Source organism: Peromyscus leucopus, chromosome 7, assembly GCF_004664715.2.
Source record: "Peromyscus leucopus breed LL Stock chromosome 7, UCI_PerLeu_2.1, whole genome shotgun sequence".
In the NCBI taxonomy this organism is placed as follows: Eukaryota; Metazoa; Chordata; class Mammalia; order Rodentia; family Cricetidae; genus Peromyscus; species Peromyscus leucopus.
In genome coordinates, this window is record NC_051069.1 from 108094944 (window position 1) to 108239122 (window position 144179).

Genomic DNA, 144179 nt, shown 5'->3' on the forward strand with positions numbered 1-144179 from the left:
GTGATACTTTTAAGATATAATGCTAGGGGGCTGGGGAGATATCTCAGTTTGCAAACAAGTATGAGGACTTGAATTTGACCCTGTGACATATGTAAAAATACCAGGCATTCAGAGAGTGCACATGTAATCTCAGAGCTGGGAATGCAGAGGTAGGTAGATCTGTTGCCTAGCCAGCCAAACTTATGTGGAGAGCTCCAGGCCAGTGAGAGACTCCATCTCAAAAAGTGCCTGAGGAATGATATCAGAGATTGACCTCTGACCTCCAAATGCACATGTACATGTACACACACACACACACACACACACACACACACACGCACGCACACACAAGATGTGTTACTCTTGCCATACCTTTAAAAATATTCATTTTAATGGCTGTCTCACAGGTGCTGTCCAGAGGCTGTGAGCATGCAGTCATGCAAACCCAAATCAGCAATGCCCTCCCTATGTGCTTCTCTAAGACTACCCGAGACCATCTGAAATGTCCTTGCCACATGTCTCTAGAAGGTCTGGTTCTGAGAGGTTGGTCATGGGAAATCATATCTCTAGTCACAACCAAAATAAATGGAGCAGTGACATTTTCTGGAAATCAGAAGAGACATCAAAGTGGAGATGTATCCTTGTCTTTTGATTCCTATTGGTATGGGGGCTTTCTCAAGGATGTCCCCACTCAACTCTGGCACAGTGACCAGTGGCATGCATGGGTAAGGCCATAGATGAGTACCACCTCTCGAGGGAAAGAGGCCACAGCAGAGGACGATATTTGAACCTGCCCTGTGCATGCTGGAGTGTCCTCACTGAGGTCCAGGGCTGCCCCCCTCCTTACTGGTGACTTCATCTTCATTGTGCATTGAGCTGTCACTCAGGCCCCTGGTGACACTGTCATAGGATGGTGGAAACGATGTGGCAGAAGCAGTTTCTGATTTGTCTGGGAGCCCGCCGCTGTTATTTGCCATGAATGTGACGTAGCCTTCACCAGGGAGTGGCGCATCATCCTCCTCAGCCCTGGGCACTCTCAGGGGGTTGGAGAGCGTCAAGGAGCGCTGTAACACATAGCTCCGATAGGCCTTTTGAATGACAGTGGCTGAGATGTCTTCCTGCTTCCACCGGAGGGTGGTTGCTATCGGTTCGTAGGATGCTTTGGAAAGGTTAGTTGCCATAAATTTCTCTTCCATATTAGTCTTCAGAGAATCCAACTCTCCAGATTCTCCCAAGACATTCTTTGTGAAGGCAAAAAGGATGTCCAAACAGTGGATCTTATCTCCAGGCACCAATGGCAGGTCCATCTGGATTAATATATTCTGATTGGGTTTTGGGATTCTAAGAGGGCCAGAGAGTGTGTCTGCAAAATCCGAGAGGGCAGAAAAGGCAATGAACTGGGTGGCCTCTGGGTCGAACTTCTCCCAGGTCTCATAGAACATGTCAAAGTCATCCTCACTCAGGGGCTCTGTGCTCTCCTCTGTGGCAACATTGAAGTTCTCCAGAATCACCGCGATGTACATGTTGACCACGATGAGGAAGGAGATGATGATGTAGGTGGTGAAGAAGACGATGCCCACTGCTGGGCTCCCACAGTTCCCCCTGGAGGTACTGTTGTTGCTCAGGTTGGGGTCACAGTATGGGGGACCTGTGTTGAGGATGGGACTGAGGAGGCCATCCCAGCCTGCTGATGTGGTGATCTGGAAAAGGCACAGCATGCTGTTGCCGAAGGTCTGGAAGTTGAACATGTCGTCGATGCCAGCCTCTTCCACAACATTGGCAAAGCTGGCCATGCAAAGATGGAGTAGATGAACATGACAAGGAAAAGCAGGAGGCCGATGTTGAAGAGAGCAGGCAGGGACATCATGAGGGCAAAGAGCAGTGTTCGGATCCCTTGGCTGCTCGGATCAGCCTGAGGATGCGGCCGATTCTGGCCAGACGGATGACCCGGAAGAGTGTAGGGGAGAAGTAACTTTCAAGTGACTTAAGGATTGCAGAAAACACCAGACCTGTGAAACAGGGTGGAAAATTATCTAATTAGTGTCTCAAACCATGAGCTCTGGTTAAGTTGGCTATGATCATTTCTCTTTTTTCTCAGTATAGCATCCATATTCAAGGAGTCTGTGCCTTGGCCTGACCTGCTTGTCAGTAACTGTCGATTGCGGTAGCCATCCCTCCCTCAGGTTATTTTTTGACCTTTCTACTATGTTCTTATCTTTCTCCCTACCCAGAAGATCTTATTAGTCAGCCTCTATGGTTAAAACCCTGTCTTCTTCAACACACCATGCATGCATGTGTGGGAATATCACAGTGAATCCCATTAATTTGTTCAATTAATATGTGTTAATCATCATAATAAACAACCCTCTCTCTTCCACAGCCAAGTTCAGCTGGAAGTGACTGTATTCTATTCCACATGCCCACAATGCTTTGCTTCCAGCATGACATAGCCGCCATACCCATTTCCCCACCCTGGTTCTGTGCTCCGGGTAGGCCAGGGCCCCCTGTGATTCATCTCCCCATCCCTCCTGTGAAGATTGACTCAGTTCCTGGCACACAGTCCCACAGATAATTGCATGGAACTCATATTAATTATAAGGAAGGCTAGGAGTTGGGCCACTTGCTGACAGATAGACAAGAATGGTTCTGAATGGCCAGCTGTCTGCACAATGGATTTCATTTATCTCTTTCATTTCCAGCTGTACTTGAACTCCATGTTAGGGTCTGGAGACAGGATTTTTTAGGGTCAGTTATGTCCCCTAATGCTAGCCATGAGAAGGAAGAAAGATGAAGAACGCATATACCCCAAATGGCATCTAATATGAGATCATGGATACATCATGTGTGCATCTATGACATCTAATATGAGATCATGGATACGTCTGGATTACAAACTCTTTGTGAAAACTCTTAAAGTCTAGTTTGACTAGAACATTCTTCCCTCACACAAGTATATGATATACTCCTTCCAGAAAAGCAGTATGCATCTGTGACATCTAATATGAGATCATGTACCATCATGTGTGCATGCACCTGTGACATCTAATATGAGATCATGTACCATCATGTATATATCTAGGACATCTAATATGAGATCATGTATGTGAAATGTATGTGTCTTTAGTTTTTCCAGGGTTGTTCAAAAGAGAAAGAATTCATAGCTTGCAACAATAAATGTCTTTTTGGTGGGAAGGGGGAATGGGAGGACAAGAGGAAAGATGGACAGGTGGTCTCTTCAGGTGGTTTCCCATCCACATCTATAAGGGATCCCTGCCCAGTGGACAGGGCTGCTATGAGGGAACCAGGAATGGTTAGTTAGAAACCCTCATCACAGGGCCACAGGACATGTGATCTTTCCGTATCATTGATGTGGGTAGTCAGACAAGCAAGGTCCCACCAAAATGTCCTTGTGAATCTCTTACTTTGAAAGATAGATGAAACAAAACACACAAATGAAAACCAAAACTCTCTAGCCAATCAACAACAGAAACTTGTTATGCTGAGCCACAGAATCCATAGAGGAAAGATCTTCCTCAATCCCCTTTTGTTTCTTACCATCTGCTTGATTTTTTGAGAAAGTCTCACTCTATAGCTAAGGCTGGCCTTGAACTCACTATAGCCCAGGCTGATATCAAATTCAGAATACTTCTCCTGCCTCAGCATCTCAAGTGCTTGGGTTATAGGCATGCAACACCACATCCAGCTAATAAGGTAGATCTCAGCACTAACTAACCAGTGGTTAGTTAGACTTATAGAGGCAAAGGCTATGTTTATGATGTTGACAGTGGAAATGTTTTCATGGATATACAAATCTCCAAGCCTGACAAGTTGTATATATTAAGTTCATGTAGCATTTTTTGGGGGTATGTCAATCTTAACTCAAAGATGTTTTAGAAAACCCAACAACAATCCAGCAGCAATACCAAGATAAAGCAAAGCCAGATTAAAACCTCGCACAAATAAATGCAACCCAAGCCTTTGTTTTGCCATGAGGGTAGGGCGAGGGATGAATTGCTGACAGTTTTATCTAGATGCTATTAGCTCTCGGTAGTAAATCAATGGAAAGTTAAATCCACAGCTGCGCTCTAACAGGAGAAGCAGGTGGGCCAGAATATAACTGACAAAGATGTATTTACGACGATGTAAAGTTGGTGAGGCAGGATGTGTCCTGTTAGGAGTCAAGCACCAGTTAGTCCAGGGACGAGGTGACAGTCTTCCTTGTCAACTTGACTGAATTTAGAATAACCTAGACACAGCTCAGAGCATGTCTCAGGACATTCCTGAAAAGTTTAGCTTTTAGAGCAACCCAAATGTAGGTGATACCATCCCATGGGCTGGGGTCCTGGACTGAATGAGAAGGAGAAGGTGAGCTGGGCACCAGCGTCCATTGCTGTCTGCTTCCTGACTGGGGACACACTCTGACCACACACCTCATGCTATTGCTGCTGGGTCGCTACACCACAATGGCTGCATTCCTTCTTAAATCACGAGTCTAAAGCAGTCATTTCCTCTTAAACGGCTTGTCAGGTGTTTGGTCACAGCCGCTGGAAGAGTAACTAAATATAGCCAGTCTCTTGGTTGTTGGTGGGAGGGAGCTAGTTAGTAGAAGAACACAAGCTCGTCTAAGTTCAGATCTGCCTCCTGCAGACTCCGTTACCCTGATATCATTCCTAATCTCGGAGGTTCCATTTTAATTAATAAGGTCAATGACATCTCCGTCAAAGGGCTGCTGATCTGTGGCACCAGTGCTCAGAACTCAGTAAGTAGTCAGCTTCGTGTCTCACACCAGATTCCGACTCTAGACACCACTGCACCCAAAATATAGCACCTTCAACAGCACAGTGTCTTTACAGCTTTGATCATTGCATTGAGTCCCTCACTTTTCTGTCACCCATGATAACAGCGAAGCCCACTGAACGTCTTCTTTTTCTGAGAACATTCTGGGACATTTAACGTCTGCTGCCTTTGGAAGACTACACATATCGGGCTCTTCTGACCTGTGCCATGTGTGTTGAAAAAGCAAGTTGAGGCTGGGGAAATGGCCCAGTGGGTAAGGCCCTACAAAGCAGGGTATGGGAGCATGTGTCTGTAATCCAATCCCAGTGCTCTTACAGCAAGATGGGAGGCAGAGACGGGAATCCCCAGAAGCTTGTGGGCTAGCCTGGTGTGCAAAACAGAGGACGATAGAGACTCTGGATCAAACAACGTGGAGTCCTCTGACTCCCACGTGTACATCATGACACACATGCACCTGCACACACACCTGCACACACACCTGCACACACACCTGCACACACACCTGCACACACACCTGCACACACACCCGCACACACACCCGCACACACACCCGCACACACACCCGCACACACACCCGCACACACCCCGCACACACCCCCCACCCCCGCACACACACCTGCACACACACCTGCACACACACCTGCACACAGACCTGCACACACACACACACACACACACACACACACACACACACACACACAGAGTTTTTTTTAAAAGTGAGTTGGCTCTTTCCTTGGTTTGAAAAGAGAGAGCTGCTAAACGACCCCATGAAGCTCCCCCAGTACATGGTTGCCACTCACTCCCAATGGACAGGATCACCACGATGAAGTCGAACACATTCCAGCCATTGGTGAAGTAATACTGCCGCAGGGCGAACATCTTCATTACACACTCGCCCGTGAAGACGGCCACGAAGAACTGGTTGATTCTGCCCAGGATCTTTGTCTTCTCCTCACTCTGCTCATCAGTCTCCACCATCATGGTGATCATGTTGAGGCAAATAAGGACCATGATGACGATATCAAAAGCTTGCCTGGTCACGATGTCAAACACAAAGCCCTGGTACTTATTCTGAGGAAGAAAGGGAGGTATCAGGCCAGCCTGTTCCAGCCTCCTTCATCCAGCTCCTAGTTATGAGAGCTCTTTAGGCTCCACTTGGGCATCCTTGGCTTCTTAGCCCATGTTTTCCCTTGCTGCAGTCTCTCCAGCCTGTGAGTTGACATGTGTATGGCTTTTGCTAATTATTTGCCTCTATCACCAAACTGCAAGCTCTGTGAGGGCAGGAATTGTGTCCATCTTGCTTACAGTTCGAATTCTAGCATCTGCACAATGTCTGCCATACAGAAAGACCTTAAGAAATTGAGTGGATGGAAGATAGAATGAGCAGCTACACATTAACCACACCTCAGCATTTGATAGCCACCCGACTAGCTTGACTAATTCTGTACAGAGGCACTTACTGAGTGGATACTGTGTTCTGGGTCCCACATGTGTGGTTACCAGGGGTGGAGAGAAGAACCTGCCATCATCCTACCAGCATGCTTCCAGAAGCTTCTGAGTGGGTGGAGGGAGCTGCTACCACAGGCTGACCCCTGCTGTTGCTTCACAGTGCGGGTGGGTTGCTACCCTGCTGGGTTAGAGCAGAGACTCAGACCACAAAGGACCTGGCTCTTTGCTTGACTGTTGGCTTATGTTCTGGGATGGGAGGGGCTTTGCTGAGCCACTTAGCCCTTCCATGTCATCATGAAATGAAGAAGAAGAAGAAAAAAAAGAGGTCCATTCTTGGTTATATGACTTCTAATTAAACCAAGCAAGCCTCAGATTCGGGTTAGATATTCCAGCATTTGTCTGTTCCCCTGCTCAGCCTGTGGGCAGGGCTCACATCTTGGTAACCCTCTGTGTACTCGGAGATGATGGAGGGTGAATGATAACATGACGAGCCTGGAGTCTATTATTTTCTTATAATGTGAAGCAAGTGAAACCTGCTTTTAGTGGTTTTTATAAGAGAGAACATTATAGAATAAAATGGTCCAGTCCTGTAGAACCTTTCACTTTTTCTTTGGATAAGACAAGATTTAGAATGTGGACTTTACCAGAGACAAGGGGTGGGGTGCGTGTACGATTTGGGGAATCCCTCTGTAGCACTGAGTTAGCTCTGCCATTAGAAGCACCCACACACCTGGGGGGTGCAGAACTTCTCTGCCAATGCTCTGCTTGATCTCTTGGGGCTCCTAAACACACCAGTGGAACATTCCAGAGACAGATGCTGGATGGAAAGAGAGCTGGTCTTGGGAGGACAGATGTTAGTACAGCTGTCCTGGCAGAAGTGGGGGTGTTCTAAAGAGATATTTGAGCCCCTCCCTTTGACTGTCAGACTATTGGCACAACGGACCCCGAGCAATTGAATTTCCCCAGTAGTCTCACGCTGAGTGAAGGACTACAGCCTGGTGCCAGCCAGAGGGGAACTTGTCTCCCAGGAAGAGATTTCACACAGTTCTGACAACTGCTCAGGCTGTCTTGCAGGACAGAGCGGAGTTGAGTGAATGATGGGTCAGTGACGGGCAAGACCACACTTGACCAGGGCCTCCTAGCTATGCGTATCCCTCCTACCAATATGGCCCATGTTGAAGAACCTTCTTTCACTGGTTCTCGTTCTCACTTGTCTCTTTAATTGGCATTTTGAGGATGGGAGGTAGAACCCAACTTGTTAGGGCTGCCAGAGCCTGGACTTGCACCACAAAATTTCCAGTAACATTAAGATAAAGTAGGGATTTTTCCCTTGAGTTTCTTTCTTGGCTCTAGACTTTAGGGAGGGCCTATGATCAGACATGTCACCAAGCAGGTTATATCAAGATGTGAACACTGCCTAGAGCACGGATGGACCGAGGACTGTGGGCTCTGGAGAACAATCACATACGGTCTCTGCTTAGACACTGCTCTCATGGTTTCCCCAAGATTGCAAACCCTGTCTCAGCTTTTCTTGATTGGGAACACAAGGACTAATGTTCACCAGCCTTGGATCACAAAGAGAAGAAAAGGCCATGCTTTTCCACTAAGAGTACTGATATGGTCAATTAATAGTGCACACTCTCCTCCCAACAGATGGAGAACCCCAGGAGCAGAGGCAGGCAGTGAGGTTCACTCCCCTCCTCATGCGGAGGACAGACCTTATGCCACCACCGGGGGATATGGAGGGTCCCAGCTAAGACTTTATTGGAAGCAATGGTATCCACCTACAATTCCCCCTCTGACCCATGCCTTTGTATCTACAGGGCACTTTTGAAATTTAGCCCACCCTATTCCCGGGACAACGAGGAGAAGAAGTTCCAGTGGCCTGTGGGCTCGTTGATAAGAGGGGAGAGGCTGGAGAAAAGGTATCAGAACCTTGATTATTCTAAGGAGTGGCCCAAACACAGGACTCTGGTTCAGACAGTAGCTTAGCACTGGTGTGGGATCGTGAAGGCCATGGAATTCATCTGCTTGCTTCTATAACCCCTGACTTGAATCCCATTGGCTGGGCACAGCCTTTTACCTGAATCCTTAATTTTGAGCCTGTTCCCACCCATTGGATTTTGTACATGTGCAGGTGCTTGTGCACTCTGTGTGTGTGTGTGTGTGTGTGTGTGTGTGTGTGTGTGTGTGTGTGTGTATGCAGGTCAGGGGACAATCTCAGGTATTGTTCCTAAGGTGCCATCCATCTTGTCTTGAAACAGGGTCTCTCCCTAGCCTGGAATTTGCTAAGTAGGCCAGGCTGACTGACCAGTGAGCCCCAGGGATCTATCGGCCTGATTTTGCTCCCCCAGTGCTGGGAGGACAAGTGCCCAACCACACCTAGCTTTATAGGTGTGGATTCTGGGGGTTGAATTCAGGTCCTTGTGCTAGCAAGGTAAGTACTTCACCAATAGCTATTTCCTTAGCACTCTGTGTGTGTGTGTGTGTGTGTGTGTGTGTGTGTGTGTGTGTGTGTGTGTCCATCCTGAGAGGCCCTCAGGAAGCCTTGCACACTCTCGTTCAGACTTATCCAAACCCAGTCATCTTCATCTTACGGGATTAGGTAGTACGTTTCTGCCAGTACAGTCTGGAACCTCCTGCCATCCTGATCCAATGTTTCTTCGCAGATGTTAGAACAGCATCAAATTGATACTCACTATTTACAAGTAAAGTGTGGCAAAGGTGATAAATTTCCCTTTCCCTCCTGTAAATGTTCCAACACCTTGTACTCACCAAGTCTGAAGTAATTTATGTAAGGACCGCGCCTTGATGTAGAAACTCTAACACCTTTCTGTTTCATGACCTGTTTCCAAAGCCATGATTCAGCCACTTGTTGAGAGATGCAGAGCTCGTCAGACAAGCTTATTTGAAATAACCACTGGAGCTGTTTTCACTTCATTTAAACTTCTCATTTTGGGGGCCTAGGAACCTCATCACTTCCACCCTTAAACTTGCCCCAGAATCTCCTCCGTACGGCGCTGGCCAGGCGTCTACTCAGCCCAGGTTGAGCTGAACTCACAAACCTGCTCTGATAGAGAGAAACCCAGGGGCTCACCAGGGGCCGTGGGATAGGCTTCTGGGGCTTCTTGGAGCCCAGCTTCTTCATGGCATTGTAGTACTTCTTCTGCTCCTCTGTCATGAAGATGTCCTGACCTCCTAGGTAGAGGAGCAGGACACACTGATGTTATTAAAATAACAAGACCCTCCAGAGATACCAAAGCCTGCGGACCATTCCAATCTTCTCATCTCCTGAGCAGGAAGAACCAGGGGATGAGCCCATTGCAGACCCCCTGCCTGGGTTCTGCAGTCAAATGCTCTACCCCAGCGCCATGCTTGAAAGCACTATGCTTGCTAAACTCCGAGGGGAGCACCTGGCTATGATCCGCTGCCTGGGGTTCTGAAGCAAAGCTATTTCTGTTCTGCAGTGTAAGAGCAGAGAGGGCTTGGGGCAGGAGAAGAGGCAGGCACACAGAGAAAGCCCTTTAGCACTCATAGTTTATATTGTAAATGTAAATAAATATTTGGGACTAGGGTCCTATGAAGCCAAGGGAAGTATGGAGGCATGAATCTTCTTTTCCATTCCAAGAGGGTTGGGATTCTGCCAGTGCCTGAGGCCTTGGCCCTTCCTGAGGTGTCCTAACTCAGTCCCTTGGGGCTTAAAGTTCTAGAGTCACAGGTCCTTTCCCACCCTAGTGGTACTTTGTAAGGAGTCGTCTGTGACGCTTGGCTCCAGTTGAGAAGACCGAGGTCACTTTATTGGAGGATGGGAACCGTGGAGAGCATTTACAACCCTGCAAACACAGCTCCCCCAGCAGTGGTGGCCTCAGGCACCAGGCAGTGGTGAGGACCAAACCCAGGGGACAGATAGCAGCTTGGTGCTACAGACAGGAAGTGCTGTGCCATTGGCTTTTAGCCGCGAGGCCACAGTTGTCCAGGGAATAGGAAGTACAAGATCCATTACTATGGCCCAGACACTCGAGCCCCACTTATCTTTTTCTTCTGTTGATTGAAGTTGTCAATTATGACCCCAACAAAGAGGTTCAGTGTAAAGAAGCCTCCAAAAATGATGAAGACGACGAAGTAGAGGTACATGTACAGGTTGTCCTCCCACTGAGGCTGGCTGTTGATCTGTGGTCAAGACAGGGCAGGAGATGTGAGGAGGGGCATGTCTCAGGTTTTCTCTAAAAGCTAACCCCGAGACAAGGCCTGGTACTTTATCCTGTAAGGCAGGATTGAGGACTTGGGGAGAAGCAGCAGACGAGAAAGGCTGATGGAGAGTATCATTTTTTGGCTAGGCCGATGCTGTAGGCAACTGGAGCTCCATCCTGATGGAGAACACACTCCAGAGTGGGACCACCAAGAAGCAGGGAAGCTGTAATGCTTGTCTCTCAACTCCTGAGACTTACTAATCAGAGCCGCCTGGAAACAGCCCATCCCCTGTCCTGCTGGGAGAGGCCACTGAATAATATCTGATGAACTAAAGAAAGGCTTCGGACAGAGGATGGGAATTCCAGAGGACTCCAGGGGCAGGACATCAGTTGTGCTTGCCATGGCAGGAAGAGACCTTACCCATTACTGTTAGGATTGGAATGTGCAATGTCTCCCGCAGGTTCATTAGTGTGTGGACACTTAAGCCCCAGTTGGTGCTGCCACTTGGGAAGGTTGTGGAACTTCTAAGATTGAAAGTCTCACAGGAAGAAGCCAGTTCTTTCCTGTCTGTTCTGCTTCCTGACTGGGACTGCAATGTGAGCGGCTGCCTCCCACTCTTGCCATGCTTCCTTGGCCGTGAGAGACCGAGCCCCCTTGAACTGTAAGCCAAAATAATCCCTTCTTTACATTCCTTCTTGTCAGGTGTTTGGTCATAGCAACAGGAAAAGTAACCAATAAAACCACTGCTATCCAGCTGTCTGTGGATGGCCTCAGTAAGTGAAAGACGTGCTTGAGAAGCCCGAGGAGCACTCGTAGAAGGCTAATTGAGCTCAAATGCCCAAACACGTAGCAGATGGATATTGCCACAGAGATGGGCTGTGGGAAGCGGTGTAAGTCTGACTCTTCTGGCAGGAAGGCTATTAAATTTCATCACAGATACAGTCAGTGCAACAGGATTCACAGAGGGGAAGGCCATGCGCACCAGAAGCTGAGACTCACCTCTCGGGAATCGACAGCCGCATACATAATGTCCATCCAGCCTTTGAATGTTGCCTGGAAACAAGAAGTGGAGGGCAATCAGAGTCTGTCCATCTAATGGGACTCTTCTCAGTCCATGGTGGCTCTCAGTGGGAGAGACTGGGATGCCAAGTAAAGAAGCTTGGGGAGGAGGGGAAGAGAGGAAGTCTCTGGGTGACTGAACTAATCTCACATGATTTCAAGTAACCCAGAGTAGTGTGGTATGGAAGACATGGAACTTTCTAGAGCATGGCCTGAACTGGGACTCGAGTGGCTTGCTACAGGGACACTGGCACAGGCTGTTCTATGCTCTGTTGGGGTTGCCATTTTCTCAGTCACTTTCCTGGCTAATGTGTGTGACATAAGAATAAGACACACAATGGTTTTAGCTGTCCTGGGTTTTTTGTTTTCCCATATGGAGTTGAGTATTGTTCTTTCAAGGTCTGTAAAGAATTGTGTTGGAATTTTGGTGAGAATTGTGTTGAATCTGTGGATTGCTTTTGGTAAGATGGCCATTTTTACTATGTTAGTTCTGATCCATGAGCATGGGAGAGCTTTCCATCTTCTGATATCTTCTTCAATTTCTTTCTTCAAAGACTTGAAGTTCTTGTCATACAGGTCCTTCACTTGCTTTGTTAGAGTTACACCAAGATATTTTATATTATCTATGGCTATTATGAAGGGTGTTGTTTCTCTGATTTCTTTCTCAGCCTGTTTATTGTTTGTTTATAGGAGGGCTACTGATTTTTTTTTTTTAGTTAATCTTGTATCCAGCCACTTGACTAAAGGTGTTTATCAGCTGTAAGAGTTCTCTGGTAGAATTTTGGGTTGCTTATGTATACTATCATATTGTCTGTGAATAATAACACTTTGGCTTCTTCCTTTCCAATTTGTATCCCCTTGATCTCCTTCAGTTGTCTTATTACTGCAGCTAGAACTTCAAGTACTATATTGAATAGATATGGAGAGAGTGACAGCCTTATCTTGTTCCTGATTTTAGTGGAATTGCTTTGAGTTTCTAGCCTGGAAACAACTTAGATGTCCCTCAATTGAAAAATGGATAAAGAAAAATGTATATTTACATAATGGACTATTACTCAGCTGTTTAAAACAATGACATCATGAAATTCACAGGCCAATGGATGAAACTAGAAAAAATCATCCCAAGTGATGTTGTGGGGTATTTGTAGACTGTGTGAAGATGTGTTGCTGTGATTGGTTTAATAAAGAGCTGAATGGCCAATACCTAGGCAGGAGGTATAGGCAGAACTTCTGGGCAGAGAGAGGAAGTAAGAGGAGGAATCGAGGTACATGAGAGAGATGTCAGGAGATGCAGAACAAGCAAGATATGCAGGAGGAGAGGTGACAGCCACAAGTTATGTGTCAGCACACACAGATTAATAGAAATGGGTTAATGTAAGTTATAAGACTAGTTAGGAACAAGCCTAAGCTAAGGCCAGACTTTCATAATTAATAAGTCTCCATGTCATTATTTGGGAGCTGGACGGAGAAAGACTCACTACAGTGTGAGGTAGCCAAGACCCAGAAAGACAGACATGGTATGTACTCACTTGTAAGTGGATATTAGCTGTAAAGTAAATGATAACCATGCTATAATCCACAGCCCCAGAGAAGCTAAGAAACAAGGAGACTCAAGGGGGAGGGGACACTTGGGTCTCCCTGGGAAGGGGAAATAGAGATTTCATGGGTGGATTGGGAGCAGGTGGGGATGGGAACATGAGAGAACATGTGGGAGTGGGGTAGGGGAGAGTACTAAAAGAGATGACTGGAAAGGGGGGCCATTTCAGGTGAGGTAGAAACCTGGTACAAGGGAAACTCCCAGGAACCTACAAGGATGACCCAGCTAAGACTCCAAGCAGCAGCGGATATGCAGCCTGAACTGGCCATCTCCTGTGACCAGGCAAGACCTCCAGTGGAGGGAGTGGGACACCAACCCAGCCACATAACCTTTGACCTACAGTCTGTCCTGCCGATGGGATGTGCTGGGGTAAGGAAGACACAGAGATTATGGGAGTGGCCAACCAATGACTGGCCCAGCCCGAGACCCATGCCACAAGAGTGAGCCCACCCCTGACACTGCCTGGAGGCCCAGGACCCAGAGGCTGGATGGCCCAGAGACCTGGATAGAACCAAACATGACTGGAAAAAAAAAATGTCAGTATAATGATACCTCATGATATTCTGCTGTACTCATAGATTGGTGCCTAGCCCAATTGTCATCAGAGAGGCAGCATCCAGCAACTGATGGAAACAGATACAGAGACCCACAGCCAGACATTGGGCCCAGCTCAGGGAATCTCACTGAAGAGAGGGAGGAAGGATTGTAAGAACCAGAGAGGTCACAAGAAAACCCACAGAAACAACTAACCTGGTCTCATAGGAGCTCACAGAGTCTGAACCGACAACAGGGGAGCCTGCATGGAACTAACCTAGGCCCTCTGCATATATGTTACAGTTGTGTAGCTTGGTCTTCTTGTGGGTCTCCTAACAGTGGGAACAAAGACTGTCTCGGACTCTTACTGGCTTTTGGGACCCTATTCCTCATACTGGGTTGCCTTGCCCAGTTATAATACCAGGAGGTGCTTAGTCTTATGGCAACTTGATATGCCAGGTTTTGCTGATATTCATGGGAGGCCTGCCCTTTTCTGTGAGCCACCATGTGGTTGCTGGAAATTGAACTCAGGACCTCTGGAAGAGCAGCCAGTGCTCTTAACTCCTGAGCTGTCTCTCCAGCCTCCCTTTTCTGAACAGAAATGGAGGAGGAATGGATTGTGTTGGGGAGGGGAGGTGGGAAAGGGACTGGGAGAGGAGGGAGGGGAAAATGTGATTGGGATGTAAAACAAACAAACAAACAAACAATCGGTTTTCAATATCAAAATAAAGACTAGATATACATCTGAAAGTGGGAGTGAGACCACATTTCCTGTTTCCAGTTTTAGCATTCTTGTGTGTGTGTGTGTGTGTGTGTGTGTGTGTGTGTGTGTATGTATGTGGCATATTTGTGTGTGTTTTACTGCATGTGTGTGCAGAAGACAGAGGAGGTGTCTAGTGTCCTCCATTGTTCTCTGCCCTTTCCCCTTGAGACATGATCTGTCGTTGAGCCTGGAGCTCATGCTTTATCTTCAGTGGGATTGTCTGGTTGACATGCTCAGCCTGGGGTTATAGGTGAGTGCGGTTATGTATACCCAGAATTGCTCATGGGTAATGAGGAGCTGAACTCAGGTCTTCAGGCTTGTATAGCAAGTGCCCTTTCTCACTGAGCCATCTCTCTAGCCCAGTCTTACCATCCTTGAGGTCTTAAAAGTGGGTGTGCTTTGTAGCATATCTCAGGCATGAAAGAAACTTTGCTCTCTCCAGCCTGTTACAGCATTTGATGGACTGTTTGAATAATGTATTTGTCTGCTTTTCTCATGAAGCCCCAGGTCCTGCACCCAGTTCTGACTGTTACTTCCAGGGGTTAAGCACAGTACCTGGCAGGCCACTGCTACAGAGATTATTTGTTCCCTGAATGAGTATGAACAGAGGGTGGAATATAGAAACTCTTAGGCAAATAGATGCCACAGATGTATAAGTAATCGTAACCACACTTCAATAAACACAGGACTGAATGAAAACGTGGATATAGACAAGTGAGGTACAAGTGAATAGTATGGACACATTTCATTGTTATCACCAATATTATCCACCATCACAACAAACTTAATTAGCTATAATTAGTTATCATATAGGAAATAATGAGAAGTGAAAGATGGAACCATATATACATGCCTGTTCTGTGCATCTTGCCCCATGGATGGCTCATCTTTTTGTTCTGTTATCTTAGGCAGACTTAGCTAGATTCAGCCCTGTGTGCTCAGACTCATCAGTAAGGACCTTTAATCTAGTGGTGTCCATGGAAATAGAGAATGGCTTCCGCTTACATTTAATGCTGCCTCATGTAATGTCTCTATGTAGCATCGTCTGGAAGAATCTGGAAGCTCCATTTACTAAGCAGTCAAAGGAATAGAAATGATGGATCTCAGCGTTGACTCACCACCTGAAGAAGTGCGAGGTAACCCATAGCAACATTGTCAAAGTTGACTTTCACGTTGACCCAGAAGAAATGGCCAGTGTGGTTTTGATTTTCACACTCAGACTTGTTAGTCACAATGGTCGAATTCACAACAGAAAATGGATTATTGCTGGTGTCAATGCACCTCGAAAATTTCCCTGCAAAGAGGTTCACGCCCATGATGCTGAAGATGAGCCAGAAGATGAGGCAGACAAGGAGGACGTTCATGATGGAGGGGATGGCGCCCACCAGCGCATCCACCACTACCTGGTGGGAAATGGAAAAGGACCTGAAATTCCCCCAAATGCCACTTCTTCTTATTCTCTGCCACACATGTGCCTGCTGGACAAGGCTGGAAGACCGCCTGCAGCATCATCCTTAGGAATTCCACCCACCCATTTTGAGGCAGAGTCTTTCATTAACCTGGAACTCAACTGGAAGGGGTAGGCTGGCTGCCAGTGAGCTGTAGGGCCACTTGGCTCTCCTCCCCAGCTGAGATTATAAGCGTGCACCTTCATGCCTGCCTTTTAAAATTATACTTTTCATATGGGTTCTGGGGTTTGAACTCAGATCCTCATGCTTGTGAGGCAAGCACTGTACTGACTGAGCTAACTCTCCAGCCCACAAACTGATTTAAAAAATCCATTGTTATTTGGGAAGCTATAGCAATTGCTTTGAGCTGGTGATGGAGGAAGGACAGGGAGGAGGCTGGTAGTAATAAAGAAGGAAAGGGGTGAGTGGTGCAGAAAAGCCACAGGATGTAAAGATTGTCCAAGAGATGCTTTTGGACGGATGCTGGCTCAGGTGCTGAGCCGAGCTTATCTCTACATGTAAGTGTCATGGAAAAGGCTCACTTGTCATAGGAAGTGGAGCAGTGGGTGCTCTGTGGGTGCTCAGAGTAAGTCCAGGAGGCGGGGAATAGCGAGGACCACGTCCCGAGGGCGTGAAGTCTGAGCCTGGGGGTGGTAGCATTTGAGAAAGGAGGTTCTTACAGTCTGACTTGAGGGAGACAAGGCAGTTAGACTGTGCAGTGTCACCAAGGTCTGATTGGGAAGGGATGACACAGAGCTGATAGCTAGAAGTGGGGCCCATCACTTTGGGTCAGGGTATGGAGGGCATGGGGGTGGGGGAAGTTGGGGAAAACGTGCCAAATGCTGCGGGTCAGAGAAGTTCTGAAATGGGTCTTACCCTCATGCCTTCGAATCGAGACAGAGCCCGCAGTGGTCGGAGGGCACGGAGAGTCCGAAGGGCTTTGAGGGATGCCACGTCTGAATAGTTGAGGATCTTTGCTATGAGGCTTGTCAGGGAGATCTGGTACAGCAGGCAGAAAGCAATGCGTTATCCTGGAATTCTAGAACATCGGCTGGTGGAAAGAGAAAGCACCTCTATGCTCCACCTCCCAGTCTCTGCTCTGTCTATTTAGTCCGGGGGAAATTCTAGAAAGTCCTTTGCTTTTACTGAATTAAAAGGCTTATTAACACATACTAATTATACACAATTATGGATTTCATTATGTTTAAACAAGTATATATGATATATTTTAATCACATTCACCTTCCATGATTCTCTTTTATCTCCCTCATCCTCCACTGATCCCCTTCTCTTCCAATTATTTTTATTTTCATGCTGTGTGTGTGTGTGTGTGTGTGTGTGTGTGTGTGTGTGTCTCACACGCAGTTTCAGTGGATTGCCGACAGGAGCATGGGTATCTAACTAGTGGCTACACCACTAAGAAAATGTCTCTCCTTCCTCTAGCAATCGCTAGTGATCTATAGAGCCTCGGGGATGGGCGGGGCCACATGAGCCCCTCCTCCATCAAGAGAGGATATTGATGGGCTCAGTCCTGTTCAGGTGACAACTGCTGTGAGTTCAGGAGTGCAGTGTCCCCACACCCCTAGGACAGCATTTCTCAGCACTCCACTCCTTCCTCCGGATCTTACATTCTTTCCGCCCCATCTTCCGTGAGGGCTCAAAACCTGTTCATTATTCACATGGACGTTTGGGCATGTGTCTTAGTTAGGGAGGGTTTTTATTGCAGTGAAAAGACACTATGGCCACAGTGACTCTTACAAAGGAAAAACGTTTAACTGGGGCTGGCTTACAGTTTCAGAGATTCAGTCCATTATCATCACAGCAGGACATGGCAGCATGCAGGCAGACATGGGGCTGGAGAAGGAGCTGAGAGTTCTACATCTTGATCCACAGGCAACAGGAAGTGATCTGTCTCACTGGGCATAGCTTGAGCATAGGAAACCTCAAAGCCCATCCCCACAGTGACACACTTCCTCCAACAAGGCCATATCTATTCCAACAAAGCCACACCTCCTAACAGTGTCACTCCCTATGGGGGCCATTTTCTTTCAAACCACCACAGCAAAAAAATATGTTCTCACCCATTACTATCCTCAAATATATGTGGCCAAACTTGTTTTTCTCTCCAAGGGTGCTAACTGGGCCCCAAGAGCCTTGATATTTTGATTGCCTTCCAGAGATTTGGGGAGCTGATATCCCTTCATTGGACCTGTAATTAAAGCCCATTGTGGTGGTTTAAATGAGAAATGTCTCCCACAGGCACATGTATTTGAATGCTGGTGGTACTGTTTGAGGAGGTTATGGACCCTTTAAGAGGTAGAGCCTTGCTGGAGGAAATGCATCACTGGGATCACTGGGGGCTGACTTTGAAGGTTTGTAGTCTTGTCTGCTTTCCTTCTCCTTGTCCTCCTCCTCGTCCTCCTCCTTCTCCCCCCCCTTCTTGTGTGAGGGTGAAGATGTGATCATCCAACTTCCTGTTCCTATTGCTGGGCTTTCCCTGCCTGATGTCACATTTCCCTGAGATGATGAAGTCTATCCCTCTGGTACCATAAGCCAAAATAAACCCTTTCTTCTCTAAATTGCTTTTGGACATGGAATTTTAATACAGCAACATAAAAGTAACTAATACGCTTATTCTGAGGGATTTAAAATTAGTCTTGATTGTATTTGCTTAGAAAATTGGGTTGGAATAAATCCTGCTTGTATGTATATGTTTAGGTCCCTCTTGGTCTCTGGCTTTTCAAGACCTGCTGATTACGACACTTTTGCCCTTTGTAAAATGCAGGAGTCAAATGGAAAGGAGGATTCAGAGCACAAGTCAGCGCATTCTCACAGGTGGACAGTTGTCTGAGATCTAGCTTCAATAGACATCTGAAGTTCAGCTTAGCGGTGAGTCCCTGATAGTCTGCCAGTTCTCTTTAGGTGGTATCCCAGGGACAGCAAAGGACACAGGCTGTCATGAAAAATCAGGTACCGCTTGCAGGAACTTTCAAGATACTAGGGGGAGACATTCTGGGGACAAGCTCAGCTTGATAGGGCTGTGACCCAAACACACAATGTCCTTCATGGTGCTGAAGGCTTAAATTACTTACTCTGTCACTGTACCAGGACTCTAGAAAGCAAGAAATTGACACGTAGGTCCTTGTGTCTGAAACGATACCCATTCTCTGAATGGGTGGCCTATTCTACCAGGCCAACAACTACCACAACAAACAGAATAGAAAAGACTTCCTTCTTGCATTAACACAAGGCTCCAGACACCGTCAGGCACCCAGCTGTCTGCCTGGCTGAGGACAGCAAGGTTCAGGCCAGTTTCACATCCATCTTTTGCACATCCTTCAGGGAAGGATGTTTTGTGTTCCAACTTTGCATATGGAGCAGACAGCCCTGGCAAAGTCCACCTCCTGTATTGTTCAGGCCGCCAGGTCCCCAGCTTACTGGTCAGGTGCTCATACTATATCTCTCTCCTCCATACTCTATTATAATCCTGGTTACGACCCTGGTTCCCTCATACTTCCACTCTTCATTGGGACTTTAGCATCTCGGGTAAGGTCCCGCCCTCAGCCTGGGTCATGTGACCACAGCCTGCCTTTCTAGATTCTGCTCAGATCAATGGTTCTCCATGTCTGTACCTGTGGCCGAGGTTATGCTTTCAGGTAGGATCAACCTTCCTCTGGCACCTCTCTGCTCTCGCTTCTATGCTCCACATTTAATGCTACCTCCTACCGGAAGCTTTCCAAGCCACTCCACTCATCAAGTGGAAGAATGTTCGTGTTTGTCTCCTCAATGGTAACTGTCCTCAGCAGTGTTCATTGACCCCCACCCTTTTAATACAGTTACTTGTCTGTGTCTGTCTTGCCTGTTGGAAGATTGAAGTGTAAACTCTTGGAGTAGATCTCTGTGATGATACATTGTGTACCCTAATAAAGCTTGCCTGAGGATCAGAGGACAGAGCCAGCCACTAGATTAGACAGAGAGGCCAGACAGTGGTGACACACACCCTTAATCTTATCACTCGGGAGGCAGAGATCCATGTGGATCTCTGAGTTCAAGGCCACACTGGAAACAGAGCCAGGCAGTGGTGGCATACACTTTTAACCCCAGCACTTGAGATCTTATGCATTTGCTTGGGAAGCACACATGCCTTTAATCCTGGGAAGTAACGTCTGGGCAGAGAAAGGTATATAAGGCATGAGGAGACAGGAACTCACTCTCTTTAGTCTCTTTAGGCTGATGTTTTTGCAGAAGTAAGAACTAGTGGCTGGCTGTTCTGCTTCTCTGATCTTTCAGCTTTCACCCTGATACCTGGCTCTGGGATTTTTATTATAAGACATTGGAAATTTGAACAACAGATTTTTCTCTCCCTTTCTCCATACTCCCTCCTCCTTTCTTTCCTTCTCCTCCCCTCTCCTTTATGCTCTTTACTCTTCCTCTCCACTCCTCCCCTCTCTCTTCCTCCTCCTTCCCTCCCTTCCTACCCTCCTTCCCTTCATTTCTCTTCTTCCCATCCATTCCATCCCCTTTCCTTTTTTTGGGACAGGTCTTACTCTATAGCCCAGGCTAGCCCCAAATTCCCAGTCTTCCTCTGCCATCCTCTTCAGTGCTGGGATTCCAGGCATACAACACTATGCCTGACTGTCTATTTCTTTTGTGTTTCTTGGACACTCCACATAGCAATTTTGCATTTAAAAGATTTAAATAAATATTTCATAGATGTAAGAAAAGGAAGAATTGCTGGGCAGTGGTCATGCACATCCTTAATCCCAGCACTCGGGAGGCAGAGCCAGGCGGATCTCTGTGAGTTCAAGGCCAGCCTGGTCTACAGAGTGAGTTCCAGGACAGGCTCTCAAACTACACAGGGAAACCTTGTCTTAAAGAAAGAAAGAAAGAAAGAAAGAAAGAAAGAAAGAAAGAAAGAAAGAAAGAAAGAAAGAAAGAAAGAAAGAAAGAGGGAGGGAGAGAGAAAGAAAGAAAGAAAGAAAAAAGGAAAGAAGGAAAGAAAGAAAGAAAACAAAGAGTCATGTTGGAACGGGTGAAAAGACAACCCAACACAAAGCAGTCAAGGGGAAGAAGGGTTTAATTGGCTTATGTTCCAAGCTGTAGCCCATCGGTGGGGAAATCAAGGCAAAACTCAAGCAGTGATTCACATCACACCCACAGCCAGAGCAGAGATCAGTGAAGGGGTTGCTGCCCTGATCTCTCACTGCTTCTGCCCATCTGTCTTCACTGCTGTACAATGCAGGGGCCAGCCCGTGAAGGGGTGCAGCGTACCTTCAGGGTGGGTCTTCCAAACCCATTTAACAACCAACGCAATCTCCCACAGACATGCCTACGGGCCAACTGGATAAGTCCTCAGTTGAGACTCTCTTCCCAGGTGATCCTCAGTGGACATTTAAAACTCACCATCAGAGATTGGAAAAGGAAGTATGGAAAGATTGTAGGCCATAGGATAAACGGACGAATGAGTAGATGTACACTTGGATAGATGATGAGGGAGTGGGTGAGCAGAAGGTTAAGGGACTGACTGTTTGATTAGAAGGAGCATCCAAAGAGAGATGTGAGGGTTCAATGCCAACTGGTGAATGGACAGAGGAAGGCAAGGAAAAGGGAAGAGGAAAAGACGAGTGGAAAGGGATAGCTAGAAGGAAAAGGGCACACGAGAGAAGTGGAGATGGATGAAGAGATGGGAAGCGGGAGTGTGGAAGGAAGGACAGACGGTCACAATGAAGAAGAGGCTGCTGCTTTTTCTCCTCCTCCTCCTTTTTCTTCTCCCTTCCCCCCCTCCCCCTCCCCCTCCTTTTTCTTCTTCTTCTCCCTTCTACTACTACCACTACCTTTTCTTATTCTTTTTGAGACAGGGTCTCTTTACATAGCCTTGGCTGCCCTAGGACTCACTCTGTAGACCAGGCTGTCCTCGAACCCATAGAGATCCATCTGCCTCTGCCTCTTGAGTGCTGGGATTAAAGAGGTGCATCACCATGCCCAGCTTAAGAAGAGACTTCTTAAGGTGATCAGCATTGGAAAACAATGAAGTCTACACAAGCAAAAGCTCTTGGCAGGATGCGAGACAGAAGAAAACATTTTCTCCTTATTTGTGAATAATTATTTCACATGCACAGAATTGTCACCTGTGACTCAGATTTCAGGCCTCTCAGAGAATCCCTGCAGCACAGTGACCTGATACCCCTGGCATCAGGAGAGAAGGGAGTTACATGCAGGCCTGTGGTGGAGGTACTGCCAACTTATGCTAGACAGAATGTTCTGTACTGGACCCCAGTCAGCTTCAGGAGGCACATACCAGACATAGACATGTTTCCTGACTATTCTGATTGATGTGCAAGACCCTGGTGCAGGTGGCTGCTGGAGGAGGGAGACAGACAACCCATGGCTCACCCTGCTCCCAGAAATCCTCAGCTAGACAGCAGGGAGCAAGTAACACAGGTTGCCACATTGAAAAGTGAAGATGGCCTGAAAGGGGGCAGAGCAGTGCAGTGGTTAAGACGTGTGAGTGACGGCAGAATGTGTGTGGGGCACATGCCGACCCACTGATGCAGAGTCCCTACCCATGAGCTCCAGCAGGACCTTCTCTTGCCTTGGTGCCACAGACAGCCAGTGTCCTCAGCACAGTTCACAACCACAGTTACTGTTGCCTGGAGCTCGCCCAAGACCAGAAAGACCAGACCCTCCCAGCGTCCTGCTTGCCCACCGCATTTTTAAAAGCTCCATGGGTATGTTACATGCACAGCCAGGACTGGAGACCACAAAGCTAGCAGGCAGGCAGGTTCTGTTAGAAGACCACAGCACCCTGAGGTCCAAAGCCCCGGCAATGGGCGAAGGAAGAAGGAAGCCTCGGTGCCTGTGCTGACTTGCTTTGGATATGAAGGCAGAAGGCTGGAGTAGTTTCACCTGACAGAATCTGGAGGCCTGCAGTTTCACTGGAGGGTCACAACTATGTCCGAATTTTGAATTTCCCGGGACTTACCACTCATTGACATGCAAAGTTATTCTGACTTCTCAGTGCTCAAAGCAGTCCCCGAGAGACAGCTGTCAGAGCCACATCTGTATCAGCTGCAGTTCCCGTTCACGGTGAGATCCCAGCACCACCCCCATGGTGCTCACAAGAGCCACTCACAGTCACAGTGAGGAAATCCCCCACAGTGCTCACAGAGCCACTCACATTCACAATGAGGAAATCCCCCACAGTGCTCACAGAGCCACTCACATTCACAATGAGGAAGTCCAGCCAACACCAGGCATTGGTGAAATATTTTTTGAAGCCATAGGCCACCCACTTGAGCAACATCTCAAACACGAAGATGAAGGTGAACACTCTGTCGGTGTACTCCAGCAGAGACTTCACTCGGGGCTTTTGTTCCAGGTAGCTATCCTCAAAGGCCTGCAGGAAGGGAGGAGAATGCCCATGGCACTGGGGTCTGACCCACTGGAGGACCAGCCAGCCCTGCCCACCACCTCCGGAGAATAGCCTTAGTAGCTGGCATGGCGGAGCTTTCTTTTTGACTCTGAGGATCCAAGCTGGACAGCGGAGGATGCACTGTGGGATATAAACCAAGACATTGCAGCCCCCAGGGACACACAGCTACTTCACAGGGCTGTTGGATACAAGTGAGAAAAGAAACCTCAGATTGGATTTTGGAAGTGAACCAAAGGGATATTTGCAGTGACTTATTTTTAAAAATAAAAGCATAGAGGGATGTCCACAGGCAGTCCACAAGAAAGACTTGCCAAGAAACTTCTGAAAATGAGTGTTCTATCTCACAGGTAATCAAGGAAATAAAAAATTAAAAGAGATGCCAACTTTTCCTATTATCAGAGATAAAGATGAAAAAGAACAGAGATCGACCCCAGTCTTGGTGTGTCCGTTGGGGATTCACTCTTAGGAAGGACTGGGGTTGTGAAGTAGCTAGTCAATCTACCTTTAAAAATGTGCTAAAGACACTGGGTGCTATCAGTGTCCGCATGACTTTTCATGAGGCTTCAACCCCCCAGCTGCCAGGGGTGGCTTTATGGCTTGGATCAAATTGAGTCTGCTTTGGGACGTGTTTCATAGGTTAGACCCCCACCTCCAGGACGGTCCTAGCCATTGACATTGATGCTTGGGTTTATAAGGTCTGGTTTGCCTCCATGTGGGACAACTCTGTGGTGCCCTGAGTGGTCAGGGCTCCTGTGGGATCAGCTGAGACCAGACGTGACCTCTCAGCTGCTTTTCCTGCCACCCTGCTGTCCTGTTTCATCCATAAGTGCACCTCAATAAACTCCTGGATCAAGAGACATTGGTTCAACCTCTTGAACCAAACCTAAGCCAGGAGGGCACTCAGAAATCTCCAGCAAGCAGCGTCTCCAGCCGCCATTCAACATCTTCAGCCATCATTCCACATCTCTGTCTAGTATTCAATATTCTTGACAGTCATTAGATATCTCTGATCGTCATTCAACACCTGTAATAGTCATTCAAAATCTCCAACCATCATTTGATAACTCTGACGTCATTCAATGTCTCCAATGATTATTCCATATCTCTGAAATCACTCAGTATTTCTGACAATCATTCAATATCTCTGATTGTCATTCAAAATTTCCAACAAGTATTTACCTTCTCCAAGGCAGTGCTGAAGATGTGAGATCCGTGTGAGGTATGAATATAGGTAACGACTGAATAAATGATGGCAACATTCCTATAATGAAGTATGTTGTGGCTGTTACATGAGTTTGTATGAGCATATTTCCTGAGGAAATTTCTTGAGAAACCATAGAATGCATACATACATTTATTTTATATTTCCATATTCTGTGTATAAGAAAGCTGGGAAGAACTATACCAAAGTATTTTCAAAGTGAGTTTCTCTTTGAGTGACAGGAAAATGGCTGATTTTTTTCCTTTATCTTTTTCTATAATTTTCAAGTTTTTTTTTTTCATTTTACTTTGTCAGATGAAAATCCATGCTATTTTTTTTAAGCACTCAGAGCAAAAGCATAAAGAAGACTAAATTTGGTGCATGTCTATTTGGTCCCATAGGAAAGGAAATGGGGGATGAAGGGGAGCTGCGGGGGTGGGGCTGGCAGAACAGCTGTTTCAGGATTTGGGGCCCCCCTTGGGAATGGGGGAGGCTGGCACTAGACTGTAGAGAGAAGGGAGAGCAGCAGTTGGGGACAGAGAACAAGGAAGGAGACCTGTGGGGGAGGCTAATGGGAAGAGAGGGGCTGTGAGGGCTGAGGAAGGCGTCCGTCAGCAGGTGTGGTCATTCCATCCACTCTCCTTCCACCTCCCCGAGTCCTGTTTCCTCCACATACTCTTCCTTGAGGCTGAGGCCACACACTGAACAATTGTGGCTCCCCTGGCCAGTCTGGCATTTAGTCACTTGCCAGATATTCAGTAGACTGTTTTGTTTTTAGAGAGCAAATGACACAGGACAAGCCAGACAAACAGACATGGGCAGAGCTCCTAAACGGACAGCGGGGCTCCGGTCCCAGCTCCTAAACAAATTAGCTGGGAACCCAGCTGAGTCTTGACACCACATTCTTATGTGTGAAGCACAGACAAATGGGGACAGTGAGTCCCTTCCAACGTCCATGCCCACTTTGCTTGTAGGATCGGCACGCAGCACTGCAGTGGGCCCAAGTCCATGGGAAGAGAACCTTCTCTCCCTGTTCTCCAGGGTCGAGCATTCAGCCAGCCTCTGGAGTAGTTCAGAACTCCCCAAGTTTCTATTCCCTAGGACCTTGCTGTTCAGTTTGGCTCTCAGCTGCCAGTGTCAGCCTCAGCCTGTGACTTGTTGGAAATGCAAATTCTCAGATTCTGTCATCAAGCCTTCAAACTGGACCTGTGTTTCCACATGCTCTCCAGATGACTTGAGAAAATGATGCTTGAACAGACTGTGAGGCCCGGAGAAGTAGCAGGCGTGTGGTTTGTTAAGAAAGGGAGGATGGACTCGATCTTCAGAAAAAGCCAGTGTTTGGAAGGTCAGGGGTGGGGGTGGAAAGCTAAGGTTGGGGAGCCATTATGGGTAAAGCTGGGTTTTGGTACTGCCTAGTTAGTTACATCAGGAGAGTCCTCTAACAATTTGAGTCTTGTTTTCCATCTATAAGGTGGGAGGCACACACTCATTGCTTGAAAAGCTTGTATCTAGGTTTAGAGTGCTGTGCGAGGGGCATGCTGAGCACCCCCCATGAGGTACACTGGGTGAAAGCTTTCCTCCCATCTGTAGCCTGGGGATTTTAGATGGAAGCCCAGCCCGGCTGGAGGCCGTTGAGTCAGCGACCCCACTGTCCCTTACCAGCGCCCCGCTGCTGAGCAGGATCATGAAGATGATGAAACTCTCGAACCAGCTGTGCTCCACGATGCGGTAGCAGGTCTTGCGCAACCGCCAGCCGGTGGCCCACGGAAACTTGCTGGTATTCACTTTGCAGCAGGGACAGTGGCGCATGCAGCCTGGAGGGAGAGGTGGTGGACAGTGTCCTGTTAGCTTTCATTGTCCATTTGACCCATGGTTTGTCCTATGGGCGTCTCTGTGGGATATTGTCATGACTGCTAACTGATGTGGGAGAACTCAGCCCACTGTGGGCAGCACCACTCCCCAGGCAGATGGTCCTGGACTCTGTAAGAAAGCTATCTAAGTATGGACCTGTGGACAAGCACAAAGAGCTCAAGTTCTTGCTTGAGCCCCCCGCCTTGACTTCTTCTCAAAGTGACTGTGACTTGGAAGCTAAATAAATCCTTCCTCCCCTCAGCCTAGTGTTTTATCACAGCACAGAAGGTGGACTGGAATAGACGGTCAGGGGTAATGGGACGACCGTTGTTCCAGCCTGCTGGGAAACCCACTTATGTACCGCTGGGTACCTGGGAGGCCACAGCCTCACCCACGATAGAACTGGGGAGCCACGTGGCTGAGGTAGGGCCTGGGTCCAGCTTAGCCAAGTTCAAATGGAAGCGGAAACTCAACAAAACGTTGCTCCCCATAATTCCTACTTCTTTAAAGTTACCAAGACCACAACTACCTTCATATCAGGAAGTATTTGTTTATTCATCCATCACACAAGTGTTTATGGAGACTGTAATGTACCTCACTTTTGTAAATGTGGAGGGGAAAAGTGAATCAGTACAGGCTCCACTTTTCAGAATGACACCCATGGCCCTCATGTGGTCCTCTACGTCTCCAACCAGTTCACAGTGAAACCATTGTGGCGGGTGCCTTTTCCCTTTCAAACTCAAGAGGGTTGACTTATAACCTCGCAAGGCATTCCAGAGGGTGAGGAGAGCGGATGGTGCAGTGAGCCTGTTCTCGGGGCATAAAGAGTACTTGTGTCTGGTTCAGGTATCTCAAGCCTGAAGTGAGCCTGCTTGTTGGTTCTCATGGATGCCAGGCCATGGTTCTGCACACAGAGGTGCTTTGGTGGGGCCTGGGTGAGATTCTGACCCTGATTAACATGAGCATGAGGAGGTCCACGCCCCTGGTACCTTCTGTGAAGCAGTCATCTGGTTCTTCCAGGTCGTCTGCCAGCTCGGGGATCTTCCTCAGGATCTCCTCTGGATCTGGGCAGTCCACCGTGCTGCCCTCAGAAGAGCTTGTATCATCCACTCCCTGAGGGCAGAGGCTCAGGGCAGTGAACGTGGCTCTTTGAAGAACCTGGGGCATCTGACCATGGCAAGGTTAGGCTCCTCAGGGCCCAGGCTCTGCTGTCTACTGCCTTGGCATCCTCATGTGTTTGGGACTCAGCAGCTAAGGCCAGGACATGGATGCTCCCTGTGGAGCCCTGTGGCTTAGCCGGGCCCTGATGGAGAGCTGGCAATGGCCCGAGACACTGTAATTACACCCATAAAGATGCTCAGCTTTCAATGCACTTGAATATTTAATCGGGGAGCTGTGTTGTGGGGCCCTGCTGTCCTCCCAGTGGCACTGGCCTGTAATGTCTCCAGACGAATTCAATTAGGAGCCGGAGCAGCTCTCATGTTAGTGAACCTGATCACTTGGCTAATGGAGCCAAATGGTAGGGTGGGTCCCCATCTGTCACTGACAGGCCCCTCCCTGCCTGGCCAGGGTTATGGCCAAGAAAACAAAAACAGAATTAGAACCTACACCCAGAAGTTAAGTGCCGAAAGCGCAGAGTAGGGAGAGCCAGCCAGGGCGTCCATGGAACAACTTAGAAGGGACATGATGCCCGCACGCAGCATGTGACAAGCCTCACCCACCAGGGACTACACGGCTTGTGTTCAGGGCCTCCAAAGCTCATCGCAGTCCACTCTCTTATCTTAGTCTGCTGCGGTCAGCCTTGCCTGGGCTCAAAGCCAGTAGCTGACATTCCTCACACTGAAGGACTCGATAAGTGTGTGTGTGGTGAATTGTGTTCGCCTTATCTTAGCCCTGTCCGGTGGCTGTCACACAGCTGCACTTGGGGGCGAGGTGTGAAGTTAAAGTCTGGAGTTTCTTAGAGTGACAGTGAAAACACTAAACAGCTGGTGCGTGTGTGTGTGTATGTGTGTGTGTGTGTGTGTGTGTGTGTAACCGTGTGTGTGCACTCACATGCATGGGAGGGTGAAACCTGAGGCTAAAGTTACACGTCTTCCTCAGTTGCTCTCTCTCTCTCTCTCTCTCTGAGACAGGATCTCCCACTGAACATGGAGCTCACCGACTTGGTTAGATTGGAGAGCCACCAAGCACCAGGGATCCTCCCGTCTGCCCCTCCCCCTCCACAGTACTGGGATTATAGGGGTGCGCTAGCATGCCCAGCTTTTTACGTGGGTGCTGGGACTACAAAGCCAGGTTGTCTGCATGCTCATCATCAAGTGCTGTACCGACGGAACCATCTTCTTGCCCCAGACACTGAATCTTAATAGGCATCTCTTTCCACTAGACTTTCCCCAGGGTCTGTAAGTGACACCGTGGTTTATTTTTGCCTCCTCCAGCATCCCACAGCTGAGTGCTCTCCCTGCTTGGCTTCTGTGAGGCTGTCAGTTCACCGTGCACCTGTAGACAGCCGCCCTCCACCCCAGGCTGTTTTTGGCTAGAGAGAATGATGTGGACAAAAGAGAGAGGGGAGCATCCCCAGGAAGACTCTCTCGCCCAGGAAACACCTCCGACTCTGACTGTTGTCTCTGAGAGATTACCTGACTCTCTTTGTTCCCGGCCTTTTGTTCCCTTTTTTCTCGGCTGTCATTTTCTGGGCACTTACTCCATTTCAGACAGGATCTGAACATTTGACGAGCGGCATCTCATTTAAGCTTCCAAATAACTTACCAAATAGGTGCTGCCATGAGTTCTGTAGATGAAGTTGCAGGCTTGCGGAGCAGGAACTGGCCCTAGGTCCCACACCCTGGGGAGCCACACACTTTCATTTCATCCTTACAGCTAGCTGGGGGCAAGTTCAACAGCGTAGCATTGATGTGTGATTAATTAAATGCGTGATTAACCAGGGGTTGGCAGAGGCTTAAAAGGAGGTCCTGTGGCCGGGTGCTGTGTTTTCCAGCCCCCATCCTCCAAGAGTACACCACTCTTTACAGTATCCGTTCAGCTGCCCAACCTTGCTAGGAAGCGTACACACCTACCTCGGCAGGGACTTGAGGGGTAGCCTCACTTTTCCATCCCTCACCCAGGTATGAAGCCAGGTCCTCCGAGGACATCCCAGAGCCTGGGCTGTTAGGTACTTGGTCTTCACACCTTTGGACTTGCGGCAGCTGTTCCTGATGCTGGCGAGAGAGGGTCCATATGGGTAACCGAGTCAATTTTACTTGATCGTTTCCAAATCTGAAGGACTTTTGCAGCAGACAGGCCTCCAGAGCTAACTAAGGTCCTCATACATGTACCTTACATGCGTATGTCCATGTGTGTGAAGTAAGCCTGGAGGCTGTAGGTCTGTATATAATGCCTGGCCCCATTTACAGCCATATGACCTTAGGAAATCTATTTAATTTTTCTGATCCTTTTTTTTTTTAATCTGCAAAAATCAAGAAGATGAGATTCACTTCATTTTGTTCTTTTGATCATGCTTTTAAAGCACATTGCAAGAGATTTGGTTCCACAGATGATAATAACCATGGCCAGCAGTACTTTGCCAGAAGTCAATCTGGTCATGAACTAAGGTCATCTGAACACTCTTACGCCAAGGACCCCAAACTAACTGAACATGCGCCTGAGCGGCAGACAACCGCTCAAAGAGTTTGTGTCCCTTACTTCTGGGAGGAGACACTCTGGCCTCAGCTGTCACTTAGACAAAGGAATCTAGAAAATGATGGTTGATAGCGGCAGCTGCTGGAGTGTAGATGATGCTGTGGGAGGGTGAGGGAGAGCCGTAGACGCAGGCTTTAGTGGCCTGGCCAGCAGCCCACGTGTCCCTAGGGATGCTCAGGGATCCCTGTACCCCTCGCTGAACACAATGGATGCCCTGAGTCACTGAGGTTAATGAGGGCTGCTGTATCAGCTTAAGGCGATAGGAACCTGTGCCAGGTTTTGAGAAATATGCATTATCAGAAGGCTTCAGGGTGCCTTGAACTCTTTGGTTCTGAAGGGAATGGTGTTTCCTCCTGACTTCTCTTGTCTGGAAAAACTCTGTAAAGGTGCCAGGATGGCGAGGTCTTTCCCTGATGCAGGAGGAGATGAGATGAGCCTGCTTTCTGACGACACCCTGGTTCTGGAGCATACCCTTAGCAGCCCATGTAAGAGCCTGGGCTACTGGAGCAAGGGTAGCATGTGAAAGACATGTAATGGCAATGGCCTTGGAGTGGTCTGGGCTCACCTGCTGCCCCTGCTCCCATTTGTCTCCCTAGGGATGCTGACCTTTTCTCCTAGGCCTTGCTGAGGTGAAGTAGTGCCTCCTCCGGAGTGCTGGGCATGGTTTCAGTTTCTGTTTGGCTGGGTTGCCCAAGCCAAACAGATGTTGGAAAACCTCTCTGATGGTTACCCTTCATTGCCCACTTGGCTGGATTTAGAATCACCATGGCAACACACCTCTAGGTGTGTCTTTGAGGAGGGAGGACCTACCCTGAATGTGGGCAGTGCCCCTGCACTGGGGTCCTGTACTGCAAGGAGGAGAAAGTGAGCTGAGCCCCAGTATTCATCTCTGTTCCCTAACTGTGACCCGATGTGACTAGGTCACCCTCACCATGATGGACCGGACCTTCAGGCTGTGAGTCAAAATGAGTTCTTCCTCCTTTAAATCCCTTCATCAGGTACGCTGTCCCAGTGATGAGGAAAGTGACTGACAGCCTCGATATCAAAGTTTCTCTTCTACCTAGAGGCACTCTCTGCCAAGGCCTCCCCCTACTTCCTGCAGCTGTCTATCCACTGAAGAGAACTCTTACCTGTCCTCTGGGGCTCTCTTCCCGCCAAGAGCTCTGAGAATTCTGCTCAATGTCTTCCTCGAGCTCATCGAGATCAGATTCTCCCTCAGCAATGGGCACAGAGACCCACACATTAGCATCGGTGATGAAGTCGTCCCTGTGGTCCTCCTTGGGGCCACCGAGAGCTGCCTTTGCCGAGTTTCCCACCGCACTGCTGACGGCATCAGCAGCAACGTGGTTCTCAGCTTTGGAGCTGGTGAGGGAGGGTTTCACCCCGAGCTGGGGCTCCACCTTCGGCCAGCGGAGCCGGCAGTGGCTGCCGAAGTAACTGGAAATGGCCTGACTGGCCCGCTGGCCAAATGCCTGAATCCTGGCCAGTGCTACCTGCAAGTTGTTCACCTCCCCATCATCCTCAGGGGCCGTGAGGTTGTCAGCACTGAAGGAGTTCAGCAGCAAGGCGATGAAAAGGTTGAGCACCTGGGAGAAGGTGTGGAAGGGAAGACACATCCATCACTTCACATCAGCACTTGGGAAATAGAGAGGGGCGGATACTCGTCCTCTTTATTCAGGGCAGGATGCTAGCATGTGAGATGGTGTCACCCACATTCAGGTGGCCCTTCCTTCCTCAGTCAAACCTCTCTGGAAATGCCTGCACAGGCACATCCTAGGTGACTCCCACCACAGAGTCTCTCCAGTGCCTCACTGGCAGTCTTGATCACTCAGCTCTCCTGTGGCCTGGGCCGCCCCTGCTCACCGGGAAGACTCACATCTTGGCAGAATGCATACCCTGGGCACCCTGAGGAGAGTTTGGGGAGGTCTTGGGTACCCTGCCTCATGAGGACAAGGCTTAGATACCTCACCACAGTGAGGGGGTCATGCTGACAAAGGGACCTTCAGAGGATGGTGAGCTCAGGTGGTCTGTCACTAAGGACTAGCAGAAGGCATTTGTGTCCCCAGGGACCAGGACGGGAAGCAGACAAGTGAAATATGTGTTTACCCTCTCAGCTGAGCTTTCTCGTGTCTTTAAGACAGACACAGATGGATTACCTTCTAGAGTCCACTGTTTCTTTTGCATTAGAAAGGCACTCTTAGGCCACAACCTGCCCCTCTCCCCCCTCCACAGAGCCCATGGCTGCACAGGCACTCATAGGTAGAGGGGGTGGAGATGGCCTGAGGAGCTTAGTTGGGGTGGAGAAGGGATACTGGGACTAACTGGTTCTCCAGAGGGATTCCCCCAAACCTGGGCGCAGACTGTAATAGTGTGATCCCCTGGGAACCATCCAGCTTGTCTCCCCCTCCAGACCCAAGGGGAGAGCACTTTACTCTCTTGAAGAATCATTTGAGCACCTCAGACCAGGGGAGAAGTTTTCCTTCGACAATGAAGCCACCATCTGTTGAGTTCCTAGACACAGCACCAGGAAATCTGCATATGTCACCCCTGTAATTTAATTCTGCCCGTACACCCATGAGTAAACACTGCTTTCTTGGTTTAAAGCAAATTAGGGCTCGAGAAAGTCACTCTTTGGTCCTGAGTCACTCAGATAGAAAATGCTGGAGGAGGATTTTCCTGCTCTGTCTGCAGGCTTGTTCCTGGCAAGCCAGGCTGCCCCTGAAGCACATGTCTTAGTATGTGTCCCTTGTGACTTGGACAAGTTTGGAGGCACTCCAACTATCCAACAGTGTATGTATGTCTACTTGTGAGGATGTGCCTTTGGATGCCTGAGGGCAATCCCTGCTGTCATTCCTCAGAGGAATCCACCTTGTTTTTGCAACAGGGCCTCTCACTTGCTTGGAACTCACTAAAGGGGGAGGCTGGCTGGTCAGCAAGTGCCAGGGATCTTTCTGTCTCTGCCTCTCCAACACTGGGGTGACAAGAGCATGCCATCATGCCTGTTTGTTTTTTGTTTTTCTTTTCTTTCTAGTGTGGTTTCTGGGGATTGAACTTGGGTCTTCATGATCATACAGCAAACACTTCCTAATGGGGGTGTTTCCCCAGCCTGTAATTTGACCTTTGTGGGCTCACTACTCACCACCAGGTTGCCCAGCACCATCACAGTCAAGAAAAGGATGAGGCAGATGGATTTCTCGCTGACTTGCATGCAGACCCACATGTTCTCAATCCATTCTCCGCAGAGGATCCGGAAGATGACGAGGAAGGAATGGAAGAAGTCGCACAAGTGCCAGCGGAGCTGCTCATCATTCCACAGAGCGATGCCATCCTTGCGGCACCCATAGTCCTCCCCGAGAAGCTGCTTTCCAACCAGGGCAAAGATGAAGACAATGATGGCCAGGATGAAGGTCAGGTTGCCCAGGGCCCCCCACGGAGTTCCCAATGATCTTGATGAGTGTGTTCAGGGTGGGCCAGGATTTGGCCAGCTTGAAGACCCGCAGCTGTGGAAAAAGAAACACCGTCTCAGGTCCTGCTCAATCTTCTCACTACCTTCTAACTGAAGTCTTGACTGGAAACCAAATGTGTGGGACAAGCATCAAGTCATCTTACAAGTTTGGTGGGGGGTGCTCTCCAGAGGCCGCTTTCAAAGATTTTTTCTTTTATAAATCACTCAGGGCTGTGATCCCCTTCCAGCTGTCCCTAAGTTGAATGCACTCCATCAACCGGCAAAACTCTCATATTGGAGAGGTCAGCCTGTCTTCTCTGCTGTTTCGGAGCCATAGACTGGACTCTTCCTGGACACGAGCTTGCTCTCTAACATGAGTTTAGCTGTGACTGAGACTCACAATAAGAACAACCTCACTCTTGACCCAAAGAGGGACTAGCCTCCTTCACTTAGGGCACAGTCCACTGCATCAGACACACATTGGTTCATTACCTTTTAGGACATTTTGTATCTTGGGGCAGATGACAGCATCTGTTGTCCCTACCAGCTCTGAAACACCAAGTATGATTTCATGGATCCGGAATTCACACGTTCATTGGATGGGCCAACCAACCTCTGTGTCTTACTGAAGTCCAGTCGTGCTTGGCATGGTGCTGAACTGGTCTGTGGGGTATGTGGAGAAAGGTGGGTGGGCTCCTTCCCCTATGGAATTAGTGGTTAGGGACTGATAGAAGATGAAGACTCAAACTTTTCATGGTGGGGGATGGGCTCTGACGGTAAAGTGCTTGCTGTAAAGGCATCAATCCCCACCACCCATATCAAAACTGGAGGCAGTGGTGAGCACTTCCAACACCAGCACCGGGGAGGTAAGGACAGGAGGGGGTCCCTGCGGTTTGCTGGCCAGTCAGCCTAGCCAATCGGTGAACTCCAGGTCCAGTCAGATAAAAGAGTAATGTGGATCTGCTATACCCATAGATCAGTGCCTTGCTCAGCCACCGTCAAAGACGCTTTCTCCTGCAGCCTGCAGCAGATGGGAACAAATACAGAGAGCCACAGCCAGACAGTATGCAGAGAGCAAGAGACCGTGGAACACTCAGTCTCTAGTAAATCCCTCCCCTCAGAGCTCAGGGAACCCTGCAGAAGAGGAGGCAGTAAGCAGAAGGGATGGAGGGCACCAAGAAAACAAGGCCCTCTAGTTCAACACGATCAAAGTTCATATGAACTCACAGAGACGGAGGCAGCAAGCACAGGGCCTGCACGGGTCTGCACCAGGTCCTCTGTGTATATATTATCACCTCCAGTTTAGCGTATTTATAGGATTCCTGTGTTCGAGAATGAGTGGGTCTCTGATTCTTGTGCCTTCCCTTGGGCTCTGTTCCTTCTGTTTGTCTTGTCCAACTCTGACATGATAGTTTTTGTTTTATCTTATATTTTATTTTGTTATGTTTTATTATTATCCCTTAGAAACCTGTTTGTTTAGGAATGGATATGGATGGGGGAAGAAGTGGGGAGCAACTGGGAAGAGTAGAGAGAGGGGAAACTGTAATCAGGATATATTATGTGAGAAACAAAACTATTTTTGATAAAAGGAAAAAAATAGTAATGTGGATAGTGATTGAGGCAGACATGTGATGTTGAACTCTGACCTTCACAAACACACATATATGTATAGTTGTCCAAACATGAACACATAGACATGAACATACACATGCACACACATACAGAGAGTCTTAAGTATAGACCCAAATACGCTGAGGTCTATAACAGGGCAAAAGCACTATGCACAAAGATGCATAAACATTTGAAAACACATTTGTGTGATCCTCTAGCTCTCCAGAAAGACATACACAGGCTCCACTGTCAGTGAGTCAGTCAACATGTGTGGATGGAGCACCTACTAGGAGACACCCTCAGGCCCAGGTGCTAGGATGTGCTGCTGAACAGAAAATACGACAGTCATTCCCTAACCCACACACAAGACAAACCCTGAGAGAGCAGGGTGCAATGTCCATACTGTGTCCGTCAGCTTGTCCGTGGGAGGAGCAGCCATGCTAACATCAGGCCTGATCTGAAAGAGGCTCTTCACAGTGGAGACAGAGATGAAAGGACCAGGCCTGAACTGGACAGATGCAGCTGGCAAACAGAGAAAGCAGGACTGCAGTCATTCACTGGAACCCTTTGTGGAAGGTGTCAGGGAATGCAGACTTTCCTAAATAGAAGTCTTCATTCTCAGTTAGTTTTGGACAAATGAAAATGGACAGGAGAGATAAGGTCCTGACGCTGGATAGCGGCCACCCACCACACTGCAGAACCTTGGGGACAGCAAAGGACACAGGGCCGTGTTTATTGGCAACTGAGCAAAAAATCAGGTATCACACCCTAGTCAGAATGATTGTTATCAAAAGAGCAAATGGCAGGCTGGAGAGATGGATCAGTGGTTAAGAGAGCAGTGGTTTGCAGAAGACCAGGGTTTGGCTCCCAGCACCCAACTGCCCGCAACTCCAGTTCCAGGGGATGATGCCCCGTTCTTCTGGATTCCAAGGAGACTGCACTTACATGTACACACAAACAAACACACACACACACACACTCACTCACAAACACATACACACCTATATCAATATCTATCTATCTATCTATCTATCTATCTATCTATCTATCTATCTATCTGTGTTAAGCAATGGCACTTTAATTGGACTTGGCTAAGAAAATTCATGGTTTCCTTAGGTGAGGTGGAAGGGTTAGAAATTAACATTAGGACCTCTGCTGGAGCTGGGGCCAGTCAGTCAGCACACATTAGGGAGTGTCCTCTGCTGGGGCTATGGCCAGGTATCCTCTGGCTCCTATGCATGCCTAAGTGAGGAGAGGAGGCAAGCAATGCTCTTGTGTCCACACTCACCACAATCATCACCTTTGCCCCAGCTAACTGGGTGGTGACATTGTGTTCCCCAATATATTGTGCACCCTAATAAACTTATCTGGGGTCAGAGAACAGAACAGCCATCAGATATAGAGGCCAGAAAATGGTGGCACACATACCTTTAATCCTAGCATTCAGGAGGCAGAGATCTGTAAGTTCAAAGCCACACTGGAAACAGCCAGGCATGGTGACACACGCATTTAAACCCAGGAAGTGATGGCAGGAAGCAGAAAGGTATATAAGGCGTGAAGACTAGGAACTAGAGCTGGTTAATCTTTTAGGCTTTTAGCAGCAGTTCAGCTGAGATCCATTTGGATGAGGACACAGAGGCTTCCAGTTTGAGGAAACAGGATCAGCTGAGGAATTGGTGAGGTGAGGTGGCTGTGGCTTGTTCTGTTTCTCTGATCTTTCAGCATTCACCCCAATAACTAGCCCTGGGTTTGTTTTTTATTAATAAGACCATTTAAGATTTGTACTACATAACTGTTCTCCACAGTCTTTGCCCAGTTTATTTTATGACAAAGAAATTCTTCACAGATCATGCAATAATTGATAAACAATCATTTTGGCAGGTGCTGAATATCCATCGATAATTATTATACCACTTATTTAATTAATCCCAGAATTAATATAAAAACTTCATTTTGAGGAAACAGGCTAGAGAAAAGTCATGGTATTTGTTTGGCTAGAAACTGACTTGGAGCCAATTTATCTTAAACGTCTTTTCTCTCCCTCCATTCTTCCCTCTGGCTCTCTTTTCATAACTCTTTCCCCTTCTCTCTTCTTTTCTCCCTCCCCAGGTCTCATGTAGCTGGGCTTATTTCAAACCCACTATTTATCCAAGGAAGTCTGTGAATTCTTGATTACAGGGCCACTGCACATGGTCTTATGTGGTGCTGGGATGGACCCGGCACTTCATGTGCTAAACCAGCACTGATCTCTGTTTTTCTTTAATGAGATGCTTTCTTTCTAGAATAGACTAAAAGCAGGTCTGATCTCCATGGAGGAAGTCACCAGTGGATGACGAACAAGGCTCGTGGTTGTAAAAGTTATCAGAACACAGGGGTACCTGATCGTGTAGATTGGTTCTCCGTGGGTGTCTCCTCCAACCAAATACTGCAGGAAATGTTGGACAGTAAAGATCCTAAGCATACCAGTAACCCACGGGTAATAAGCATTTCATCCAAATATTAAACACATGTGAAGATTCGATTTTCATCCATTCAGACTCAAAGGAAGGCAGTTTCCAGTGTCATTTGCAAACACTTGGAGTTGTGCTGCCGGTTCTGGTGCTTGGAATAGAGATGGAGGCATTTTAATGCACAGTACTCCCAGGTCCAGGCACAACACCCTCTGACTTTCTCTGCCTCTTCCACAGCTCCCACAGAAGCCACCCACTGAGGTGGGATATCATGGGGTGGAATAATCCTGAAACCTGCATCACGCCCTTGGAGCAAACTCTCCAATCAGTATCAAGTATACTATGCCGCTTCTCAGACTTAGGAGTGTTCCTGAAACTAATTGTGTTTATTTTGAATAGCCTAGAAATTGGTTCATTGAAAAGAGATGCTGCCATTTAAAAAACACAGAGTATGTGCCACTGGCTTTGTGGAATACTGTGACCAACAGGAAAATGGATAGAAAAAGACCTGGGAAGTGTTATTTCTGTCATTCAGTCACAAACACATTGCTTGCAATAATTCCAGGGTAGACCAAGAGTTTCCTGAGCCCTGAGTCCTGAGAGGAGTGTTTGTAAAACCTGAGAGTTAGGAGGCTGGGGCCGAAGACCAGTGGGTAGATTGCTTGCCTAGTGCTCAAAACACTAGACTCGATGGCCAGTATTTCATAAACCAGGCATGGTGGTGCATACCCATAATCCTAACACCTGGGAGGTGGAGGAAGGCAGATCAGAAGTTCAGAGTCATTTTCAGGTACAGAGCAAGCTAGAGGCCTCTTCTACAAAACCCCAACTCAAAAACCAAACCCAAAGGAAACACCTTGTATTTGAGTATCAGTTTGTGATTGACTGCTTGTCAAGATGTTCTAAGACAGACACATGATTTGGAAATATCTCACCAATTTATGTGAAATGAAAAGCAATAGAATCCAGACATTTATCTCCTTGAAGATTTGGGAAAGCACATTGCTTTTAATAACCAACACCAGGCAATGAGATTACATCTTTGGGTATTGAAACTGAGTTAAAAATTCTAAGGAAAAGAAGCATTTAAGTCAAGCTCACACTAATGATGACTCACCATTTCTTTTAAGAAAGAAAGGCTATGGGACAGGAAAGGAAAGAATTGAGAATTGTGTTAGAGAATGCATTTGGAGGGTGTACCACAATACACACCCATAGCCAGCTAAGCGTTTAAAGGAATGATATCGCACAGCAAATCCCTGAGTGAAAAGGACTCAGCTCTCAGAACTTAGAAGCCCTGCTTCCCATTTTTTCATACGTGGGAGACAAACTATGAAGACTGAAGGTCATCTTCAAGTGTAGCAGGTCCCTCTTTCAGGAGCCGAGCTAGGGCCCCGAGACTTGTATCCAACTGTGATATGGATGAGAAATAGAACTTGATTGGATTCAGTTACTGAGATTTTGAGTTCTCTACTTACTTATTTTTTTCTTTTTGGAGTTGAAGATAGAATCCAGGTCCTTGTGCATGCTATAAAAGCAATCTATCACTGAGTTCAGCCCTCCAGTTAAAAATATATAAAATTAAAATGCTTGCTAGGATAACAAGTGGAAAACAAATAATTGTTATAAAATGTAGTTGTCCTGGGAGAAAGTAAAGACTTTAGCCAACTTTGGATTTTGACTAAGTTAACAGCTGATGTTGTGATTTCTAAACTGACTATTCAAAGAATGAAAACAGGACATTTGGCTTCCAAATCAGTAAAGGGGGGGGACACATATTCCAAAGAGATGTAGAGGGAGAGGAAGAGAAGAGAGGAAGACTGGGAGAAAGGAGAGACAGAGGTCAAGTTGAAGACAGATGTTCATTTACTTTGAGATAGCTGGACTCAGTGCTTAGACTGAAAGCTGAAGATTGGGTTGTCAGAGTTAAGTAAGGACCGCAAATCTGACTCTGTGATCCGCAAGAGGCACACAAAGGCTCTAAAGTAGAAGCATGGATACAAACATATTGGACAAACTCTAAACCAGAAGAAAGCAGGTTCCTTAATTACTGCCAAGAAAAATAGACTTTTCTTTTTAAAAGGTAAAAACAATCTCTACAACACAAAGAAGCTTATTCTTAATAATAAAAGTTTGCTATTACCAGGAAGCTATAAAATTTAAAATAATGTGTGCACTTGATAATCCAGACTCAAGGCAGAACCATGCAAGCAACAGATACACCATAATCATAACAGGGATATTTTTAAGCACGACTTTCTCAGTAATTGCTATAACAAGCAGTAGACAACAATAAGCCAGGATATAAAATGCAGTATGTCATAAAATGTCTCTACCCACAGCACAGAGGCAGTGCTGTAACCCATGAGTGCAGCAGACTCGTCCTAGTTAAGTGTGTAGGAATACTTCCAACATACTGAGCCAGAGAGAAGTGATGGGTAAAATGCAAAGCCTTGAAATCAACAGCATGCGTCCTCTGACTTTAATATGACAGAGCTAGAACCCAATGACGTGACTGGAAATCCCACATGTGTCCTGGAATGAAGAACTTCTAATTAACCTTGGAGTCCAAGGATAAATCAAAGTTGAAACTAGGAAGCACTTGGAATCAAACAGGGGAAAATAGAGATTAAAGCAGTTCTTAGAAGGAAATGGAAGTCTATTTTTTCTTACATATTCACGCAAGACCGTTAAGAAGCTAGAAAAGAACAAAATATGTAGGATGGAGAATGTAATTAAGATAAGATGCACGATTAATTGAAATCGGAAAACATCAATGACGCAGAGAGGATCAACAAGCTACAAGTTGGCTCTTTGAAGAAGCTAATTAAATTGATGGCTCTTGTGGAGACTGATGAAGAATGACGGGCGCAAACGAGTCATCCTTACTGAGGAAGGTATGGCATAGAGACAGTGACACAGATCCTCAGCAGATAAGAAGGCGCCCTCAGCTTCATGACAATCACACCAAACAAGAAGAGTCCATCTCAAAACAACAACTCACCAAAACAAGCCTGAGAAATAAAACCCGACTCCTTTCAGAACGTCAGGAGAACCAGATTGCCAAGGAAAGTCCTGATCCCACAGATAGCTTCCCTAGGGAATTCTACCAAACTCTCAAGAAACAAATGATTCCAGAATCACACCAAGATTCTGCATTAAAAAAATAATATTTCTCAGCTTTTTTTTTTGCAGTGAATAATGTATGCTTGATACCAAAGACTGAGAAGGAGTATGTAAAATTTAAAAACCTGCAGATCAACTTATCAAAATGGATGCAAAAACCTTACAGATTACTAGCAAATTGAACCAGTTCACTTAAATTTATTAAACTTATTCATTTTATTAAAAATACATCACAAACAAATTGATTTACTCTATGAATATAAAGATTCAGCAATAGAAACTCGATTTTAAAACATAATGTGTCTGTGGGTGGGTATGTGCACATGAGTACAGTTGCCAGTGGAGGCCAGCAGAGGGAGAAGGATCCCTGGAGCTGGCGTTAGAGGAGGTTGTAAGCCACTCAGTGTGGGTCACCTGCAACCAAATGGGTCCCCTGCCAAAGCAGCACATGATTTTAACTACTGAGCCATCTCTCCAGCCCCTATATGGTTATCTTAATGTGATTTTCTTTTCCTTTCAGGGGTGGAATAAATCTGATGTCTCTCTCTTTTCTTTTCTTTTTTTTTTTTGATTGCTATGAAATATGAGATAGGAGGTGATATTTCTGTTTGTGTATAAATGTGTAAAGATCAAATTAGGGTAATTAGCATACATGTCATCTTCAACATTTATCATTTCTTTTTGGTGAGAACATTCAGAATTCTCTCTTGTGCCACTTTGAAATACGCAATGCATCATTGCTAATTATTAATGTGGTGATCTTACATGCAGAACAATGATCTGATAAAATTAAAGATCTATTCATGATAAATACAAAAGAAAACTGATAAAAGTTTTTCATTAAAAAAAAAAAGCTGTTGAAATACTGGAGGTATTGTCTTTGCAGTTAAGAAAACAAGGTCGTTTGTTATTAAGATTTCTTTTCAGCAGGTACTAGATGTCCTAGCTGGTAAGGTCATATAGTAAGAAGAATCCAGCGGCGCAGGGAAAAAAAAAAAAAAAAACCCAAAATGAATTGTTTGCACATGATATGATCATGTTGAAGAATCTAAAAGATTCCATGGTTGAATCATCAGGATTAAAAACGGGAACTTCTGGGTGCAAAAGTATTAACTATCAGAGTACTGGCTCAAAGACTATTTCAAAACATGTAAGATCTGTATGGAGGAAATAATGAAAAAAATCACAAACTTGGAAGGATGGAGAGTGTGTTGTCTTTGTAGATCAGAAGATTACATAACAGAGTTAAATTCCTTCCCACACTGACTGCTAGATTATTACAGTCCAAACGCAGAGAAGCCCCGGAGTTCTGAATCTGTGCTGCTGTGGACACAGCCAGTTCCCAAGTCAAGATGGAGCCAGAGGCCAGCACATCCTTAGAGTAAACCAGGCGGGGGCGTTAGCTACCCTTCCCTCACTGTAATCGAACACCTAACAGAAGGAGTCTCAGAGAGTTTAGGGAACACAGCCCACTATGTGGGAAGGCTTGGTGGCAGCGACTCAGGGTCCCAGTCAGAGAGCGGAGAGTTGCTGCTCAGCTTACTTCCTCCCTTTTATCTGCCCACCCACCCCACCCCGCCCACGCCTCTCACAAGGGGCAATCTTCCCTTCTCAGTTAAACCTCTGGGAAGCACCCTCACAAACACACTCAGAAGTGTGTCTCTTCAGGGATTCTAAGCCCAGTCAAGCTGGCAGTGAAGACAGACGCACCACCACAGTGGGTGACTCAGTTTACAGTTACAGCCACGTTCTAAGCTGCAGTAATTAAGATGGCATGGTGCTAGCCCAAAGACAGACTGGTAGATGGGGAGTATGTCTTAAATCATGACAAGTGGTGGCATCTGGGGAAGGGCGAGAAGAGTTGTGTAGAATTTTCATTTTTTCCTCTCTCCTTCCTTTTCTTCCTTTCTTTCCCCAACCAATCAAACTTTCACCGAGTCCTTTCTTGCACACAGGCTTGTGCTTAGCGCCTGGGGTAGAATGGTGGAAAGGAAACCCTGGCTTCAGCTATATGGACTACATAACAGTTACGCTCTGAGAAGAGCAGGCTTGTTCGAAGAGCGAATCTAGTTTCTGATCCTGGAGTATGCAGGTCCTCTGTGAAGAGGGAGCGAGCGGGACACAGAAGGTCGAGGACCAGCTGAACTAAGTGAAGACTGGGGAGAAGTGTCCCAGGCAGAGTTGTGGCTGGAGAAAAGATGGAGGGAGAGAAGGGAGGGGCCACTGGAGCCTCGTACACTACCCCAAGGACTTCAAATTCTATTCTCAGAACAACTGGAGAGCTATTTGTGACAAATGCCCCTCACCAGTTTAAGATGGTCATAAGAGTGAAAATTGTGTTGGTTTGGTGGGGGGCACTTAGAGGAGAGTACTCTCTGCTGATGTGCTCGACTTTTCTGAAATTTAAAGCAGTTTTGAAAACTAAGAACTGTTCACTAAAACTACAAGACCGATCATCTGGACCGTGTATTTTCACTCAGAAATGCTCACCGTTCAGGGCCTGCACGGAGAGAAATACTGAGTTCTGCAGGGCAAAGGGGAAAGGGTTGGGTTCGATGTTGATGGTTTAATAATGCTCATAGACCATTGAATCTCAGCTAGGCTGTAGGGGACGTGGAAGAGATCCCACACATGGGACTGGGCAATGTGGTTAGGGATTGGTGACTTGATTAAATGTTAAAGTCAGAAAGTAGATGGGTAGCAGACACACCCCTGCCTCCATCTCACAAGAACAGGAGAGGAACTGAGAGCTGTCTGATCTGGTAGAGTCTCCAAAGGACTCTAGTTGTGAACAAACATATCAAGTTTGGATCATTCCAGTCCCGTTATGACATATCCTGGGGACGGCCACACCAGTTTTTCAAGCTTGCCTCTTACTTGCTTCCAGGAGTCAGTGAAACTCCAGGCCATCCTCCAGATGGCTCTTACAGGTTTGGGGGACAAAAGCAGCTGTGTTGTGAGTGGCTGTCAGACAATGGAGACCAGTGATTGAGCAGAGGGACGCCTCCAGTAGAGGGCGCCCTGGAGCTGAGTTTGGAGACGAGCCTGAGCAGGGGCTCAGAGCAGGGAGGCTCTTGTGGGTGTGCAGGACTGGGCTCTGATTTGGGGAACAAGAAATAAGAGAATGCCTTCTTGAGGTGGGTTGGGACTGAGACTCAGCAGTCAGGCAATGTGGATTTGAGTTCCAGAGCAGATAGTCGCTCGGTGTCCTGGAGGCTGGGGACATTGGGCTCATCGTTAAAGCGATGATGTCTCAGGGTTGAGAGCATCAGATGAGGCCCATTGTATCAAGAGTGTAATGCTATGGTTTAGCCACATCCTCAGGAACGTTAGCTGTTGGGACTTCACGGCCGGGGCCACTATTTGATAAGAGAATAGGATGCTGTTCAGAAGTCCCTTCCGCAGATGAGGGGACGAAGGCACAAAGACAGGGAATTGTCCCCCCCACACACTTTTCATCACTGAAAAGCTGGAATTGCCGACTCTCGGAACCATGCCCTGCCTTGCTCCCACAAGAACCGGAAGGGTGGGGGGCTGGCTGGTAGGGTCCCCAAAAGACACAGTGCCTGTCCTCCAGAGGTCAGCTTCCCTGAGCCTGTGTGGGAGTTTCCCCAGTGGCCAAGTGAAGACATTACCAGGCGGAAGGTCCGAAGCACAGACAGGCTGCCCTTCTTGGCTATGCTCAGCTCCAGCAGGCTCACGGTGACGATGACGCAGTCGAAGATATTCCACTTCTTCTGGAAGTAGTAGTAAGGGTCGAAGGCAATGATCTTGAAGGCCATCTCCATCGTGAAAAACACCGTGAAGACCTGAGGGTGGGAACAGTGTCCATGGCTGTGAGGTCTTTTGCCTTGGAGACATCGAAGACAAGGGCAGCAAGAAAAGAATCTTGTTTACAATGACACAGCATGCTGGGTGTGGTGGCACTGGCCTGCAGACCCAGCCTGCCGGAGACTGTGGCAGGAGGGCCTCAGGGTGGAGGCCAGGCTGGGCCACACAACAAGATCCTGTCTCAAAACAGCGGCATTAAAAATAGAAAAATAGAAGAAAATAGCAAATCCTTTTGTTTTGTTCTTGAGAACTGTAGACGGGAATTCTGAGCCACTGATGTTCAGAGAATACACATTAGAACTCAGGTTTCTGTTTTCTTCCCTCCCCCTCTGTCTGTCTGTCTGTCTCTATGTTTCTCTCTCTCTGTCTCTGTCTCTGTCTCTCTATGTTTTTCTCTCTGGTCTCTGTCTCTGTCTCTGTCTCTCTCTCTGTGTGTGTGTGTGTGTGTGTGTGTGTGTTCATGAGTGTAGAGACCAGAGGTTGACATGGAGCGTCTTTCTCAGTCACTCTCTATGCACTGAGGCAGGTCTTTCTCTTGAACCCAGAGCCCACCTATTCTGCCACTCTCCATAGCCAGCTTGCTTTAGGGATCTCCCACTTCAGCCTTCCGAGTGCTGGGATTACAGAGGGGCCAACACACCGACCCAAACCCACTTGCACTTCCGTGGGTGCCGGGTCTAAACTCTCTCTAGTCCCTGGCCTAGCAAATGCTTTTCCTGCTGAGGCGTCTCTCCATCCCTCTGTTCTTCCATTCTAGTGGTGGTGGGTGCAGAGTAAGCAGATAACCATTAGAATAAACTTCACTGTATAATTATGTCAACAAGTGTCAGTCTGGTCCAGCAGTGAAAATGTGTGGGTTGTGAGACAACATGGACAACACTGGATAAAAATCCAGCCCAGCCATTTCCTAGCCTCAATTTCCTAATCTGTGTAATGGGTATAATGGGAGCAAATGTTTGGGTAGTTCTCAGTAGGCAGTAACTCATGAATAAATAGTGACTAAGATCAGCAATCCATGGTCTTCTTAAGATTCCCTTTTGTTTGAAGGTCTTCGATTGTCTTACACAGGACAGAACTCTGACCTTAAAGGAGGTCAGCATCAGGCAACAAAAGCCAGCAAGGGAGGGAGCTGGGGAGGAGAGAAAGCAAAAAGCCTGGGCTCAGGGCTTGGCTCTCCCAGGCTTTTAGCAAAGTCACCCAAGGGGCTGGAAGCAGGTGCTGGCCTCTTTCTGACAGACAGTGGGAGGGAAGAGAGTGTCTCAGACTTACCCACGTTTGAAGTAACATCATATAAGACAGTTCAGTCATCTGGATCACCTGCTACATGACCCACATGCTTGTACATGCCTCCTGTCCCCTGCTCTTGTGTCCCCCGCCCTGCCCTCCACCCTTCCATGACCACACTGAAAATCATATCCAGGGACTGGGGAGACGACTCAATTGGCCAAATACTGCCACAGAAACAGGGAGGGGGACCCAAGTTTAGTCCTCACAATCCCCGAAAAAGCCAGGTGTGGTGGTACACACTCGCAGTCCCAGCCCAGGGGAGGTGGAGGCAGGTGGATCCCTGGAGCTTGCTGGCAGCCAGTCAAGCTGAACTGATGAGACCCATGTTCAGCTAGAGATTCTGTCTCCAACACAGTGGGACTGGGAGGACTGGGGATAGGAAAAAACATGATAAAAATATACTGCATGAAATTCTTAAAGAATATATAAATGCGTAAAGACAACAACAAAAAGTGGGTGGCTCCTGAGGAATGTCCAAAGGGCGTCTGAGGTTGTCCTTTGACCTTTGAACCCATGCAGACACATATGGACATACACACACACACACACATACACACACACACACACACACACACACACACACACACTCCATAGATTGTCTTTGATGGGTAAGTGACATTTGACCTCATTTCTGATCAGAGACCAGCAAGACCTACATAATCCAGGTGGCTAATTCCATTAATTCCATGTTCTGTAAAGGGATCCAGGCTGTCCTACCTCAGGGTCCTCCCCACCCACTTTCCTTGTCCATCTCACAGCAGCTCCCTCCAGCTCAGCTTGGCTCCACCAGCTGAGTTCAGTGTCCATATATCCTCATCACCACTCCACCACTCTGCTCTCAGAGCGGTACCAGCACACCGCCCTGTGAAAACATGCAGCCACACACCCCAAGTCCCCACCGTGAAGGCTGGCTAATGCCACCAGTGCTGCCAGAACACTCACAATGTTGCCGGCTTGGAGCATGGCATCGAAGGCCTCGGTCATGGGGTAGTGCTCCATGGCCATGAAGATGGTGTTCACCACAATGCACAGGGTGATGGTGAGCTCTGCAAAGGGATCGGTCACCAGCTCGAAGAGGACCATCTTGAACTTCATCCACTTGGGGCAGCACTCCCAGATAAGATACTTCTGAGCCAAGCTGATCAAGCAGGGTGGGCACCTCAGCTTGGACTCTTCAAGTTCTGCATATGGTGGAGTCAATGACAGCTGTCATTCACATGTCACCTTGGACCCCCATCCCGTGGTCATATTCTAGACCCTTCCATATCAATACTGGTCATCTTCAAAGTCTCACACCAGCCCTCATCTCCATGCCTCCCATTTCCTACTTGTGGAGCAACAGGACTTTGGTCCTGTCACCCCATTCCATCCACTCACCCAGTCCTTAGACTGTTGCTATGTCTCCATCTCTCTCTTTCTCTCTCTCTGTACACATATGTGCATGTTGATGTGCATGCGTGTTCATGTATTTAAGTGCAGAAACCAGAGGACAACTTTGTTTATCCTTCCTCAGGCACTGACCCCTCTGCCTCCTCTTCTGCTTTTTTTCTTTTTCAGACAGGGTCTCTCAACATAGCCCTGGCTTGCCAGGAGCTCACTCTGTAGCCAGGCTGGCCTCAAACTCACAGAGATCCTCCTGGCTCTGCCTCTGGAGTGCTGGGATTAAAGGTGTGTGCCACCATGCCTGGTGAGACTGTCTTCTGCTGGCCTGGAACTCACTAAGTGGGTGAGGCTGACCTGCCTGCAAGCCCCCAGGGTCCCTGACTTGCCAGCACAGGGACAAGTGTCTGCCTGGCTTTTCACTATGTGCTTCTGAGGATCAAACTCAGGTTCTCAAACTTGCAAGGCAAACACTGACTGAGCTCTCTGCAGCTTGACCTCACTCATGAACTGCTCCTGCCCATATCATGCCCTCACTTCTCAATTCACCCCATCTGGATTTCACACCCATCCCTCTGCAGACTCCTTTGGGGACGTGCTCAATTCCTCTGCCTGCTTCCTCCTTCACTTATCTGGCAAAGCACCCTATGAATAAACCAAACTTGCACCCAGTCAGCTGAACGTGGTTGGACAAAATACACACCAGCCCTCATCTCCATGCCTCCCATTTCCTACTTGTGGAGCAACAGGACTTTGGTTGCTTAACTAAGCCATCCTTGAGCCTCTGCCAATGCTGCCCAGGAGCTCTGCAGAGGTAACCAGTCCCATTGAGTCAGATACCTCATTCAGCATGCAGTGAAACCCAATATGACATTTATCTTATTAAAAAAAGAAATTATGAAAAATGATAAAAAATTCAAAACACTGTATCTAAACCAGATCCAAATCCAATTCTCCAGCCTTCCAGAGTATTCACTCCTCCCTCTTCTACAGTCTCTAATACCTCATTCTATACTCATGAGATTCCTTTATCTCCCACAGAATTCAGAATCATTCATGAACAGCTTCCTCTTCCTCCTACCACCAAGTCTCCAGTAGATTTGCATCCTCTCCATCTCCTGCCTCCCTGGCTACAGGAGGAGCTGCACCCTTTCCATCTCCTGTCTCCATGTCTGCAGGAGGAGCTGCACCCTCTCCACATCCTGTCTCCATGTCTGCAGGAGGAGCTGCACCCTCCACTCCTGTCTCATGTCTGCAGGAGGAGCTGCACCCTCTCCACATCCTGTCTCCATGTCTGCAGGAGGAGCTGCACCCTCTCCACATCCTGTCTCCATGTCTACAGGAGGAGCTGCACCCTCTCCATCTCCTGTCTCCATGTCTACAGGAGGAGCTGCACCCTCTCCACACCTCCCCCTCCCCCCCACTCCTGTCTCCATCTGTCTCCATGTCTGCAGGAGGAGCTGCACCCTCTCCACATCCTGTCTCCATGTCTACAGGAGGAGCTGCACCCTCTCCATCTCCTGTCTCCATGTCTGCAGGAGGAGCTGCACCCTCTCCACATCCTGTCTCCATGTCTACAGGAGGAGCTGCACCTCTCCCATCCTGTCTCCATGTCTACGGAGGAGCTGCACTCTCCATGTCTACAGGAGGAGCTGCACCCTCTCCACATCCTGTCTCCATGTCTGCAGGAGCAGGAGGAGCTGCCCCTCTGACTTACATAGAAGCCCTTCCCTTACAGAAGCCTTTCCCTTCTCACCTGCTCAGCCCCCTTCTCCACCCCGGGTTGCTCCCATGTGTCAACATGTCAGTATGCTTCAATTGTATCTCAGCTTTAGAAGAGGTCTCTCTTGGACTGTGTGTTCTCTCTCTCTCTTTCTCATCTTCTGCCTCTTCAACAGCAAACTTCCTTGGAAGTTTTCTAAATGTAGTCACTGTTTCTCCTCCTCTTTTCTCTGAAGACCCTGGTGTCTGGCTCTTACCCCTCCCAAATTCAAGCAGAATGCTGCCCTGTCTCTTGCAGCACTGACAGCATTCATGAGCCAGGCTAGACCAACCCCCACATTTTCTCTCCTCCCCATGGCTGTAGTTTCTCAGTTTTTGTCTCTTGCTTCCTCTCCTGGCTTGAGGTGTTGGCAAGCACGAACATTCTTGACTCCATTTCTTCACTGTCTCCCTAGGTAATTGTATCGAACCCCACGGCCCTACAAAACCACTTCCATGCAGATCACTCCTAAATTATATGTCCAGCTTCTGGTCTCTCCCTGAGCCCCAGGCTCATCCCTCCTGCAGCCTCCATTACAGATCTGCTTGGCTGTGTAATTGGGGGCATCTCTATGGAGGGCAATTTCATAGCTTTAGGCTTGTCTATAAATTCTACTGCATGCCATACATCCTGGAGATGGACACACCAGCTGACGTGGGCATTCCCCCTCGCCACGTTTTCTTACACCCACACATTCCATACACAGCCTCTTGCACTGTAAGGTTTTAAAAAAACCTATCCATGTTTTCTTCTTTCTTTCTAGCCTCATTATTTTTCATGTCAACCTTTGGTGCATTTGCAGTTTATTTTGGGTAAGAAGCAATGTATTGATATAGTTCTCTTCTTTGGTGGTTTATATTAACAGTATTATTGGATAATCTGGTTTTCCTAAGACGTTGAAATGATGTTTTCATCATGGTACTTCCGTACATTCCCACATACACATGTCCGTTCCTCTTCCACATACCAGGCTATTTATTTCCACTACCACGCTGTGCTAATTACCTGCTGTGAGTTTTTTAAACTACAGATGTCAAAACTGGCAAAGCGTAGTTTTGTACAGAAGCTGATGTGTTCTGGGAGCAAAATCAATCATCCCTATTTGGAACGAAAGTGGACTTTCTTGGACCTGTTTTGGCACCGAAAGGTAGTCTGAGAACTAGTGTTGAATGAGGACATTTACAGATAACATTCTGCAGGAAGCATCCTGTCTGTGAGGCACAATGTGCAGGGGTTCAGCTGTGTGTGTGTGTGTGTGTGTGTGTGTGTGTGTGTGTGTGTGTGTGCGTGCGCGCGTGCGCGCCATGAACCAAGTGTGTATGAGAGTATGCTCATAGAGGCCAGAGGTCAATGTCAGTGTCTTCCTCACTCACTTTTTTTTTTTTTTTAAGACAGAGTCTCCCTATGAACCTGGGTCTCACCTCTTTGGCTAGATGGACTGGCTAGAAAGATCTGCCTCTCTCCACTCCCAGTGCTGAGGTCAAAGGCACACACTGCTGTAATCAGCATTTACAGGAGGCTGGGTATCTGAACTCAGTTCTCAGGCTTGCACAGTGGACTTGCACTTTATCAGCAGAACCACCTCTGTTCTGTAACTACCATGGCCGATCTTGATTGACAAAGAACACAGAGACAAGAGTAATCACACCTTGGCTGGCCTTGAGCGTGGCCATGACCCTTACTGGTGGTCTTTGGAAGACCTCTCTTCCTTTTAGGAGGAGTGTCCTTCCTTGAGATAACAGCCAAGGTCTCCACAGCACCCTCTCCTACCACTTCCAGAATCGACTTGAATGTCCCTCTGTACCCTTTCAGTCTTTCCCATTCTCCAAGATCCTTCCTGGTCAATATGCTAAAACAAAAAAAAAAAAAAAAAAAAAAAAAAAAAAAACCTCAAAAGCCAGAAAGTTTAACCCCTACTCTCCTGTATCATTTTCCTCCCTGCTCACTTATTCTTCATGTGTGGGCTCTGTTCACTGTTCAGCCATGATGATCCTGGTGTGTGTGGTGTGTGTGTGTGTGTGTGTGTGTGTGTGTGTGTATACACTCATGCCTGTGAAGGTGCACTAGCAGTGTGGGTCCACAGTGTGGGTCCACTCTGACTCTTCAGGTGCCATCCAGCCTGGTTTCTGTGTTTGCGTGTTGTGTGGTATATGATGCATGCAGGTGAGTGTGCCCGTGCACTCAGATGCCGAGGGCAAAGCAAAACATTGGGTGTTCTCCTTGACCAACTGTCCAGTGGGCTCTTCGGATCCCCCATCCCTGGCACATGCAGCCAGCACGAATTTTCAGCATGGGTGCTAGAGATTCGAACTCAGGTCCTCATGCTTGTAAGGCAGGTAATTTACCCACTGAGCTATCCCTGTCTGCTTTATGGTCCTGTGCAGATTACCAAAAACTTCCATGTGAGTAAAGCCTCAGTACATGTCACCTGACATCCCCATAACTTTGCCTCTGCTGACCTTTCTTTTCTCCGGGAGGGAATCTGGACCCCTGTCTCTTCTTTTCCACTTGTGGGTCCTGTCTTTTCTTTTCTTTTTTTTTTTTTTTTTAAATCTTCCTTCTGCTTTTTCTAGTGCTTCCATCTCTTCTGCTCAACCTTGACATGTTGTGTTTTCCTAAAGCCCGGCCCCAGTTCTCCTTGTTATCACCTCTTCCTCTTGCATCTTTTCAAAATCACTTTCCGGCTTCAGATTGCTGCGGGCCGCAGGAATATCATAAGAACTCAGCTGGTTATGGCAAAGTCACTACCTGGAGGAATCAAGGAATTCCTCCAGAGGAAGCCAAATCCCAAGGAGTTTTTGGTGTTACTTGGGTTGTTATATATCAGCTGTCTTCTGTTATGAAAATCATGTGTGCCTTCATAGCTTTCCCAATTGACTTTTCCCTAAGAAGGGCTAACAATGTGGACTGATCACTCTCTAGACATACACATTCCAGGTATTTGGAGAAGTTCGTTAGGAAAGGCTTTCTCTGGAATCAGATATCTCCCTTGGCTACTGTCAAGGACTAGCAGCAGTAATAACAGTCCACATGCAAGTCTCCTGATTTAAGATAAATTCCACAAGGAGACACCACCTAGGTCAGGTGGACGTTAGTAATAGCTTTACACAATTCAGCTCGACCCTCCTTTTGTTATAGCCTTACCAACTTTATAGACTGCTAACTCCTTACCTAACCACTTCTAGGAATATTTAGATAACCCTCTGCGCTGACAGCTATGCTCAGCCAGAACCCCAGTTCAAGCCTCCCTGTAATTATCATTAGCAGCATCTGGCCAGGTCCATCCCCAGATGGAGGAAAGTACTTTATCAGAGATACCTCTGTACTCTCTAAGAACAGACTTAAGCATCCAGGCCACCTTTTTGAGAAGGCCTGGCGGATGTGCCAATTAAGCCTTACTTCCTCCTTTCCCAAACCTTACCTCCAGTTCCAGATCTCCCTTTAACTATCACCAGAGGCATCTAGCTGTGCACAGGTTGCCTATCGACTGAACACACTTTCCCCCACCCTGCAGAAAAACGGCAGATACCTTGGACAGATAGGAACCACAGGAAAAAAGAAGACAGTTTTATTTTCTCTCATTGACCTAGCAACTTATAGATTCTTAACACTTTCTACCAATCACATTTAAGATTATAGTTGAGCACATAAGAGCCCTCTTCTTAGATATTACCTGAATTTAGCCTTTAGTTAATTCATTTCCCCATTGGTCACTTTCCTTTGGGGTTGCATATGATAATTAACGGTTATTGCCTCCCTATGTGATTCTTATCACCCCTCCATTTGACCCTGGAAGCCTGGTTTTGCACTGTGAAGGGAATACTGCTTGTAAGTGTATATATACCAGGACTCCCAGGGCACGAGAGGAGAGAGAAGAGAAAAGAGAATGGAAGAACTAGACGGGTAAGAACCTGAGAGGAATGAACTGAGATGGGGAAGAACTAGATTGAAGGGCTAGAAGAGAGGACAAGAAGAACGAGATGGAAGATGAGGAAGAGCGAGATGGTGAAGAACAAGATGAGGAAGAGCCAGATGAGAGAGAAGGAGACGGGAGAGGAGCTGCTAGGGGAAAGAACTAGATAGATGAGAACCTAGAAGAGACAGAACGAGATGAAGGAATTAAGATAGAACCTAGAGGGGACAGTAGACAAATATAGAGAAATCAGGCAAGGAAGGAGCTAGGCATGAGAGCAGAATAGAAGCTGTGTAGAGAGAGAACTATCACAGAATAGTAATAAAGTATATGAACTAAGGAGTTTCATGTACATAGATTCATTTCTTTTCATCAAAGATTAATTATCAGCTGGTTGTAGATTCTTCCTGGACCCTGGGAGGGGACTATCGAGGGGCTGGACCCCCATAATCCCCGAAATCAGATTGCTATGGAATATCTATCTCTGGGTTCCTCCTCATCTGAATTCTAGAACCATTTATCATTAAGCCAATTTCCTATCAGACACTGCTACCTGGATGTTCCCAGGGCACACCACACTCAACATGTCCCAGACTCTTGCTCATCTTCTCATGGCTTTCCTCTGAGGCCCTGTGGTCCTCCCCCACAGTGCTCCGCTTGGCCATTGCTCCAGTGCTCCTTCAGTTGCTTGTCCCAGAACCGTGAGCACCGTGAACTCCTGAAGCTCATGCTCCTCAGAGACCTGTGTGGTCCTTCCATCTTCCATCAGCCCTGCTGCCCCTCCCCCAGAGTCTAAGCACTTCCAACTCTTGTCTGATTTCCTCTGCTTTCCCTGCCAACACCCTCCCACTTCAATCCCCTTCTCTGCAAGTTTCAGAATAACCTTTATGAGGCCTAAATGTCACTCTCCTGCCTCCAGCCCTTGAATGGCATCTCATTGCTCTTGGGTGAAACCCAACGTCCTTCAGAGTCCAGGGCCTTTGGTGGATCTGGCACCAGCCTACTTCCCTAGCCACATTTTGAGGCCCCCATTGCCTTGATGTCTATGACCTAGATAGCTCAGGCTTTTAAATGTCTGTTTCAGGACCTGTCTGCCTAGGGTGCTTCCCTGACCCCTGGCGAAACCCCCTCCACTTCTCTTAGCATCCTGCATTTCTCCACCAAGACACCCAGCACCCCACTGGTGACTTGTTTCATGTCCTTCTCTCCTGCTATGAAGGATAATAACTTGACACACAGCTGTGAGTCGCGCCTGGCCTTCCGGTTTGGATGACCGTCAAGTCTCGGCCTGTGTGCCAAGCATGGATGGCTCACAGGGCTTGAGTTAAGTGAGTGGCCATGCTCTTGAGCCAAACCTTCCGCACAACCACCCTGAAGGAAGTGGTCCTGTAGATCCCATCATGATGCTGACAGCGTGAGGAACCCTCCCGTGAACCCCTTAATGGATGTAACACCCTACTGGAGAAGATAATGTACTCCATGCTTAGACTCTCCGGCCTAGCCTGGCATCATGTTTATCCAGCTTTAATACGGTGTCTCCTGACTTTCCTACCGCTTTCGTTGTTCTCTCTCCCTGCCCTGAGATCTCTGACTCTTCTTCATTTTACCTTTTCATCTGTTCAGTTCATTGCATTAGAGTCAGCACCATGCTCCACATGTCTCCTTTGAGCAGCGAACTCAGTCACCATTGATTTAGCAACTGTTTGCTAATGCCTACCACGTGCCACACACTGCTCATCTCGGCACCAGAGATCCAGCTGTGAGCAAAGGAGGCACATCTCTTGCCCTCGTGGGGTTTAAATCTGGTGAATAACAGTAGGTGATATCTGGTGTGGTTACTAGGCATTTGACCCAAGTCACTGAAACCTCACAAAACAGGGCAGGGGAAATATACTTGCAAAATTCTGCCCCTGTGAAAAACTGAGGCACAGAAAGTCAAGAGAAGCCCAGGGTCATACAGTTTGCTGGGAATGCAGAGCCCAGATGCAAACCCAGGCACATGGGCTCCGGATCTGTGTTCCCAACCCCGCCGCTGCCGCTCCACGCTAAGATCGTCTCTGGTCTAAAGTGGGTATGTTTGGAGTCACATTTTTCTCACTCCCACCTTTCTTTCTTGTTTCTTTTTATTTCTCCTTGTTTTGGTTTTTCAGGACAGGGTTTCTCTGTGTAACTGCCCTGGCTGTCCTGTAACTTGCTCTGTAGACCAGGCTGGCCTTGAACTCACAGAGATGCACCTGCCTTTGCCTCCTGAGTGCTGGGATTAAAGGCGTGCGCCACCACCTCACGGCCCATCTTTCTTTTTGAGTCAGCCCTGGCTGGTCTAGAACTCACTCCTCTTACGTCATTCTCCCTAGTTTTGGAATTTGGGGAACACAAGACTATGGCCAGCCTCTACCTTATCCCTGAAAATTTTATTAGGTGTTTATGTCTGAGGAATTTTCTCTCACAGTTTTCACATGCTGATTCCCCCAGCATTCAGACTGCTGATCTTCCCAGGAAGACTTCCCTTCACTACCCTCTGTCTAAAACTGCCCTGTTAGAACCCCACCCCCACCCCGCTCTCGGGTGCCTTCCTTCTTTTTCCTCCCATCCCTCATCACCATTTGCTATCTACTTATGTTGATCATCTCTGTCTCCAGGGTGCACAGTCTATGAAAGCAGGTGGATATCTTGCTCTCATGGAATCTCAGGCTCCTGGAACAATGCCAGATGTCTAACAGATGTTTGAATAAATAAACCTTTTTCAGAAGTTCCAGGAAATAATTGAAAATTCAAGCTATTTGAATTGTACAGAGCACCCTCTGAGGCCGTCTGTGCCTTCTTTACTGGGGATTGGGTATGTACATAGATGAATTTGTCAAAGATAAGATTCTTCTCACCCCACAGTGGAGTAACAATTAGGCTAGAATAGCCTCTCTACTCAGAGAAGAGGTCACAAGCATGTTCTCTGGGGACTTGTGTGTACAGAGCGTCACCTCCTTCTTCTCCCACCCTCGGCTGGATCACAGACACATCCCTCAGGAGACTGAGTCGCTTCCCACTTGATTGGCAGAGCCCAGAACAGAAAAGGATTTGGTGAAATGGATTGACTAGTTTACTTCAGTTGTCTCCCATGTTTGGTAACGAGAGCTTGAGACAGAAACGAAGTCACAATAATGAGAGCTATAGCTGTGGAGAACATGAAGAGTAACTTTGCCATGCTGGGAAATGAAAGGCTGTCGAGTTCCTTGGACACCTGGGAGGTGGCTGACATTGATGTTTCCAAGCTCTCTTCTGAAAATCCAGTTTGTGAGTACATATGAAGCAGATGCTAATTTGAATAAGAAGTGAACTAGGGCATTTCTTCATTGGAGTCTCTTGGGAACTTTGTGCACATAAAAGTCACATCAGTAAAGGAGGTTGGGGGCCTAAGGCATAAGAATGGAGAGTCACTGTACCTAGGGTAGACATTAGAAAACAATAGTTGCTTCTCACTGTATCTAGGGTAACATTAGAATGTATTAGTTGTTTGTTAGAGGTACTAGGACCTTGAAGAAATAACAGTAGAGAACAGTGATTGTTTTCTATGATTGATAGACTTGTTTTTCTGAGGAAGTTTTCCATCCATTGCATGACTTCAGTCTCAAGACTATCCCGGGCTCACTTGGAGCATCTTGCATTATTGGGTACTGCAAACAGTACACAAGAAGGACTGGAGTTGTGGACTAAGGTGTGATGATTTCCTTCAGAGGAGATATGGAATAGATCAAAGGGGCTTTGGTATGAGGAGGAGCTTGTACCCCAAAATAACTTTGTGTAACAATCAGTAAATAAGCCTTTGCATGGTTGTTCGAGGTTCAGTTCACAGAAACTGATCCCCCCCTCCTGCCAGAGAGCCTAAAATTACATCCTGGAGTGACTCTTCTCTGAACACTGCAACACAAAACACCTACAGAGAGTAACTAGGATCTCAGGCCACCGAGAGAGGTCCTTGGCCCAGCTTAGACTCATCACAACACGGAAGATGGACATGTCAATGAGCACCACTTACCCTCGATGACAGAAGTCATGATGCTGACAACGCTCATCGCCCTCTGTGCTCGGAAAGGCTCATTCAAGTACTCTGCAGACAGAAAATTCTTCTTCTGCCCCGCAGCCTCAAGTGCCTGCTGGGACACAAGCAGGGTCAGGACACTTCAGCTGCAGAGCTAGGTCATCCAGCCTCTTATTGGCTGATCTCCTACAGTTGTGAGCTGCCTGTGAAGCCATGAGCCTCTAAGGTACAGCTCAGAGAAAGAGGGATGGTGTCTGAGCTTAGCTATGAGGACCAGCACACAGAGGCAGGAGCCAGAGGCCAGGCTGGAGGGTATGAACCCAGCCGAAAAGATCCAAGAAGTTCATTAGGAGAAAGAGCTTGCTGACCCCCAGGGGAGGCAAGGAGGCTTGGAAAATTAGGGAACTTGTAAAGACAACTGAGCGTAGGTCCTTGTGATACAGAAGGGCCTAGAGTATTCTTCTCACACTAGCTGAGTATTTTCATCAGAATAAATCAAGATTGAACACTCAAGAATGTGACTGTCCCAGGAACAGATACAGGAAAGTAAGAGGTGCCTCCTAAGAGAGTGACAAAATGCTAAGTGAGGCATTTCCTGGGGTTCAGACAAACAGGATTCAAATGGTAAGGTCAGGGACACTGGGGAAGAGAAACAAGATGGTTCACAGTTGGGGTATGAGGCGGCCAAGCTAACTAGATACAAGGAAGGACAGGGCTCTGGGGAGAACAGTAAAGCTGGTCTCAGCAGGGTCTACATGGCTCTCCTTGATCCTCTCCCTGAGAAGCATACCAAGCCACACCCTTTCCCCTAATAAACTTCCGGCTTTATGGGTAGTCACATTTTTATCCACATTCTTATATCTAATGCATCTAATTACAGCAGAGTGAATCATGGGTAAAGACAACTTCTAAGAAAGCCTCTAGTTACTCCAGGAAGGAAACCACCCCAGACTGTCCCGAGGTGCGGACACAGGAGAGAAATAGACCAGGACTTCATAAGTCCTGATGCTACAGACTGCTGATGCTTGGCTTGGGCAGCTCCTAATCTGCAGGCTGTACTTTCTGCTCCACTGTTCTCCTGCTGAAAACAGACTTTGCGTTCTTTGGCTATGCTTGATACAAATTCTTCTGCTGGGTCACAAGAGCCAAGACTGCAACTGTGATTGGGATCAGAGAGAATTCTGGAGGTTAGATCTCCCCGTGTGCAGCACTAAGACACCCCCAAGAGCCCTGCAGCCTGGCTGTGGGTTGAGCACTCTGGGTTGGTGACTCTGTTTGGCCTAGAGATACACTTTCCACCACCTGTCTTCCTGCTCTGTGTCCCGTGAGGGCAACCTGAGCAAAATATTCACCCTATGACCAAGCTTGGCCAACAGGAAGCGCGGACAGGGACTGTAGGAAATGAGGCGGGGAGCTGGCTGGCTGTACCGGCTCCTTCAGCCGGCAGCAGCATGGTTCTCCACCTGGGGCCACAGGTCCCCCAGCCACAGATCTTGACAAGTTCTGATTTGGGGCCTTTTCCTTACGCTTCCAGCTTGGGCATGTACAGCTCTTCATTGCTCCTTAGTTCCCTGAGCCCAACCTACACCTCTGTGAATATTTAACCAAATTCCTGCCCTTGCCCATTGAAGCAGGCCATCTACTTCTTCCTGGAATCCTCAGTCACATGATATCCAGAGTCATATGATATCTGGAGTCACATGGTATCCTGAGTCATGTGGTATCAGACTGCGCTAGCACAATTCTACTGAACCTACCAGACTCAGGGGAAACAGCCACACAACGGTGCCTTTACAAGTCTCTTTGCCTATGTGCGTCTGGTAGCCGGTGCGGGCCTGTGGAAGCTGCAGACGCACTGTCAGTGATGCTGAAGGAGTTCTCAAATAAATTGCATCTCTCAACTCAACACGGAGTCCAGACTTGTTGCTATGTTTCCTGTGGATGTTCTCTTAAGGAGTGGGTCAGTTCCTGTTCCTAGTCTGTGGCATTGTGATGAGCTATTCATCCTGTGAGTTGAGCCAAGGCCCTTCTATCAAGATCTGTCCTGAGAACCTCTCAGAATTTTGTCAAACCCCAGGTACAGTTTGCTCGGAGCCACAGGCTTACATAGAAAGACTCCATGTTTTCCTTGTCACTATCAAAGGAGCATATGGGGCCATCTCCAAAGCAACGATGATAAGTAGGGACAGAAAGACACATGATGTCAAATGCCAAATCAGCTGCACCCTTGCCTGCAGAGAAGATGGACAATGAACACCTTCACCACAAACAATCCCAGCGGCTTTTCTGGATCTGGCCTGCCCTGTCTGTAAAAGGAGAGTTGAGTGAGAGGTATGGGACAAATATTGTTAAAGACCCTTCTACTGTGCAATATCATTCTCTATGCTGTCAATATGTGTTGCTCTGATTGGTTGATAAATAGAACGCTGATTGGCCAGTAGCCAGGCAGGAAGTATAGGCAGGGCAAGCAGATAAGAAGAATTCTGGGAAGAGGAAGGCTGAGTCAGGAGTCGCCAGCCAGACACAGAGGAAGCAAGATGTGAAGGCAGAACTAAGAAAAGGTACCAAGCCACGTGGCTAGACATAGATAAGAATTATGGGTTAATTTAAGTGTAAGAGCTAGTCAGTAATAAGCCTGAGCTAATGGCCAAGCAGTTATAATTAATATAAGCTTCTGAGTGATTATTTTATAAGCGGGCCACAGGACTGCAGGGAGCCTGGTGGGACCAGAGAAACCTTCCAGCTACACCCTTCCATTGGTGACACTTATTGGCCAAGGGCTTGTACTGGAAGACAGTTGGAGTATGGAGCACGCACGAACTCACCAGGTCTTCAGGAGCTCCAGTGGAGAGCTCACCAGTGGGCACTGTGCGCTGTCCCTCTTCTCTGTGTCCAGGCCCAGGGTTGGGAGATGAAGCCAATGGGCTCCTGGGAAGAGGACCTGTCTGCCCAGCACCCCTGGCCAGCAACAGGGAACCTCGATGGCTTTCATGGTCTCCATGAAAGACTCCGTCATCCATGATCCCATCAGGAAATGAGACATCTTGGCTGGGTGCTCGGAAATGGAACACACTGCTGTGGCTAGCTCTGCGTCTTCCAGAAGAAAGGCCTAGGAAAGACTGGGCATTGCCCCCAGGGGAGCAGGAGAAAAGATAGGGTTGGAGTGATCTCCCTAAACCCAGTGCACACTTCCCTCTACCCACATCCATGTCTCATCACCTTCCCACGGCTACATAAAGACCTGAAGTTATCCTGGGTAGACATGGAGAGGGAAAGAGGAAAAGGATATCCTAGGTAAACGTGGGGAGGGAGCAGAGGAGGGGGTGATGACAGGGTACCCAAGATCAGTGAACAGGTTATTGTTACTAAATATTGCTCGTCAGGCCAGATGTGTGCCAGCCTTCGGCAGCAGGCCCAAACATGGCTCTTCTGGGTTGCCATCTGCGAGGGGAATGTCAGGACCTAAGGAAATGCCTGGACTAGAGCTTGGAGTATGGGTTTTGAATGGATATGCTTTGCTGTCTGAAAATTAAGATGTACAATTCCTGGATTCCATCTTTGTGAGTGTGAGGGTTTGTGAGAATGGAAGAGACAAGAGCTTTGTAGTGTAATGAGTTGGCAGGATCCCCGGAGGCCGGCTTTGAACAGTCAACAATAGGGAGATTGAAGGAAGAGTTGCAGCCCAATTTCTTGGAAGAATAATGCCATTCTTCCAAATCGATAAACATTTCCCATCAAAAGCTCCCACCGAGTGAGAACTGAAAGGCTTACAGATCCAGAGGAAAAGCTTGGGTTCTCAAATTCTCAGACACAGCACCTCTACAGAGCTGCTGGATGGGGTTAGCTAGTTCTGTGGGAGCCTGGTCATAGCAAGTCGTCGGTCCTGTGCTCAGATCATACACGGTGTGTCTGAAACCCAAACAATGGCTCCCTCCTGAACTCTGGTCATAGCGCCCTTAATTTCTTCTTAATTCCCTTTATTTACAAACAACTAAAGTAGGGTATGTCACTGTGGGAATTCTCCTCACTAGTCTAAACTGAGCGCTCTCTCTCCCCCTCTCATATGTGTCTCTGTGTGCTCTTGCCTGTGTGCACATGTCAAAGGACTGCCTCGGGATTATGTCTCAGGTCTCTCACTGCCCTGGAACTCACCAAGGAGGCTAACTGGCTAACAAGCCCCAGCATTCTCCTGCCTCTGCTACCATGCCTGGCCTTTTTTTTTTTTTCAATGTGGGTTCTGGGAATTGAACTCAGGTCCTCATGATTGCAAGACATACCCATTTCCAGTTCACTATCTCCCAAATCCCTTACAGTTTTGTTTCTTGGTGATTTGGAGCCTAATCCCGTTCAGTTACCACCATTGCCAACTCAGTGTTATACACAGAGCACTCTGCCAGAGCATATGCCCCAAGACTGCAGTGCTCACACAGACCATGGGCTCTTCCCACATCACAGGGAAAGAAGAGAATTAAGAAACCCATGTTAAAGATAAGAAGAAAAAGTTGTTTACATTTGGGCACCAAGAAAACTAAGGAGGAAACCAAGTGAAACGTCTCAGACCAGTGCTTGACTCCCAGGGTCTCCTTACCACCACTTACTTTAGAACCGATTTGTTTGTCGAATGATGGGCGGTGATCTCTTTCCTGTGTCTCAGCTCTAACCTCTACACCATTGCTTTTGGTCCAAAAAAAAATCTTTATATGAAAACTCCCAGAGATCTATTTACCAGGAAAACAAACATGGAGAAAGAGAATGGAGGCACTCTTGGACACTCAGGCGCTAACCGATGGGCTGGCTGAATGGGGGAAATTAAAGCCCAATTCAGTGTCATTGCCATTGCCATGGGAGCCACGATTCATCCTCTTCTGTGACTGTCAGAGTAGCCAAATTCCCTTTGAAACAATGAACTGTGCTCTGTGCTCTCCAGCTGCTGCTCCGAAGAGGCAGAGAGAGGTAAGAAGGGCACAGGTGTAACAAGTGCTCCAGCGTGGGCATGGCCCTGAGGCCAGAGTGCATGCAAGTGTGCCTGTGAGTGTAGGTGCCTGTGTAAATCCGGGGAATGTCAAAAGAGGACAGCATCCTTCTGGTGAGCACAGGAAGGGAGGCTAAGAGCTATGAGGGGCAGGAAGTAACCCTCAAAAAGCTGCCATTATCCCCCTCCATGTGACTAGTGTGAGAACTCCTCTTTCATGTGAGCAATTTGGATAGCTAATCCAAGTTGTCAACTTGACCCTCCTGTGAAGAGGGAACCTCAGTTAAAGAATCACCTCCATCAGACTGGCCTGGAGGCATGTCTGTGGGACGTCTTGCTCTTTGCTAATTGATGTGGGGTACTCAAGCCCACAGTGGGTCTGACCATGAGCCACAGAGCAAGCCAACTGGTCCTTTATGGTTTCTGCTTCAGTTCCTGCCTCAGTTTCTGCTCAAACGTCCCTCCATAATGGACTGTGACCTGGAAGGTGTAAGATGAAATGAACCCTTCCTCCCCATCTTGCTTGTGGTCATGGTGTTCATCACGGCAACAGAGAAGAAAGCAGAGGCCTGCAGGAAGGAGCTACACAGGATGTTCCAGGGGGTGGAGAGGTGGGAGGAAGGGACTCGGTGAGGGAAGTCCGAGTGGGAGGTGGAATGTCAATCGTGGTGGGACAGAATTGCTGCAGGGTCTGTCGGAAGGTATGAAAGTCACTTCTAGGCTAGGTTGTGTCCCAGAGATAGGTGCTGGGGACTTCAGTGTCCACAGCAAGTGACAAGAGGTCAGAAAGAGGTGAGTGGGACTTTCAGCACCAGGGACAGAGCTTCAGGTCTCGGAAAGAAGGGGAGCTGACCCTTGTTGGCCACAGATACCTCAAGGACAGCATGCTCCACATGGGCTTCCCCGGCTTCCCTACACACCCAGGCTCGTCCCCACTGCACAGCTCACCTAAGTGTCCCAGCCTGAAACCCGAAATCGCCCTGCCTTGCCTTACCTTTTCCTTATCCCACAATCTTCATCTTGATGCCCTCCACCTAGAAAGGCCTTATTACTGCCCCAGCCCCACTACTAATGCCCTGTCCTAGCCAAGGCCGCCAGTGAGGAGGGGCGTGTGTCAGAGCCCCGAAAACCCTCCTCTCTCCCTGCTCCCAGCCTCTTTCCATTTCACCCGTGGCCCAAATAGCCACAGAGGCGGGTGAGCCCTCAGGACAGCCAGGAGTGTCTTACCATCCTGCGCTGGTTGTAGGGCTCAGATTGGGGTGATCTGTTGTCTTCGGTAGAGCCTTCTGACACCCTTGATTTTATTCTGTGCTTTCTCTCATTGGCGTTTTTGGGGGCTAAAGGCGATCCATTGTGGGAATGGAGTGAGGTCGTGTCAATCCCCAGAGCTGCCAGCACCTGAGGAAAGAGTAGTAGTTGTAGCTCATAGACTCTGGCTGACACAGGCATTTGTGTGTCCCCAAAAACATGACTGTGGAGGTGAGGGATCTGAGACCAAAGAGGCTGAGGGTTAGAATATGCACAGTGGTGGGTTGTGGTATGGCAGAAGCAGGGCCACCTCCCTCCTTCAGCCCCTGCAGTAGGTGCCAAGGCCTTGCCTAGGCCCTTTTGACCAGGTCAGGACATTTGCCCTCAGCCGCTGCGTAAGCTGAACGAACACCTGAAGCTCACAGGCAGCACTGTGGAGAAGTCCTTTGGCTTCCTGCCCCAGAGGCAGATATGGGAGCATCAACATCTGGCCCTCTTGCTTCCAAGTCAGGCTAACTCTGGTGTAGGTCACCACCAGAGCTCCCCAGGGGGACCAGACAACAGCTATGGTCTAGTTGAGATCACTTCATGGGTTAGTTCCACCCACTGCCTGGTTGTGCTTAGTTTATTCTCTTTGTGTCCAAAAGACTCCTGAATAAATCACCTGGAAAAAGCTCTCTCACTCAGATACTTTGTGTGTAGATGCACGTTCATGTAGGAGTGTGTGTGTGTGTGTGTGTGTGTGTGTGTGTACGTGTTTATAGAGGCCAGAGGTCAGCTCAGGTGTCACTCCCCAGGATCTGTTCACTTTTTTTTTGTGACAAGGACTCTCTCTGGCCTGAAGCTTACCAACTAGACAAAGCCCCAAGGATCCACCCAACTCTGCCTCACTGGCACTGGGATTGCAAGAACGCATCTGACTACTCTTTTAAAAAGTGGGTTCAGGTCTCCATACTTGCATGGCAAGCACTTTGCGCAGTCTTCCCTGTGCACGTGCTCTCTCTAAAGGTGACCAGGACGGTCCCTGAAGTAGGATTCGTGCTCGCAGCCGCCTCCACCCACCTCCTGTTCCTTCTGCAGCACTTCCAGGGCTTCCTGGAACTTCTTTTCCTTGGCTTCGATTTCCGCAATGGTTGCCTGGTTTTGCTCCTCATACGCCATGGTGACCACAGCCAGGATCAGATTGACCAGGTAGAATGACCCCAGGAAGATGACAAGCACGAAGAAGACCATGTACATTTTCCCAGAAGCCCGGAGTGTCTGGAGATTCAAGACAAAGAAAGAGGGGTGTGCATGGAACCCAGGGGCCCTTGACTTCCAGAATAAGAGAAGCCATGTAGCTGGCCCGTCGGCCTCCAGTCAAGACTGTGCAGGACATGCAGATTGGTGTCAGCTTGCATGACCAGGCGTGGTGGTGCATGCCTGTAATCCCAGCACGCGGGATGCAGAGGCAGGGGGATCACCACAAGTTCTATGTGAGCGAAGGCTACATAGTGAAATCCTGTCTCAAATAAACAAAGCAAAGATACCTGCTGGTACAGGCGCTCCCAGGAGTCCTGCGTCATGAGGCGGAACAGCGAGAGGAACGCCCATGCAAAGGAATCAAAGCTGGTGTAGTTAAAATCCGGATTGTCAGAAGTTTTCAGGCAGACGTAACCGCTGGGGCAGTGGCTGCGGCAAGAGAAGAGGAGCACCATAGTCCGGCCTTGCCGACTGGGTGCAAGGAAGTTTGGGGCAGTAAGAAAATGACGGGTTTGAAGTTAGATCTGAGCTCAGAGCTCAGCCTTCCTCTTACCAGTTGAAGATCAGTGTGAGACTCAGTTTCCCTCATCCATAGCATAGGGAAGCTAATGCTTTTGTTCAGTTTGCCCATGCAGAGGAGCAGCCTGGGGGAGGCCAGACGACAGGCCTGACCTGATTCTATATGGGGCCAAGCTTTTGTCCGTGTACACCAGGAAAAGGAAAGGTGGTAGCCACAAGTGTGCTGGCGCCATTCCCAGAGTTAACCATCAAGGGGGACTTACATTAGCCAAGTTCAGCGACAGATTACATGTAACAATGAAAACATCACCTGCCACTCCTGAAGTGCCCACTGCACGCCTCTCTCTCCCCTGAGTGCTGCACGGACAATAGATGCAATCATCTCAACAGTCCTTACTTAGAGTGAGGAAGTCAGGCTCAGAGAGAAATCAGCTGCCTGAACCCAGAGAGCACTGGTGAATTCATTAAAGATGGAGGCATGTCCCGGGTATACCAACCACACTCCAGGGGCACCATACCAACACAAAGAAACTCCATTTTTTGTTAGCTTTTTGTTTTGTTTTGTAATTTTTGTCTTATTGGGGTTCCTTTTGATTGTTTTTGTTTTAAAAATATATGTGTGTGTGTGTGCATATATATATATATATATATTATGCACAGAGTTGAGAGGAATATGATCAAAATGTATTGTATGAAAAATTATTTTTAAAAAATAAGCACTTAAAAATGGAGGTATCTAACCAGCGAGGAACCGAGCACTGAGCCTGCTTCTCCTCCTGGTGGGGGAAGGCAGGCCAGGGTAGTGACATCTAATGGACGAGTGTGGGGTGGGGCACTGAGGTCCCCTCCCTCATATCAAGGGGTCAGTGTGGTACTGAGCAATAAGTCTGCCTCAGAACATATGAAATGATTCCCCTCCCAAGTGGGGATAGCCTGGTCAAGGGACCAGGAATCCTGGCATCATCCCCCAAGGACAACCTCCGGGGCTCTCCTTAGTGCAGACTTTCATGTAAACATACAACCTCGGGACCCATAGAACTGCTTAGAACTCTGATGAATTAGTTATAATTAATTCCAATTTTATCTCCACTGTGACTGGAGTTTCGCAAATCCCCCGACTCCCATGTTTACAGGAAGCCCTTGGTTTTCTTTCCTGTAAGTTCCATCATTATCTCTGAGGACGTGTCTGTTTCTGTCTCCCATGGAGTCCACTCTAGCCACTCCACAGATCTGCTGGCTGCTCATCCCAGCAGCTCAGGGCGTCAGCAGTTAACTGTCTGCAACAGCCCCGTGCACATCTTCTTCAGTGCACCAAACACTATACACAAATGAAGATCCCAGCTCTGGGGGCTGGCGACAAGGTGGCAAAGTACCCAAGGACCTGCCTTCAGACCTCTGGCACCAACATAAGAAGTTTACTGTGGCAGTACATTCCTGTAATTCCTGTTGGGGAAGCCAGCCTAGACAGGAAGATGATCCCCGGAGCTTGATGAGCCAGCTAGCCAAACCTCTCTCTCTCTCTCTCTCTCTCTCTCTCTCTCTCTCTCTCTCTCTCTCTCTCTCTCTCTCTCTCTCACACACACACACACACACACACACACACACACACACACGAACACAGAAACACAGCCACATACACAAAATTCCTGCTGATGTTCACCACCTTGGAAAATACCAAAAGGAAAAGCTGGAAGAATCTCTGTGAAAAAAAAAAAAAATGGTAAAAACCACCAGGTGTTTTCTGTTACTCACTCTCCACCTTGAGACCCTAGACCACAAGGCTGCAGTTTTAGCTTGAGCCAGCCCTAGAACTGAGCTTTTGTGACCCCAGCGGACCCCCTTCAGACCTCACTCCATTATTGTCAGCCCCTCCCTTCTACCCAAGCTGCCTGGCTGTGCCTTCCTGATGGGAGGTCTGCCTCTCCAGTACTTGAGATGGGGACATAGGAGAACCCCAGAACTTCATCGTGGAGAGTCGTGGGTCACTCTGGAACCACTGGCTTCAGAAATACCACCATCTAGCTGGAAAGAAGACCAAGTTTCAAAATAGACGGAAAGCAAAAACCAAGGTTCAAGCAACACTTTTCTGGAGCCAAGGACACAAAGACTCAAGAACTTTGGGGAATAAGGAGGTTAGGAAGGCTGATATTGACCAACTTCTGTTTGTCTCTACTGCTTAGATCTATCTGAGTTACTCTTCTAGTGAGATGGTTCAGGCTGAGCCTCATTGTGATAGCTAATATTGACTGTCACCTGAACAGAATCTAGAATTACTTAGGAGACAAACCTCTGAGCTTGCCTGAAGGAGTTTCTAGATTTGGTTAGCTGAGGTGGGAAGATGCCTCCTAAATGTGGGCAGCACCATCCCATGGGCTGGCGCCCCAGGCTGGATAAAAAGAAGACAGCAGCTGAGCGTTCATCTGCTTCCTGACTGAGGGTGCGACGTGACCCGCTGCCTCACGCTCCTGCCTCCACGCCTTCCTCAATGAACTGTGCCCCGAAACTGTGAGGCCAAATGAGCCCCCTCCCTGTGCGGGCTTCTTCTCATGTATTTGGCAGCAACAATGACAAAGTAACGACTATATTGGGTCCCATTTGTCTCCACATAGGCAACAAAGACGAGTGGCCAGTCAGGGAGCAGGTAACTGTGAATCAGGATTTTTCCTGCGATCAGCGATGGCAGTGGGGGAAACGGCCTTTCTGATCTATCGCCCGGACATCTCCTGCTCTCCCTTCACTCCAGCAGCCAAATCAGGAGGCAGAGATGAGGGTCTGTACCCTTAGCTCAGTTTCTTACTTTCCACCCTTTTAATGGAGTCACCTCCATTCAAGCATCACTTGTTCATCCAACCGTGAAGTATCATGCCTGTCCTTCAATATTAGCTTCAACTGCTGCCTCCAGGAAGTCCCCCGATTTTCTATCTGGCCTTACAACATTCTCCATTGTGTCTTCCCAGCCTCTGGAACTCCTGAACAGCATATGTTTCTATAGCATGACATCTTGATGCACATAGAAAACACAGCTGACTTACATCCTGAATTCAGCCTGCAGAAATGTTTTGTCTGGCCAATACGATAGGTAGATATTTTGGGGAACTTGTAACCAAATTTCTGACTAGGTGTTAGCACATAAAAATTGAAATTTCCTTTCTCCTTCTGTTGAGCTAGCCTAGCTAAGCAGCCAACACCCATTTTCACATGGCAACCAAAAGCTCTGCTGAGCAATAGCTGCCCCTTTTGATGGGGCATGAACTCTCAGTTGCTATGGTTCCCTCCTGGCCCTTACCATTCACTTGTTGTTATGTGCCTGACCTCTGTAAGAATTTGAAATTGCAAAAATGTTATGCATGTGTTTCTTCCACTGTTACACAAAAAAATAATGAGATCCAAGGATGGAATGGGTTATGATGCTCAAATATATAGCTTTAATCCAAACGTGCTGGTTTCTTCTGGGAATTGGTCATTTGTCCTCCCTTTTGGGTACCTGTACCCCTTTGGGATGTGACCCTGCCACTTTTCACTGGGAGGTGAGGTCTGTTTCAGCCCTTGGGTCTGTGTTGACTTGTGACTTCCTTTGTTGAAGGGGATGCAGAAAGAACGTCACTGTGTGTGAAATCAAGACTTCCACTATTTTCCTTGGAATCCGGTGTCTGCACAAGGGCAGCTCAAGCCAGACTTCTGGGAATAAAAGATCAATGGAACACACAAAAGACACCTTGCAGCAAATCCATCTGCTGCTTGCAGATGCCTGAGGAAGAAGCCGAACACCAGCTGGTCCATGCTCTTGAGCACTGAGCCACAAGCTAAATGGTTGTTGTGTTGAGTCATAAAATCCTGGAGTCATTTATTACACATCAAAACCTGACTAATACACTTACTCTCTGTGAGGTTTTGTGTGTGTGTGATGCTCAGATGTTGAATGAGCACATGTATGTGGAGGACAGTGTTGAACATCAGGCATCTTTCTCAGTTCCTCTCCTCTTTATTTTTTGAGACAGTGTCTCTCGCTGAACTTGAAGCCCATTGGTTGAGTTAAAATGGTTGTCTAGCAAGCTCAGTGGACCTGCCTGTCTCCAGATCTCTGCCCTGAGGCCCTGTGGTGCTTCGTCTACAGGTCTGCACTGACGCGCCCAACATTTTATGTGGGTGCTGGGGGGTCACGCTCAGGTCCTCAGCCTTACACAGCAAGCATCTTACCAGTTGAACCCTGCTGGCTGCTCCCCACCTCATGAGTTTAAGATGGTAGTGTCTGTGGTACTTACTAATCCATTAACTTCGGGATTCCACTCTCGCTGCACAGAGGATGCGGTGGACACAACGGAGAAAGGATGTTGGACATTGGTGCAGTCGGGCAATGAGTACTTACCCAGCATCAGATCCGTTGCCACATAATAAAGGCTCAGTAGTGCCATTCTTGATGTAAACATTTTCTAAAGACAGGAAGAAACAAAGCCTCACGGTGTGTTCTCAAGTCGCTAACCTAGGCCTTGGGTGTCAGAGAAGACACTTCCTGTCTAAGTGAGGTCAGTCCCTTTGCCTACAAGCCTTCCAGGGACACTCAGGGAGCCACACACTCTGCCAAGCCACTTGGAGGCTGTGGGAAATCTTGCTTTTAGGTGGAGAACTTGTCAAAGGTTTCCCTTGCTCAAGGGAAACCGATCAGCAGGAAAGGGGGGGGGAAGCGCAACCCCACTCAGGAGCGGTTCATTGGAAATGAAATGCCAGTATTTCCACACAGACATGCAGGGCTTTTGGCCACCCAGTCCTGGGGTCCCCGTGCCGGTCTACTGCAGAGTGTCTGCTCACCTGCCATTTGAGAGGAGAAATTATGAGCACTGTGGGGATCTGTGCCCCTCTTGATACATTTGTTCTTAAGGTTCCCCTTGAAGAGCTGCAGGCCCACCAAGGCAAAGACACTCAGGCAGAAGACAGTGAGGATGGTCACGTCAGCCAGCTTTCTCACCGAGTGGATCAGGGCTCCCACAATGACCTTCAGTCCTGTGGGAAGGTGACAGTGATGCTCCCATATGGGTGAAGTGCCACACAGAGCACGGGTATGCACCGTGGCTATCCTCATTACATACAGGTGTGATGCGCCTACATACTCCGGCAGTTCCACGCTCAGCTTCTCATCTGCGGTTGCCCAGAGAGGCGAGTAGGTGGGGCCTGTCTTCCTCATTATAAGAGCAAGCAGCTGAGACCCCACAGTGCAGCCCTTACTATCTTAAGGCGAATCAATGATTCCACTAAAACCCCTCTGGGGTGCCTGGAGACGTATGTAGCTCAGTAGTAGAGTACTTGCCTAGCACACTCAAGACCCTGAGTTCTAGCCTCAGCATTGAGAAATTTACGTTGAGTCCCAGCCATATTCCCTGCTGTTCTAGCTGTGAGGTTGATCTTTCCGCTCTAATCATGTGGTGTTTGTCTTTCTACATTCATCTCAGTCCTGGGAAGCAGCTTGAGACTTGAGATGAACGAATTTAACTCAGAGAGAGAGAGAGAGAGAGAGAGAGAGAGAGAGAGAGAGAGAGAGAGAGAGAGAGAGAATGCACGGGAGGTGGAGGGTGAGACAACGTGAAAGACAGAACCTCCAAAACACACAGAGATGGACTTAGCGACAGAGTAAGGTTATGAAAGACACAGAACCACTGGAGCAGGAACTGGAAAGTCCTGAGGAAGATTAGATCAGAGTCAAGTACATGTGGCTGAGAAGATGGAGCCCTGCTCCTCTGTTGATGAGATTGCCTTCTTTGGGGGAGCGTGTGTCACAGACAGTAGAGAGCATTCTGACCCACAGTCTAGGACCCATCAGTGTCATTTTGGTGGAAAACTGATTTTCTCGGCACCACACACGGGAGACCCTATGCTGAGAGCCGAGTGAGGCTTATGATGTCGTGTGGCAGGTTGTTGGACAACTGAGGTGACTCCACACACTGAGGGAAGCGACCTTCCTTTGCATCTCACTAGGGATGGACACCTTTCTTGTTTCTCCTATGCCTAAAGCCTCGCTTTCTTCATTAGCTAGGTCAATAGTCAGCAGTTCCTGTCCTGGAGAGAGAGAGAGAGAGAGAGAGAGAGAGAGAGAGAGACAGACAGACAGAGAGACAGAGAGAGACAGAGACAGAGACAGAGACAGAGGCACAGAGAGACACAGAGAGAGAGAGACACAGAGAGAGGGAGACACACACAGAGAGAGGGAGAGAATCAAAGGAGAGCAGTTGAAATGCACGTTTGTTCTGTTGAATGAACGAACGCGCTGGCTAAGCCGCTCACCTGGAATCACAGAAACAGTTTTCAGGGCTCTGAGAACTCGGAATGTCCGTAGGCCTGAGATTCCTCGGAGGTCTATCGCTGCACCAACATACCTGTAGAACCGAAAGGCACTCAGCATTTTCTCAGGGCCAGGGTTTCAGGGTGCATGCAGCACACACAATGGTAGTCACAGGGAGAGGAGCCTTGGGAGATCAAGGACAGACAGGCATATCCAGTGGCATTGCCATCTACGGATCAGCATGGATGCCCAGTAAACCATCACATTCTTTTTCAGAAAGTACCATTTCAAGAGGCGCACAGGTGGATTTCAAACACACAGGCTTGATGAACCTGCCTCCTCAGATACTGTTCGGTAGGAATAACGCTGAGTCTCACCTGACCTGCGTTGGCCTGTTATTAACACAGAACTTTGGTTTGTCCCCATGGGCGTGGAACGAGCTGTTATGTATTCCAATACCCAAGCCACAAGGCTCCACCAGAGGAAACTGGATGGAGATGAGGAGGCAATCCATATTATGAGCACGGACACCCCCAAAAGCCCTACACCCCAAAGCCTACATGGACACACAGCTAGAGAGGGGGAACACTCACGCCAGGGTAATGACACTGAAATCCAGCCAGTTCCAGGGGTCTCGCAGGTAAGTGAACTCATTTAGACAAAATCCTCTCGCCAGTATCTTGATCAGAGCTTCGAAGGTGTAAATGACAGTGAAGGCATACCTGGGGAGGAGGTGGGGGGACATTAACTGTGCCACGGAGGGACCAGGTGCTTCCTCTGCCAGGCGTGAGGACTGAATCCCTGTGGTTGTTCCGAGGAAACACATACAAAGACCACAGCCAAGGTGAAGGAGAAGGGGCCGGAAAGGAGCTAGGACACACACTGAAGAGTCACAGAAGTGGACTGGGGGGGGGAGCGAAGGGGGAGGGGAGGGGAGAGAAAGAGAGAGGAGAGTCGTGTGGCAGCAGCAGCTCATGAGTGGGCAGAGGACAATGTCAGGCGAAGAACGAGGCTCCCGTTCAGTGTGAGGCCTCCATCCTATGGAGGCTGGAGGTTCCTTTCCCAACCTGTGGGTGTTGGGAGATGTGGAAGAGGCACAGGTCTCTGTAGTTGTCCTCTTCCTGTACCTCCCTACTTCCAGCCCTCTTTTCCTTTCCCACCATGCCTGGCATAGCTGTGTTCCTGGCCTCCTTACTGTGGAAGAGAAGATATCTGATTCACAGACATTTTCTCAGCAGGGCAGAGCCTGATGGAACTGAGTGTCTCAAGACAGCCCCTTTGTTCTGCTGTGCCCCTTGTTGGGTTTAGATTTGAAGAGCTGAGGTTGGAAGTGAGGTGATGTTTCTGCAATGCTCAGAATCCTTCAATCACCAGTGGCAATGGCTACCACACCCTGGCTACATCAGATCTCCCTGAAGGCCTTGCTCCCGAGGTTCCTGGGCTGTCCTCACAGTGTCTGGTTCAGCAGGTCGGGGGTGGGACTCAAGGATTGGAATTTCTAACATGTTCCCAGCTGATGCTAATATGGGGAACCGCAGGCTCAGATGTACACATGAATCGCACATGACTTAGTGCTGAGGGAATGGCTGATTTGCAAAGGCTTTGCTGTGCAAACATGAGAATCTGAGCTCAGATTCTTGGCACACATGTGAAAAGCCAGGTGTGGCAGCACGTGTGTGCTTCTAACCCCAGCACTAGGTAAGTGGAGACCGAGACTCCCTGGCCAGTCAATTTGGCTGAATCTATGAGCTCTAGGCTCAATTAGACACCCTGCCTCAAAACCAAGGTGGAGAACAACTGAAAAGAAACTGTACACCAGCCTCTGTCTCCACTTGCATCAACCCATACACACACACACACACACACACACACACACACACACACACGAGGACTCTTGACTAAACATGTAAACATGCATTTACCCCACCCTTCCTGAAGCTCCTTCAGGACGACAGAAGATTTTTCAAAGACATGAAGCCCGTAGGATAAATACAAGCTGCTCTGCATAACCCCGGACAGTTTGGGACTTAGAGATGCTCGGGACTCCAGTGGGGGGGGGGGCTGTGGGAGAAGGAGCAGGTGGGGCACAAAGGCCTGTTCCATTCTTCTCAGGAAGCAGCTGAGCCTTCTAGACCCAACTTCACCACACATTCAGTGGGGGGATTGCCTGCTACTGAGGTGGACTGGATGCTTTTTCTCAGGAGGTGAACATGAGGGAGAAAGAATGGAGCAGCCTGAGGTTGGAAAGCAGAATTTCCATGGAAAGGCAGGCACCTCCCACTTCTGCCTTTGCTGAGTTCCCGGAAGTCGGTCAGATTCACAGCTTGTGAAGGTCTAGCTTGTTCTCTGTCCATTGGGGTCTAGTCATGTAGCCCAGGCTGCTCTTGAACTTGTGACCCTCCGACATAGCTTTCTGAGGGCTGGGATCGCCGGAATCTGATAGCGCAGCCTCGGTAGGCGCAACACTTAATAAGAAAGCTGGCCAAGGAGCACTGTGAATTTGAGGGATGCTTGGAATCAAAACCAAAACATGAGGCAGGCACAGTGGTGCATTCCTGTGATCCCACACTGGAGAGGATGAAGCAGAGGATTGCTGTGATCCACAGGTCAGACTGGACCTTATACACGAGTATCAGGCCAACCGGTGCTGTATAGCATGGTCCTGTCTCCAACAACATCACCAAAATAAAACAAAAGTCCAGGGAACCAAAGAGGGTGTAAAGAGAAGAAACAATGAAGGAGGACTAAGGAAATCTAGAGAAAGAAAAAATCCCATCTATTGATATTTTTAGAGTTAAAAGTTTCGATAAACATTTCTTAATGCAAGAACAGGAATCTATTTTTTAAAAAGCATTAAAGAACAAAACATAACTTCTGGAAGCAAGATTGCAAATAGTTTTAGAAATCTCAGAAAATAAAACCCAAAGCAGGAATGAATAAAATGGAAAATCAGAGTATCTGTTTGCTCCAAGACTAAGAGGAAATCTGGAAAGAAATAGATTGGAGGAAAGCATCACAGGAATTGTTCAATAAAAAAAATTCCCCAAATGAAATATCTAAGTCTTTAAAATATGGACAACTATTCAGGAAAATGGAGGAAAACAGTTAAAAATCCCTCATCACAGCAGAACTCCACAAAGTTTCACATCATTCTGCACCAAGAAAAGCTCAACATTCTGCTTGAGAGACAAAGAGAAAAACAAAACACACAGGCTATCTACAAAGGATTGATGTCTCAGTCACTGTCTATTGCTGTGAAGAGACACCATGACTCAGACGATGTGTAAGAGAAAGCATTCATCTGGGGGCTGGCCTACAGATTCAGAGGTAAGTCCATGATCACCAAGGCAGGGAGCAGGGAGGCAGGCAGGTAGGCATGGGCCTGGAGCAGTAGCTGAGATCTTACATCCTGATCCACAGGCAGGAAGCACAAAGAGAGCTTGGCCCAAGCTTTTGAAACCTCAAAGGCCACACTCAGTGACACACTTCCTCCATGAAAGCCACACTTCCTAATTCTTCCTAAACACTCCACCAACCAGGAACCAAACATTCAAATATGTGAGCCTACAGGGGTCATTCTCATCCAAACCACCACACTGAGAATAAAAACTCTATCAGATAGCTCAGGGGCTACCTTGCTTGGAAGGAAGGTCAAAGCCTCCAAATTTGATGATAAAAACTTTCCAATACAGAATTTGTTTGTCAACTAAACTATCAGAGATGAAGTTAAACTAACTTGAAGGGATACACAAATCTACACACATTTACTTCCCGGCCCCGCCTGTGACAATCTAGACTGACTATCCCAGCACAACAAGAAAGCCATCAACAAACACTGGAATGTTTGGATCCCTCCAAGGAACAGAGAAGGAAGAAAACTTGAGAAAAAAATATCTTTACTAGAGAACCGTGGGTCTAGTCGAGGTGAGAAGCAAAGGGTGCCAGGAGTTATTTATCTGAGGGAAGTGGAAACCGGTGGGTAAGCTGGTATATTCAAATGGACAGAACAGTGAATTGAGTCTCTGGAGAAGGGTTTGGGACAAATGTGGGATTAATATGTAGAAAACTGAGCAAATGAAGAAATGAAATCCTAATAAACTCCAGGGAAAGTAGAAACAGTGTACAAGCTGGAATTGGTAGGTCTGGAAAGATGGCTCAGTGCTTAAGGTCATGTACTGCTCCCATAGAGAACCCAAGTTCAGTTCCCAGCACCTGTGTTCAGCAGCTCACAACTGTCTGTAACTCCAGCTCCAGGGAATCTCACGCCCTCCTCTGGTCTCCATGGGCAGACACCTGCACTCACGCATGCACGACCCACATACCAATATATATAATAAAAATTTATATATGCAAATATATACATACCAGCTTTAAAATTTACAAAGTAGAACAGAGTGAAAGGACACCTTAACATGCAGAGTGCTGAGTGGCAGAGGGTGAGGGCTGAGGAAAAAGAACAAAGAGAACTGAGAGACAGAGAGAACGTGCACGCTGCTCTTGGTTCCAGACAGACCTGTACTTTAACCGGATAGGGTTCTGTACTGTCCATAGCATCCTGGCCCTGGGGAAGTTCCCTCTTCCGGTGTTGCAGTGGGAAGCCATTTTGAGTGGCTCTTCTCTGAGAATAACTTTAGGAGTCAAAGTCCTTTGCATTTCCCCGGTTCTGGGATACCAAGAGTTAAATGTGCAACCACCTATTGCTGCCCTCCAGCGCAGATGTAGCCACAGAGGGAAGGCCTGGAGTTGGCAGTGTGGACAGCTCCATATGTGGGGAACTGGCGGAAGTCACAGGAAGAAGCAGAGATCACTTCCTGTTTGTGGGGGAAGGACGGAGATGCTAGCTCCAGGAACTCCATTAGTGGGATAAACAGTTGCAAGTGATTCTGTGCTAAGTGACAGAAAAGGGGAGACCAGGAGGGGGGGCCATGGCGTTAAGCTGCCCCCATAATCTCTGCATGGCAGAAGAGCTGCCTGGAAGCCACTGAGGGAGAGTTTACGGTGAGCTCCACCTGGTCCCGACAACAGGGTAACAAGAATAGCTGCAGGAGGCTCTCTCTCTCCACGACCAGGCACTCTGCTGCAGGAGGCTCTCTCTCTCCACAGACCAGGCACTCTGAGGAGGGAGGCAGAGAGCACAGGCTCTGTCCTCACACACAGGCAAGCAGGCAGAGGGCCACTGCCCACACCCTGGCTCCTGAGAACTGGAAACCTGCTGTCTTAACTGTTTGGGGTTTTGTTGTTGTTTTTTCATTTTTAATTTATTCTTCCCCACATTTTTTGGTGTTACCTTTAAAAAAACTATAGAGACTTTTTAAATATCAGTCTGAGTAATTTGAATATTTGCATGTTCATTTTTAAATGTTTAATGTAAGTTTTTTCTTTTATTTATTCCTTCCATTTCTTTCCCCTTTAATTTCTTCTGCTGTCATGCTGTGGATATTGCTCTATATAAATACAACACTGATGGCCAGTGACCAGGCAGGAAGTAGGTTGCCAGGCAGGAAGTAGGTGGGACAAGGAGAGAGGAGAATTCTGGGAAGCGGAAGGCTGAGGAGGGAGACACTGCAGCTACCGCCAGGACAATCAGCATATAAAGACTCTGGTAAGCCACCAGCCACGTGGCAAGGTATAGATTTATAAAAATGGGTTAATTTAAGATAAAAGAACAGTTAGCAAGAAGCCTGCCACGGCCGTACAGTTTATAAGTAATATAAGTGTCTGAGTGATTATTTTATACGTGGATTATGGAACTGCGGGGCTTGGGGAACCTGGAGAGAAGCCCTCCAGCAACAAATGGCGCCCAACGGCTCGAGTTTCCACCTTAAACCTGAGAATATTTAATAACCAATTCTAAACAGAGCCAAAACCAGGTTCCTGCTTCATGTCTCACACGGGCAGCTAGACGCCACAAAACGCGGGTTTGAACACTGGCGGGTTCCTGGCGTGTGCGTTTGACCAGCAGTATGGCGGAAATGAGGCGTCTGCCAGCGGCACATTAAGCTGTGTGGTAGATTTAGTCTTTACTAGTACTTTTTTTTTTTTTTTTTTAAAAAAAAAAAAAAAAAAAAGAGGTTTCTGGGCTACACGCTGCTTTGATAAAAGCTTAGACCCACTATTTCTGAAATTGATGGCTCCCAGAGCTGGCGGAAAACGTACCACCGCCATGTTGGGAAGCCGAAGTGGGCAGAGCCAGCAGCCACAGTGCCCTTTCATGCTTAAAAGGCTACAGTTTAAAGCAATAAGTTCGCAATAAGACTGATTCAGATGAAATAGTTTATAATGCATGTAAAAATGTACGTAGGCTTAAAAGAAAAAAATATATACCGTTATATAAACAAATAGTATCTAAAAATAAAGTGTTTTAAAAAATTGAAAGTAATAAGCCACGTAAAGATGGCTATCACACATAAAATCTGGATTATGTTGTCTTTGATATTCGTAACTAAAGAAAAACATTTGATTGTAAAAGCTGTTCACTTATGCCAAAATGTAAATTTTAAAGGTACCTTGACTTCAAAATTTGGATTTAAGGATATGTTGCTTTGGAAAAGAGGTTCTGCTTTTGTTTCAACAGAAAGCCAGAGGCTGTAGATTTGTTCCAGATTAAGATACATCAGGTTTCACCAGCCAAGACCCCCTGAAAGGTCTCCGATGACACCATGGCCCAGATGATCCAACATCCAGAGCGGTTTCAAGGCAACTGGTTCACACAATACAGCCTCATGGACTACCCCATAGGCCTAAAATTTTCTTTGCGTCCCCATAAGATACAGCGCCCCCTCCAGCAGGAAGTAGTAAGAGATGCTACGCCCAAATTCCCAAATATACCAAGCTGGCTTTAGAGGTGGAATTGGCTCACTCCCCCTCTAAACCCAGACATATTGCTTAAAAAAAAAATGGTTAAGAGATTCTTGTGTCCCAAATCAGAAGAGCCCTCTGGTGTGGGACAGAGAAAACCAATATTTTTATTTAAAACAGGTTGATTATAAATGTGATCTCTTTCTAAAAAAGAAAAGGGGATATGATATAGATATATAGGAGGATATAGAGATGATAAGATAAAAGGATAGATTAATCAACCTACTTTTAAAGAACAACTTGTTTAAAATGTTTTACATTGGTATAGATTTTAGTTTATGTTTAAAATGTTTTACATTGGTATAAATTTTAGTTTATTGATACAAACTTGAAGTTAATTTTGTTATACTGTATATATATATATATTCTATTCTTGTTTGAGGTATTATGTTTATGTAACTCATTTAAAATTGTAATGGATAATTAAAAAATAGATTAATAATTAGTCATCTATGATAATCATATCTGTAGCCATGTTAGTTAAGTCTTCTAGGTATACATAGATATATTTCAGATAGATAGGTAATCTTCAAACACTTCATAGACCTAGAGAATATGGCATTTAAATAACTTAAAATTCTGTTGACGTGAGACACAATTGCTCCTTGCTGCACCAATTGATCCTGAGAGAATGTTGGGCTTCTAAGACATTTCCATTTGGAAGTTTGTCTTTTTGGCACAAAATGGCCTACTGGGCAAAGAACTGCCCTTGCCTTGATAGCTGACAGTACAAATATAATGCTGTCCTTTCTGGACAAGCGGGACACAAGGAAAGTGACCACTGTACTCTGCCAAGACAGGGTAAGATGGTCTCTCAGAATTCCTGCTTCTGAAAATGGTCTGTCAGATACTCTAGGCCTGTAGCCAATTTAAATGCACCAACAATGCTGAGAAACATTAGGTGACTGTCCAGGCTGCCAGCTGTCTTGGTCTACTCTTGCAAGATTCCCGAAAGTTGCTTGCATCCATCTACCATTTCTCAGTACCATTATGTTCCTTCTCAAGTCTTTGATGTGGTTGAAAACTAGATAGTTGTAATTTCCTCAGTTATGATAAAAGATAAGTTAGATATAAAACCTTAAACTCACAAATATAAGATAGATAGGACATCTTCTTTAATATTGTAACTATAATTCTTGCTCGGTAATTGTTTTGTTATATGTAATTTTACCATGTTAAAGTTAAAACCTTCCTTTTTAAAAAAAGAAAAAAAGGGGAAGTGCTGTGGATATTGCTCTATATAAATAAAACACTGATGGCCAGTGACCAGGCAGGAAGTAGGTTGCCAGGCAGGAAGTAGGTGGGACAAGGAGAGAGGAGAATTCTGGGAAGCGGAAGGCTGAGGGGGGAGACGCTGCAGCCACCGCCAGGACAATCAGCATGTAAAGACTCTGGTAAGCCACCAGCCACGTGGCAAGGTATAGATTAATACAAATGGGTTAATTTAAGATAAAAGAACAGTTAGCAAGAAGCCTGCCACGGCCATACAGTTTATAAGTGATATAAGCGTCTGAGTGATTATTTTATATGTGGATTGTGGGACTGCGGGGCTTGGGGACGCTGGAGAGAAGCCCTCCAGCAACACTGTCCAGTTCTGTTTTCTCTTTTGGAGCAGGAGCTCAGCACAGGTGAGGCTCTGGGGTTGTAAGTTACCACACCCAGCTTTAATATTCAGTCTTTACTTCCTCCTTTTTCCTCGCTTCCTCTCTCTCTCTCTCTTTCTCTCTCTCTCTCTCTCTCTCTCTCTCTCTCTCTCTCTCTCTCTCTCTCCATAGTCTATCTACATAGCTCTAGCTGTCCTGGATCTCACTCTGTAGACCAGGCTGTCCTCAAACTCACAGAGATCTGCTTGCCTCCCGAGTGCTAGATTAAAGGTGTGGCTACCACATCTAACATTCTTCGACTTTTACCCAGTTCCCTCCATTGGATCCAATTTTGTCTTTGTTCTTTTTTCTTATCTTGTCCTCTAAGGTTTTTTTTTCTTTCTGGATTTTCATTGTTTTTGTTTCTGGTGGGTTGGTTGGCTCCTACTCCTCTTTTTTTTTTTTCAGACAGGGTCTCACTCTATAGCTCTGGCTGTCCTAGAACTCGCTATAGAGACCAGGCTGGCTGAAAATTCATAGAGATCTGCCTGCCTCTGCTTCCCAAGTGCAGCCCCAGGAAAGAGGAGATCCTAGTAGAACAGCAGATAAGCAAATGTGGATTAGGGAGGAATCAACAATAACAAAGTGATAGCATTTATGCATTCCTTTCCACAGTTCCTCTGAAAGTTATGTTCTCAATTCTCCAATTAAAATACACAGACCATGGGCTGGAGAGATGACTGCATGGTCAAGAGAACTGTCTGCTCTTCCAAAGGACCAGATTTCAGTTCCCAGCACCCACATGGAGGCTGACAACTACCTGTAACTCTAGTTCCAGGGGGTTGGATGCCCTCTTCTGGCCTCCATGGGTGTTGCACACATGTGGTGGACAGACATATATGCAGGCAAAACATGCATACACATAAAATAAAAATAAATCTTTTTATAAAAGCACGCATGTCAGTGGGCTGGATTTTTTTTTAAAAAAAGACTCAACTCTTTGCTGGCTACCAGAAATTCACATCACAGCAAGAGCAAACACAGGGCACGGGGAACTGAGAAAGATAAACAAATGGAATCTAAAATCTAAGAGGAGCAGCTATACTCATATCCCAGAAAACAGACTTCAAGCCCAAATTAGAGGACACCAAGAAAGTCATTTCATGTTGATACAGTAAACAATCAATCTAAAGGATATAATAGTTAAGTTTAAAATAATAATAAAAAACCCTGGATAATTTCTTATATGTTACCATATCATAATAAAATAAAAGGGACAGTCAACAGCAAGAGAAATTACAGAAAACATAAATATGTGAAACTGAACAATACACTTTGGAACAATTAGTGGGCAACCAAAGAGATCCAATGAAGGGTAGTAAAATTCCTAGAGCCAAGTTAAAATTAAAATACAATGTTCCAGAACCTGTTGGATGTGGTAAAAGCAGTTCTAAAATATGGAACTCAAATAACTTAATGGTGTGTCTCAAGGTCTTAGAAAAAAAAAAAAAAGGAACAAGCCAATCTCAAGAGCAGTAGAAGAAAAATTAAAGATCAGAGCTGAAATTAGTGAAATGCAAACTAAAAAAGTCGTAAAAAAAACTATTTTGTTATTTGAAATGATAACATTGGCAAATGCTTACCAAAGTAATCAATAGAAAGGTCATAAGCTAATAAAACCAGAGACAGAAAGGGTATTACAGCATGTACCACTGAGACACGGGATCACTAGGAATTTTTAAGATATTTTAGTGTGTGTGTGTGTGTGTGTGTGTGTGTGTGTGTGTGTGTGTGTGTGTACAGACATGTGGAGTTCAGAGGACAACTTGCAGAAGCCAGTTCTCTCCTTGTGCCTTGTGAGTCTCATCAGACTTGATGACAAGCATTCTTACCTTCTGAGTCACTCAGCCCCACTGGGGAATACCTTGAAAGCTTATATTCTAATAAATTGAAAACTCTTGAAGAAATTGACACATTTCTAGAAACACACAATCTAAAAATATAGAACTGGGAAGTTGTAAAACCTAAACAGATCGATAGCAAGCTATGAAATTGAAGTATTCTCCCACCAAAGCAGCCAGGACCAGATGGATTCAGCACATGTGTAAAGCTGAATTTTCCCAGATGTTTAAAGAAAGAAACAGAACGCTCCCAAGCTCATTCCACGGAGTCTGTATTACCCTGGCACTAACACTAGACAAAGACACAACAAAAAAAGAGAGAAAACCATAGTTTGGTATCCTTCATGAACAGACAGCAGAAATCCTCAGCAAAAACCTTGCAGAATTCAACAGCACATTAACAAGATCACACACCACCATCAAGCTGGTGTGTTAACAATTGTTCAACACCTGCAAACCAATAAGTGTAACACAACCACCTCGTGGATGCAGGAAGAACAGAATTTTGACAAAATTAAACATCACTTTATGACAAAACTCCGTGAAGAACCCAGGAATGGGAGGCGCTTACTTCACCATGGTAAAGGTACCTGACAGCCTTACAGCAGGCTTTGTACTGAATGGGGGAGCAGAAAGCATGTGCTCCAAAGTCAGGGATGAGACCAAGCTGGCCACTATCCCCAATCCTAGTCAATGTATTTTTATTGAAATTTTATTTATCATTAGTGTGTGTGTGTGTGTGTGTGTGTGTGTGTGTGTGTGTGTGTGTGAGAGAGAGAGAGAGAGAGAGAGAGAGAGAGAGAGAGAGAGAGAGAGAGAGAGAGAGAGAGAGAGGTATCACAGTACATGTGTGTGGAGGCCAAAGGACAATTTTTAAGAATTGACTTTCTCCTCCTGTTTTGTGGGTTCTGGGGACTGAACTCAGACTGTCAGGCTTGCACAGCAGGTGCTCTTACCTGCTGAGCCGTCTCGCTGGCTCCTTAATATATTTCTTGAAAGTTTTGCCAGAGTAATATGAAAAAAAAAATAAAGATACAAACAGGGAACTAAAAAGTCATGTTATTTGCAGATGATATGGTCCTGCGTTTAAAAGCCCGGAAGACTCCACTAGACGGTTCTTAGCTTTAAGCCAACATATAGATATCACTAGCCTTTCTACACAGAACTGGCAAAGTCACCAAGCAAGAAACTGGAGCAAAAACCCATTTACAAGACTCTCCTCAATATATATGTAAATAAACCTAACCAAACATGTGAAAGATTTCTATAATGAAAATTAGAAAACATGGAAGAAAGAAATTGAAAGATACTAGAAGGTGGAAAGACCATCCATGCTCATGATTTAGCAGAATTTATACTGTGAAAATGGCCATATTGTTGGAAGATACCCACATATTCAATATTTCCCATCAAAATTCCACTGATGTTCCTTCAGAGCTAGAAAAAGCAACTCCCGGGATTTGTTATGGAAGCACAAAAGGTCCCACATAGGTAAAACAGTCTGATAGGCTGGGCCAAGGAAGGGGGCTCTGTCAACAAAGACAAAAGCAACCTGGGAGGTATCTTGATGACTGACTTCAAATTATGGAGCCGTAGTAACAAAAGTACAACATAATACCGACAGAAAAACAGATAGAGCAATGGACTCAATTAGAAGACCCAGGAACAAACCCACACAGATAACACCCTCTGATTTTTGACTAAGATGTTGGAGTTTTACACTGGAGAAAGATGTATTTTTAACAAGCAGTACTTCAAAACTGCATACAGACGTGTACAAGATGTAAATTAGCTCCCTACACCACATCCTGTGTAAGATCAGCTCAGAATGGGTCAAAAGGCCACAAAGGTAAGGCTAGAACATTTGAAATTACTACAGAAAAACAGAGCAGAATGCTTCAAGATATAGATGCAGGCAAGGACAGTCTAAAAGGAGCTCCACCAACTCAGAAAAGGGCGGCAAGTAGTAACAAATGGAGCCGAATGAAATCAAAAGACCTCTGGATGCAGAAGAAAACACCCAGCAGATGGAGTGACGACCTGAAGGATGGAGGGACTCATTACCAACTATAAATCTGAGAGGGTACTCATTTCTAGGATCTATAAAGAACCCAAAAAACTAAACATCACAAAACCAAATCATTCAATCAATAAAAAGGCAAATCAATTGGACAGATAGATCTCAAAAAGAGGAAATGCAAAAGACAATACAAATATGTGTATATGTATATATATATATATGCATATATACATATGAAAAATACTCACTTTCCTTAACCACCAGGGAAACACAAATCAGACTCACTGAGACCCATCTCCATCTCAGCCAGAACACAGAACACAAGCGGTAGCGAGGATTTGGAAAAAGGATCTCTACACCCTGTTGGTGGTGATGCAAATTATTGTGAACACTTTGGAAATCAGTATGGTGGACCCTCAAAGAACTGAAAGTAAGACTACCATATAATGTAGCTCTTCAACATCTGGATCTGTGTCCCAAACAGGCAAAATCAGAGAGGTACCTATACATTTATGTTTATTGAAGTCCTGTTTGCAATAAGCAATGTCAGAATCAGCCTAGGTCTTCATTAACAGATAAGCGAATAAAGAATGTGTGTGTGTGTGTGTGTGTGTGTGTGTGTGTGTGTGTGTGTGTGTGTGTGTATCTTGTATATATGTATGATAATGTCATAGTGGAACCCACTGTTTCATATAGTTAATATGCAATAATAAAAAATTTGAGAATGTTAATGGAAATATATAAAGAATATCATACGAGTGTGCATAGAAATGTCTATGATTTGTATGGCTGAATAATTATAACAAACATTAACTTTGAAATGAAAACCAGATTTAAAAGACTAATTTTTTCACGTGGTGAAACAGTGTTGGAGACTCCCGAAAGAAGCCCAGCTGGCCATATGGTCAATGTCATCCTCCAATTTTCCCCTACCTTCTTGAGTTTTCTAAATCAGAACATCTCCACTCTGAACTATTGGATGTTGGGAAGTTCTGGTGGATATTTCCAACTTTTCAGATCAAACAGACCCAGAAATGATCGAGAAAGTTCTCTGTAAAGACTACTTTCAGAGTTTCACCGAAGGATGAGGACCCAGCCCTGCACCACCGAGTGCCAGCAGCTCAGTGCCTCATCAGGCACAGTAGGAGCAGAGGCGTGTTCTCCCCTTGGTGGATCTGACGGGGGTCCTGCTTCATGATGGTCAGTTGCAGCATCCGGATGTGATTTTTAATGTTTGTCCAGTGCTCGTTTCCTTATGTTTTCTCGGGTGATAAAGGAAATATTAGATAAGAGGAAAGAGTCAGAGCCGCACAGTCACTCACTCTCCCTCTTCTCTCTCTCTCTCTCTCTCTCTCTCTCTCTCTCTCTCTCTCTCTCTCTCTCATGATATTTTGTGTATGCTATAACAAATAAAGCTTGCCTAAAGATCAGAGGGCAAAACCAGCCTCTAGTTAGCCATAGAGGCCAGGCAGAGGTGGCTCACACCTTTAATCCCAGCAACTGGGATCTCATGCCTTTGCTCCCAGTACTTGGGAGGCACACATGCCTTTAATCCCAGCACTAGGAAGATTGAGACAAGAAGTGATATGTCTGGGTAGAGAAAAGGAATATAAGGTGGGAGGCAGACAGGAGCTCAGTCACTTTTGCCTGAGGAGTTGGTCAGGTGAGAGGTGGTGGTGGCTTGTTCCTTTGTCTCTCTGATCTTTCAGCATTTACTCTGATATCTGGCTCCAGGTTTTATTAAGACCAATTAGGATTTGTGCTCTCTCTCTCTCTCTCTCTCTCTCTCTCTCTCTCTCTCTCTCTCTCTCTCTCTCTCTCGTGTGTGTGTGTCTGTGTGTGTGTGTTGTGTGTGGTGTGCATGTATGTGTGCAAGTGTGCCGTGAAGGTATGCACATGGAGGTCAGAGGACAACCTCGTGTGTAATCCTCACCTTCCACTTTGTTTTGACAAAGCTGTCTTATTTGCTACTGTGTTCACGAGGCTGTGAGCATCCAGACTCTCCTGCCTGCGTCTCTGGTCTTCCAGTAGGAATGCTGGGGTGTGCTGTGGGGCCCAGACGTGAGTTCTGGGGACCCAAATTTAGGTCCTCGGTCGCACGGCAAGCATATCCCCCATTGCCCACATCCTCTATATGTTTTTGTTGTTTTACACAATAATTTGACAAAAATGCCTAAGCTTTTGAAACGGGACACCAGGATGAGACGGTCATCAGGCTGATGGAATTCAGTGAGCCTGATCTCTGTCATGGTTTTTGTTTTCTTAAGCGTTTATCTGCTTCTGCTGGATTATCCACGTCTTCTCCACCTGTCTCATGATGGGGAGATCCATGCTACGCCTTCATGGTAGAGTCTATTTGTCACTTAGGTCTGAGACTCGTTGTTCTGGTTGCAGGATTTAGGTGTCTATTTCTGTCATTATTATACTTCAGCAAGCCATTTCTGAAGTGATGATTCATTTTTGTAAACTGGGATATTATGAGAGGCGACAGTAACAATGACAGATGAAAGTTGAACAAATGTAGACCACTGTCAGAAAAGGAGAAACCCATTATTCAAGATAATCTATCATCAACTCCTTGTTAGCCAGTGGGAGCTAAATCAGTCCTTGGAGCACATAAGTAGTTCTTAAGGACACAAATAGTACATGATATTAGAGTCCAGCAGATACTCTATATTGGAAAACAATGCATGTATAATCCAATCACACTGCTTTCTTTTAAGTCGGCTGATGAGTGAGAGAACAGTGAAAGACTCCCAGTGACCAAAGAGAAACATTCCAGGGGATGGAATGAGCCAAACTCATCTGCAAAAATGAATGAGAATGGGGTTCCCAGGTGACAGTGAGGCAGAGTGTTAGAGTGACTCAAAGGGACAGTTTGTGAATAACTACCAGACAGCCTCAATTAGAGGATAGATCATGTGGGTCAGTGAGATGGATAATCAGGGGAATGGCACTCATCACCAAGCCTGAGCTGGATCCTTGCAATCTACATAATGAAAGGACAGGATCACCGCCTGAGAATTGACCTCTGACCTACACACACACACACACACACACACACACACACACACACACACACACTCGCGTGCTCGCGCACATGTGGGGGGGCATGTACACAAATAAATTCTTTTACAGATAAAATAAGGTACAAATTACTTGAAAACTGAATCCAGAGCAGCATCAGCTGGAGCCATTAAAACATGAACAAACCTATTCTATTGATAAACTACATGACAGTCTTGATAAATAGAAAAATACTGATTAAAAAAAACAATATCCATTTGTAACAAAAATCCATTTGTAACAATATTCATTTGTAACTTGCACCAAGAACCCCACATGTGCCTAGCAAAACGTGCTTTCTTGCAGATGAGAAACTATTTCTTCCAAGGTGAGTCTTCCCTGCAGCCAACTGTTTTCCAGAACATGGGTGTAGCGAGTGATGGACCAGGCTATCAAAGGACACCTTCAGTGACTCTGTGAGCCCTGGGGCGTGAGGAGAGCGAGAGTGTTCCACTAATACTTTTTCCTTGCTGTAACTTTCATCTCTTCCTGACACCTTTTCTAGCACGTTCTTCCTCTAGTTTCTTGTGAACATAAGAAGGAATTAAATATGGGCTCTGTATGTCTGTCTTGCCCCAAGTAGACAGGCAGGCAGGCAGGCAGGCAGGGAGGAAGCTCCCATTAGCCAGCAGATAATAGCACATAGCTAAAGTTTCAAAGAGGCACAACAGGAAGCTAAGAAAAGAGAAAGGCTTGTGTCTACCAGACAGACTGTATCAAGGACAAGGCTATTCCGTTGGCTTCTGAGTCTCGACTGGCTACAATTTATTTTCTTCCTAAACAAATACACAGCATGATCTGTGGGGACTGAGTCTAGCCCAAGGATATGCATTCTCTTCTCTGAGTCCCAGCCTCAAACAGCTAATGGTTTCCAGCTCACACCCAGAAGATCAGAGTTACTCTACTGTCTCCACAAGGCCAAGGGTACTGTCCTGGACTAGAACAGAGAGAGTTTTGTATCTTTTCAAAGTGTGTTTATAAAGGAAGTTGTGTTAACAGCTTGGTTTATATGGAGACTAAAAAGAATGTGCTCAATAATCACTGGGAATGAAAACTGACACAACTTTGGAATATAATTTGGCAATATTGTAAAAATTAAAATTTAGTGGCCGAGTAGCTCAGTTGGTAGAGTTCTTGCCTAGCATGCACAGCCCTGAGGTCAATCCCCAGTAATGCATGAAAAAGGTGGGGTAGAACATGTTTGTAATCCCTGACACTCAGGACTTGAGTCAGGCCAATCAGAAATTCCAGGCTATCCTTGGCTACATAGAGGATTCAAGGCCATCCTGCAATACATGAGACCCAGTTAAAGAAAATTAAATAAATTATATGTCCCTTGGTCCAGAAACTTCTACTTCTAAAAACTCATCTCTGAAATTTTGTTGCATTAGCTGTACAAAGATATGTGTGCAAGGGTATTCATCAAAGAATTAATCATGACACATAAGAATTCTTATTATGATTAGGACTTATCATAGAGAATAGTTCAATTCCACCTCTTCCATGCTGGTAAAATCTATCCATCCAATTTCCACAAACCCACTTGCTGCTGAGATTTTTAGTGAGATTTCACTGAAATCTATAGATAAATTTGGGCAGGACTAACAATTTAATAATAGTAATCTTCCCATCCATTATCACAAGATATATTTAAATTTATGTAAGTACTTTAAAATTTCTCAATAATGTTTCTTCATTTTTTAGTACAAAGGTCTTGGGCATATATTTTATAGCACCATTTGAATCTATTAGCCCCATTTTGCTATTTATCTCTTCTCCAATTATTAATTTTTTCTTTCTGTTTGCCTTTGGTTTATTTTATTATTTCTCTAGTTCTGTGCCAGACTTTTCAGCCTTTGCTGATACTAAGATCCTACACTTCTGAGCTGTAAATCGCCTCCCTGAGAACTATTTTTTTCTCCCTATAGGCGCTGATTAAACTTGATTTTAATGTTTTTGTCCCTAGAGATTCTGCAGCTTTAGTTTGTAACCCATCTTTTGTACAAGAGTTCTTTAAGGGCAGCTTTAAAGTAGATGAGTAAAGACTTCCTCTTTTCCCTCAGCTTCCTGCCATTATCTCATTTACTGCAGAATGATAAGAGTTCACTATTTGCTATTGTTATCTGTGGAACTAACTGGATTGGGCTTTGTGGTTGTTTGTTTTGTTTTGGGGTGGGGCTAATATGAGGTTAACTTATATGGTTTTGTGGATTAATCTCAGAGCGATACGGTGTGCCAATGAATTTTCCTATTCCTATCCCCTCTCCATCATTAAAGACTTTTCACACTCTGTCTGTTACAGGCAGAGAGAAATGCAACTCTTCAGATCCTCCAATAGCTTTGCACGTTCATTCACATTCTTCAGTTTGCAAATATGTCCTTGCATTGCTCATGGCAAAGCTCTAACTTACCCTGTGTTTAGCATTCAGTGTCGTGCTTGTCTGGCCCTCTGCTCTTCGGTGCTAGCTTTTCCGTCTGTCCTTCCTTACATCGCTGCCCATTCTCTTGTACTATCTGAGATGGTCTTATATAGCCCAGGCTGGCCTAGAACTTGCTATGTTGCTCAGGCTGGCCTTGGACTCCTGCTCTCCCTGCCTCTGCTTCCTGAGTGCTGGGGTTTCAGGCATGTGTTGCCATGCCTGGCTTCCCCCTTTGTTAATGGAAACCTTTCTGTATCGTTTTTGTGTGGGGTGTGCATGCCCAGCTGTGCCGTTGCAACACAGTCACTAAGCTGACTGGCCGGTGAGCTCGGGGGAGACACTGGTCTCTGTCCCCAGCACTGGGTCTCCTCAGCACTGGGAGACTGTGTGTGCCACCACATCTGATTCTTTATGTGGTGCTGAGTTGATAATCAAAGGGAAAAAATGGTCACTTATCAACTCAGGACTATTATTAAGACAGCAATTTTTGCATTTATTCTAAACAAACAAAGCAAACAAACAAACCACTGGGGTGCTGAACACCTTTAATCCCAGCACTCAGGAGGCAGAGCCAGGTGAATCACTGTGAGTTCGAGGCCAGCCTGGTCTACAGAGCGAGATCCAAGACAGCCAGAGCTGTTACACAGAGAAACCCTGTCTCGAAAAACAAAGCAAACATTTATTCCACCCATACCTACTCTCCCCCACCCCCAGCTTGCAGAAGTATGTTTTCTCTGTCAACCAAGTGGGTTCCGGGATGAAACTCAGGTCATGGGGTGGCCTCAAGCACCCTCCCCACTGAGGCATCTTGCCGGCCCCTAGACCTCTTTGAATTTCTCCCCTTAGAGACGCTGTGTTACACGACTTCTCCCCCATACTCTGTCCTTTCCCCTCCCAGTGTTTTGTGTTTGTATCTGGTCAACTCTTTCGAGGACTCTAGAGCTTGCAGGGGGTCAAATGCCTGGATCTCATCTTTCTCAGTCTGCTCAGGGGCTGAAGGAGAGCCCGTCCGCTCAGGGGCAGAAGGAGAGCCCGTCCGCTCAGGGGCTGAAGGGGAGCCCGTCCGCTCAAGGGCAGAAGGAGAGCCCGTCCGCTCAGGGGCAGAAGGAGAGCCCGTCTGCTCAGGGGCAGAAGGAGAGCCCGTCCGCTCAGTGGCTGAAGGAGAGCCCGCCTGCTCAGGGGCAGAAGGAGAGCCTGTCCGCTCAGGGGCAGAAGGAGAGCCCGCCTGCTCAGGGGCTTGCGGTTCCTCCACCCACATTTGGTCTCCCAAGCTTGTTTTGACACCTATGTCGCTGTGTTTCCTTCCATCTCCCTTTGTTCTTGTGTTTATACAGTTCTTGTACCCATGCTGTACATGTACTGGCATTTTGAGAGAGAGGGTAAAATGTATGCATCCTGTCTTCCATATTTAACCACAGTCCCCAGGTGACTCCCAAATGACTCACATTGAGAGGAAAAATGCTTGCATTAGGAATTCTGAAAGACGGAAAGATCTAAATGCAGTAGTATCACCTCAACCATATAAAAAATGAGTTTTATAGTTTACCTAGGCATTACATTCTGGTTTATGTTTTCAGTGCCTACCATTTTATGCAGTGCTCATTTGTTTTTGAATTATTATTATTATTATTATTGCTATTATTTTGTTTTGCTTCGTTTTGAGACAGGATCCCACTCTAGCCTAAACTAGTCTGGAACTCCCAATGCAGACCAAACTTGCCTTGGAGTTGTCATGGTCCTCCTGCCTCAGCCTCCCAAGTGCTGGGATGACGGGCTTATACTCAGACTTCAGGTTTACAGTTGTTTTGTTTTTAAAGTATCTCACCAATAAACATACACACAATAAACAAGTACATGGACAGTAGCGTAGTCACCGTCAAGTGAAGACTTCACTAGTCAGTCTGGCTAGCAGTCAATGCTGTCAACTGGGTGGCATGAACACCAGAAATTAATTCCCTCACGGTCTGGGAAGTTGAACAAGGCCCTGGCAGGGTGAGGGACTGGAAAAGGTTTCCTTCTTACGTTGTAGGTGGCCGTCTTCTCTTGCATTCTCACAGGACATGGAGAGAAAGGGGGTTTTTCTTCCTTGCAAAGCATTTAAGTTCTTCTTGCTACTCTAACCCTAATCCTGGTGACCTTACTTAGCCATCTCCTTAAAGGCTACCATTTCCAAACCAGGAACACAAAAGGTCAGGCTCCAAGCTACGAATTTGGGGACAGGGCACAGCTCTGTGTGACAACTGTCCATGTCCCCAAATAGAATGTCTTGACTCTCTGCGGTCCCTACCCGATTGCATTCTCCTGTCTCAGGGTTACCCCCACATACATATTTTTCATTTTCACGGTTTATTTCACTTCTATTTTTAACTCCTATTCTGCTACGCTTCAGATGTGTCTCCTCAGAATTCGTGTTTTGACCAGGTGTGGTGACATCTGTCTGCACTTCCAGCACTGACCCAAGAGTTTGAGGGGTGGTACCAGGAGGACAAGGAGTTCAAGGCTAACTTGAGGTACATAGCAAATTTAAAGTCAGCCTGGGCCTCATGAGACCCTGTCTCAAAACAAAACAAAGCATATTTTGCCAACTTAATTCCCCAGTTCATGGTTTTTTTTTTTTTTTTTTTTTGGTTTTTCGAGACAGGGTTTCTCTGAGTAGCTTTGCGCCTTTCCTGAACTCACTTGTAGCCAGGCTGGCTCGAACTCACAGAGATCCGCCTGCCTCTGCTTCCCGAGTGCTGGGATTAAAGGCGTGCGCTGCCACCACCGCCCGGCTCGTGTATTTTAAATCCTTTCTTACTTATTTGTTGACTTTTGTGAGTGTTGATGTAATGCTGCAGGATGGCCCTTACCTGAGCCCATGCAGGTGCTGGCACTGGGCTCTTGGATTCCCCATAACTATGAGTCAATAAATATGATTTGCAAATGACCAAGCCTCGGGTATTTTGTTATAGCAAAGGAAGCAGACTAAGTCAGCTCCTAAGTGAAATTGCTTTGCTTGCCTTCAAATTTTGTGTAAATGGAACCATAGTTATAGAATCCTTTAGTTTTGTTCAACATTCTTAAGACTCATTCCTGTTCTCATGTGGACCCATGGCTTATCTACATTCATTGTTATAAATTACCCAATTAAGAATATAACAAACATCGAATGCACTGAACAGCCGTGGACATTTGAGTTCTTTCCATACTGCCGTAGGTAGTGTCTGTAGGCTTCCTCGGTGCTGGGCTGTGGCGCCCTCAGGGGGGATTTGGTCGTGTGTTGTGTGTGTGTGTGTGTGTGTGTGTGTGTGTGTGTGTGTGCACCTGAGTATAATGGAAGAGCACAGTGTACGTGCATCTTCCTCTTTATTAGTAGCCACTGCTACCGAACGTCTCCAAATCCACGCGCTACCCACCATCGGCGGAACAGCTTCCAGTTCCCCACAGCTCTCCAGACACTTGGAATGGCTGCAGTTCCAGCGTTTTCCCTACACGATGGGTGTCTAGTCATTTCCCACCGTAATTTTAATTTTGTTCTCCTTGATAAAAAAAAATTTAAGAACTTTCATGAGTTAATAGACCACTTGGAATTCTGCCTGCTCAAATTTTTATCTCACTCTAAAATGGACTGGGCTGCCATGTTTTTAAATTTGATTTTTGGAGAGGGGTTCATGACTCTAGTATAAGTTCTCCTTAGAACTGCCCTGGTACAGATGTCTTCATTCTCTTCAGAGTTATCTTCCAGGGGCTGGAGAGATGGCTCAGCAGTTACAAGCATTTGCTGCTCTTGCCATGAACCTGGGTCCGATTCCCAGCACCCACATCAGGCAGCTCACAACCACCTGTAACTTTGACTCCAGGGAATTTTATGTCTTCTTCTGGCCTCTGTGGGCACTGCATTAGGGTGTACATGTGCACACATCTACATAAATAAAATACAACTTTTGTTCTTAGTTTACCAAGTGCATCTATCTGTTCTTTCCTCTACTTGTTGTTTCTTGCTTCGTCTGTAATAAAACTTTCCCTCCCCCCCCCAAGGTCATGGTTTTCCTTTGCACCTTTGTATTTCACAAGGAAAGTTAGGGGCTAATCCACATAGAACTGTCTCTAGTGTGGTGTGTAGTTAGCTATGTAGTTTATTATGCCAGGTCTGCTGACTCTCACACTCTTACCACAGACTGACATTCCCTACTGTTCTGTGGAGATACCTTCATCACAAATTAAATGACTGTAGACCTGTGCACATGTGCACACACATACATGCACACATGCACACACACACACACACACACACACACACACACACAAAGCATATGCACACGCATTGGTCTGCTTAGAGTCTGGAGAGCCTGATAGCAATGGCTTTGTACCCCAGTGGGGCGATTTCTCCTCCCTTGTTTTCCTTCCTCAAAAGTGTCTTGGCTATAATTTACTCTTTGTATTTCCACTTACATTTTAGAGTCAGTTTGTCAAATAATGCCATAAATGCTTGTTGAGACTGATTGGGAATAACACTAAATTGATTACTCATCTGTGCGCCTTCTACAACATTAAGACTTGGAGTCTAACAACATAGCATTATCTCCCCATTTATTGGGGCTGTTTCTGTAATTTACTCGATGCTTTGATATTTTTATTTCTGAAGCTTGATATTTTGAAATGCCAGTGTAAATGATACTTCAAACTTATTTTACTTCCAGCTTGTAGTATGCTGCTACATACATATATAATACATCTATTACTGTACATGAATTCACACAACTATCTTGATGTACAGTCTTATTAATTCTAGTAGATTTTAAAGATCTATTTTACTCAATGTGTGTGTGTGTGTGTGTGTGTGTGTGTGTGTGTGTGTGTGTGTGTGTTCAAGTGCAGATTTTCACGGAGGACAGAAGAGGGTGTTGGATAAAGCTGGCTCCCATGGGCACCTGCACTCACGTGCATGTGAACACACACAACAGGCGCTTGTGAGCTGCCCAGTGTGAGTGCCTGGAACTCAACTCTGGTCCTCTGCAAGAGCAGCAAGGACTCTTAACCGCTGGGCCAGCCTCTAACTCTAATAGTTTCTCTTTAGATTATGTTGGATATTTTATATACTCTGCATCATTTTCTGTAAGTTACAGCATATTTGGTAATCTTACTCATGAGCTTTTTTTTTTTTTTTTATCCTTGCCTTACTACACTGGCCAGAACCCACTCGTGTAGTTGAACAGATGGGACTCGCTGATATTTAATTTCCCTCTTTGATCTCAAAGTGATATCTCCATGCTCACAGTTAACATTGGATAAGTGAACATCCTTTTAGGAGGATACTGCTTTTTGAAGAAGTGATACTTTTCATCAGAGTGTGACAATTTCTTTCTGTTCCAACTTTTCTAAGAGTTTTGAAATCATAAACAGAAATTGAACCTTATCAAGTGGAGTTTCCTTCCGTATCAGTGAAAATGGCTATGCAATCTCTCTCCCTTGACTATACTAACAGATGTGGAGCATTTTATTGCGCCATGTGTTACTTTTAAAGTTAGTAAGAATGAATGGTGGGAAGAGAAAAGCTTTTCGGAGACCCTGTTGTTACATCCAAAGGCCCGAACAAGGGCAGGGACGCCTGCCTCAGCTGGGGTGACACATCTGTGTTTAGAAAACTCTTCTGTTCTCAAACAGTAGAGGTCTCATTGCCAACCAGAGACGCTGGCACCCTAGAAATGCTGCAGTCCTTTAGAAGCATCTGAGCCGGGACCACTTACACACCTTCAGCCATGGATTATTCTGTGGCCATATCCCAGAGCCACTGTTCATAGTTTTTTCTTAGTTTGCCCCACCTCTTCAAGTATAGGCCTTCCCAGAACCTCATTCTCACATGCCTCTGTGTGTGTGTGTGTGTGTGTGTGTGTGTGTGTGTGTGTGTGTGTCCGTTTGGGAGGACTCACTTGCCCAGGGCATTACAGTCTAATGAAATCAGATCTTCCAGTCATGAGAGGTTTAAAGGGCCTCCGTAAAGTTTCACTGTGGCGTTAAGGTTGAGAACCACTAATCTACACTGTCTTGAAGTTCAAAAACATGCGTGTGCTTAGGAAAAGGGCACACAGAAGAAACCTGACCATTGCAAAGTCAAATGGGCAACAGAATTCAGACTCACCTAAGTACAAACTAAGTGATATACAAAGGCTGCTAAGAAAGAGAAGGCAGGAAAAGACACAAGAATGGGGATGATTTTACTCACTCGATTTTCTCTGGAAGATCGTTTTGAGTCATACACACACAGTTGAATAGAATAGTGATGGTAATAAATATGGAGAACCAGCTGTGAGGCCATGTTAAGGACAAGTGGGAGTCTCCATCTGCCCCCAACCCCCATGTCAGATCACCTTGCTGCTGAATGAACAGTTCATGACTCAGCTACTATCAGCGTTATGGTCCTGTCATGTGGTTGTTGTTCACATCTGCTGAGCACCTAGCCCATCTGAGAACTCGGTCTTTATTACAATTAGTAGAAGCAGTTGGAATAGCAATAATGAGGGTGTTGGTTATTGAACCCATGGCCTTGTACTAGGCAAACACTTGACCATTGAGCCAAATTTCCAAATCCCGTTCACATTATGCCTAGTACTAACCTGTGGGTAGCTTTTATCATTTACATCTAGGATCTGAGCAAACAGCATGAAGAGGCTTAAATAGCCTTTCTGAATCATGCTGTGTCAAGCAGCCTGGTAACCATAGTTACCAGGTGGAGGTTTGTTACTTTTTATGAAAATCTGTTTAGTTAGATTGTTTTCCTAAGCTGAGATCAACCACATTGAAGCAATGGATTCTGGGTAGGGATGGCCAAAGCAGGCTGAGGAAGTGAAATGCTGGCTCTGGGAGGCTATTCCAAGGAGAATAAGATGTTACTAGCCAGAGAGAGACTCTTAGGAACAGAGATTTGGCTAAGGGATACTCAGAAGGGGAGGGAGGCTTTGAAAGGAAGCAAATAAATGGAGGTAGAGAGAATCTACAAGCAGACCTCTCCTAGGCGGACATTTCCTCAGGACTGATGAGCTCCAGCAGTCTCTTCTAAAGGAAAAACATCTCTCCTGGAGAGAAGTTTTACCTACAAGGTAAGGATGGTACTCATCCCTCATCATTTCCACTCAAGCGGAAATATTTAAAGTCATTTTAGTTTTCTGTAAATACCTTTCATGTTTTTGTTTTAGATTAACTTAGGAAAACATCTGTCTGAATAGGGAAATTCTACTGATGAAACCACATTTTCCTCTTGATTTACAATTAAGAAATATGTTCACCTGGGGGAAACATAACACAAGGGTAGAAATTTAAATCACATCTCCAGTTCTGTAAACCTTACAAGTTGTGTGACAGCACATGTCTATGAAGGCATTCACACAAATGTGATGGAGTTATACTTTTGATTGGTCTTGTTTGGGGCTGTAGTGACCAAATTGATTAAAATTAAGTATACCTGTGCATACTTTGTAAGGAAGAGACCCCTCAACAGACTTTCTGTCCAACTGGGACTCCACCAGGTAATTAGTTATCTATCAGATCTTAAGATAGAAAGACTACTTGCTGGTCACTTGGCTATTGATAGAGATTTTATTTCTAATTAGCCGTTATTTACTTATCTCAATGTAATTCAACTGGGATCCATGGAGGACAGTTTGTGCATTGACTATTTCTCCTTATTTGAGATTTCTGTGGATATAATATATATATATATATATATATATATATATATATACCTTTAAAACATAAAAAGACATTTTGATGAGTAGTGTAACTTTTAAAGAGCTGAATGAATGAAGTATGTTTAAAATATTGAGTCTCGGTGTACTACTATTTTAAAAATAAAAGCCATGCTTTGTTTTATGTAGAACAATATAATTTATAAAGTAGATGAACTATAATGGAATGACTTGGTATAGTTTTAAACAGAAGAAAACCTGGAGAAAATTCAGGTTACCAAACCCCAACCTGCAAACAATTAAAAAAAATCATTCTATAAAATGTGTCCAAGCAACAGATGTTTCCAGTGGCCAGTTACATCTGATCACTGGTGCACTGAGCCCAATGGAATTTAAAAAGAAAACCCAGCTTTCCCATTCACTGTCCCAAAGCAGGAACACGCTGGAGTCCTTTCAATGAAAAGCTGGGTCTTGCTGCTTCAATGCCCAGAAGCTTAATTCAAATGTATTTTCAAAAAAAGCAACACTTTGCCTGAGTAGAGAATGCCCACTGAGAGAATTATTACCTTAATCTCTGTCCATTCACTTGCTGTCTACTTCCTCGCTGAAGACACTGCCCCTGAGATGCCACAGGCTGGACCTGTGACCTTGGGACATTTATAAAATGTCTCTGAGTGTTGGTTTCATTATCTGTAAAGTGAGGTTCTAATCTTTCATCCAAGGCCCCTGTGCCAGTGCCAGTGTTGACACTTGGGAGTAGTTAGCCATTGGGGGCCCGCGATTATCGTAAAGTATTCTAAAGAATCTAAAATTCCAAGATTCAATGCGGAAAACAGAACTCCTGTCGGGTAGCCACAAAGATAACCACAGCAAGGAAAAAGGCTGCACATCATCAAGCAGTTACACAGTGAGCGTGTGGATGGTTCTGTTCCAGGCTTCCTAGTTCAGGTACCGTCGGGCAGTTTCCCGAGCTGTTCCACAGTGACTGGGGTGGGGTAGAGAAAGAGAGAATCCTTTTCTACTAATGCACAATCAGGTACAGCCGCTGGCTACCATCTGTCATGTAACAGGGCAAGGCTGTTCCGAACATGAACTTCCTGGAAGCCAAGGCTGGATTTGCTGTTAAGAGTTTCCAGTTTGGAAGATGCCTGGAAGCCAAGCCCGAGTCCTCCTTTGTCTAACTGTTTTGCCTTGGGTTGAGTGAAAACACGAGACATAAGCGACACTGAAGGTGGCTTCTGATGCACCCTAAAGCAGCCAAGGTAATATAGACCGGGGGACAAAAATGTCTGATTACGCTTCCCTGTGGAAGGGTCCTCAGACAATCATCTTTAACCTGCTGGTCTTTTGAGAGTAATTCATGGTATTGGCAGAGCCCCGTGATCGATCAGTGAGGTCCCATGGAAGACGATCGGGGCTCTGGCTGTCGTGGAATGTTCTCTTTGTTGTCTGGGAGACTTTGCTCTTTGGGGAATGAGCAATCACACACCCAGCATGGCCAAGGATAGTGTAAAGAGCCTGATGTCTTCTTGTCGGTCATTGTGTCTGGGGAAAGCGGGCCATCTTGATGCTAAGGCTGTGCCTGGGGCATCAGTAAAACTCACCTCATAAAGAGGACATTTGGGGGGTGTGGAGAGATGGCTCAGTGGCTAAGAGCACCAGGTGCTCTTCCAGAGGACCTGGGCTCAATCCCCAGCACCAACATGGCAGCTCACAATTCTCTGTAACTCTAGTTCAGGGTATTCTGGCATCCTCACACATACATGCATGCAAAGCACCAATGCACATGAAATAAAAAAATAAAATTAATGATGCACATAAAATAAAAATAAATAAATTTTTTTAAAAAGAGGACATTTGGGAGTTGGGTGGGGTTTCACATAGTCCATTCTGGCATCAAAGTCATTCTGTTGCTGAGAGTGATGTGGAATTATGATCCTCCAGTATCCAGTTTGTTAGTGAATGCTGGGGTTTTATATATACTTTATATATACAAACCATGCCACACACCATCATGCATGGTTTCTATGGTCCTGGGGATTGAACCTTGGACTTCATGTGTTCAGGGAAAGCACTCTATCAGCTGAGCCTAGCAAGAAAATAATTTTTCAAGTTGTGTTTCCACAGCTGAATCCAGGTGAGTCTGCAGTGAACCTGAGCCATGCTGGTCTGTGTGAACATTTCTTCTGCTTGAGACTATTTGGGGGTCTTTGGGAACACCAAAATCATAAACAGAGGCTGGCAAAATGGCTCGATAGGTAAGAACCCTCACTGCTCTATCACTGCTGGGGTCTCAATTTCAAGACTCACATCAGGTGGCTCACAAACATCTGGAACTCCAGCTTTGAGGAATCAGAAGGTCTCTCCTGGCTTCTGCAGGCACCTGTGCACACACAGGTGTGCATACATACACACAACACAAATAAGATGAAATTTAAAAAGCACACAAACAATGTTTTCATTGTGGCGACTTCACTGGCTCTCCTGCTAACCTCTAAGGAAGGCACCCGACCGCAGGGGCCGAGCCTGAGTCTACAGTGCAGAAGGCATGACTGTGCAAAGGATACGAGTGAACGGACACTTTGATGGCTGTTCTTCTGATCAGGTTGAAGGGACTGAAGAGCCACAGGGCCCAAGTGGCGCTGAACCTGGAGATGGTCCTGCCTTTGTTCAACACCATGAATGTCTAGAACAAAAGCAGAAATGGACTGCAATGAGAAACAAGATCCTGGGTGGCCTCCTCTTAGGCTCATGAGCAAGACCTGTTGGAAGAACCACGACTCATTGGCTATCTAGTAGAGGTGTAGAGAGTTAGAGAGGGTGAGGGAGCAGAGGCCACATCCTCACGCTCTCTGCAAGAATTTGGTCTCCATGACTGACTGTGAGCCAAGGCAAGCCCACTGAGAGTGCTTCATGGACAGGCTGCTGACTCAAGGGCTGGATATATGCAGCATGCCCAGGAGCAAATTCTGACTGCAGATGGTTGAGCTCAGTTGCATTTAATTCATCGTGTGTGTGTGTGTGTGTGTGTGTGTGTGTGTGTGTGTGTGTGATTTGAGAAGGTAGGGATCAACCTCAAGTGTCATTCCTCAGGATCCTTCCACCCTTTTTATTTTTTAAACAGTCTCCCACTGGCCTGAGGCTCACCAAGGTAAGGCTGGCCAACCAGTGAGCCCCAGGGATCCACCTGCCTCTTCCTCCTCCTCCTCTTCCTCCTCTTCCTCTCCAGGAGTGAGATTACAAGCATGTTCCACTCTGCCTGGCCTTTTTTTCCCACATGTGTTCCAGGGATCAAAATCAGATCCCCATGCTTGTTCAGCAAGTGCTCTGCCGACTGAGTCATGTGCCCAGCCCCAACATTGAACTCACATCCAGCCCTGTGCAGCCCTGCTCTCCACTGCCCAGGGCTCTCTCCAAACCATCTCTCGGTTCCCTCCTCTGTGCATTTAGAAAGAGTGGGTTCTTGGCAACAGAGAGGATGGAGAAAAACCATGGCTCTATGTCTTATCTCTTTTACAAACTGCATTTGCAATGGCTTGTTCCAGCTCCTTGTCGTTTCCAAACATGTACTTACCACGTTTGGGCTGCACAGAGCCTCTAAGGCACAGCACAGGAGAGGAAGCTGTCATGGGCATCTCTTTGCACTGTTAGCTCTCAGCCTTTTTGATTTAAGAAAATCATTGAAGACTCTAGTTAATTATGTTCATACTTTTTTGCTTTGCTCATGTGTGCTTGTGTGTATACATATGATAGAAATTTATATATGTATGTATGTATCTATGTAACTCATCTGTCTGTATACCATCTACCATCTATCATCTATCTATCTATCTATCTATCTATCTATCTATCTATCTATCTATCTTCTATCTATCATCTATCTATCTATCTATCAATCTACCATCTATCATCTATTTATCTATCTATTTCTATCTATCTATATCTATCATCTATCATCTATCTATCTATCTGTCTATCTATCTATCATCTATCTCCCCATCTACCTACCGACTTACCTATCTATCTACCTTCCTATTGTTGTCATGGTCTTGATCTTAGCGCTCAAAGCTCATGTATTGAATGAAGGCCTGGTTGTCAGCCTGTGCTGCTGCTGTAAGGCAATCAAAGCCTAAAAAACATGGGGTCAAGGGAGAGGAAGTTAGATAACTAGAGGTATACCCTTAAAGGGAATCAGGGCCCCAGACTCTTCCTCTTTCTCTTTTGGCTTCCTGGCACTGTGAAGTGAGTGCTTTTCATCTGCATGTACCTGCTACATGATAAACTGTTTCACCCAAAGTGACAGGGCCAAGCAAGCACAGATGAACAGACACTTCCGAAACCGTGCACGAAAACAAACCTTTCCTCCCTTGTCTATTTCTCATGATATTTTGTTACAGCAAAGGGACATTGACAGGAACACACACACACACACACACACACACACACACACACACACAATGTACATATCATGTTTGTATGTGTGTACACACCCTGTGATGGCCAATGTTGTCAATTTGACATAATCTAGAATTCCCCAGGAAGAGTCTTGATGAGTGGTGGTCTAGATTAGGTTCACCTGTCGGCATGTTTTGGTGGGATTATCTTGATCATGTTAATTAAGGTAGGAAGACCCAGTGAGTGTGGGTGGTACCATCCCAGGCAGAATCCTGGACTGTGAGAGGAGGGAAAGCCAGCTGAGCACTAGCATGCATGCATACATTGCTCTTGTCTTCAGATGACAGACATAATGTAACTAGCTCCCCCAAGCTCCTGCGGCCGTGACTTTGCTACCATGATGGAGTGGAGCCTGGAATGATGAACTAATAAACCTTTTCTCCCTTTAGTTGCCTATGTCAGAGTATTTTATCAAGGCAGCAGGGAAGGAAAGTAGGGCCCATGCCATAGTCTTTTCCCCCCTTTCCTTTCTTTCTTTCTTTTTTAATTTTGATTTTTGAGACAGGGTTTCTCTGTGTAGTTCTGGATGTCATAGAACTCACTCTGTAGACCAGACTGGCCTTGCACCCACAGAGATCCATCTACCTCTGCTTCCCAAGTGCCACCACCGCCCTGCTCATATGCCATGTTCTTAAGAAACTTTAAAACCCAGGAGCACATAGGCATGCCTTCCAGTGGCTGTTGTTGATGCCGTCCCCTTGGTTACCACTGCAGGCTCACAAGACAATATAGGAAAGACAGTTCAGAGCAAACTACTATTTCAAGACAGTTTTGGCTTCAGTAACCCATGAGAGAGCTTGGGAGACTCCAGGGGCTCCAAGACTGTGCTTCAGAGATCTCTGGCTTAGGCATCCCTCTCTCAACTTCAAAATCTCTGCTCCTGGTCTGCAAAGAGAGCTAACACCTCTAGAGGCCGTGGCTAGGTCTCACCCACAGGAACAAGCAACTTTCCATGCAAGTTCTGCAGCAGCTGTCTGCTTTGGAGCTTTGGGTTTTGTTTGTCCCCATCACAGAGTTCCTAAAGATCCAGAGAGAGGTGTGTTCAACTTTCCTTTCTCAGCCTTCTTTAGCCAACAGCTACTTCGCCTGGGGTAAGGACTTCCTGGGCGGGGTGGGACTGAGGCCTGCTCACCGAGAGCTAAGCACAGATGTTCGCAGGGGCAGTGCTTACCCGGTGTGTGCTGTAGAATGGGTCTAGATCCTCCAGGGGCTCCCCGACCAGTTCTGCCGGGAGCTCACCGTAGAACCTGGGCAGCTGGTTACAGGCTTTCAAGTCAAGCTGGGGCCTGGGCTTCTCATCCTGGCCCCTCCGCTCGCCGTGCTTAGTTCTGGCCTTCTTGGCAGCACGATGGGCAGCGATCTGCTTCTCAATCTCTGCCAGCGACTCCGGGGTGAACCGTCGGAAGTTAGTAGTTTTCAGGGACCCAAAGGGGAACTCCATCTTTTCATTCTTCTTGGGGAAGAATTCACACTCTTATGGGAGGAAAATAACCACAGAGAGATGACAACTTGCCCGCCGGAACTCTCCCTTCCCCCGCACTCCTTGATTGCTATAACAGCTTCCATCCTTGTCCCCAGCTCCTCACATAACCACTCCTGTCCCCCACTCCCTGCCCAACCCCCCCAGGCCTGACAGAATCCCACCCTCTGCAGGCCCTTTACAGGATCCAGGTACCGAGTCTCTGCTCTGTATGCTCAAGCCATTGTCCCTCATCACTATAACAAGCCCCACCCTGAACCCCTCAAATCAGCTTTATACATGCCGTCATCTTCCCTCATCTCCAGGGTGGCCTGGCTGCAGCCTACCCCTGCCTCACCCAGGACTTCGGCTCCTGACCCCACCTTGAGTCCCTCCCTGCTTTCTGACCACACGTTTCATCTGCTGATATTTTCTTCTGTTTCTCCCAATTTTTGGACTTCCTGTAAGCCTCACTGTCCACAACATGAGAGTTTTCTCCAGAACCACATTAGATTAGACTCTCCCACTCACACCCCAAGCCCAGGTCAACCTATATCAGTTGAATTCCATTTTCTTTGAAATTAGGCTGCTCTAGGTTGAAGCGGCACAGTCTGGAGTCAGCTGGATTCCCTGGTCAGCAGTTTCCTCTAGTCTGAGATTTTAAAGACTCTAACTCTTTGCTAACTACTCCTGTCTCTTCATGGAGAAAACTGATGGCGTGTTTTCTAGTTGATGGAGAAAAACAGATCCCCAAATCTCTGGCTCACCTCCTGTGTCTTTTTTTTTTTTTTTTTTTTTTTTTTTTTTGTTTTTCGAGACAGGGTTTCTCTGTGTAGCTTTGCGCCTTTCCTGGAACTCACTTGGTAGCCCAGGCTGGCCTCGAACTCACAGAGATCTGCCTGGCTCTGCCTCCCGAGTGCTGGGATTAAAGGCGTGCGCCACCACCGCCCCGGCACCTCCTGTGTCTTATGAGAGTATTGTCCTCATCCCAGCCAGGGTCAGACCTTGCCTTCTCCTTCTGTTCTTATCCCCTCCCCATCCCTGTTCCCTCCTCTCCCAGTCTCCTTTCTTTCCCAACCCCTTCCTCTCAGCAGTTAGAGATGCTTAACTCTTTTTCTTTCTTTCTTTTTTTTTTTCACTTTAACAATATTTGTTTGGGGCTGGTGAGCCAGTTCAATGGATAAAGGTGTTTGCTGTACAAGCCTGACAACCTCAGTTCCATCTCTGAAAGCCATGTAAGAAAGAAATTACCCCAGAAACTTATCCTCTGACCTCTATACATACACTATGGCATATGTGTCCCACACACACACTGTGCACACGTGTGCATACACACAAAAGTTAAATTGCAAATTTTAAAATATTTGCTTGGGGCTGGTGAGATACCTCAATGGGGGAAGGAGCTTGCTGTGCAAGTCTGGAAACCTGAGTTCCATTCCTGAAATCCTCATAGAGGAGGAAGGGGAGGACAAGTTACACACACACACACACACACACACACACACACACACGCACGCACGCACGCACGCACGCACGCACACACGCACACGCACGCACGCACGCCTGCCTGATACACATCCCCTGCTGCACTCTCCCCTGTCCAATCTCATTCTCTGCTGGTTCCACAGAGGGCTTGCTCTCACTGCGGGTCTCCAGTCACCCCGACATCCGTGCAGCTGAGCCTTTACCCTGACTTCACTGAAACACTGCCAGAGACACCGGAGGCCTGCTGGTGGCAAACTCAGGGACTGTTCTCCTTGTCCTCTCCATGGTCTTGTTGGCTGTCGTGACCACCCCCACTTACAATCCTCTCGTCCTGGGTGCTGTATCACCTCTTGGATTCCCTCCTTGATATCTGCTTCTTAATCCTTCTCCTCCAGCTTTCCACGCACATTGCTATGAACCTTTGGGTTCTTTATTATGCTGTGATATTTTAGAGAGTAGCAGCCCCTGCATCACTGATAATGGCCAACATTTATGGAGATCCCATTATGTTCCAGACTGTGGGTTAAGCAATCTGCACACATTATCACATAACCATCATGGGACCCTCTCAGGTATTAGCTTCAGTGTATGAACGCACAGACGGAGAGGTGCCATCAGACTTTCCAAGATGACGTGGCTAATAAGTGGTGGAACTCGGATCTGATCTCCAAAGAACAGCTCGTCTCTTCCCCCAGGTCAATTCTCATTGCTGTGCAACAGATTCCCTGAGTCTTTGTCTCCGGTGCCCACATCTGTAGGGCCCACAACCTCATTTGGTGTCTCCTCTTGAGGGTCTCGTGGGCACCTTAAACTTAGCCTGCTTCAAACTGAGCCCATTTTCATCTTGCCACCCTTTCTAACCCTTGACTGCCTTCTAGGACTCTCTGGCTCTATGAATGGCCCCAGAGAGCCTAGCCTGTCCGCAAGCTGTGTCTTTTCTGTCTTATTCCCTTCTACAGCTGCATGCTCCTTCTTTCTAACGTCTTCTCACCACTGCTGTGGTCCCCATCCATACCCTACAGGAGCGTCACCTCGAAGTTCACCCCTTCCCCCCCAAGTCTATCTGTGTTCTGTTTCCTGCACCTGCAGTCACCTGCCCCTTTTCTTTTCCTGGATAATCCTGTCAGCCTTGAACTCTTCACTGTGAAACACCTTCCTCCTCCTTAGATGAAGTTCTGTGCTTAGATTCCCATTTCATGCTTCTAAAGACTTCTATGTTCCTCCACAAACTTATGGGCTAGAATTGCTTCTTGATTTTCTAGTCTCCCTACTAAAGTATAAGTACAGAGAAGCCTAGAAATGACCCCCTAGAAGGTCCAACATTTGGAAGCTATCACCAGTAGATTTTTGTTGAATGGATGGCAGGGATGATAAAAATGAACACGTTTGCTTAGAAAAGTAGAGGCAATCATCAGAGTCCACAGAACCTAAGGAACAACCAAGTTTGGTGACTGTTTTATGTATTAATCAATTAAATCAGTTTCCCCAGCCCCATCACAGTTTCCCCTCCCTCCTCTCCTCCCAGTCTCTCCCCCAATCCCTCCCCCCATCCACTCCCTCTCCCTTCCCTTCAGGAAAGTGCAGGCCTTCTAAGTATATCAACCAGCCATGGCATACCAAACTGCAGCAAGACTAGGCACCTCCTCTCCTATTAAGGCTGGATGAGGCAACCCAGTGGGAGGCAAGGGTCCCAAGAGTTAGAGACATCCTTGTCCCCACTGTTAGGAATCCCACAAGAAGACCAAGCTACATAACATGTAACACATGTGCAGAGGGCCTAGGTTGGTCCCATATAAGTTCTCTGGTTGGAGGCTCAGTCTCCGTGAGTCCCCATGAAGCCAGGTCAGTCAACTTCATGTGTTTTCTCGTGGTGTCCTTCATATCTCTGGCTCCCATAATCCTCCCTTCCCCTCTTGCACAGGGTTCCCCAAGCTCCACCTAATGTTTGTCTGTGGGTCTCTGCATCTGTTTCCATCAGTTGCTAGATGAAGCCTCTCTGATGACAATTGGGCTAGGCACCAATCTGTGAGCACAGCAGAATTTCATTAGGAATCATTTCATTGATTTTTTTCCTTTTGTCAGCCATGTTTGGTTCTATCCAGGTCTCTGGGCCATCCAGCCTCTGGGTCCTGGCACTCTAGGCAATGTCAGGTGTGGGCTCGCCCTCATAGTATGGGTCCCAAGCTGGACTAGTCATTGGTTGGCCACTCCCATTTTGTTTCTGTGCCACCTTTGTCCCAGTTAATCTTGTAGGCAGGGCAAATTGTAGATCAAAGTGTTTGTGGCTGGGCTGGGGTCCCAATCCGTCCACTGGAAGTCTTTCCTGGTTATGGGAGATGACCTGTTCAGGCTCTGTATCTCCCATTGCTAGGAGTCTTAACTAGGGTCACCTTCATAGATTCCTGGGAGTTTCCTTTGCACTGGGTTTCTAGCTCATTCCAGAGATACCTCTGATTCCAGTTGTCTCTCCCAGTAACTCTCTCCCTCCATTCTCCCATCATCTGACCTCTCCTGTTCCCATACCCACCCACCCCATCTAGATCTTTCCCTGCATCCACCTGTGATGTCTATTTTATTTCCCTTTTGCCGTGAGATTCATACACCCCACCTTGAGCCTTCCTTGTTACTTAGCTTCTTTGAGTCTGTGGATTGTAGCATGGTCATAGCCTTTACAGCTAATATCGACCTATAAGTGAGTACATACTATGTTTGTCTTTCTGGGTTTGGGTTGATCTTTTCTAGTCCCATCTATTTGCCTGCAAATTTCATGATGTCACTTTTTATGTCAATGGAGATGAGTAGTACTCCATTGTGTAAATGTACCACATTTTCTTCATCCATTCTTTAGTTAAGAGGCATCTAGGTTGTTTCCAGGTTCTGGCTATTATGAATAAAGCCACTATGAACATAGTTGAGCAAGTGTCCTTGTGGAGTGGTGGAGCATCCTCTGGGTGTGTGCCCGGAGTGCTATAGCTGGGTCTGAAGTAGATTGATTCCCGATGTTCTGAGCAAACGCCATATTGATTTCCAAAATGGCTATGCAAGTTTATACTCCCACCAGCAATGGAGGAGTGCTCCCTTTGCTCCACATCCTCTCTAGCATGAGCTGGTGCTTCTGTTCTTTATCTTAGCCATGCTGACAGGTGTAAAATGGAATCTCAATGTATTTTGATTTGCATTTCCCTGATGGCTAAGGATGTTAACCATTTCTGCAGGTGTTTCTTGGTTATTTGAGTTTCCTCGGTTTAGAATTCTGTTTAAATCTGCACCCCATTTTAAATTGGATTATTTGGTTTATTAATGTCTAGTTTCTTGAATTCTTTGTATATTTTGGAAATCAGCCCTCTGTAGATATTGGTGTCCTTTGCCTTACAGAAGCTTTTCAGTTTCATGGGGTCCTGTTTATTAATTGTTGATCTTAGTGCCTGTGTGATTAGTGTTCTGTTCAGGAAGTTGTCTCCTATGCCAGTGTGTTCAAGGCTATTCCCCACTTTGTCTTCTATCAGGTTCAGAGTGTTGTGGTGATATATTGTGTACCCTAATAAATTTTGGCTGAAGATCAGAGAACAGAACAAGCTACTAGATTAAACATAGAGGCAATCCTAGCATTTGGGAGGCAGAGATCCCTCTGGATCTCTGTGAGTTCAAAGACTGTGGTGGTATTGTGTTCCCCAAAATATTGTGTACCTTAATAAACTTATCTGGGGTCAGAGAACAAAAAAGCCACTAGTTAGGCAGTGATAGCACATGCCTTTAATCCTAGCATTCCAGAGACAGAAATCCATCTGGATCTCTGTGAGTTCAAGGCCACATTGGAAACAGCCAGGCATGGTGACTCACGACTTTAATCCCAGGAAGCAAGCCTTTAATACTAGGGAGTGATGGTAGAAAGCAGAAAGGTTTATAAGGTATGAGGACCAGAAACTAGAAGCATTTGCCTGGTCAAGCATGTGGCTGGTTAGGCATTCAACTGGTTAAGCTTTCAGGCTTTGAAGCAGCACAGTTCAGCTGGGATTCATTCTGGATGAGGACTCAGAGGCTTCCAGTCTGAGGAAATAGGACCATATGAGGAACTGGTGAGGTGAGATAGCTGTGGCTTGTTCTGTCTCTCTGACCTTTTAGTATTAACCCCAATAACTGGCCTCAGGTTTGATTTTATTAATAAGAACTTTTAAGATTCCTGCTACAAAAGACACCCCGGATTACATGAGATTGACTCAGTCTAGGAAAGAAACAGAGCCAGGCAGTGGTGGCACACACCTTTAATCCTAGTACTTGGGAATCACATGCCTTTAATCCAAGCACTTGAGATCTCATGCCTTTGCTTGGGAAGCACACACACCTTTAATGCCAGGAAGTGATGGCTGGGCGGAGAAAGGTATATAAGGCTTGAGGAGACAGAACTAAAGCTTTTCTGCCTGAGGAGTCCTAGAGGTAAGAGGTGGCTCTTTCCTTTGTTTCTCTTATCTTCAGGCAAATTTTATTAGGTTACACAATATATAACCACAGTGTATCTGGTTTTAATGTTGCGGTCTTTGATCCACTTAGACTTGAGTTTTGTTCAGGGTGATAGATATGGATCTATTTGCATTCTTCTACATGCTGACATCCAGTTAGACCAGTACCATTTGTTGAAGATGCTTTCTTTTTTCCATTGTATACTTCTGGCTTTTTTTTTTTTTTATCAAAAATCGGGTGTCCATAGGTATATGGATTTATGTCTTCGATTCAGCTCCATTGATCAACCTGTCTGTTTTTATGCCAATACTATGTGGTTTTTATTTCTACAGCTCTGTAGTAAAGTTTGAAATCAGGGATAATGATACCTCCAGAAGTTCTTTTATTGTACAGGATTGTTTTAGTTGTCCTGGGTTTTCTGCTTTTCCATATGAGGTTGAGTATTATTCTTTCAAATTCTGTAAAGAATTGTGTTGAATCTGTGAATTGCTTTTGGTAGGATGGCCATTTTACTATGTTAATCCAAACAATCCATAAGCACGGGAGATCTTTCCATCTTCTGATATCTTCTTCAATTTCTTTCTTCAAAGACTTGAAGTTCTTGTCTTAAAGGTCTTTCACTTGCTTGATTAGAGTTATTCCAAGACATTTTATATTATTTGTGGCTAACATGAAGGGTTTTGTTTCCCTAATTTCTTTCTCAGCCAATTTATTGTTTGTGTATAGAAGGGCTACTGACTTTTTTTAGTTAATCTTGTATCCAGCCACTTTGCTAAAGGTATTTATCAACTGTAGGAGTTCCCTGGTAGAACTTTTGAGGTAGCTCATGTATACTACCATATCATCTGTGAATAATGACACTTTGATTTCTTCCTTTTTAATTTGTATCCCCTTGATCATCTTTTGTTGTCTTATTGCTCTAGCTAGAACTTCAAGTACAATATTAAATAGATGTGGAGAGAGTTGGCAGCCTTGTCCCTGATTTTAGTGGAATTGCTTTGAGTTTCTCTCCATTTAACTTGATATTGGCTGTTGACTTGCTGTGTATTACCTTTACTATGTTTAGGAATATTCCTTGTATCCTAATTTCTCCAATACTTTTATCATGAAGAGGTGTTAGATTTTGTCAAAGGTTTTTTTTTTTCAGCATCTAATGAGATGATCATGTGATTTTTCTCTTTGAGTTTGTTTATATGGTAGATTGCATTTACAGTTTTTCATGTGTTGAACCATTTCTTTATCTCTGGGATAAAGCCTACTTGATCATAGTGGATGATCTTTTTTATATGTTCTTGGATTCAGTTTGTGAGTATTTTGTTGAGTATTTTTGCACCACTATTCATGAAGGAAATTGTTCTGTAATTCTCTTTCTTTGTTGAGTCTTTGTATGGCTTAGGTTCAGAGTGACTGTGGCCTCATAAAATAAATTTGGTAATGTTCCTTCTGTTTCTATTTTGTGGGATAGTTTGAGGAGTATTGGTATTAGCTCTTTTTTGAAAGCCCAGTAGAATTCCAAATTTAGTGATATTAGAAAATGTAGTTGATGTGCCAAGTCAAGCAGATGGTGGCGGGGAGAGCACATCTACTCTCTCTAGTGAGGCCTGCTTGCTTCCACCACACCAGGAGGCAGCTCTTATTCTTAGTAGTGTCCCTGATGGAGACCTTGCTTGCTGAGCCTTTCTGGAGCCAGCTCCCATACACAGCACTCACATGAGGAAGAGCCCACTTCTTATTGCTAGTCCCGAAATGTCCTGCGGTTCCCTATGCTGCCCATCTTGGTTAGCTTTAACTGTTAGCTTGACACAATCTTAAGGTCATCTGAGAGGAAAGCTCCCATTAAGAAATTGCCTAGATCAGACTGATCTGTGGATATGCCTCAGAGTGACTTTTTTGATGGTTAATTGATGTAGGAGGGCCCAGACCACTGTGAGTGGTACTATCCCTAAGCAGGTGATCCTGAACTCTTTAAGAAAGCTAATTGAGTATAAGCCAGTCCATGAGCCAGCTAGCAAGTGGCATCTTCTATAATTCTTGCTCTACTTCTTTGGCTGTAAAGTGAGCTCCTTGGTCAGAGGTAATAGTGTGTGGAAGAGCAAGCAGGCCTGCCTTTAAGTTCCTGTCTTGACATCACTTAATGATGGACAATAACCTGGGATTGTAAGCCAAATAACTATTCCTACCCAGAGTTGATCTTAGTCAGAGTATTTTAGCACAGCAGCCACCTGCCTTTCTTAGTGCCTTTTGTCACTTGCCTGGGACTTTCTCTGCCTCCTTCTCTCTCTCTTTCTGCCCCTTGTACTTGGTTTCTCTTGATTGACAGGGAGGTGTGTCTGCCCCTACTCCGTGTAGAATGAGACCTTTTTGTGCTTCTTATGTTGCTTTCATCTATTTGTATAAAACCACAAGGGCTGTTTTCACGTGGCATTCCCACACCAAGACCTTTCTTCTGATGTCGGGACCTGCCGTCCAAATGTCTTTTGATTTATCAACTTGCATGCTTGGTAGGCACTGTGGAATCTCTGGAATCTGATATTACCATCCTCCCTCCTCACCACCAGTATTTTCCTAAGATGAAAACTCAGATGCCACTTTCTGCCTCTTTCTCAAAGCTTCCTTCTTTATGCCGGACACTAGTTTAGACTCTGAGGTACAACAATTAATGAGCCACAGGTCTGTAACCTTGGAGACTTTATCTGGCCAATGTTGCAGACCCTTACTCCCGAAAAAAAAAAAAGGAGAAAAAGGCTGAATTGTGGTGACACTGTGACCTCACCAGCCTTTTCCTGGTGTTCTAAACTTGATGTGATCACCCATTCACTCGTCACTCCTCTCCACACATCTAGATGTCTGTGGATGTATCCAGCCCTACACGTTCTTCCCTTAGTCTTTCACCATTTCAATACATGACAACTTGATGTTTTCCAAAAGAGTAGGCTCCAAGCTTTGAAATTTCTTCTTGTTCTATTAGGTTCAGTGTATCTGGTTTTATGTTGAGGTCTTTATCCACTTGGACTTGAGTTTTGTGAGGTGATAAATATGTATCTCTTTGCATTCTTCATGTAGACATCCAATTAGACTAGCGTGATTTGTTGAAGATGGTTTCTCTTTTTTCATTGTGTATTTGTTGCAGAATATTTGTTTATGCTGTGTGAAGATGTGTCACTGTGATTGGTTTAATAAAGAGCTGAATGGCCAATAGCTAGGCAGGAGAGAATAAGCAGGACTTCCAGGCAGAGAGAGAAACATGGCATGAATCTAGGCAAGCAAGAGGCACCAGTGAGACACTGAAGAAATTGGAGATAGAGTACAGAGGAGAGGTAACCAAGCCATGTGGCAGAACATAGATTACTAGAAATGAGTTAATTTAAGTTATAAGAGCAGTTGGGAAAAGCCTAAGCTAAGGCCAAGCTCTCATTAATTAATAATAAGTCTCTGCGTCTTTATTTATGAGCTAGTGACCCAATGAAAAGTCCAACTACATGTATGTCTGGCTTCTTTATAAAAAAAAAATCAGGTGCCCATAGGTGTGAATTTATGTCTGGGTCTTTGGTTTGATTCCATTGATGAACATGCTTGTTTTTATGCCAATACCAGGCAGTTTTTATTACTATACCTCTGTAGTACAGATTGAAATCTGGGATGGTGATATGTCTGGAAGTTCTATTATTATTCAGGATTGTTTTATCTATTCTGGCTTTTTTGTTTTTCCATATGAAATTGAGTATTGTCTTTCCAAGGTCCATAAAGAATTGTGTTGGAATTTTGATGGGGATTACATTGAATCTGCAGATTGCTTTTGGTAGGATGACCCTTTTTACTTTGTTAATCCCAACAATCCATGAGCGTGGGAGATACTTCCATTTTCTGATATCTTCTTCAATTTATTTCTTCAAATACTTGAAGTTTTTGTTACATGAATCTTTCACTTACTTAGTTAGAGTTATCCCAAGATATTTTAAATATTTGTGGATAATTTCTTTCTCAGTCCATTTGTCATTTGTATATAGGAGGGATACCAATTTTTTTTAAGTTGATCTTGTATCCAGCCATTTTGCTGAAGGTGCTTATCAGCTGTAGGAGTTCCCTGGTAGAATTGGGGATTGCTTATGTATACTACCACATCATCTGCAAGTAACAATACTTTGACTATTTCCTTTCCAATTTGTATCCCTTGATCTCCTTCAGTTGACTTATTACTCTAGCTAGAACTTCAAATACAATATTAAATAGAGAGAGTGGACAGCCTTGTCTTGTCTCTGTTTTAGTGGAATTGCTTTGAGTTCCTCTCTATTTAATTTGATGTTGGCTATAGGCTTGCTCTAAATTACCTTTATTATGTTTAGTTATGTTCCTTGTATCCTAATCTCTCCAAGACTTTAATCATGAAGGGGTGTTGGATTTTGTCAAAGGCTTTGTTGGCATCTAATGAGATGATCATATGGGTTTTTTCCTTTTCAGATTGTTTATATGGTGGGTTACATGAACTGATTTTTGTATGCTGAACCATCCCTGCATCTCTGGGATGACGTCCACTTGGTCATGGTGGATGATCATTTTGATGTGTTCTTGGATTCTATTTGTGAATATTTTATTGAGTATTTTTGCATCTTTGTTTCTAAGAGAAATTGGTCTATAATTCTCTTTCTTTGTTGAATCTTTGTGTGGTTTGGGTATCAGGGTGACTGTGGCCTCATGAAATGAACTTGGCAATGTTCCTTCTGTTTCTATTTTGTGGAATAATTTAAGGAGTATTGGTGTTAGCTCTTTTTTGAAAGTCTGGTAGAATTCTGTGCTAAAACCTCCTGCTTCTGGGCTAGTTTTTTTTTTTCAGAAAATTTAATGACTGCTTCTATTTCATTAGGGGTTATAGGTCTACTTACATTGTTTATCTGATCTTGGTTCAGGTTGGCAATTGGTATCTATTGAGGAAATTAGTCATTTCTTTTAGATTTTCCAATTTTGTGGAGTATAGGTTTTTAACCTGATAGAAGAGAAAGTTGGGAATATCCTTGAATGCATTAGCACAGGAGAGACAACCTCTTGAACAGAATACCAGTAGCACAGACACTAAGATCAACAATTAATAAATGGAACTTCATGAAACTAAAAAGCTTCTGTAAGGCAAATGGCACTGTCGATAAGACAAAACAACAGCCTACAGAATGGGAAAAGATTTTTACCAACTCCACATCTGATAGAAGGCTAATATCCAAAGTATATAAAGAACTCAAGAAACTAGATATCAACAAACTAAATAATCTTATTAAAAATCAGGTACAGATCTAAACAGAGAATTCTCAACAGAGGAATCTCAAACGGCTGAGAAACACTTAAAGGAATGTTCAGCATCCTTAGCCATCAGGGAAATGCAAATCAAAATGACTTTGAGATTCCATTTTACACCTGTAAGAATGGCTAAAATAAAAAACACAAGTGACAGCTCATGCTGGAGAGGACATGGAGGAAGAGGAACACTCCATTGCTGATGGGAATTCAAACTTGTACAGCCACTTTGGAAATCAATATGGCAATTCTTTAGAAAATTGGGGGTTGATCTATCTCAAGATCCAGATATACCACTCTTGGGCATATACCTGAAAGATGCTCCATTCTGCCACAAAGGCACTTATTCAACTATGTTCCTAGTGGCTTTATTTATAATAGCCAGAACCTGGAAACAACCTAGATGCCCCTCAACTGAAGAATGAATAAAGAAAATGTGATGGTACATTTACACTGTTGTTCAAATTTTTGATGGTCTTTTAATAATAATAATAATATAAAAAACCAGAACCAGGTATCAGAGTGAAGGCTGAAAGAGCAGAGAAACAGAATGGCTAGCCACTAGTTCTTACCTCTATGAAATCTTCAGTATAGAGTGAGTTCCTGTTTCCTCACGCTTTTTATACCTTTCTCTGCCCAGACATCACTTCCTGGGAGTAAAGGCGTGTATCACCACTGCTTGGCTCTGTTTTTCTCCTAGACTGGATCAGTCTCATATATCCCAGTGTGGCCTTGAGCTACAGAGATATGGATCTCTACCTCACTAGTACTAGGATTAAAGGTGTGTGCCACCACTGCCTGAGCTCTATGTCGAATCTAGTAGCTTGTTCTGTCCTCTGATCCTTAGGCAAGTTTATTAGGGTACACAATATATCACCACATTATACAGTGGAGTATTACTCAGCAGTTTAAAAAAATTGACCCAGAAAGACAAACATGGTATGTATTCACTCATAAGTGGATAATAGTTGTTAAGTAATTGATAATCATAACACAATCCACAGACCCAGAGAGACTAAGTAACAATGAGGGCCCTAGGGAGGATGCAAGGATCTCCCTGGGAAGGGGAAATCAAATAGATTTTGCAGGTGGACTGGAGGCAGGTGAGGATGGGAACAGGAGTGATCAGGTTGGGGAGATGAAAGAAGGAAAAAATATGGGAACAGAACTGAAATTGGAGAGCATTTGGAGGGGGTCAATTTGGAAGCCTAGTGCAGAGGAAACTACCTGAAATCTATGAGGATGACCCTAGTGAGGACTTCTAGTAATGGAGGACATGGAGCCTGAAACATCCATCTTCTGTAACAAGGCAAGGCTTCAAGTGGTGGGACTGGGACACCAATTAACCTACAATCTATCTTGCCTGCAAGGTGTGCTGGGGTAATGATGACACAAAACTTGTGGACCACCAAAGACTGGTCTAATTTGAGGCCCATGCCATGGGAGGCCCATGCCTGACGCTGCCTGGATGACCAGGAACCAGAGGCTAGATAGCCCAGAAACCTAGGGTAGAACTGACCACAAATGACCAAAAAAGAAGAAAAAAAAAAAAAAAGAAAAGAAGAGGTTCTTAATGATGCTCTGATATATTGATATACTCATAGATTGATGCCTAGCTCATTCATTATCAGAGAGGCTGCCTCTGGAAGATGATGGAAGCAGATGCAGAGACCCGCAGCCAAACATTAGTCAGAGAGAGAGCCGAAGTTGGAGGTCTCCATGGGGTTCCTCCCCTCAGAACTCCCAGGGAACCCTGCAGAAGAGGGGAGAAGGAACTGTATGAGTCAGAGGGGTCAAAGACACTGGGAGACCACAGCCTTGGGAATCAGCTAAGCAGGGCTCATGAGGGCTCACAGAGACTGGAGCAGCAATTGCAGAACCTGTGTGGGTCTGCACTAGGTCATTTTTGTATATGTTATGGTTGTTGGCTTGGCGTCTTTGGGGTACTCCTGACGGTAGGAGTTGGGGTGTCTCTGACTCTTTTGCCTGCTCTTGGGACCCTTTTCCTCCTACTGGTTTGCCTCACCCAGCCTTGATGTGAGGGTTTGTGCCTGGTCATATTATATTTTCTGCTGTATTCAGTTGATGTCCCTGGGGGGCTGCTCTTTTCTGGGTAGAGAGAGGAGGGAGGTGGATCTGAGAGACAGAGGAAGTGGAGGGGAACTGGGAGAAGTGGAGGGGAAGCTGTGGTTGGGATGTATTATATAAGAGAAGAATAAGTAAAAATTTAAAAAAAAAAGAAACTTCATACTAATTGGAAACTCTTTCAGTCCCACATGTAGTCTCTCAGGTATCCCCAGTCCCTGGAGTGTAGCTATACACACTCCTTACAACCATGGCCAATGCCATCCCATTCCATTGCCACCCATCTCTACCACTGGGCCACCGCCCCGTGACCCATCACCCTTCACCTGGACTGTAAATACGTTATCTGAGCTTGTTCACTGCCCCACTTTCTGGCCCCTCTGCAGCCTATACTTGTTGCAGCAACCAGAGTGATCTTTCAAGCACACACCCTCTAGTGTGTTCCCACGAATACAGTCTCTCAATGTTGTGATCTGGCATTCAGTCTCTTGCTTCCAGGACCATGGACTGCCTCTCTGATTCTCCCTCCCTCCCTCTCCATTTCTCTCTGCCATCCCCTTTCATATGTGTGTGTGTGTATGTTCACACACGATTGTGTGTTTGCATGTATAGTGCAGACACATACACACACATAAGTGTGGAGACCAGAAGACAATCTCAGCTGCCGTTCTTCAGATGCCATCTACCTTTTTTGATTCTTGAGAGAGGGTTCCTCACTGACCTATAACACACCAAGGAAACTAACCTAGCCACCAAGCCCAAGGAGTCTACCTGACTCCACCTCCCAGAGCTGAGGCTGTAACTGCACCGCCATGCTTGACTGGGTTTTGTTTGTTCATCTATATGGTTTCTGGGGAGTCAAACTCAGGTCCTTATGTTTGTAAAGCAAACATTATACCAAGTAAGCTACCTCTCTAGAACCTTGCCTTGCTATTTCTTAAACACAGAGAGCATAGTTTTTTGAGTCAGACTCTCACTATGTAGCCTGGTCTGGAACTCACTAAGATGCCCAGGCTGGCCTCAAATCTGCGATTCTCTTGCCTCATCCTTCGAAGTGCTGGGACTATAGTGGTTTGGCCACCACACCTGGCTTATAAAGGACATTTTGCCTCAGCATTTTCCAGGTTCTGTTCACACTGCCCAGTATTCTATTCCCGTTTCTAAACACACACACACACACACACACACACCTTTCACAATGGCCTGGCTAATCATGGTTCCCCCGCACTCTTTCCTGAACAATAGTCCCTGTCCACTCTCTGTCCCTTTCCCTTCCATGATTCTTATAGCATTTTACCACCTGATGTTAAGTGTCCACTTGCTCATTATTTATCACCTTTACAGGAATGTTTTCTCCAGAGTATGGGTTTTGTCTGTTTGTTAGCTGTGGAACCCCTAACACTGAAAAGAATACCCAGTGCATTGTAGGAGCTCTACAAATATTTGCTAAACAAAATTGATGAATAGTCAAGGGACCTGAAGGGGCATGAATAAAATATTTATGGACTATAATTTGTCATCTGTCCCAGGATTAAACTTTGGAAAGTCAAGAAAAAAATCAAATGTTTTTGAAATGCCAGTCTAGGGTGGTTAGAGACTGCCTCATGTTGCTGTGGGAGAAAAAGTGTCTTATATTCAATAAAAATGTACTAAAATCTACCCTGCTGTGCATAAATATGATCCTCTAAATAGAAGGATGAACCAGTGGGGGGAAACAGAGGGACACTGGACAACAGAATGCCCAGTGCATGACTCCAGCCACCAGCAGGCAAGTTTTAAGAATGGATCGGACTTGTTTGGTGATTGTAGTACTGAGGGCCACGAGTGAGTCAGCTCTCCAGAACAGAGACCAAAATTAGCATCAAGAAATGAAGAGGACACAGCTGGATTGCTGAGTTGCAAAGAGAGCAAAACCAGTATATTATACAAGTATAAATATGGCCAAGCTAACTTTAAGAGTCACCCTAAAAGTGAAGCCATATGTAGTTGCAAGTCCTGCTGGCCAATGGTGAGGTAAGTGTGCCCTAAAGGTGATGAGGTGGGAGACTGAGGCTGCTTGGATCTTTCGTGTCTCTGTGAGAGTGACTGAGCTGGTGCCAGGAGACAGTAGCTGAGAGTGTGCCTGAGTGAGAGTGACATGCCTGATGCTGGGGTGTGTTATGGTCTCTAGTTCATAGAGCAAATAGAAGAGCTAGCCTGAGCACTGGCTCACACTGGGCTTTCCACTGCAGTGGGAATGTGGGGTTAGATGTCCCGGGTTTGGGAGAGATGGGCAGTGTGGACCAACCAATCAAGACTTAGAGGTTGTTTCTGAGATTCATGTACATGTATGTGTGTGTGTTCACATATGCATATACATCATATATAGGATGCTTTGTTGTGAAAGTTCTATCTTTAGCGTGTCATTGGAATAGCAGGGTTTCTGGATACATGAACTGTCCAGGTAAGAGACAGAGCAGAAGCAGCTGTCCCATGAGGAAAGCAGGCCAGGTATGATCACGCAATGAACAGAGGACAGCACTAGCCATGTCTCTGCACAGTCCCCACGGATGGAGCCTCAGCTATCTGATACCAGAAAGAACTCACAGGTCAGGAGATGCGAGTATTCTAGCTGTGTCTGTCAGGGGACTAGATCTACCTTCCTGCAAAAGCTCGCCACCCTGCTCTGTCCATGGTGCTGATCTACAGAGTGAGGGTAGCTGTGCACTGAGTCGGGGTTTTGCGGAAGCCTTGGGAGGGAATAATTTGCAGCACCAAGTGAGTGTGTCTGGCTGGAGGCGTGAGGATCGCTGCATCTCTGTGGGAGTGAAAAGATAAGCAGAAGTTAACTGAAAAACTAAAACAAGGCTGAGTGTTTGGTGTAGGGAAGGGCCCAGTCAGTTATGAAACCCAGATGAAGTTGACGAAAAGGAACATTGATTCTCAAGAGCCCTTTTTCCCCCTAGACTACTGAAAATCAAAGAGTTTGTTTGCCAAGAATAAAAAAGATATTCCCGATCATATGATCTGGGCATGCTGTGGCCCCAGAAACTCGGAATAATGAGTCAAGTCAGAGCCACATAGTTTGAATTTAATTACACAGAAAGCCGAGAGATGGCTCTGCTGACAAAGTGCTCACCTTGCATGCAGAAGGACCCAGTTCAATCCCCAGAGCCCATGTTTAAACAAACAAACAAACTGGGTGTGATGGATTGTGCTGGCAATCCCAGCGCTGACTGAGGAGGTAAAGACCGCCAGGTCCCTGGAGCTCATTGGCTAGCCAGCAGCCTGCATGGTCAGGTACACACCAGGAGAGACCCTCACTCAGAAACAACCAAGTGAGTGGTGGCTGAGGAACAACCCCGGAGGTTGTCCTCTGCTCTCTACATGTACACGCATGCACGCAAACACATGTGCATCTAAACACACATGCACACACATAAAACACAGAGAGGTCCCATGGTTTTGTCGAAATAGCCCCTGAGCTTGGAGACACATAGTCTGAATTTGGACCCTTCCTAGGTCTTTTGAAATTCCGTGACTCTCACTTCTGTGTTTCCAAACTGGAAGTGATTCCCTCTGCCCTGCTCATCTGACGCGGCTGTTGGGAGGAGCAGATAATGTATGTGAGAGCATTTGTAAGCTAAGTGCCACACAAACACGGACTGCTGAAGTTAACATTCTCATTACACGTGTGATTTAGTAGCCAATAGCCACTTAGCCTATTTCCATACCACACTGCCGGCTCCCAGGCACATACATTAAATAAACATGTGAGCTCATTTGCAATTAAATTCAATATAAAGGACTTACAGTGTCCCACTTATTTCTCTCCACACCATCTTCAGTGTGTGAATACCTTTGAATAGGATTCAGATGCCCAAATAAAAGCACTCATTCCATGAGGTAATTTAAATGACAATAACCCCCCAAAAAACTGAAGGAGATCTGTGCTGTGGGCGAGTTTGCTTAAAACATACAGAATCTACTTTCTTCTTCTTCTGCCCCAATCTTCTCTCCCCTCCACCCAGCTCCTGTGTGCTCCACAGGGCCAATCTGAACACATCACTCACAGAGCTCTGGGAGGAGGGTGGCTGGCAAGAGCTGAATTCTTACCATTTTTAAGACCACAGCTTTCCATTGTCAGGTATATTTAAATAATGCAAAGATTCTGTAAGGATGAAGCATAGACTTCATTCAATGGAACACTGAAATGACCAAGGTAAACAATTCCTTGCTATTTATAAAGTTCTGGTAATCAGTGAACTTCCTGGTAGAGAGCTGCTTAATAATTGTTAAGGTGTGTGTGTCTATATGTATGCGTGCAAATAATGCATGTGCATATGTGTGCACATGTGTATGGAAGCCACAGAACAACCCCAGGTGTGTTCCTTTGGGTATTAGTCACCTTACGTTGTTTTGTTTTATTTTGAGGCTGGGTCTCACTATGTAGCCCTGGCTGGCCTGGAACTTATTATATGGACCAGGCTGGTCTTGAACTCACAGAGATCTGTCTGCCTCTGCCTCCTGAGTGCTGGGATTAAAGGCGTGCGCCACACCTCCAGCTCACCTTGCTGTTGAGACTGCCCCTCCTCCTCGTTGCATGCTGGATTACAAGTGCTGCATGTTCACACCATGAGGCTTGGCATGTTTACACACCATGAGGCTTGGCATGTTTACACAAGCTCAAGGCACAGACACAGGCCTTCGCGCTTGTACAGCAAGCATGTTACTGACCAGGCCACGTCCCCAGCCTTGATTAAGCTTTTCTATGGAGGTGGCATCACTGGTTACTGCAGAGGACACGTGTGAAATGCGTCCATTCGTGCTGTGCCTCTCAGTCCACTCCCTGTGTCTTCACGGCCCCTTTCAACACAGCTTTTACTGAACGGCAACGACCACCAGGGTGCCAATTCCAGGCAAGCTCTCAGGCCTCTGTTTTTGCCTGTCTTGGCAGGATATGACATAATTGAACACTCCATTTTTCTTAAAATCTGCTCTGTGTGTTCCGTGTGGAACTTCATTAAAGGTTTCTTTTTTACCAAGCCATTAAATATTGGAGCTTCTTGGGATTCTGACCCAGCGCTCTCAGACATGTCCTTTCTCCGAGTAACCTAATCCTTTCTCCTTGGGCTTCAACAACCACCCACACCTGCCGCCCATGCCAAGCCTGACATTTAACCTACTTGCTCTTTTGGAATATACCACTCTCCTCTAAATTGGCTTCTTCTTCTGTGTGTCTACTACATTCAGTGGTGCCATCAAGCACCCAGTGGCTTTACCATAAACCTATAGATCCTCTGTCCCCTGTTCCGATCACTCCCTCCCCTGCCCCAGCACCAAGTCCTGGTCATGTTGTTTAGCTTCTGGGTTTGTTCACTCATGGGCCTCTCTCCACACTCTTTCCCCCTATATTTGTAGCAACCAATATAATTTTAAAAAATACATTTATTGGTTGATTTACTTATATGTGTGTGCCCATGTGTGCATGTGTGTGCACATGCATGTGCACACACGCTATGACATGTGTGTTGAAGAGTCACTTCTCTCCTCTCACCGTGTGGGTCCCAGGGGTCACACTGGGGTCATCAGGCTTGGTGGTGGCCAGTGCCTTCACTGCTGAGCCCTCCCATCAGCCCCCAACATGATGTTTGAAAATGGAAACTGAATGGATTTTATTCCTATGGTTATAACTTTCAAAGGCTTCTCGTCGACTTCAGGCCACACTCACTCATGGGCACAGTCTGGTGTGTGCTGGCCCCTCCCCATTTTCACCCCTGTTTTTCCTGGTTTCCTTCCTGGGAGTTCTCAGCGTCTCAGTTGCAGGACTTCTCCAGGTTCCTTTCTGCCCTGGCCTTTTCACATCTGCTTTGTCCCAGCACTGTACCTCAGCCCGGCTTCTGTCTGTCCTCTGAGCTGCCTTCCGCTGTCCCTCAGCTTCATGTAAACGTCCTGTCTTCAGGACAGTCTTCCCTGGTCCTCCAGACTAGGCAAGCTAGCTTCAGTGCCTTTCCACAGCAGCCTCCACCACGATCTGTTGAGGTGCTCGCTCGTGTCCTAAAACATTCCGACACCCACCACCACACCCATCCTTCTCCTCCTGCGTCCTCAGCACCCCGATCATGGGACAGAGGTCACTGAATGATTCGTTGAGTAAAGAGATCAGTGGATAGATGTAGGGAGCTCTCCTGGAGATGCTTGGGGTAGAGTATCGTAAATGTGAAACAAATTTGCTCTGTCTCGTGTCTGGTGTCGGTGTCTTGTTTGACCTGAGAGTGACAGCTATTGTCCCACCCCCATGAGCAGGACTGGGATTCTCTTCTGAAGGAAGAGAGGTCTGGAGCTGAAACATGAAGGTAAGAAAACTGAAGGGGGGTGAAGGTAAAGTAAGAGTCACGGGATGCAGCGAGAAAGACTGGAGAGGAAGGAAATCTGGAGGTAGCTAGCCCGAGGGATGCAGCGAGAAAGACTGATTGGAGAGGAAGGAAATCTGGAGGTAGCTAGCCCGAGGGATGCAGCGAGAAAGACTGATTGGAGAGGAAGGAAATCTGGAGGTAGCTAGCCTGAGGGATGCAGCGAGAAAGACTGATTGGAGAGGAAGGAAATCTGAAGGTAGCTAGCCCGAGGTCGAGCCTCGTTGTCATCTCTGAGAAGCAGTTACCACACAGAAAATGGCAGAGATCTATCTCCCAGTGTCCTCCTGCCTTAAGAGCCTGGAGGGCTTGTGAGGAATCCAAGGCTTTGCCTGGTTATGGGGAGAGTGAGGACCATAAGACAGAGGCTTCTGGGAAAGTCTGTGTCAGGGCTGGGTGGTCATGCATCCAACAGGAGTATTGCTCACTAACATTTTTAAGGTGTCACTTTCTGGAAACAGCTCCTGGAGGAATAGAAACCACCACATACATCCATTTGAGTAAACACAGACTTCCATATTCCTGTCTGCAGCTAGATGTGGACAAGGCCTTGATTCTTGACAGCTCAGGGCTTCTCTCTTGAAAGTGTCATGGACCAGAGGAGGGAGCTCAGTTCCTATAGGATGTTGGATGAGTCTGACTCATTCTTTCTCAATCTGTTACTTCATTTTCATTAATTGCTGAAATCCAGCTATGTACCGGATGTTATTAGACACCAAGGAAGGCAATATTGAGAGGAAAGAGCTCTGAGCTGGAAGTTGGGTGGCTGCAGCCCCAGATACAGTCTAACAAGCCTGACTCGACTTTTGGACACCTTCTGGGTCTGGATCTTTGCTTTCTCACATGTACAGTGAAGGGACTGGTCTAGGTTGTACACTAACATCTTCCATCTCAACAAGACACCATGTTCCATATTTTGCAGACCTATTTTGTGATCTATTCAGAGAAATAATCCCTAATAATCAGGACAGAATTAGAAAAAGAAATTATCATGTGGCTCTGACCATGCAGTTTTAAGAAATAAAGTAGTTTGAAGTGTAAACGAAGTAACAGATGCCTGTGAGTGTCCTGGGTGAGCTATTAGTAGAGAGCTTTAAAAACAACAACAACTTTGTGAGTGTGTGTGTGTGTGTGTGTGTGTGTGTGTGTGTTCCTGTGTACGAATGCAGGCATACCTGTGCCAGGGAATGTGTGGATGTCAGAGCACAACCTCTAGTGTGGTTTTCCCTTTGCCCTTGCTTGAGACAGGGTCTCTTTGTTGTTCATTAGTGAATATGCCAAGCTAGCTGGCCTATAAACTTCTGGGATTCTTTGTCTTCTGCCTCTTATCTCACGACAGGAGCATGGAAATTAGAGATGCATGGAGGTGTGCAGCTTTGCGTGAGTTCTGAGGGCTTGAACCCAGGCTCCTATCTGCATGGCAAGCACCTGCCCACTGAGCCGTTGCCTTAACCTGGGTAGAGTTTAAATGATAGTTGTGTTGCAATATGCACGATGCTATCATGCTGGCAGAGGCATGGTGCACCCTGAGCTCTGGGACCCTGTGGGAGAGGCATGGTGCACCCTGAGCTCTGGGACCCTGTGGGAGAGGCACCTGAGCTCTGGGACCCTGTGGGAGAGGCATGGTGCACCCAGACCTCTGGGACCCTGTGGGAGAGACATGGTGAACCCTGAGCTCTGGGACCCTGTGGGAGAGGCATGGTGCACCCTGAGCTCTGGGACCCTGTGGGAGAGGCATGGTGCACCCGGACCTCTGGGACCTTGTGGGAGAGGCATGGTGTACCTGAACCTCTGGGACCCTGTGAGAGAGGCATGGTGCACCCGGACCTCTGGGACCCTGTGGGAGAGGCATGGTGCACCCGAACCTCTGGGACCCTGTGGGAGAGGCATGGTGCACCCTGAGCTCTGGGACCCTGGAGATTATGCAAATTTACACCTGTCTGGAGGCCCCCACTGGGACCTTTTCCCTCTAAACCTGGTTTCTGTTGGTTATATCCTGAAAGCAGGGGCACCTATGTGGGACCCCTGTCCATGAAGCAATTCTATGGTTGTTAATCTTCTTAAGCATTAATTATTTTAGAGCCAAATACATTTCTTGCAAAGAGTAATTCCCCTTTTCTTTGCTAAATTTCTAAAGAAAAATATGCAAAGTCTAATAAAAATTGACAGGTAGAAATGGGTTTTGGACACAAAGTTCTAAGGCAAGAGCACTGTGAACATTATGTAAATGCCAAGCAATAAAATGCAGCCTTTTGGTTTATTCTGAGGAGGTAAAGGGCACTGGGAAAATCCCGAGCTGCCTTGCAGCTCCTGGCATTGAAGGAATTCGCCTTTTGTTCACAAGTCACATTTTGATTTTAGTGTCCAAATGAGGAGTTCTAACAGAATCATGCATCTTCTATTTGACACAGCCTCCATGTGGCGTCCTCGATGAGCCTTTCTGGGTCCTGCCTGTCTTAAGTAGGTGTGTCCAGGATACCTCCTGAAGAACACTGTCCTACTATTCCTCATCACACTTGACAGTTGTACTTACCTGTGGGTTTGCTCCGTGTCTGTCCCATTGTCTGTGAGTTCTACGCAGGCAGAAGTGACATTTATTCCTTTCTTATCTCTGTTCTCAATGCCCAGCTCTGTGACCAGCACATAGCAGACGGTCCAAATGGGTTTGCTGATGTTTGCATCAAATGTTGTCATTGGATTAAAACCACGATCCAAGAAAAGAGTTACCTTTTATATTTTGGTTGTGAGCCTAGCCTTTAATGGCTGAGCCATCTCTCCAGCCCAAGAGTTACCTTTTAAAACTTGGTAACTAGTATGTTTAGTTTTAGACCTTCCAACATACAACAGATTGAATCCAACCTTCGCATTTCCTGAGGAATATTCCCTACATGTTTTTATACTTGTCACATAATCTCTTCCTGGCACAACAAAACATGTATCATTGATTAGGAAATCAATATTTAGAGAGACACCAAGTGCCATGGTGAAGTTGATAGATTGGGAGCCAGGATCTTTGGCTTTAAATCCCCGCTTTAAGGAATAAAGGGGAGGAAAAGAAGAGGGGGAGGAAAGAATGTAAGAGTTGGAGGGTGGGCAAGGAGAGCCATGAAATACTGTCTTCTAGGTAAGGTTTGGCCATTTCATAGATGAACTCACAGATGCTCTGGTTACCTGTACAAGACAGCACATGACCTGCCAATCAACATTCCAGCACAGACGGGGGAGGAACTTGCAAAGCCCTGCCCCAGCTGAGGAAACACTGACAGTTGATGACTCCTGAAGGGAAGAGAGTCCCTTTTCTTTGGGGACACAGTTGCTGGCAGGTTGCCCATGCCCCAGGGCACATGGCAGTACTGAAAATAAGAATGTGAAGTTGGGAGGGAAGTTGTGTGGGGATGAGGGCCTGGTTGGAGCTGGAGAGAGGTTAAGGGTAAAAATTATCAAAATTCATTGTATACTTGTATGAAATTTTCAGAAAACAAATCAAATATTAGTTAAAAATAAATGAAAAAACAAGCCCCAATTTACAAACCACTATCTGTGGATTATGGGAGGTCACAGCACTTATCTGTGCGTCAGTTTCCTGGAAGCAGTCACGATAGCAGTCACCATGAGGCAGTCAGGTGAATTAATCAAGTGAATATAAAGATATTTCTTAAAAGTTCATTTCATTGTCGGTATTATAGTTGTTAAACAGTCGACTTAACAACAGCCAGCATACCTGATTCACATCAAACTGTACGGACATTCCGAAACATGACTGTCTCCCTGATAGGCAGAGAACCTGAGAGTCAGGTGAGTCATGGACCCGTCTAGGGAGAAGGAGCGGCAGACTAGCTAAGGTTTCCAGCACTAGTTACACCCTGAGTCAACACAATCTTGAGATCCCTTTCTCCTGCCCATATGCTGGAATCCCACAGGTCATGACTGGAAAGGACTGGCTCGGCAGCGTCAGGATAGCCACCCCACTGCCCCCCAGTAGCCTCTCCTGAGTCCTTCCTCCCCCAGTGGGACGGTGAGCCAAGAAGCAGCCACTACCCAGTGTTCTGCTCATGCTTGGCCTATGACCATCCAAGGCTCCAGCTAACGCTATAGGAAAGTGCATCTCAGCTACATCTGCTTAAAAACACAAACACAAGTAAGATGGCTTTGCTAACCACACTGTTTGCCGTCTGTGTCCTGAGCACAGTGTTAAGCACTGCACACATGCAGAGTATTTTAATCCTCGCACCAGTCTACGAGGCTGACCCTTTTAACCCTTTTCTGATGATAAGGCACAGTCAACCTGGAGGCTGTCTTAGCCAAGGCCAAAGCCCGCTGGAGATCTGTCTTGATCTTATCTCTACTGCTCAGTAATGAGGAAAATACACCAACACTGATTGCTCTTGGGGCGTGGTATTAAACACACACACACAGTCTGCTTATCTTAAGCTGATAGTTGGATGTTTTCTTCCTAACGGTGCAGGCACCCCTCTGATCACCACCATGACTTGACACACAGGAAATCTCCCAGCAGAAGCATCTGAGCCAATCCCAGAGGCACACCTCTCCCACCTAGAGGCGACTGCAGCAGTTCTGATCTGTATCACCACAGTCAGCTCCTTCTAGGTGCTTCTGATGCTCTACCTGCCCTGGCACCGTGAGTACTCGGCTTTGCTTCTACCTAAAGCTCACTCACCATTCAACCACTCAAGTGCCCTTCCCTGGCCCCCTTTCTTGAAAAAAAAATCCTTTGATTTATGCTGATAATCAGCTCTGTGAGCCACACAATAACAAAACAAACACTAATAAAGAAAACACAGCTCATTCCTCCTTCCCTTTCCCTGGACCAGGTCTAGGGCAAGGTCAAACTACACCCCGTGACACATTTCTGTGGGTTTTTGAATGCCTTGGCTTCTCTCTCCAGAGTGTGACAAGGCCTTGGACCCAAGGCAGTGCCGAACCATGTGGTAGACAGTGGACAGGGCTTCTTGTTCTCTGTGCCAGAAATCAGTTTTGTGACCTGGATTAGTCATCAGAACAGAGAGTCCAGGTCTCAATTTCCACTGAATAACCCTGGGCTCTGGAGCTGCTGGGAAAGGCTACTCCCTTTCTGTGCATCTGCCTGCTTAATCCTTACAGTCATCTTGTGACTTGGGTTTGTGGTCATTTCAGAATTGTAGAGACAAAGGAAGAGGGAGGCTAACCTATGGTGCTAATAACAGCCAAGTCTGAACCCTGAGGTCTGACTCAGGCCATGGGCCTGTGTTCTTAGTCACTGTACCCTGTGCTGGGCCATGGTCTCCTCCACTGGTTCATAAATCATGGCTTTCGTTATCTTTGGAGATGAAGAGAAACGCACAAATGAATACAAGGTAAGATGAACAAGAGTGAGATATGAGGAGCAGAAGGGACCAGCGGGACATCGGAGGACATGGTGCAAAGCCTCTCAGAAAGGATGCCGACCGGGAAGGGAGGGGTGCGCTTGCTTGAGCAGGGATAACAAGAGTGTGCTTGCACGACTGAATCGCGTTCTCATGCATGTCAGGACACCCAGCCACGGGTTTATTCAGTCAGTACTTATGGAGCTACTAACACGTACAACACCTTGATGAAGCTATGAAAACAGGAAGCTGAGACCCTGCCCTACCTAACCCACAGTTGGGCAGGAGACAGGCAAACAAAAGCAGCGTTTCCACGGGAGATGTGAAAATAAGCACAAATGGAAAGGGGGTGACGCAGAGAAGGGAGGAGGGCTGTGCCTGTGGGGGACAAGTGTGGCAGAAGTGGCTGCGCAGAGAAGGCGGCCGTGGTCGGCAGTGAAGGAGAAGACTCGAGGGGCCGCAATGGGGACAGGGGGCGTGGCAGAGGAAGAGGCTCCAAAGTCACAGGGTCGCTTCCTGTCTGCTCTGAGAGCAGGGGCCTTCTGAGAAGCACAGGGCTGACGCTGAAGTTCTTAGGAACTTCCTGACTCAATTGGGCTCTGACACTCAGGAACATGTGACTCCACATGTCCAGACTAAAGACTGGCTTTCTCCTCCTGGAACAGCATTTCCTTGGCGATACTTATTAGTGGGGCTATAAAAACAACCTCTTTGCCACATTTTACCATTACAGACCATTCTAAGATTTCTCTTCCATTTCCTTCTGTGGTTATTAGGACCAGCCTTGTAGATATATGCTCTTTCATATGCGAGGGGAAATATGCTGGAAATCTCTATGATTGTGTATCATCATCATCATCATCATCATCATCATCGGCTTGCTGAGCAAGTGGACAAGGAACCAGGAAATCACATTTGAAGACTACTCTAAAAGCTCCTAACATTTCAAACCAACTTTATGCCATTTCAAAACAAATTTACCCATCAGTCTAAAAGCAATTCATTTCTCTATGTCATTTCAACCTTCCTCCCACACTGTGTGGTTAGAAAGCCCAACCTTTGGCTTCTGTTACTGAAAATATGTATCTGTGACTCCTTCTGCCCGCTTCTTTTTGCAGTAAAACTGATTCAAACTGCGCTTTGAAACCACAAGCAGCTGGCCTTCCTCTTTTCTTGTGGCACCAATCCAATCAGGTAGTCTCAAAGAACAGAGCCATGATTAAAAGAGAAATTTTACACTAAGTGTACTAGGGCAAGAGGAAGAGGAGAGGAGGAGAAAGAGGAGGAGAAAGAGGAAGAGGAGAAGGGGAGGAAGAAGAAAAGGAGAAGGGGAAGAAAAGAAATGAGATGAAAGAGAGTCAGAAAGAGGAAGAGGTGAAAAGAGAGAGAAGGAGGAGAAGCCGTTAGTAGTAATAGTAGTTAGTTAGCTGCTGCTGCTGCCCAGACAAAGCTAGAATCCCAGAGAGATCTGAATGGGTGGTTTTTCCTGGTCTCAGAGTGGTGACTATCACCCATCTCTGATTGCTTCTCTGAGAATATATGAACACCCCACAGACGTGGCGTCTGGTTGGAAAATTCTCTTGGCACCTCATCACCAGATCACAAAGTCTCCACTGCTGTCTTTCAGAACTTGGAAAACTACAGATTCTCGTCTGTTACCCCTGAGAGGTCAGAGCCTTTCAGACCAGCGTGGTTGGTCCTGAAACATCTGTTGACTCTGGAGTGTTTCCAAATGGAAGCCACTGGTTTCCCTTTGCCCGGATCTCTCCACCAAGACTGTCTGCTGCCTTGAGATGGAGGAGAGGCTGAGGGAAGCTCTGGTGTGTGTCCCTTTTTTAGATTTAGACCTCGCCGATGCCCCCAGGATTGGTGGCAGCTGTTACCATTGTTTTGGTAAAACTTTCTGAAATCACACCATCTAAAACATTTTTATATCAGTGTAACTCTTCGGAAAGCATAGACTTGATAGAGAATTCGGAAAAGATCAGTGCTTGAATTAGCCACAACCTTCCCAAAGGGAACACCAGATCTCTACACACATCAGTGAGTGTTTTGTGAAACATACAAGACTCACTTTGTTCATGGGTAAAATATGAAATTCTCCTCATAACACCCCTAAGCGCGTGTCTCTACATTATCACTCACAGACTGGACCCTGAGCCCCACAGTCAAACCTTTGCTGCTCTGTAAGTCGGAGGTCTCTTCGCATCCCAGGTTGCCTCCACTGAAAACCACCAGCTCCTGGAGGAGGCCAGCTTAGCGCATGGCAAGAAGAAACTCCACCTGACGTCTCTTCTCCAGTCCAAAGGCCTGGGGTAGCATTAGCAGAAGTGAGCTAGGGACCCCAGCTCTGCAAAACTTACACTGTCCGGGCTCCTCTGTGAAGGTGGCTGATCGTGTCTGATGGGAACCTCACCCATCACTCAAGGAGCTACGAGGAATCATGCCTTCGTGGGTGCCGTTCCCATTTCCCGTCACGAGTTCCACCCTGCTTGCTGGATGGAGCTTCAGAAAGCACACTCTGAATGGGAGGAGGGTGGAGGGTATGGGGAGAGGCTTATGTGTGATTAGATGGTAAAGTAGCAAATGTGATTTTAAATGCTCTCCTGGGACATGCTGAAACCTAAGGAAGAGAAAAGGCTGCAATTAGATAATGATGCCTCTGATGCCTCTGGCAGCCATGACAGACGCCCAAGCCTGGGCCGGGCTTCGTCCTCAGCAGGTTGGGCTGAGCCCCGCCACTGCCCTGGTATGGCGGAGTGGCACCCATTGAAAGCAACCTTCCGGACTCTGGGTTTGTGTTCCAGAATAAACATTCGCCCCCATCAAATGTGTTTTGTTCCTCCGCCAAAAAGAAACCAATTTTAAAAATACTTTTTTTGGGGGGAGGGGGACGACTTAGAAATGCTTCACTGAAAGGGTTTTGGTGTTGTTTGCGTACTCTTTTTGCAGATTCAGTGACGAACTGAGTCCTGTGAAACTGCGGCCTCAAATGAAATGCTGAAATAAAAATATTTTCAGACCTCAGATGAGAGTTGGAAAGAAAACAGGGTAGGGAAAGTTCTCTGTCTCCAGGGCTGTGGGACCAAAAGTAGGGAGGCGGCACAGGGGTTCCCAGTCTGAACCCTCCAGCCTCTCTGCGAGCAGCGGGAAGCCGCTCTACACTGCAGGAAGCTGGTTAGGCGCCATGCTCGTTTCCTTACCGCTTCGTTTATTCAAAACTCCAGAATCAACTCAAAGGCAACCTCTCTGGGTCAAGACTCCACTCTGTTTGGGGAGGTGGTGGTTTGTTTGGTTTTGATTTGTTTGATTTTCAAGGCGGAGTCTCTTTCTGGAGATCTGACTGGCCTGGAACTCACAGAGATCCACCTGCCTCTGCCTCCCAAGCACTGGAATTAAGGGCATGCGGCACCACACCTAGCAAGACTGAATTGTAAGGGAATGGAGAGAGAGAGACGGACACTCTTGCTCCGACATTTTTGAGGTTTCGTATGTATACAGTAGAATTATGGGCAATCCTAATTACTTTATTAAATTTCTTTGACAATTTCACACATGTATTCTGTTGCTCTCATTCCTACCTTCTCTCAGCTTCCTCCATCCATGTCTCTCCTTCCCTGCTGACCCCTTCCCCGCTGACCTCTTCCCCGCTGACCTCTTCCCCGCTGACCCCTTCCCCGCTGACCCCTTCCCCGCTGACCTCTTCCCTGCTGACCTCCTCCCTGCTGACCTCTTCCCCTCTGACCTCTTCCCACTGACCTCTTCCCAGCAGTCCTTGGTTGCTTTATGCTCCTCTGAGTTTGACCAGTGCCCCTGTGTGTTAAAAATCTTATAGAATTTGATGGCTGTGGAAGCTTGCTTCTATAATCCCAGTACTTGGGGGCCTGAGGCAGGAGAATTGCCCCAAGTTCAAGGTCAGCCTGGGACAAACAATGATAAGTTCCAGGCTAACCTGGGTGACAGTGTAAAAATGATGGGAAAAAATTATCATGTAGAAGTTAGTGCATGATACTTGGAGTTCTGTCCTAGGTTCCAAATAGAGTTTTCACCAAACTAGTAGCACTGTGTTAGTAGCACTGTGTTAGTAGCACTGTGTTAGTAACACTGTAGTAGTCCATTTCCTCACTTGACAATGTACTCTGGTTAAGGCAGATATCATAACTGAGGGAACCCGGCTGGGAGTACATGGAAGCTGTGATGGTTTTGTAACCTTTTGTGAATTTTAAATTATGCCAGAGTAGAGTCAAGGATTTTTAAAATGTCAGGGCTGGAGAGATGCCTCAGTGGCTAGGAGCGTTTGCTGCTCTCGCAGAGGACCTGGGTTCCTTTCCCAGAATCCACACGGTGGCTCACAACTTCCGTGACTCCAGCTCCAGGGCATCGAACAATCTTTTTCGGCCTCCACAGGCACCAGGCACACACATGGTGCACATGCAAACATGCAGGTAAAACGCGTTCACGTAAAATAAAAACAGACAAACATCTGGATAAAAGTTAATCTGCACGTGGTTCTCATGTCTGTAGTCCTAGTACTTAGGAGACTGAGGCAGGAGGGCTGCTGCAAATTCAAGACCAGCTTGGGCTGTTGTGTAAGAGCCTGTTTCAAAAAACAAAAACATACAGAGAATTTACTAAAAATACATGTTTTAAATTCCAGGGCAAACTGAAAGCAAATGGAAGGGTTGGAGATTGTCATGTGGAGGGCGGGAAGGCTGGTGAATCTCTGTCGTCATAGTACTTTAATCACTCCGGCACAGTTGTTAGTGTGTGTGTGCAAGTGTATGTATGTATGTGTGTATACATACATACAAGCATGTTTAAGTGTGTAAGCATTCATGTGCACGTGTGTTTCATGGTGATACTTGGAGTTCTGTCCTAGGATATGGTGGTATTTTATTTGTACTGAAATGTGATTTTCATTGTATGTTAATAAATAAAGTTGCCCGGGGGTCAGAGCTATTAGAGCCATAGCAAGAGTGTGGCGGTGGTGGCGCACACCTTTAATCCCAGCACTTGGTAGAAGAGCTAGGTAGATCTCTGTGTGTTCAGGGATACAGCCAGCATTGGAGACATACGCCTTTAAGACCTGGAGGGCGGTACTTACAGGCAGTGACGAGGCAGTCATGTGTTTGGGTTTACAACCAATGAGAAGGCAGAACAGAAAGACTATTTAAAGACAGACACACAGAAAGTAGCTCTCTTTCGGGGAAGTTAGGAGCACTGCAGGAGGTAAGATTTTAGCTCTGACCTCTGACCTCTCGGCTTTCTCTTTTACATTGGTTCTGTGTTTCTTATTTTAATAAGATGGTTGGTTACATCTACACTAGGCTCCAAGGTTCTGTTGTCTGGAAAATGCTGTGGTCACATCGATAGACCTTCTTCCCCAGAAGTCTGCTGATCACATCTCGAGCAGGGCGTCTTGGTCAGCTGCCCCATAGGAATCAGACCAAGGGACAAAGGAGCAAAGGAAGCCGGTATTCAGTGTTCCGTGATGTCTGGGCTTGGGCGACACTTGTGGGTGCTGGTGTTAGAGGTAAGAAGGAGGCCTTTTCTGGAGGGTCCAGATCCTGCTGTCGAGATGACGTATCGGCCTCTGAGTGACGATGTTGGCGAGTGTGTGATGGGGAAGATTATCCTAAAGGCTCTTCAACATGTCACTGGATGTCATTCCTCTTGCCGTCCTTCCAGAAGAACAAACTGGATGAGACAGGAGAATGGGCACCCCGAGTGCATTGATTTAAATGAGATGTCCGCATAGTCCCCAGACATTAGAGTACTAGGTTCCTAGTTGGTGACGCCGTTTGGGTATTTTAGGAGGTGTCACCTTGCTGGAGGGAGCATGTCACTGAAGGCAGGCTTGCAGGTTTCCCAGGCCACACACCATTCCAGTTTGCTTTCTCTGCTTCCTGCTTACAGTAAGCTCGTAGCCTCCCGCTCCAGCCACCATGGTTGTCTGCTGCGGTGCTCCTCGCCATGACGACGATGTGCTGGCCCTATCCCTCTGCAGCCCTGAGCTCAACCAAAGCCTCTCACCCATGAGTTGCCTTGGTAAGATGCTTTATCACAGCAGCAGAAAAGTAACTAATACCCCAAGTAAGGAAGATATTTAGATCAGAGGCAGCCCTGGGACACCCAGAATCTTAAGAGGTTTCTCCCTGTGGTCATGTGATTCCCCTCAGTTGCTCTCTCCTCTGAGGGGTTTGGCATGATTGGCCACATGGTCCTTGCAGACACATTCTGTTCTCTTGGCTTCTATCTCCAAGGGAGCTTCTCTGGCCACAGCTGCCTCCTCATCTTCTACTTGGCTGGTAGCTATGGATTCATTTTAAGATTCCTTATGAAGCCTCTTCCCCCAGACCTTCAGTCCCCTCCCCCTTGAGATGGCACCCAAGTCTGTCATCTCCATCATAAATCTCCCCCCTGAATTCCAGACTTAAGTATACACTAATGTGGTATAGTCCTGAGTTTCCCCTCATAGGCACCCCACCAGCATCCAGATATGTTTACAAATGAACTAACCATTTGTGCCCTTTTCCACCACCTAAAATGATCCTCAGGAGCCCCTCCAAGAATGCTACCGCTTCCCTGGACACCCCAGCCAGGAGGCTAGAGATTATCCAAGAATGTCCCCTGTACCTCACCCACAACCCTAGCTCTCCAGGGCCTCTAACGTGAACTCCTGGAGCCCCCCCTGAATGCATCAGCTTCTCTGCATCTCTGAGTCTGCCATCATGATGAAGTCACTAGATGACTTCAGGAACCTGCCGACAGGCCTCCCCACCGCCCCTCTGTGTTCCTCTGTTGTTGAAATTATTAAGGCCACTCCACATAGTTAAAAGGGAGGTTTATTTAGTGGTGTAACTTACAAATGAAGGGATAGGTAGGTTGCAGGGTCTTGGAAAGACACAGCACAGTCCGGCGGTGTTCTCTGGAGAACTCTGCTCTGTCTACCTCCAGCATCCAGGGTCCAGGAACTAGGAGAGACAGCGCATCCGGACCTTGGATCTCCAGGGTCGTCTCTTGGCCCTGCCTTGTAGGCGTGACAGTTACCGAAGCCTCAATGGGGGTGGTACTTCCAGGTCACGGTTGGAATGACTACCCACTAGAATATTCTCTGTGAAAACAGCTGACTGATCAGAAAGTGCCTGTCGGCCCATTGCTGCTACAGTGAAGTTCCAGATCCCAGAGGTGGCTCAGGAGAGCTGTCTCCATGACTCTTGCATATCACTCTCGCTTTGGCTCCCCAGCAGGCTGCAGCGCTTGCGGGTACCCAGACGCCCCACACTCCTGCAACGGGAGCCTTCTCGGACATTGCTTTCTTGTTTCCTTGCCTATCGCCCGTCTCCTTCCTCCCACCTGCTCATTTTGACCCATCCTTCTAGACTAGACATCACTCCCTTGAAAACACCTTTCCTGCCCCTCCACATCAAGGTGGATAAGGAAATTGCATTTGTTTGCTTTCTGTTGCTGTGATGAACACCATGGCGAAAGCAGTTTGGAGAGGAAAGGACCTGTTTTTCCGTACAGCTTACAGTCCATCACTGAGAAAGTCAGGGATGGGACGCAAGGCAGGAACCCAGAGGCAGGAACTGAAGCAGATGCCGTGGAGGGACACTGCTTGCTGGCTTGCTCCCCACTGGCTTGCTTGGCCTGCTTTCTTATACATCTTAGGCTACTTGCCCAGGGGGACACCATCCCAAGTGGGCTAAGCCCTCCTACATCAATCATTAATCAAGAAAGTGCCCATAGGCTTGATCACAGGTTGATGGAGGCATTTTCACAATATGGTTCCTCTTCCCAGGTGACTCTAGCTTGTATCAAGTTGACAAAATCCTAACCAGGACTGTTGTAATATCTGTGTGATTTCATTCATTCACTTGTTCAATATGTGTTTGTTGACTGTCACCCATGTCCAAGGAGCTCAAAGTGGGGAGACTGATACAAGCACTCAACATAGCAATGTCACAGGCATTTCCTTTAATACAGCAAGTTACAGCAAGCGAACATGAGCTCCTCCGACCTGACTGCTTGGAGTCTCATGGTCACCAGCATATTCTCTATGACTGAACTTCTGTGGCTGTACTCTGGCTTCCAGGCAGGATTTTACTGTTCTACCAAATGAAGTGGGAGTTTTGAGGAGAGAAAATGAGTGTTTAACTCAGACAGGATATAATGCACTGCTTTGGGACACCGCGTTGGGACACTTGTCCCTCACTAGTTTCCCTGCTGTTGACTACTTTAACTGTCTCTCCATATAGTTCTGGCTGGCCTGGAACTCTCTATGTAGATCAGGCTGGCCTCAAACTCACAGAGATCTGCCTGCCTCTGCATCTCAAGTGCAGGAGTTCAAATGACCTCAGCACAGCCAGTTCACTTTCCTATTGAGGGTCTGTTAGTGTCCTGGAACCTGGCAAATAGATAAGCCTGAAGAAACAACTTGTTCCCTCTGTCCCAGCACGGGGATTACAGTGTGCATCAGGTCTGGACTTTTCGGTGGGTTTCAGGGATCAAACTCAAGTCCCCATTCTTACAAAGGCAAGCACTTTACCAACTCAGCTATTGCCCCAGGTCAACTTTCCTAGTTACTCTGAGTACAGATTATATCCCAAACTGCTACAGTAACAATATATGAGGACTTTGTAACTTATCCATGAGAAGGGTACATGATGAGGAGCTGATGGATTAAATGGTCTTCATCTCATATATGGGGAAAGCAGACTTGGAGGCCAAGAAGCTTTGTCAGTGATACACAATTGTTCTAGCTGGGATAAGAACTCAAAACCTCTCCCAAGGCTCCAGACACCAAGCATTTCCTAGCTGTGACACTTGCCTCCTTCCAGGCTGTACCTGGTCTGAGAAACTGCGGCAGGGGTCAGAGTCAGAAAAGAGATGCTTGTGGCTATCTTCTGTCCCTCTGCTCCCCTGCTCCTTGGCTCTGACCCATCTCTGCTTGCAGGGTCCTTTGGACACCAGGCTGAGGAGGCGGGGAGGAGCCCGGGGGGAGTCTGTGCTGGCAAAGCCTGGCCTCTGTCAGAACTCTAAACACCAGAGAAAGGCCAGCAGCTTGGTTTCCATGACAACCTGCCCACCCTGTCCCTGCAGCTGCAGCCCCCCACAGGCCCTGTGGCGGGGGCTATGGGTGCCCTGAGCTGGCCTTGTGCCCACATCAGCCCCCGCTGGGTTCTAGGGCCGTGACAGGAGGGAGGGAGTTTAGATCTGGGACATGCTGCTCGCTCGGAGTTGGAGATTTGCTGGATACCGTTCCCATGGGGACAGCTGTGGACACATGCTACCTGCGATCAGATGCCCAAACTCACCCTTCTGTGCAGCTCCACCAGCTCGACTCAGTCTCAGAGCCTGAGAGAAGAAAGCTGGGTTTGGGTGCTTTAGCCTTCCTGCCACACCCCAATCAAAGGTGGGTTTCAGCACTTGTAGCTATGTCCTTTTGATCACAGCGCATTCCTTCTGTGCTAGGCCCTTGTGACATTAAGGTGACTGAGGCACAGTCTCCATCTTCGTCTGTCTCTTTCTTGCTGCTGTACAAGAGCAGCTTATGGGAGCAAAGTTTGAGAAAAGAGTCCATCGTGGCAGGGATGTCATGGCCAAAGGGGTGTGAGGCAGCTGGTCACGCGGTGTCTCCAGTTGGAAAGCAGAAAGAGAAGGAAGCTTGTGCTCAGTTCACTTGCTCATTTTTATCCTTCCCAGGATCCCAGCCTATGGAATGGCGCCATCCACGTTTAAGGTGGGTCTTCCTACCTCAGCCTAGAAACCTAGAAACCCCTTCACAAGCATGCCCAGAGTTTTTCTCCTGGATAAGTTTAGATCCTGTCAAGTTGACAATATTAGCTCTCACACCACCCTTAAGAACTGGTGAGGAAGAAGCCATGCCATTGATAATTACAATGGACTGTGGCTGGGCAGCAGAGCAACTCTGAGGTGGGAATGTGAGGATTCCCTCACTCCGGAAAAATTTCAGATGAAGGGGACATCCCAGATGAGGAAGAGCCTGCAGAGCCGCATGCTGTACAGATCACAAAGTTTGGGGTGGAAAGGGGGAAGCAGGGCACCTTCCTGGGGGTGAGCAGGAGCTTCTAAACTGAACCACCATCTACAAGACTCTGAAGAGGTGGAGTTACATCCCACAAGACAAGAGAGGTCAGTGAAGTGTAGTGGCACACACACAGAATCTCAGCACTCAGGAGGCTGAGGCAGGAGGATAGTGGGTATGAGACTCAGGCTTGAAACAGCAGCAGAGCAAACAATGGGTAGGACACTCTGTGCGGAAGGAAGTGTCGTCTGAGATGGTACATTTGAGCAAAGGGGGAGGGCCAGGACAACAGTGCAGCTGCAGACATCCAGACAAGGATACAGAGGTGGGGGCCAACCACAAAGTCAGCCCCTGTCACTGTCAGGTGTGGCCAAGGCACTGGCTCTGTGCTATTGGAAATGACAGGAGTGGAAGCCAGTGGGACACTGGCGGACCAGGCTCACTCCCCTGCTCCAGGAGGTCGGTCCTTGAGAAACCCTCAGAGATGAAAGGCTGGAGAGTTAATGAGAGCGTCCTTGATTCGGCTCCGGTGGCTGGGAGGCCTGGAGACAGGACTGAGGGAGACAGGCCTCTAGAGGCAGCTCTGGAGCCAAGGTTCTGCTAACACTGGCCATGTCGGGTGAAACGCCCGGGTCAGCAGGTATGGAGCAACCTTGGACGGGCACAACCTAGGTCTAGCGCCCAGATGGTCCCGGTAAGGCTGACAGCTGCAGTGTGCCCTCAGGACTTCCAGAGCTGGTCTGGGAGTTTTCACTGGATATCCACGAATGGTTTAGGCCATGAACTCTGCAACAGTTGCCCTGCTCACTGTGGGAGTCTCAGCAGCTCTCAGGAGTGGAAAATGAGTGGGTTTGGATGAAGCGGTCCAGACCCCATCTCCTAAATTGTGGCCTGTGACCTTTTATGGGGTCACATAACTGAATGCTGGGAGGTTCACAAAAAGTTTGGCAACAGTAAAGGGTTTATGAATGCTCAGCCATCTAAAATTAATTAAAAATCAAAGACAATGAGTCCGAGGTTTTTCTGGCACATTCAGCCATGTTGTGTTACATAACTTCATTGCAGCCTAACGTCTGAACACACATATGTGCACTTTGTATCGCACACTCACTCACACTTCACACCATGAACATTGCCCAAAAGACCTCAGCTCAGATTCAAAACTATTCCCTCTTATGAACTGCAATGTTTTTACTACAAATATGAAATCTGCTCTTACAGAAACATAGTTTAACTACAGAAAACAGAGGCTTTTCATATTCTCTACCACTGTTCCTCAATATGTAAGTATCAAGTTAGTACAACTTTACATTGTATTGTACCAGAATGCTTGGTCTTAAAAGCTAGTAGTTGAGTTGCTGAATTGAGTTTCATTTTTAAAAAAATTATTCAGTGAGCCAGGCGGTGGTGGCGCACGCCTTTAATCCCAGGACTTGGGAGACAGAAGCAGGTGGATCTCTGTGAGTTCGAGGCCAGCCTGGTAACAGAGCGAGATCCAGAACAGGCTTCAAAGCTACACAGAGAAACCCTGTCTAGAAAGAAAAAAAAAATTATTCAGTGAACTTGGGCTGTCCCTAAACACATGTCTACCACTTATACTATGAATTTATGCAAAAAAACCTGTATTCTTGGAATTGATGATTATAAAAAGAAAGTATCAATCCATTCTGAAAAGCACTCAAGAGGCCCCATGTCCTCAGTATCAAACGTTCTGTCAAGATTGAATTCACATGTAAAATAAACAAGCAAGGCCACCTCATGAGTATGTAAATTTTCTTTTGTTTTTAATAAATGGTAAAATTATATGTATACCAAAGAATTGTTTTAAATAAATGTATGATTTATTATCAGTGAATCTTTGTTTTGTAAACCTATTTTATACACCTGTGTATCAAGGACTGCATTAATTAAATATATTGAATGCAAAGAGATTGTGAGTGGATAAAGTTTAAGAAGCCCTACTCTCGAGTCCTCTCAGGCTTGGGTCTAAGCTTGTGTTGCAGCCTCTAAGGTCAAGAGGCCGTAATAACAGCAAAAATTCTAAGGTGCTGGCACACAGCAGGCATAGACTCCGGCTCTTTGAAGCATCTCATGAGACTGGTAGGCTTGTTAGCTTGTTCCATAAGAGAGAAAGCCAGGGTCAGAGATGTGGTGTGTCCTGCTTGAGCCCATGGTGCATGGTGATGGAAGTGAGGCCTGGCATCCATGTCTGGCCCATGTGGGTTACCTTCACTGAGCATCCTCGCTGTGGTAGTGACTGGCTTCCAACCTGGCCCCAGACTTGTGGGAAGACATGGAGGATGAATGGAGCTAAGGAGATGGCCCAGTTGTTAAACCACTTACTGTGCAAGCGTGAATACCCAAATTCAATCCCCTTGAACCCATGGAAAAAGTAAGGCATGGGCATTGTTAATCCCAGCACTGATAGGAAGGTCCCTGGGGCTTGCTGTCCAGCCAGTCTAACCCAGTCAGTGACTCCCCAGACCAATGAGAGACCATGTCTCAAAAACCAACTGAGGACTGACACCCTGTGTTAATCTCTGACTTGCACATACACACACATATGTATATACAAATATGCATGCACAGAGACTTGGGAAATGAATATGTTAACTTGCCATGGGAACACAGGTCACTCAAAAAAACCTTCTAGGGATGAAGCATGGAGGACCCTTCCCCTTTGCCCAGGCTGTGTGTCTAGGGTCCAAGACAGCTCGGCTTCCATCCCAAGGGCCTTGGCAGTGATACATGAAAGAAAAGATGGTATTTGAGGGGCTGAGGATGTAGTTTAGGTGGTAGAGTACTTCTCTAGCATGCATCAGAGCCCTGGGTTAAATCTATAGCACCACATAAAGTGGACTTGGTGTCATATCCCTGTAATCTTAGCACTCTGGGGGTAGACAGGAAGATAGATGCTATCATCCTTGACTACATAGAGGGTTCAAAGCCAGCCTGGGCTACATGACTTTGTCTCAGAAACAAAACCAAAGGCAAGCTTGAATCTTGATAAATGCATCTACATGGGTTTGAAGCACAATCCACTCAGTGAATGTGGGATGGGTTGGAGAACCAAGCTCTGAGAACTGTGCAGTTCACGTGGATAGTCTCCATCTAGGGTCTCCATCTCCTTCCCTTGTAAACACCGTGGTGAGGTGGACACCCTTGTTTGCTTTATTGACAGCTACTTCTCTGCCCTGCCAGGCATGGGGACCTTTGCTTGCTTCACAATCAAAGCAGGTGCCACCATTCCAGTTCTACAGAAGAGAAAGTTGTCCAAATCACACAGCTGTTGTGAAGCAGATCTGTGTGCAGAGTGTCCATCCACACCGCCCTGGCAGCAGACAGACTGACAGGATCTGGATCATGGCGGCGGTATCACAGTGGGCACGGGCTCGCACGCTCCAGCAAGAAGGAGGGAGAAGGTGCCCAGAACTGAGGGCTGCTGGGGCTGGAAGCTGAGGCAAGGGTTCTTTCTGAACCAGACTCCCCAGGTGGCACTTGAGGTCAGGAGAAAGGACATTGGGGGTGGCTGGTTTAGGGGGGTGTCACAGAGAGTCTGGGAGAGCATTTGAAGTCTGAATGGCAATGAGCTATAGCTTAGGAGACCTGCTCTCTCCGTCTGGGTCTCAGTGTTCTTTAAGGCAGGCCGCAGGGTGCCCTCTAAGCCCTGCGTGGTGCCTGGAGCTGGAATAGCCCAGAGTTCATTAGAACAACCTGGGGTACTTGCTAAAGTGGATCAACCCTGAGCCCCACTCCAAGGATCTGACTCAGGAGGCCAGATTTTGAGGGAGTTTCCCTTCCTAAGAAACCTGGGGCGGCAGTGAAATTGCTGCCGTGCTGGGCTCCTGATTCACTCCCTGTGTGGTGCTCTGGGCACCCGCCTGCCCTGGTCACTCAGCTTCCCAGCCTCTCTAAGACTCCCCACTCACTCAGAAAAGGCCAAGGTGGTCTTTTTGCTTTGGGAACCATGATAGAGAGTGGCTACAGTTGAGCGTGTGTGTGTGTGTGTGTGTGTGTGTGTGTGTGTGTGTGTGTGTGTGTGTGAGGTCACCATTGGATTTTATACCTCAGGCATTGTCTACCTCGTTTTTTAAAGTTAGGCTCTTTCACTGGCCTGGATCAGGCCAGGCTGGCCAGTCAGCAAACCCTAGAGCTCCACCCATCTCGCCTTCTCAGCCCTGGAATTACAGACATACACACAACCAGCCCCAGTTTCTTCTAACACCGGGATCCAGGTCTGCATGCTTATCAGGCAAGCACGAGCGCTCTCCCCAGCCCTGGGTGTATGTGTTTTGTTGCTGGTTTGTTTTTGTTCCAAGTTTACAGATTCAAACCCAGAGCTCAGAAAGGCTTTTAGTCCAGGAGGCTCCAAAACTCACCAATGCTAGAGTCAGTGCCAAACCCTGGAGCTACCTGAGACCTTAGAGAGTCAGACACAGCACCACAGCAAGACACATGTGGGACCCTCCAGGGCCTTCAGTGGCCATTGTTCTGTGGGGAGGTACAGGAGATATTTGGGAGACCTGGGGCTCCAAGGATAGCAGATTCATTGACCTAGCCCCCGACCCAAGCTCCTGGGACAGAAGGATGATGGGACAAATGAGGTGGAATCTGTGCCTCTGGGTCAGCACGGGGTCACCTGTTCTGCTGGGGTTCAGAGTTACCAGGACGGAGGTGAAACAGGTTCACGGAGGTGAGAGTCGGCAGAGCTCTGGAAGACAGCCCTTCTCAAGGAGCAGCTGGGAACCCGGTGTCACGTTCGCTGGAATATTAAAAGAGGTATGTTTTGTTTTGTTGCCCAAGCTCCTTCCTACAATAGCCTGAGATGGGGGTGGTGTTGGGAAGAAAGCAACATGCGAATTATGATCGTTTAAAATAGATTCATATTCGTTTAAATGACAATTGTTTCAGAGTCATAATTGATCCCTGTTTTTATCATTCAAAGTCTGAGGGAGAAAGTAGGTAAAAGAAGCAACACCTAAGCGGAGACGCCTTGGCATCTGAAGCTGCTGCCTTCCAAACAAAGGCACCTTTTGTAGAGAGCCGGGCTCAAAGGAGGCCTCCTCTGCTGGTGCGGATGCTGTGGAGCTCCTCTGGAGCTGCAGGAAGCAGCTGCCGCTGGAACAGAAGCCATTTGAGATGTCTACCCTCCCAGTTCTGGGCAGGAGGAAAACTCAGAGAGGGCTGAAGTAAGCGAGCAAGGGCGTGCCCTAAGAGCTACGGCGTGCCCAGGAGAGCTGGAATCGGAATGCAACTGCATCTAAATGGACAAAGGAAATACTCAGTGGATGTTAATGGAGATTTCAATCTAAGAGGAAATTTGAGTACAAGGAGCATTTCAGTATAATATATATTTAATTGAAATGAACTACATATCTTAAACCAGAAATGATGTAGCAATTCCATGCAGGATGAGAACTGCCCTACAATCTTCCTTTTCTCTGTCTGTAATGTTCATTTCAGAGAAGACTGTTAACCCAAATATTTGCTGAATTAATGATTTGATTATGTGAATGAATGATAGAAACTGAAATCAGCAAAGAAGGCTTTTAAAAAATATCCTTTGAGGGGATTGAGGACAGAGCTCGTGGGTAAGAACATCTGCTGGTGCACGCGTGAGGATCTGAGTTAGGTCTCAGCACCTAGTTAAAGCCAAGCACAGCTGCATACATCCGTGACTCCAGCCCTGGGGGGTGGGGGGGGCAACAGCCAGCAGAGTGGAAACACACTCTGAGTTTCTGAGTTCTGAGTTCAATGAGTCTCTAGAGACTAAGGTGGAGAGTATTAGAGGAGAATATCCAACATCTTCCTCTGGCCTCCATGCATGTGCACATACTTAAAACATACAACACACACACACACACACACACACACACACACACACACACACACACACACATAATGTACCTTGAACAATGCAATTAATTTCCTGTGCTTTCTAGGCTTTCCCACAGTGAAGAGATATTACTTTGATGATTGGAATAGATTGAAAACTGGATGTGGAGGAAGAGTTCTGGAAAGGAATTCCCCGAAGGGAACTGGTGAGATCTCCTGGGTCAGAGACAGTTCCCCTGAGCCAAGGATAAACCATGAAGGGACAGTTGGAGGAGGATGCTGGTCACAAGACTGGGCCACCAGCAGCTGGGACTGGGCTCCTCTAAATAGAAACTGTGGCAGACAAGGGAGCGATATTAATATTTATTGCACATCACTCTCTCTGAGATTGTGATGTACACGGCAAATGCAGAGCTGGGTGAGGCAAGGCACCAGGCAGGTCTGGGGCTGGGATTTGACCCCTCTGATCACAGTAATTGCTGCACTTCAGACACCTGTCCAGAACACAGCCGATCTCTCTAGTCTCCTTCCGGCCTTCGCTCCAGCAACTACTCACCGAAACAATTGTGTATTGTAAAGGATTCTATTTTTTCAATCATGTTTGGACCTTATCGTTCAGTATTTTCCATGTTTAAATCTTTTTCTTTTTAGTAGATTATAAACAAAGACACTGGTTTGAGCTGTTGCATTGCTCGTGGCTGCTTGTGAATAATTAATCTT

The 144179-nt window shown here is 46.5% G+C and overlaps 2 protein-coding genes across 2 annotated transcripts; both read right to left on the reverse strand.

The window, feature by feature from the left end:
• Nucleotides 1–385: 385 nt before the first annotated feature.
• On the reverse strand, nucleotides 386–59851 carry Scn10a (sodium voltage-gated channel alpha subunit 10). The gene is given in 25 exon segments (XM_037208242.1): nucleotides 386–1774; nucleotides 1777–1869; nucleotides 1872–1988; nucleotides 5577–5847; nucleotides 9323–9423; nucleotides 10254–10395; nucleotides 11416–11469; nucleotides 15488–15772; nucleotides 16694–16816; nucleotides 23040–23213; nucleotides 26110–26264; nucleotides 27291–27414; nucleotides 29068–29143; nucleotides 29376–29516; nucleotides 30808–30845; nucleotides 31128–31583; nucleotides 33137–33424; nucleotides 33426–33497; nucleotides 35457–35575; nucleotides 43120–43153; nucleotides 44265–44438; nucleotides 46690–46928; nucleotides 56833–56947; nucleotides 58593–58770; nucleotides 59661–59851. Coding segments are annotated over 25 exon segments (4740 nt in total). The 3' UTR covers nucleotides 386–794.
• A 4206-nt stretch (nucleotides 59852–64057) lies between these two features.
• Nucleotides 64058–102492, reverse strand: LOC119088398 (sodium channel protein type 10 subunit alpha-like). The gene is given in 8 exon segments (XM_037208243.1): nucleotides 64058–64315; nucleotides 64585–64726; nucleotides 69183–69246; nucleotides 69557–69814; nucleotides 71090–71181; nucleotides 71681–71809; nucleotides 89883–90106; nucleotides 102223–102492. Coding segments are annotated over 8 exon segments (1437 nt in total).
• Nucleotides 102493–144179: the final 41687 nt, after the last annotated feature.